At 58.1% G+C, this 121,896-nt stretch overlaps 1 protein-coding gene and 1 long non-coding RNA gene across 6 annotated transcripts; one reads left to right on the top strand and one right to left on the bottom strand.

The window, feature by feature from the left end:
• Window positions 1-54,086: 54,086 nt before the first annotated feature.
• On the top strand, window positions 54,087-121,505 carry CACNA1I (calcium voltage-gated channel subunit alpha1 I). 5 transcript variants are annotated; one of them, XM_047865395.1, is made up of 34 exons: window positions 54,087-54,190; window positions 55,628-55,725; window positions 68,644-68,803; window positions 74,199-74,514; window positions 76,105-76,197; window positions 79,526-79,838; window positions 82,415-82,836; window positions 90,481-90,632; window positions 91,291-91,476; window positions 91,758-91,875; window positions 92,610-92,765; window positions 93,235-93,328; window positions 94,092-94,294; window positions 94,963-95,433; window positions 95,741-95,841; window positions 96,577-96,700; window positions 96,984-97,052; window positions 97,584-97,768; window positions 98,197-98,323; window positions 99,630-99,755; window positions 102,178-102,267; window positions 102,831-103,023; window positions 103,601-103,752; window positions 105,485-105,594; window positions 106,245-106,378; window positions 107,265-107,335; window positions 110,364-110,442; window positions 111,071-111,192; window positions 111,699-112,037; window positions 112,307-112,453; window positions 112,829-112,951; window positions 114,780-114,945; window positions 116,464-116,663; window positions 117,599-121,505. In XM_047865395.1, the coding sequence occupies exons 1-34, from the start codon at window positions 54,102-54,104 to the stop codon at window positions 118,226-118,228; spliced, it is 6,159 nt and encodes a 2,052-aa protein (XP_047721351.1). In that variant the 5' UTR covers window positions 54,087-54,101; the 3' UTR covers window positions 118,229-121,505. The 5 variants fall into 5 exon arrangements, with proteins under 5 accessions (XP_047721351.1, XP_047721352.1, XP_047721354.1 ...); XM_047865396.1 differs by lacking the exons at window positions 54,087-54,190; window positions 55,628-55,725; window positions 68,644-68,803 and adding an exon at window positions 73,819-73,936; XM_047865398.1 differs by lacking the exons at window positions 54,087-54,190; window positions 55,628-55,725; window positions 68,644-68,803; window positions 74,199-74,514 and adding an exon at window positions 75,217-75,346.
• On the bottom strand, window positions 64,062-68,744 carry LOC125169715 (uncharacterized). The gene is made up of 3 exons (XR_007153775.1): window positions 68,642-68,744; window positions 67,487-67,674; window positions 64,062-65,678 (listed from the first exon to the last, which is right to left on the bottom strand). It is a non-coding gene; the product is annotated as an uncharacterized LOC125169715 (long non-coding RNA).
• Window positions 121,506-121,896: the final 391 nt, after the last annotated feature.

The following is a 121,896-nucleotide window of genomic DNA, read 5'->3' on the forward strand; positions in this document are numbered from 1 at the left end:
AGACTGGGTGGGAGTGAGGGACCCCTGACCCGGCCTGGTGTGATCCCAGAAGAGGAGATGTCTGAGCTGGGCTTGAGGATTCGGAAGCGCTCTTTAGGTGGAGACATTTGATTATGGCTCTTTCTACTACCCCCTGCCCCTTCCCTGCCCTAGGACTACTGCCAAACAGAGGGCAGGGCTGGGGATTATTCTCTAAAAGCCAGAGTTGGCGAAGGCACAGAGTAGGCCTCACAGCTGGGGAACTAGCTCTGTGGTCCTTCCTGGGGGTCTGGGAGGGGGTGGGTTCCAGTTTTAACAAAGATCAAACCCTGAAAGGGACTATAGCCCTGATGGTGGAATTTCAGGGCCTCTGGGAGGCTGAGGAGCCAACCCCCCCCCACCCCCACCCCTGGGCAAAGCCAGCCTGCTCCCTAAAATGCCTGTCCTGAGCCACCAGGGGTCAGAAGGTTGTAGGGCAGGGGCCAAAGCCAACCTGAGCCGGCCTCTCCGGCCCAGAGCCAGCTCCCACCTGCACAACCCCCACTCATCTCTCCTTGATGGTGACATTGAAGGCGACTTCCTGAGGCTGGACTGCTGGGGCGCCTGCCTTTGTCCAGTCGAGGATAAAAGGAAGAGTTGCCTCCTCTATTATTCTTTCTCCAAGCAGCAGGAGCTGCAGAGAGGGAGAGGGCGTGAGAGCACACGCGCGCACGTGCATGTGTGAGAGCACACGCGCACAGAGCCTGAGGACAGGGAGCAGGACAAACAGACAGCAAGGGAGCCAGACACACCAGGCGACAGGGAGTCACAGAGAGGAGAAATGAGAGCGAGGAGGGGGACAGAGGAAGAGAGATGGAGACAGTCAGAGAAAGGGGAAGACAGAGAAACAGCCAAGGAGGAAGGGAGCTGCCAGGAGAACCAGGAAGAAGGAGAAAGACACCCACAGAAGTAGAGGGCAGGGATGCCCCCCAGCTGTGCTGATTTCTCTCCATTCCTCCCCTCCCTCACCCCTCCCTTAAGCTTCCTTCGCATCTCTGCCCCTGTCCTCTGTCTCCAGCTTCCACACCTCCCTGATTCGCCGCCTCTCCCTCTCCCCACCGCACCTTCTGCCTTCCCCGGCTGGGGAGTTTCTGGGAGCCAGGCTGGGGGAGATATCAGGCACCACCGTCCAGCCAGGGAAGGACCAGAAACCAGGACCCTCCCTCCCTCCCTCCTTAAGCTTCCAGTCCTGCTCCTCTGCCCTCTGAAACATCCCTCAAAATCTGTCTCGTCCCTCCTGTGAGCAATAAGGCCCAGGCTGGTGCAGGCCTCAGGGCCTCATCTTGCCCTCCGCATTCAGCTCACACAGCACCCAGCAGGGCCTCCCCAAACCCAACCTTGCCCCTCCCCACTCACACCTCCCTCAGCCTGGCATTCAGAGGCTGGGACTTCCTGTTGTTCCCACACAAGCCTTGCACCTTCATACCCCCAGGCCTTTGCTCCTGCTGTTACCCCTGCCTGGAATGACCTTCCTGCCATGCTTTGGCAGAAAGGCTCTTACCTGCGCACTCCCCAAGTCCCTCCAAGCCTTTACACAGTCAAGTTCACAAGGGCTACTGTGTGAAGCCTTCTCCCAGGAACAATGGTTTCCTCTTCTACTCCACTTACCCTGGCTGTCTGAACATGGCTGTCCCCCACCGGGCTGGGTTTTGTCATCGCTGTATATCTAGCCCCTGGCACATAGTAGGTGGTCAATAAGTATCACTGAGTAACCACCCGGGGTAACCGATGGCATGCCGCATCGCCTCTCAGGACCTCAATTTCATCAGTAAGATGGATCTGGAAATGGAAATGACTGCTCAGACCACTGGCTTTCAAGAAGTGCACTCAGCAAATATTGAACACCTACTGCATGCCAGGTTGTGCCTGCCGGATGTTGTGAGGCAGGAAGGAGATGATGTGCCACTGGTCAAGCACCAGTGGGGTGTGGGGGGGGCTCCTGGTGCCTCTGTCTGGGGTTGGGTGTGGGCAGTTCCCTGCTGCTCTTCTGTCTGCGTTCGCGCTGGAATAAACCCACTGCCGCTGCGTCCTCACCCTTGCTGGTTGTAGGCTGCTGCGGTATCGAGTCCTTTCCAGATGCACTCGGACTTGATTCTTCAAACCCCATCCAGAAGCTTCTAGGGCGTCAGTGGCCGCCTTTGGCTGAGAGTCAGGGACTTGCCGCCCGGCAGGAACCTGAGGATCCTGTAATCTGTCCCTTCTCCCTCTGTCTCCAGCCTCCTTCCTGGGCAGGTGGGAGAAGGACTTCTGTCTCTGTCTCTGTCTCACACACACACATACACACACGCTCACTCTGGCGTGGAATCCTGCTTCTGCCGCTCATTAGCTGCGTGACCCTGGATAATTTACTTAATTTCTCCGGATTTGCGTTCTTCCATCTATAAAGTGAGCTTCATGATACCTCTCACCCAGAACTGTTGCCAGGGTTAAGTGGGCTAACGGAGTAAATGGGCACCTGTCAGTGGGGAGGAGGGATCCCCCTGCTCCTTATCTAGGTAAAATGCCACAACCTCACCCTTCCTGCCTGGGCAGGAGTCCTGTGGCCACAGTGACCCCAGGGAGGGTAGGGGATGCTAGCATCCTCCTGGTCCTCTCTGGCTTTGACCTCCCGCCAGCTTAGTCCAGTTGGGGGATGGATTGGCTGGTCCCAGGCCCGGTCAGCCATGTCAGCTCTGACTTGACATCCACACCCCAGACGTGCACTTGCACGAGGCCCGTGTGCATCTAGCTGACTTTCCAGGAGACTTGCAGAGGGAGGGGAACCGGTGCCACAGCCACACAAGCTACTCACATCGGGTCCTCCATGACTCTCTGGGGGTGCTCCCCCTCCACGTGACCCTATCTCCTCCGTTTTGCTGTCCCTCCTTTTCTCTCCCTTCACGCTCCACACTTTCTCTCTGAAACTTCCTCTACTGATCCAGCCTCAACCCCTAGACTGGGCTTGGAGGGCACCTTGGCCTCTCGGAACCCATTCCTCAGTATCCTCTTGGCCCACCCTCCAAATCCCTCCCTGTGTCACCCACAGCATTTCCAGACCTTTCATCGCATAACATGCTCTGGCCCTGGCAGAGGCCTGGTACCCAGTAGATGCTTAATGAAGGCTTTCGGGATGTTGAAGTTCATTTTCGGCCATTGGTTTTTTCCTATCACAGTGGGCTGCTCCTGGGGCCTGATTCTTAGGTGTTCAGGATGCTGCTTGGCACTGAGAGCGGTCCCTTCCCGTGCCCCAGGGGGAATGTGTTCTAAAGGGGGACAGGGCGGCCTATGTGAGGGTATCATGGGCCAGGTTCTGCTCTGGTAGGTGGGGGCCACTTTGCCAGTGTGGGATCCTGGAATCTTTAACTCTTAGAGTTTTTGAATCTCGGAATCCAGAATCCTAGTTAAGAGCACAGATTCCGGAGCCAGACGCCCTGAATTCAAATACCAGCTTTGCCATTTATTAGCTGTGTGATCTTGAGCAAGTTACCTAACTTCTCTGTGCCAACGGCTCCTCCTCTGTAAAACGGTAGTGACGATTTACAAGATTGTGGAAAGGATTAAATGCGCTAATATTTGTCAAGGGCTTAAATGAGGGCCTGGCGCAGATAAACGCTTTGTGTTTGAGAAATAAATCAGTGTGGATTTCGAGGGTATCGGAATCTTTATCTCTGTGTGTTTAGGATCTTTAGTTCTGGAAGGGACTCCGTCTCATGTCCTGGAGCAGGAATTCCGCCCCAGTTTCCTTCAGCCCCAGCTTGCTTATCCCCATTAATAGATTCTCCTTACCCTTCTAGCCACTTCAATTGCTAGAAAGTTCTCTAGGGGACAGGAATGAGCCTGGGATGCTCTGGGAGTAGGGAGTGGGGGGCCTGGTTGGGCTTTGGTCACTGGGGGAGTGGAGAGGGAGCCTGGCCCGGCTGTCAGCTCAGGCAGGTGTACCGAGGGGACTCCGGGCCAGGGTGCATCTCACTTACCTCCTGGTAGGCCCCCGTTCCCAGGGCATGGCAGGGCCTAATGACTGTGTGCGGCTGCTGCAGCCTTCTGCAAATACCAGGCACAATATAAATAGCAATAATGAATAAATGAAGCTCCCGCAGCCAGCGAGGGCCTCTGGGAGGGACTGCCGCAGCCTTGCCTCTTGCCGAGACCTGGAGTTGCAACCCCATCCCCCAGTAGGTTCAAGGGTCGCCCCGTATCCCCACTTCTTCTATGACTCTCTGCGGCCTCCCTGTGCACAGAGCCCACCCCTGTGCTTAGGGCAGAAGAAAGGAAGAATGGGTAATGAAAGCATAAAGTATTGAGGGTGGACATAAACAGTACCTCTCGCCAGTGTGGATGCTTGAGGGTGGCTGGGGAGGGGGTAATTAGTCCTGCTGGGATGGGGAATGCACTAGAACCGTGGAGGGAGGCAAATTTCTGCTTATGTATGAAAAAGAACTTTGAATGATCAGAGATGCTCAGAGGGCAAAACAGCAGCCCAGAGGAGTGGTGAGGTCGGTGTCACCCCAGGGATGCAAGCAGGGGCCGGGCGGCCGCTTTGGAGCCGAAAAGACCCAGTGCTGAGAATTCGCTATCTGGTGGCTTCTCAAGGTCCTGTCCAGTCTTTTGAACTTCATGAAAATGTTGCCAGAGGACACCGGAGAGAAAGTGAGCAGTGTCTGGTGGCTTCTCCCTGACTTCCTGTCTGATTGCTGTCACTCTCCTGGGCCTGGGGCTTTCCAGCTGAGCCCGCAGCCGGTCAGGGCATGGAGTGCCTGCCCCAGCCACCTTATTTCTGCCTTCATGCCTTGGCTTGTGTCCTGTCTTCCTCCTCGAGGCCATTTCTCCACCCATCACCTCTCCTCTTATCTCAATCCCACAGGAGCATTTAAAGCGAGGTGCGGGCCTCTTGCCTCTGGTGAGGCCGTCCGTTGAAAACTCCTGATCTGAAGCCCGCTCCCTTCTGAAATAAACCCACTCCACAAATGGACACCTGGTGGCCGGCTTACTTCATATCTCGAGATACCTCCTAGCCTAGGTGTGCTTACATGACCTTTCATTGTGGTCTGGTGACAAAGGTTTGTCTTGTCTCCCTGGACAGATTTTTTTTTAAATTTAATGTTTATTTATTTTTGAGAGAGAGAGACAGACAGAACATGAGCAGGGGAGGGGCAGAGAGACAGAGAGAGAGAGAGAGGGAGACACAGAATCTGAAGCAGCTCCAGGCTCTGAGTTGTCAGCACAGAGCTGGACGCGGGACTTGAACTCTTGAACCACGGGATCGTGACCTGAGCCGAAGGCGGATGCTTAAGCGACTGAGCCACCCAGGTGCCCCTCCCTGGACAGATTTAAGGGTAGGAAGGGTTGAATATTTGTTGAGCACCTACTATTTGCCAGGCACGATGGTGCTAAGCCCTTTCTAGACTGTTCTCATTCTGCAAGGTGTGAACTTTTATTTCCATTTCACAGATGAGGAATCTGAGGCTCAGAGACTTTAAAGGACTTGCCCAGGGTCCTCAGGCTGGAAGCCACAGAACCAGGATCAAACATGAGTGCTCCTTCCTCCACAGCTCTGCCCATCTGCAGAGCAGATGGCCCCAGAACAGACCTCAGTATCCGCAACCATCCCCAGGCTCAGCCCAGTGCAGGAACCGTCTCCCCTCCCTGAGCCCCCATTTTCCAAGGAGAGGAGGTAGGGGTGGAGAGGGCTGAGTTGAGAGCCTCTCATTCCTCAGGCTCCTGTGGCCCAGGCTGCCCAGGGGAAGTGGAGAGGCTAGGGGCATTGGTAGCTGGAGAAAGAAGCGTCTGTTCTACTTCGGAGCCCTCTCAGAAGCCTTCCTGGAGGCGGTGGCCTTTCAGTCAAGCCCTGAAGGTTGGAAGGAAGCACGGATGTGGATGAGAAGCGGGAAGCTGGCCGGGCAGAGGAGCCACCTTTGGAGTTGAATCGTCGCCTGCTCCACCATTTAAGAACCGGTGGCTTCAGATGGGCAGCGCCTCTCTTGGGCGGTGGGGGCGCCCCTCTCCCCCAATCTCCCAGTATCTCGGTGAGAATCCGAAGTGTTACGTGGCCAAGCAGGCACCTGGGACACCAGGGTGGTCAGTAATGGGGTCCCTCCCTTTTTACGCATGACGCAGCCCCCATGATAGGACCCTCCCCCCAGGCACGACCCCGAATTTTAAGGGGGTGGCCGCCAGGTTCGGGGCGTCCTGCCCCTCCGGGGAGGGGTGGGAGCTCACCGAGCCGCCGCCGGGAGTCTGTCTGTCGCCTCCACGCCTCCCCCCTCCAGCGTCCCGCGCCTGCAGCTTTCCCCGAAGACATTTGGTGTCAGTATAAGGACGGCTTTGCCTCGCACGCGGCGCGGCTCGGTCTCGCCGCCGCCGCACGTCCCCGCACCGCCGGGCGCTCGGGCTCCTCCGCAGCCCCCGCCGCGCGCAGACCCCGCGCCTGGAGCCCGGGGCCGGGGGCGCGAGCCGAGCCGAAGCGGGCGAGGGACGAGCCCGGACCCCGCGCCGCCGCCGCCGCCGCCGCGATCCTCCCCGGGCACTTGCCCGCCGCTCGGTCCCCGCGGCGCCCCCGCCCCCGGCCCCGGCCCCGGGGCGCCGCGCTCTCGCCCGCCCCGCCGCCCGCCGCGCGCTCCAACTCCGGCGCGGTCCGCCGCTCGTCCGCGCTGCCGGCTCTTCGCCGCCCCTCCCGCCGCGCGCCGTCTCCTCCCGCCATGGCCCGGGCCCCGGGGCCCGCCGCCCACCGCCCGCCGCCCCTCGCGCCCCAGGGGCTCAGCTGATCCTGAATTGGCGGGGTGGGGGGGGAGCGGCTGGCGGGGCCGGGGGTCCCCCTCGAATTCCGGCTTCGGGGGGGCACGCGGCGTCCCCGCGCCTCTAACCTGGACGACCCCCCGCTGCCCTGCCAAGTCCATGCCAAGGTAGGTGGCGGTGGGGGGAAGGGAGGGAGGGCTCCGCTCCGAGGCCAGTTTCTTGGCACGTCGGGTGCTTTCTTTACTGAGGCGTTTGTTTATTTCTGGGGACCGGTCCCCCCCCCCCCCCCCCCATCCCCGGACACACGCGTGCCCATCAGGTCGGCCCCCATCCCGTGCTTTCGGGCAGGTGCCTTGGGAGGAAGGACGGGAAACTTTGACCGGTTCCTTCTCCAAGGCCACGAAAGTTCTCTCGGTGCCAATGCTGAAGCCGGCTGAGCCAGCGCTGCAGAAATTTATTCAACAAGTCAGGCTGCCGGCCGCGGGGTTGGGGGTGGGGGGTGGCGGCGGTCTGTGTCTGTCTGTCCCGCGGCCCCTCGGTCGCTGCGGCTCTGCAACCAGCTGGACCAGAGCTGGTGTCAGTGTCCAGAGGGCTGAGCTGGGAGTATTGGCAGAGGGAGAGGAGCAGGAGGGGGATTGAGTGGGGGAATCCCAGGCAGGCGTTAACTTTCCTGGAGGCCAAGGTGGTAGTGGGCCCCCTCCCAGGGCAGCACCCCCCCAGGGGGCTACTCAAGGCTTCATTGCATGAAGCCAGGCCAGGGGTTGGAGCGGGGACTCTTGGGGGTAAAAGGAATCCTCAGCAGGTTGGGGCTGGTTATATAATGAGTGTTTATGATGATTGGGTTTTAATTGTCTGCTGGCTGGTGTGTGTGGAGGATGTGGGGGCCAAGAGGCCTTGGCAGGGGGTGGGAAGGCCTCCTGGGGGGGCATGATGCCTGGGGGAGGGGGCTTTCGGATGGGCCCAGGCTGAGGCATCATCACAACACAGCTTGTGTCTTTCTCTTCCTTCAGGGTCCTGGGGGTTCTGAGCTGTGGGTTAGATTGGCATGTGGGGAGACCCCTGAGCTAGATTCTGGCCCTGGGAGTCTGGGTTCTGGGTCTAGGTGTGTGTGTGTGTGTGTGTGTGTGTGTGTGTGTGTGAGAGAGAGAGAGAGAGAGAGAGAGAGAGAGAGAGAGAGATTGAGAGAGAGCGAGAAAGCTTGCTTGCGTCTCTTGCCTCTATGGTGTGATGGGGTCTGACACGCCATGTGAGGAATGTCCTAAGGCTGGAGTGCTCAGGGTGGCCTGAGCAGGGACCCAGTCTATCCTTCCGTCTCCCACCGCCCTGAGGATTTGCCGGGCAGATAACGGCCACCACCTGGGAGCTAGGAAGCCGTGCAGACGGGGATGTGGTGTCCATGGGCTGGGCCCGTGGGAAAGGGTCTGGCTGAGGAGATCAGGCCTGCTTCCCAAGACTGCAGTCCTTGTGCCCTGCTCACGCTGTCAGGTCACCTCTTGGATCAGTATTTCCCCTCAGCACCAAGGACTGGCTCTGGAAACTCTTGTCCACCCTTCAGGATAAACTTTTTGTTCAGACTCCAGGACCTGGGCTGGGCTGGGGACAGGGTGGGGAGTCTAGCAACCTCCCTTGCTGCCTCTACCGTCAAGGCTGAGCCAGAGGGAGGGGTGCCCGTGGGTGACAGGGTAGGGCGACACTGAGTGGGGACCAATTCTGAGGCTGCAGTGGGGGGGCGGGGTGGGGAGGAAAGGGAGGAGGGAGGAGCACGACCTGGGGGGGTGGGGCTGAGCTGGTCTGACACCAAATTCATGAAGCCCCGTGTGCCCTGGTGGTGCTGCCCTCCCTCCCCAGCTGCTCAGAGCAACCCGGCCCTGCCCCTGGGCACCAGGAGGGTCAGCTCTGGGGAGGGGCTGCAGGCCTGGCAGAAGTACCACCCCCCCAATCCCTTTCCTGTCCACCTCATTCGGGGTGCTTCTGAGAGGGTGTCTTCTAGGCCCACCAGGGGGCATCACGCAGCAGTTCCTGAGTCCCTGTGCCCTGACTCCCCTTGACCTTGGGTGCGGAGGTGGGGGCAGAGGTTGCTGTGAGAACGGCTCTTCTCTCACTGTCACCGGCGCCAGATGGCCTCCCCCGGACAGCCCACGGCCAAGCCGTCTTAGGGACCGCTGTGATCGTAGCTCCTCCGTGTCCTGGACCCAGCGCCACACCCTCAGCGCTGGGCGTCGCTACCTGTGACTCTCCCCGTCCCCTTCGTCATGCCCCCTGCGCTGCCGTTTCTGCCACCCTCACCTCGCACCCCAAGTGGGACTCCCCTGGGCCTCAGCCCTCCCAGGAAAGTCTGTTTCTGGATGCCACTCGGCTCTCCCCCACCCTGGAAGGGCTCCCGCCCCCAGGCGGCTTCTGAGTGCTTTCCAAGGTAACAAACAGGCTCTTGTGAGGCTCCCCTCCGCTGCCTTGTTCTCTGAGTGCCCAGCCCCCAGCTCAGGGTGCTCAAACGCCACGTCTGGAAAGATGGGATGCCAGGCTGGGTGTGGGGGTCCAGGGAGACCCCACCGGGCTGCACGGTCCTCCTTCCCTCCTCTCCATCTCTTGTCCTCCTTCCTGTTTCCTTTCTTGTCCTCCCTCCCCCACTGCTCCTTTCAGACCCCTTCCCTCCCTCCACTTCTTTTCTGCAGAATGTTTTCTTCCACACACATGTTCCCAAGATCTGCTCTTGCCTTGTGCCCTCAACCCTTGCGCCCACAGTCCAGGGAGGTGTGGGTGTGTGGTCTGTGTTCATGCTCCGTGATCCGTGGTCTATGGATCTCGGTAACTGCGTGTGTGTGGGGGTCTGTGGGGCTGTAGGTCCATGGGTCCGAGGATCCGTAAACCTGTGGGTGTATGTGTCTGTGAATCTGTGGATATGTGGATTTTTGGACTCGTGGGTCTGTAGGTCCGTGGGCCTGTGGATCCTGATATCCAGGAAGATGTGGGCTGAGTCTCTCTTCCTCACGGCTGCCAGTGTAAGGCAGGAAGAAAACAAATCGGATTTCCTTTTCTCTCTTGTATTTATTAAGCACCTACTATGTGCCAAACCCTGTTCTGGTTACTGGGGGACCTAGCAGTGAACAAAAGGGAGCAGACAAAACCTGCCCTCTTGGAGCTTCTGTGCCCCCGAGAGGGGGCCTGGGGCCTCCCCTGTGCCAGGTGCTGTGTGGGCATATGGCTACAGGGCCTGGTTTTCTCTTGTGCCCTTGGAGGGGAGAACGAGGCTGTGTTTGGTACGTAGGCGGTGCAGATTGTGGAGGGCTTGAAAGCACAAGGTGTTTGGATGTCCTTGAACAAGTGTGGGGGGCTTCAGAGGCTCGTTGGGCAGGAGAGGATAAGAGGGAAGTAGTTTCTCCAGGATGGAGGCCATGGTCTTTTGGGGCTGGAATTTGGCACAGACCTGAACCTGCCTCACGGACCTTCTCCCTTCATCGCAGATGCCCTGCCTCTGCCAGCTCCCGCTTTTCCTGCACTCTGGCCATGATGGTCTCACTGATGATGCATTTGTTAAAGTTTATTTATTTTGAGAGAGAGAGAGAGAGAGAGAGAGAGAGAGAGAGAGAGAGCGCGCGCGCAGTGGAGGGGCAGAGAGAGAGGGAGAAAGAGAATCCCAAGCAGGCTCCACGCTCTCAGTGCAGAGCCCGACGTGGGGCTCGACCTCACGAACCGTGAGATCACGACAAGATCAAGAGTTGGACGCTTAATCGACCGAGCCACCCAGGCGTCTCCACTGATGGTGATGCATTTTAAGAAGAATGTCAGGCTTTTCTCTCTCCTTGCCACTGACTGCTGACCCTGATGAGCAGTGAGGGCCATAGGCAGCTCTCTGTCGGTCCAGGGACTTAGGCCTCCTCCCCGGATCACTCGGCTCTTGTCCTCGGGTGGGGGCGGGCACGAAGGGGGAGAGACACGAGCAAGTTCACAGTCATGGGGTTGGCCCAGAGGGGCAAGGCACTTAGCATCACGGGGGAATCAGCTTCTTGTACAAGTGGGACAGTACCTATCACCTTAAAGGGTTTTTGTGAGGCTTAGGAGTGTCTCTGCTGTGCCTGGCGTGGGGCCACACGCTGTCCTCCTTCCCCATTTGCTGTCCCTTTAGTGAGGTAGAGAAGGAATCACGTTTTGCATTTTATACAAGAGGAAATGAAGCTTGGGGAGACTGTGTGTTGTAACAAGAGTAGAGCTGGGACCCGAGCCTGGGTCCTGAGACTCCTGATCTAGTGCTCTTCCTACTAGAACAGCCTCCCTGTCTCCAGGGACCACATTCACCCTCGTTTTTTTAGCTGAAGTAAGACCCAAGGCCCTAATTACTGCAGAAGGAGTAAAAAATGATCAGCAGAGTCGCCTGCTGGGAAATGTTCAAACACACGGATGGAGATTCAAATACAGCTTCACTTGCTGGCACTTGCCATAAGGCTGATAGCTGACAAACAAGTGACAGTGTCTAGTGACAGACGTGTGGACAGGTAGTGGGGGGGGGGGCGTTGGCGGGCTGCCATGTCCTGTCCACTGCCTGGCCTGCCTGGATGACCTTTTACTGGTAACATGGATTTGGGCCTTCCAGATCCAAATCCTAGCTCTTTCACTCAGTAGCTCTTGACCCTGGGGACATCCCTTAAACTCTGTGCCTCAGTTTCCTTACCTAGCTAGCGGAGAGAACAAAAACACTTACCTCGCTGGATCGTAACCGGGTGCCTGGCATACAGTAAGTGCTCAACAAACAACGTTGGCTATGACTCTTGTTAGCTGCCCACGGGAGGGCGGTCTGATTCAGTTCATTGAACGCCGCAGAGCTAAGAGGCCCAGCTGTTGATTTTGGTGACGGGACCAACATGATTGCGGCGTGCGCAGGCTCAGCTGGCCAGACCAGAGCCAGTTCCGTGTCAGGTCGTGCATTTGGGGGCCATCCTGGAGCCATTCGTCTTTAGGCTAGAGGAGACTTGCCTTGGCCGCGGTTCCCCTGAAGAAGATCTGAGGAGACCAGTGGACCACATGCACCAGAGATGCCCCCGTCTGACTGGGTTGCCAGTCAGGCTCTGGGGCTCCCAGGCTGCATCGAGAGAGGGCCCCACTGCAGGATCAGGCAGGTGCCCTCTCTGCTCTACTCTGGGTTTTTTGGTTCGGCCCTTGCAGGGGAAAGTGGGCAGACATAAGTCTGACGGGGGATGGGTCCCAAGGAGCAGATGATCTGGAAATTGTCGCCCAGGGAGTGGTTGAGGGAGCTGGTGACAAGAGGCCTGGGGCAGATGAGGCTCCGGGGTGGGCGGGCTGTCGTCTCTCATCTGCAGGGCTGTGGTGCGGAAGAAGGAGCAGACAGAGGTTCCAGGGGCTCTGGGATGTTGGCTGGAAGATTCTGGGAGGCAGCCTCGCAGGGACTTTTCTACAGGCCTCCAGATGGAGGCTCTGCATCGGCGCGCGCGCGCGTGCTCGTGTGTGAGTGTGTGTCTGTGTGAATCCGGTGAGTGTGTGAAGTCCACGTTTGGGTTGGTGTGAGTAAACGCTAAGCGTGTGTGAGTAAATGCTGTGCGTGAGTGTGAGAGTACATGCCCGGTTGTGCACGGCTGTGTGTGTGTGCGAATGTTGCGCGTGTGGTCTTTGGGCTGCTGAGCATGTGGTGACCGACTAGGCCCCTTTGGGGTTCCCGCTCTTTTCAGGGACTCGCCGTGTGGGGGTCTGGGGCCCATACGAGTCTAAATCCAGGCACTGCGTTCCTGGGGCTCGTAAGTCCCAGGGTTCTGGAATTGCACGGCCGAGGGCTCGAACAAGCACGGGAGACTGTTGCGGGGCCCCTGTGGGCCGGCCCAGTGTCCGGTGGTGTGGCCGGGGGCTGCCGTGTGCCGCCCCAGTGCATCCCCCGTCCTTCTCGCAGTCCTGCCACGGGACTGTTGTCACCCTCATTTTACAGCTGGGTCACCGAGGGCCACTGCCGGGCTGAGCGGTGCCACGGTGGATTGGTGTCCGAGCGGGGACTCCAGCCCGGGTCCTGGCTTCCAGCCCGTGCTCTGAAACATCTTGCTAGAGAATCTGAGGTTATTGTAGTTAATACCTTGGGCCTCGAAGGTTCTGGGTGATTCTAAGATACTCTGAGTCTGAGATTCCTAGATTCTAGTATTCCCAGAATGAAGTCGCTGCTTATTCTTTTAGCTGCGACATCAGCTGATGTGTGTGGTTGTCGATAAAGGGGTAAACAAATGGTCTGCCTGTGTGTGCCTGTGAATACACAAACACACGCTTGCATACGTACACACACACACGCGCGCGCGCGGCCAGGGGTGACCAGGCTAGGCCTCAAGGCTTTTTCCACCAGGGCTCTGAGCTCTGTAGATACAAGGCCTCTCCCCAGCATGCTCCAAGGGCTCTGGAGGGCCAGTTGGAAGACGCTGGGAGGCAGGCTTCCCCACGGACTTGGGAAGACTTGGAGGGTCTGTCTACACTGGGGGTCTTGGTTGCAGCAGCAGGTATATCGGCACTGTCTGGTGACTCAGGTGGGAGCGAGGACCTGGTCCCAGGCTGCTTTTCCCTGTCCCAGGGTGGTGTCCGTTATGGTTCGGTGCTTGGGCTGTGGAGCGGCAGACCTGAACTGGGACCCCGACTCTGCCTTGTACCAGCCGAGTGACCAGGGGCGCTGCTTGACTTCTCTGGGCCCCGGTTTCTTTCTCCATAAAGAAGAAATATGGGTGGTCTCTGCCGTCCTTCAAGGGGCGTCGTAGAAATCGACATAAACGATGCACAGAAAGCCCCTTGCTCGTTGCCTGGCGCAGAAGCAGGCTCAGAGCCTCCGTGATGCTGTGGTGGTGATGGTGGGATGGTGGCGATGGCAGAGAGAGGACTGGGGCGGCAGCCCCTGGGGATGGCACAGCTGGCCTCATGCATGCTTGGACACCCACCTTCACGGGGCTTAGAGAGCCTTCCCGTCCACATCACGTGAGGCCTGCTGAGGCAGGCAGGAGGAGGGCTGATCTTTACAGAAAGGCCGAGGCCCCGAGAGGCTGGTGGAGTCGGGAGTGGGGGTGGGTGTGTGTGTTCCAGACACAGTGGACTTCTTCTCTTGCCACTGTACTTGCCCACAGAGGCCAGTCCAGTTACCATACCGCTGCCTGGCGGGCCTACCCTGGGAGTACTTTGAGGGAGGAGTCTCAGGATATGGAGGCAGCCCGAGCTCTGGGGCCAGAGGGACTCGAGTTTGAATCCACCAGGGTTGTCACCGGAAGCCAGTTCTGTCATGTCTGTGAGGCTCAGTCCACGGACAGGTTGGAGCTCGGAGGCAGGGTGGGGGCGGAGGGGGACAGCTGCCAAACCCTCAAGAGCTTCTAGCAATAGGCGAATAGGCAGCCGGGGACAGGAGCAGACCTTCAGGCACAGGGCAGAAGGGACTGGGACTATACGGAGCAGGTCACAGGGTGGCACCCTGAATGGGCACTGGAGAGCAGGTCAGAGGGTGGAGGCTGGGTGGGCACTGGAGAGCAGGTCAGAGGGTGGAGGCTGGGTGGGCATTGGGAGTGGGTCAGAGGGTGGAGGCTGGGTGGGCATTGGGAGTGGGTTGGGGGTGACAGGTCAGAGGGTAGAGGCTGGTGGGCCCTGGAGAGCAGGTCAGAGGGTAGAGGCTGGGCTGGGTGGGCATTGGGAGTGGGTTGGGGGTGACAGGTCAGAGGGCAGAGGCTGGGTGGGCCCTGGAGAGCAGGTCAGAGGGTGGAGGCTGGGTGGGCATTGGGAGTGGGTTGGGGGTGATGGCCTTGAGAGTAGTGGTCTCTGGGAGTCCCATGGTGAGGTGGGAGAGGTGTGAGGAAAAAAGACTGTGACAGTGTGACAGTCTTAAGCAGGACCAAGTGAGGCAAAAAGCAAGTCAGGACAAAGTGGACAGAGCTGAGAGCGAGGAGGTGGGAGGGGGGAGTCACGTGTGGTTCCCGAGGCCACGGCGGCTCTTTGCACCTATGTGGTTGTGGGAGGGGTTTGGGTGGTGCTGGGTAGGGTGGCATCGGGGCCGGAGCACGGCCAGGCTTTTCTGCCTCTAAAATATGTCTCAAATCCACCGCTCTCTTCCCACCTCCACCAGCATCCCAGGCCAGGCCAGCCCATCCTTCCTGCCTCTTCTTGGCCCTCCCTGCCCCACCCCTGCTCTTCCACTCTCCCTTCGGCCCTCAGAGGGATGGCTTAAAAACACAGACCTGAGCACACTACTCCCTGCGTACAACCCTCCGTGGCTTCCTGTTGCACTTGGAATAGAACGCAAGCTCCTTGCCTGGGCTCACAGTGGGTCCCTGCCAAACACTCAATTTCATCCCCCCCCCGCCCCCCCGCCCTCGGCTGGGCCACGCTGGCCTCATTTCTCTTCCCTAAACACACTGAGCTCATTCCAGCCTCCCAGCCTCTGCACATGCTGTTCCTTCTACCTGGACTGCTCGTCCCACAGATCACACGCCCGCACGCCGGTGCCTTCCGGTTCCTGTTTTTAATCTTCGATGTCTCTTCCCTTAGGCAAAGCACTTTCCCCACTCCCACCTTCTCCCCCCCCCCCCCCCCCGTGTGTTTACTTCCCCGCACCTTCTATTCATTTATTCAACGAGTATTTACTGAGCACTTAGTATGTTCCAGGCACTGTTCTAGGCACTGGGCGGGGCGGTGGGGGGGAGGATACAGCAGTGAACGAGACAGACTGTGGTGCCGGGTGCTCTTACAGCCTTCTTTCAGGTTGGGCAGACAGGCACTAAATCATAAAGTTATAAATTCATAAATGATACGGTATGTTTGGTGGCGATAAGGGCTCTGGAGCCCAGAGGGAGAGAAATTAATGGACTCGTGTGTCTCTTTTGCTGGAGTGTCTGCGGAATGGAGGCTGGTGCCAGATCTGGCTTACTCACTGGCAGGGCTGCAGAGCCTGTGAGGTGCCTGCACGTAGTAGGTGCTCGGGAAACATTTATTGGACAGATCCGTGGATCGTCAGGACCTGGGGGACAGGGGATGGGAGTTGGAGGAGAGGGTGTTCTAGGGACAGGGAACCGTGTGAGCAGAGGTCTGGAGGAGGCAGCCGGTGCTCTAGGACCTGAGGAGGGAGGTCCGATGTGGCAGAAGCAAGGGGCCAGCAGGGGGTGGTGGGCGCTGTGGTGGGCAGACCTGGAGCCACCCCTTGGGGGGATGTTTTTCAGCCCAGTGGTTGACACGTGGCAGGCCAGGTTGCCTGAAAGCTTATGTAAGGCCCATGGCTGTTTTTCTGGAACTAAGAGCAGAGCCTGGAGCTTGGGAGAAGACTCTGCCTCCCTGACCAGCCGGGCAAAGGGCCGGGAGGTGCCAACTCCCGCCTGTTGCCCCTGGGAGCCAGAGAAATGTCCAAACGCATCAGCCGTGAGCAGCTCAGCGGCCGTGGTCAGTAGTCCGGTGAGCACCACGAGCTCAGTTAGGCTCCAGCTCCCACTGCCCAGCCCGGCACCGTCAGGGTCCTGGGGCCCGGGAGACCCCAGTGCACGAGGATTCAGGGACTGGTGGCCTCTCAGAGCAGGTGGTGAGGGGGCAAGCCTGTTCTTCCTCCTTCGCCATTGGCCAAGCAAGGCCATGGTCAGTCATCGCTAAATCTGGAGCACGGGTGCTGGGACTCTGGCGTCTAAGCGTGCCCTGCTTCTACACTTGGGTCAGCGTGTAGCCTTGTGCGCCCTTCCTTCTCTGGGTCTCAGTTCCTCCGTCTGCACGGTAGTGCCCCTGGGTTGTTGTCGACGTCAGACGAGACCACGACGTGGGAGTGCCCCTGAGCCGAAGTCGGGAGCAGCTATGTAATTTGCAGACCTCATTGCAGAACGAAAAGGCGGGGGCTCCTGGCCAACCATTATTAAGAATTTCAACTCGGTGACAGCAGAGCATTAAACCAAGAGCCCTTCTGAGCTCCCCTGTACGTCTCAGGGGAGGTGTCGTTGCCTCAGGGAAGCCTGCCCTGATTCCCTCCCGGCTTGCCCAACTCCCTTGGTGTCTGGCCCTGTAACACTCCAACCTGTCCTTAGTCAACACGTGTCATCCTGGCACTAATGTCTGACTTTTCACCAACATCCCTTTTTTCCTTGCAGATTTTCTTTGTTTTCGACGATGCCATAAGTCTATAGCTCTAGTCTCATAAAAAGCCCCACAAAAACCCCAACAGTATCGCAATTACATTCAAGGAAGGTTTTATTCTTCTTACTTTCCATCGCCCCAAACTGGGGCTGAGCAAAGTTGACCAGACTTGTCTCAGGACCACTCACTGGGAGTGGATTCTGACTTGGGTGCATCTGGGCCCTCAGCTTTTTCCTAATCCTCGTGGCAGAGTGAGGACAAGGGGCCTACGGACCTGAGGCTGCTCTGTCTGGGCTGCGTCCCCCGTGAGGGAAGGCGGGGTGGGGAGTGGGTGCCAGGCACCCCCTGCCACTTGCCACGTCTCTTCCTCCCCCAGGGCTCCTGGTTCGGCGCCAACATGGCCGAGAGCTCCTCGCCGCCCTCCTCGTCTGCCGCAGCCGCAGCCCCAGCAGCTGAGCTGGGAGTCACGGAGCAGCCGGGGCCCCAGAGCCCCCCTCCCTCCCCTCCAGGCCTGGAGGAGCCCCTGGATGGAGCCGATCCTGAAGTCCCTCACCCGGACCTGGCACCTGTTGCCTTCTTCTGCCTACGACAGACCACCAGCCCCCGGAACTGGTGCATCAAGATGGTGTGTAACCCATATCCTTTGTGTGACGGGGCCGAGCTGTTCCCTGATGGAGCCCTGCCTGCCACACCTTCCTCTGGATAGGAGGCCGTGGTGGTGGTGAGCGAGCTCAGATGGCGGGTCTGGGGGAATGTCGGGGCACGGAGGGCGGACCGATGAGGACCTGGCGTCCTGCTGATGCGAACGTTCTGGAAGTCGTTGATGACCTGGGGGTTGGTTCAGTGCCCGGCTGGCTCAGAGAGTCGTCCGGTGTGAGCCCCGGGTCTACGCTGGGACTGGGGAGGCCGTGTTAAGTGAGACCCTGGCCCATGGCTCAGCTCCCGGTGACTGAGCCATGTGGTTGATGGAGGCCACATGATGCGAGTCCGAAGGGGACCCTGTGGGCATGGACCCCGAGGCGGCAGAAGGCACTTGCTGCCCCTGGTCTGCCCGTGTGGCCCCTGTTATGACCGTTCGCTATTTCCCACCGCCCTGGAGGAGTAGAGCAAAGTCCTCCCCCAGCCCACCAGGGGCCACCTTTCTGCTCCCCCTGCGTTCTTCTAGACCTCAGGGCTTTCCCACGTGCTCCTCCTTGTGAAACGCTTTTCCCTTCCCTCTCCACCTGGCACAATCCTTCACTGCGTCCTTCCGACCGTGGCTTAAGTGTCACCCGCTCAGGGCAGTGTGCCCCGATTCCCCCTTGGCCTCTCCGTTTGTTGTCACTCTCTAGTTGTGGCATTCCGAAGCTACCATCTGCCTCCTCCAGGGAACCGTCAGGTGAGCGGCACACGGACCGGGCGTGTCTTGTTTGCCGCTGGACCCCAGCACCCAGCACCCAGCGCCCAGCACGGTGCCTGGCGCGCCACGGGCTCGCTCTCCTTCGGTGTTCGCCGGGCGCGTTTTGGCGGCGTCTGAGCTGGGTCTCCAGTAATGAGCGGTGTTGGGTGGACAGGGTGGTGGGGAGGAGGCTACCTCAGGAACAAAGGCCAGGAGAAGAGAGGGACGAGGGAGTGAGGGACAGTGGGGAGAGAGGAGGCGGAGGGGGGAGAGGGAGGCTTGCAGGGGGCTGAGTGAGGAGCTGGCCTGTGGTCTCAGGGCAGCGGGACCAGGGTGAGTTTACAGCAGGGTGTGATAGGGAGACATCAGTGTGTTAGAAGAATGGCTCGGTGCCGTGTGGAAATGGGTCGTGGGGTGAGCCCAGGAGGAGGAGGAGGCTTTGGAACCCAGACATGGTGGCCTCTGGCTTTTGGGGCCCACCAAGCAGCACAGAATCTCTGCCAGGGCTTGAGGCCACCCAGGGTAGGGTCTGAGCCCAGCTCTGGACACCTGGGATACCCGGGATGCAGGCTGGGGTGACGAGGGGGCCCCCAGAAAGGCTGGGGGAGGCAGCCATGCTGAGCCCAGGACTGCTGGCCTCCCTGCTGTGTCAGGGGCTGGGTGATGACCTTGGAAGCCCGAGGCTCTCTGCTGGCGTGGGTGGAGTGTGGATCCGGGTGCCCCTAGCAGGGCGGAGGGCCAAAAGCCTTCACGGTCCTTCTGTGGGACAGCTCAGGAGGTCTCAGCCATGGTTAGAGGGTCTATTCAGTAACTCTGTTCACCCAGTGCTCTCTGACATCAGCCCTGGGATCGTGGAGGACAGAGAAACATAGCTAGCTGGTCTGCCCTGAGGAGCTCCCGGGGGCAGGGACACAGGCACCATCCATGGGAACAGTTTTAGTACAGTATGTTGGGGAAACCTTAGGAGCCTGCAGCATGTAAGCTGGGGGGTGGCCAGGCCAGGAAAAGGGGGACCACAGGAGCTTCGGGCCTTTGAGGGAGAGAAAGGCTCACTGGAAGACTGGGGAGACAGTGGAATCGTGTCACAGGGACCTTGCCTGGGTGGGACAGAGGTTGATTCTGGCTCTGCCATTGGCTGCTGTGTGACCTCGGGAAAGTTGCTGTACCTTTCTGAGCCTCATAGGGTCCAGACAGTTAAGACTGGGCTGGGCTGGGCTGGGCTGGAGGCATGGCTCAGATTAACTTGGCCTGGGAGTGTGACCTAAAAACAAGGGTCTGGATGACACGGCCTTCTCTAGCTCTGGGAGCCGCCTGGGGTGCCAGCCATAGTTGCCCACACCCTTGACCTCAGGCTCTGATCACTGAGCAGCCCACAGAGACCCTTCCAGGTTGCCACATTTCTGGCCTGTCGGGCAGACAGAGCCCCTGGGGTCCTCTGGCCTTTGTCCTCACCAACGCCCTGGGCTCCACACAGTGCACCTGTGGGAGGCTGGGGTTGGGAGCGCCAATGAGGCCAGCCTCGGGAGGGGAGGGGAGGGGAGGGAAGGAGACCTGCCCCTGGGCAGAGCTGGGCTTGGTCCCCTGTCTCAGGGAGAGCCCTGGGTCCCAGCGTGTGGAAGCCGCGTGGGGGAGGAGGGCTGTCAGATTCAGCGCCCTCCTTGGGGAGGGACTCCCCGACACTGGGAGCTGCTCAGGGCACATTGGGCTCCCCGGGCCCCGTGACAGAGCTTCTGAGGCTGGGTCGAAAGATGAAGGGTCTCTGCCTGAACCGGCTGCCTCGCTTCCGAGTTCCCTCCTAGACCAAAGATCTGATGACTCTGCACTGGAGCAGCTTCAGAAGTGTCAGGTTCTGGGACTCTCCTACTGGAAGCTTCTGTGATTAAGTCTAAGCGTTCAGAGTTTAGATTTAAGGCTCAGGGCCATTAACATTCTAAGCCTCTGCCATTCAAAGCCTGTAAAGTTCCGTGTTTCAAAGAGGGCACGAGTCTGAGATTTGGTGGCTGTGGGTGCCCGTCATATGTGTTTGGAAGTCTGAGGACCCGAGATTCTAGGCTTTGTGAATACGATGGTTCGGTGCTAAGATTTCATAGCCTGAATCGGATCGGTGGGAGAGAGGCTGAGGCAGGTTTTTGCAAGTGCAGGCCCACATGACCTTGGTGTCCGCAGGGGCGCTGGAGCAGAGACTTGATGGGGGAGGTGGGGGGGGGGGTGGTGGTGGTGGTGCTCAGGCTGGGCTTTAGGGTCCTGGTGTGTGTGTGGGGGGGGTGTCTTGGTTCAGGTGATGCAGGCTCTTGGATTCTTCCCTGGCCAGAAACCTCCCTTCCTCCCCTCCTCCTTGGGAGAGAGCTCAGGGAGGGGGCAGTGCTTAACCAGGGGGCTCCTCAGTGGGGACACCGTTGGCATCTTGGGTGTGACAGCATTTTGTGGTCCAGGCTGTCTGGCAAATTACAGGACATTTGGTGTTTTTGTCCCTAAATATTAGTAGGTAGTGCCCCCCAATCGTTGTGACATCCATAAATGATCGTCCACACTTCCAGACTCTGCACGGCTCTGCTTCCCATCAAGAATCCAAAGGAATGATGGACGTGTAGGCCTCAGGGTCAGGCCGGCGGGAGCAGCTATCAGGCCCGGCGGGCCAGGGTCGGGGCAGGGCAGGCTGGCAGGGTCTGCCCAGAAAGACTGTCCCCAGTGCTGACGTCCGTGGTTCATGAGGGGCCCTGGCTCAGAGCCAGCTGCCCTGTGGAACCTGGTGCTCCCTGACTCAGCCCCTCACCCAGCCCAGAGCTCGGCCCTGAGTCACCACCTGACTCACTGGAGAGTCAGAAGGCTGCCGGGACCCTCCCTGAGCTGGCGAGCCGGGGTGGGAAAGGGCCGCTCACCCAAATGTCAGCACCACCGTCTGCCTGGCCTGGGCCTCGAGCGTGCACCGTCAGCCAGGGTTTCAGCCGGGAGGTCTCTGGGTCTGAAATGTCAGGGGATTGATTGCGCGGCTTGACTCATGGGTAGCTGGCATGTGGAAAATGCTGGGGCCCTGAGTCAGACAGACCCAGGGGCTCCTGCCACCTCTGATTTGCTGTGTGACCATGGGCCAGTTTTTCCCACCTCTCTGAGCCCCGTTTTCCCACCGTCCCACCGTAGTACCCTCCCCCCCTTCACAGCAGTGCACGATGACCTATGTGCAAATGGAGTTCTGCAGACTAGAAAAACTGCCACATGTGTAGGGGCGCCCGGGTGGCTCAGTCGGTTAAGCGTCCAACTTCGGCTCAGGTCATGATCTAACGGTTTGTGAGTTCAAGCCCCACGTTGGGTTCTGTGCTGACAGCTCAGAGCCTGGAGCCTGCTTCGGATTCTGCGTCTCCCTCTCTCTCTGCTCCTCCTGCACTCATGCTCTGTCTCTCTCTCTCTCCCTCTCTCTCCTTCAAAAATAAATAAAACCATTAAAAAAGAGAAAAAGATAAACTGCCACACATGTGGTTATCACTCTTCCTATCCGAGCTCAGAGGCGAACAGGGCCCTCACGTATCACCGGGCAAGCGCTCCGCTTGCCTCCGCAAGATGTTAGGCATCGAGCCCTTCGGTGGAACATACGCCTCCAGAGGACATTGTTTCCAGGGAAAATCAGACTCGATCTCTGTCATTTAGGTAAGTTTGTGCCAGTCACGCTGCCGGTAGTCACGGCCTCGTCCATGTGAGCGCTGCTGGTCAGCATAGCCCCCTCTTGCCGGGCGCCTCTGGGAGCAGGACCCATCAGCTGGAAACCCACCGATTTTCTACCCTGGATGAGACTGTGAGAGCCCTTCTTCAGCCAGGATGTAGTAGAGCTGGGATGAAAACCTCGATTTCTCTGAATCCCCAGCCTCAGCATTTATTCAGGATGCAGCGGCCACCTGCAGAGTCTGGAGAAGTGCCCGGTCCTCCTCCCAGGGCAGGGAGGTTTGCTTCACAGTGGGGAGGGTCTCCCTGGGTTTCAGCATCTACATTCGGAGGGCGCCTCTGGGGCCTGCCTGGGGCCATCCCCCGGAGGGCTGTGCAGCCCCCTTCCCTTTGGACACACTCCGGGGCCGCTGCCTCCCCCGCCCCAGCACTAAGCCAGCGCCTCTGCTGCGGTGCAAAGCAGCCATGCATGGTGGGAAGCCAGTCGGCTGTGAAGGCCGCCTCTTTGCGGGGGGGGGGGGGGGGGGGGGTAGGGCGCCAGCCCGGGCTGGGAGGACAGAGATGCCAGCTGCCGGTGACCTTGGATATGTCACCCCCCACCCCCACCCCGTGCTGGCCCTCGGTCTCCCTGTCTGCAGGATGGGAGGGTTGGACGATGAGGTTGGGAAGGGACTGGTGGGGAACCCCCTTCCGGCCCTGCTCAGGGAGCATCTCAGTGGTGTCTGTATGGACCACGAGGAGCCGTGTTCCTTGTGAGCGGGTTCCCTCGCTCTGTGCTTGTGGCTGGGGTCCTGGCTCTCATCTGTGCCCCCGGCCCCCTTCTGTCTGCTTCTGGGCTCCCGCCTGGCTCCGGCCTTCTGCTTGCTCTTGCTTGGAGGTCCACCTGGTCGAGACCCCAGCTGTGCAGACCCTCTGACTTTGCCAGTCACTGGGCAGGAAGGGGGCAGGGCCCACGGTCTCATCACAGCTCAAGCCTCGTGCTGTTTATTGTGGGGGTTCGGCACGTTTCTTGGAGGTGCACGGGCTCTCGTTCATCTTTCACCCATTTGTGAGACCATTCGACAAGCCTCTACCGAGAGCGTGCCATGCCCCAGGCGTGCACAGAGGACAGCTATGACCGTTTGGGGCGGGGGAAGGTGCCTCTGGCTCCCTGGGAGAGACGTCAGTCGGGAGCCCATCCAGAGCGGGCACCTGCGGGGTGGCGATGAGGAATGACAGTGGCCCAGGGTGCTGGCGGGGAGAGACCGGCCTTGGGGTTGGTGTTGGGAGAGGGCTCAGGTGACCCCAGGGACCGTGGCTTGCGTGAGTGTGAAGGAAGAGCAGCTCTTGGCTTCCTGGCCAAGAGGCCTTTGCCTTTTCTGAGCCTTTGTTCGCTCATCTGTGACCTGAGGCTGCGGCAGCCCCTGGCTGGGAATGTCAGGGGGTCCGGTGGGAATTCAGGGCAAGCACTGGCTGGGCTCCTACAGCATTAAGGGCCGAGCAGCAGCTGTGAGCACACTGGGGCCAGTGGGGTAGCTGTGGGGAGCCATCTGGGGTGGCTCAGGACAAGGGTCCTGCAGGCGGTGGCACCTGGGCCCCAAGTCTTTGATGACCTGAGAAACCTATGGGCCGGGCTACTAGGGAGAGAGACTGTCGGTGATGGGACGTGCTGGCTCCTGCGGGTGGGAGGGCCTGAAGGCTGGACAGTGGGAGGAGGAGAAAGCCTGGGGAGCCCCAAATGTGGTAGAGGAGAAGAGGGGGTGTCACCTGCAGGAAGACTCCCCCCCATCGCCCTGCTATGCCTGGTCTTTGGGCCATCCCCTGTCTCTGAGCATGCTACCTCTCCGTTCTGCTGCACCAGATAGGGCCTCTGGCCACTGGATAAAGGCCTGGAGGAAACTTCTGAAGGTTTTAAACTGTCAGGAAGTCCTCCCGTAATCTAACCTCCATCTCTTCTGTCCTGACCCCTTTCCCTATGGCTGGGCTGTTGGGAACATCTGGGGTTGAGTTTTTCCATCTCCTTCTGTCTAAACAGACGGCTGCTGGGATCTCACCCCTCCTGCCCCACTGACAAGGTGGCAGGCCCTCCCTCCCCTCCCCTGCATGGCGAAGAGAGCACCGGCCGGGAGTTGTGCAACCATGGGCGATCAGCTCTGCCCTGACCCGGTCTCTCCCCACTACCTCAGCTTCTCTTCAGGGGCTCCTGGGGCTCCCTTGTGTGGAAGGGGGTTTGTCATCTGTAGAGAGCTGCGTGCCCAGGGAGGGCTGTTGTCTCCCTCCCTCCCTGCCTCCTTTTATTTGTTTACTCATTCCTTCCTCGCTCAAGAACCTTCCATGGCTCCCGATCACCCCCAGAACAGTCTCACTTAGCCTGGATTTGAGTCCTTGCGCGGTCCACCTGGGCTGTCCTCCAGCTACCTTTCTGCTGCTTCCCTTCGTGCGTTCTGTTCTGGAGCCCCAAACAAGTGCTGATGTTCTCTGACACCCCCTGCCTCCTTGCCTTTGCTTATGCTGGGTCTCCCCCCTGAGATGCCCTCTCCATGCCTCCGTGGCCACAAATCCCACCAGTCCCCCCGGCCCAGCTTCCTGGCCACCACGTGCGGGAAGTGTTCCTGGATCTCCAGCTTTCTTCCTCTCTTGACCCTCCAGCTCTTTTTTTTTCTTTTAATGTTTATTTATTTTTGAGAGAGAGACCCAGCATGAGCGGGGGAGGGGCAGAGAGAGAGGGAGACCCAGAATCCGAAGCAGGCTCCAGGCTCTGAGCTGTCAGCACCGAGCCCGACGTGGGGCTCGAACTCAGGAACTATGAGATCATGACCTGAGCCGAAGCTGGACGCTTAACCGACTGAGCCGCCCAGGTGCCCTGACCCTCCAGCTCTTTATCAGTCCTTCTTTGTGCTACAACTTTCCTCTCCGCCTCAGGGGGATGGTCTGTGGCTTGCTTTGTCTCCTCCATCTTGTCCAGCGCGGGCCTGGCACTGATGGGCTTGTGCCTCACCTTCTAGTTCATACGGTACTGTCCCGCCCCACCATGGCCTCTCAGGTTCTCTCAGCACCTCCTGTGAGGTGGCAGGGCCAGGAGTTTGCTAGCCCCATTCTACAGCTGGGGAGACTGAGGCCCAAGAAAAAAAGGGAGGCTGACTTGCCCAAGGGCACACGTTGAGTAGTCAGAAAGCCAGGGCAGACTGGAGCCCAGCACTCTAGACTCTGAGGCCAATGCTGCACCTGCCTGGCCGGCTTATGGCTGGGGAAGGGGTTCTTTACGGGAGGGTATCCCCTCCTCCTGCAGCCCTGGGCTAATGGGAATGCCTGGGCGGGTGGCCCCTGTTGCTGGAAGGAGCAACACATATCTGGGAAATGGCCCGTTGCCCTCCATCTGGTATAGAGAGGGTTGGCTTTTCTCAGATGCAAAAGTCAGCATCAAGCTGTGCCCTAGGGACGCTTCTGGTGGCCAGACTGGATGCGGTGCTCTCCGTTGGTCAGCAGGGTGGGCTGGACTCTGGTACCATCACGTGGCCATTTCTGTGCAACCAGAGCTGCAGGTGAGGAAGCTGCCCCCGAGCCGTCCTGGGGGGCCTTGGTGAAGCCTGCCTGGAGGAGGGGGCATTTGGCCTGGGTCTTGCTGCGTGAGTAGGAGTTTTCCCGAAGAACAGTTGAGGGATAGTGTTCCAGGCAGAGAGAAGAGTATAAAGAACAGTGACTGGAATCATACCCCTGTGATGCAAAGTGGGATAAAGGCTGGGCAGAGGGACCCTCAGGGAGCCGTGGCCACCGGGAGGAGGATGGAGTGGCCGGTCGGTCGGGCCTGCATGGGATGCCGCAGGAGCTGTTTGATGAAGGAGGAGACCCCCAAGCCAGGGCAAGAGAGTCTCTGATGGGTGAGAGGTGGAGGGCGTGGGGGTGGCATCCCAGCTGAGGAAAGTGCCTAGTCAGATGCCCAAGCTGAGCTGGGGTCACCCCGGATGTTTTGTTAACAGCATGGCGTGTGCACTGGGTGAGGGCAGGAGTGAGAGCTGAGCATCGAAGGACATTTGGGGTCCGGATCTGGAGGGCACAGGGAGACACTGCCCCGGGAGGGCACTGGCGTTCACTAAGGACCACCCGTGTGCGGGGAGCATTTCATCTTCCCCGGCAGCTCAGGCGGCTCTAGAGAGGCCCATTTGTCAGGGGGGCCCAGAGAGGTGGAGTGCTTGTCCAGGGCGGCAGTGGCCCCGTGGGGCTTGGGCCGGAGCCCAGGACGTGTGCAGCCCTGTGAGACCTGACTGCAAGGCTAGTGGTAATTGATAGCGAGCAGGAGAATTAGAAAGAGGGCTGGTTGGCTAATGAAGTGTCAGCCCCCTCCTGGGGCATTTAAAACATGATTGGATTTGGATTCGTCCATCTTGCCTGGGTGTCTGTGTCAGGAGCCAGCTTTGACCCGCCACCTCCCTCAGACTGTCCTGTTGGGAGACAAACGGCCCCGTTTGTTTCTCTCCGAGAGAAATCGATCCGTCTTTTTAATCAGCCGGAATGTCTTTCCGCCAGTCTCTCTCTGGCTCTCCTGTGGGGCTGCCTTCCACCTTTCTGGCCCCGTCTGCCCTGTGGAGCTGTGCTCTGGTCTCCCTTTTCTCTCCCCAAGTGCAGATCCTGATGCTGGTGCTTACTGCTGAGTACCAGTACCACCTGACGCTGGTGCTTACTGCTGGTGATGCTGAGCAAACAGCTTGACCTCTCTGGATGGCAGTTTCTTTCTATATGAGAAAGCAGGAGGAGGAGGCGTGGCTGACTGTGAGGTGCTATATGGGAATGGGAGGGCTTGGAGCGCTATGGGAGGGCTGGGGGTGGGGGTGGGGGCGGCGGGTAGAGGTGCAGACAGCAGGGTGTTCAAGGTCTGCACCTGGCTTCTCCCACAGAGCTGGGGCGGTGGGGAGGCTCTCACCTGCACCTCTGTGTCAAGTGAGGAGATGACTGAGGATTGACTGTCCCCCGAGGTCCAGTCTGGGGTCTGCCGAGTGTGAGCTTCGTGACCTCAGGCAGGTCACTCCTTCTATCTGGGTCTCAGTTTCCTCATTCATCAAATAGTGGTGTGGGGGAGGTTAGGCTGTATCGGTGATTTTCAGGGACGATTTTGCCCCCAGAGGACATTTGGCAATGTCTGGAGGCCTTTGGGGCTGTCACAACTTGGGGAGGGTGTGCTACTGGTTTCTAGTGGGTAAAAACTTACGACACACAGGACAGTTGCCCACGACAAAGAACAATCAGGTCCTAAACGTCAGTAGTGCCCAGGCTGAGAAACCCTGGCCCAGGTGGTCCCTGGGGTCTTGGGGAGCTCTGAAAGTGTGGGCACAGCAGGGAAGGGGGTGTAGAGTGAGAGAGGGAATCTCTGAAGGAGGAAGAGAGGACAGTGCTGAGTCCCAACCTGAAGGGTTCCTGTGGTCATGTAAACTTGGGGTCGAATTTTGGAGCTGCCATTTACTAGAGTGTCCTATTTCCAACCACCTCCCATACACCCACCTGTCCTTGTCCCCACTCATTGTTCTTTACTCCATCCATCCATCCACCCATCCATCTATCCATCCATCCATCCATCCATCCATCCATCCATCCATCTTTCCATCTCTTCATCCATTCATCTGCCCATTGACCCATCCACCTTCCTTAACCTTTACATTCACTCACTTACCCCCCCACCCCCGTCACCTTCACAACCATCTACCCATTCAATCATCCATTGACCCAAAGGCCCCACCCCATGCTCCTGTCTGTCCATCTATCAGCCCATTTACTCACTGATCCATTCCCTTCTTTGGCGGATACTTGTTGATCAACACACTTCCCCCAATCTCTCATCCACCTGTTACCTGCTCAATGCCCAGTCAAGCCCTCTTCTTGTACCATATGTAAGGCCTTTTGTATCTGACTTATTCTCCTCACCTTCTCCTAGACTGTGAGTAACTTGAGGACAGGCTCCATGATCCATTAGTGCCTGCCTCTTCTTTAGGCCTTGGCCCTCAGCCCTGCACATAGTAGATGTGCAGCAAAGCTTTCAATGAAGTGCATCCTAGCAAGCAAGGTTGGAGGTGGAGGTTGTGTGGACAGAGAGGAGGCTGGCCAAGAGCACTTAGACAATGGGCCTTGGATGCCAAGCCAAGGAGTTTGGAAACTCTCTGGAAGGCCGTGGGGAGCCGTGGAAGGCTTTTGGTTTTGGAGGAACCCACTGGCTGCATGTAGAGGCTTTGCAGAAAAGGCAAGGCTGAAGGAAGAGACTGTTCAGAGTGAGGAGTGGGGAGTGCAGCCTGCCTGGGGCAGTGGGGGTGCAGATTTGTGGGTGGAGGGGAGAGATTTAGGTGGTGAAATGGACAGGTCTCTGAAAGGGACAATGGGATGAGCGGGAGGGAGCCTCTGGAGGGTCCTCATCTGGACAACTTCCAGCACTGGTGGTGGCTGGGGGACCTCATTCATTGGGGGAGGGAAGTGCAGAGAACTTGGCAGTCTGGGAGAATATGACCTACCCCATTATGATGGATTTGAGGTTCCTAGAGACAACCTAGGGCATGTCTGGGAGGTCTGTTGGTCAGGAATGGAGTGAGCCTGGGGCTGGGACAGATTGCAGACCTGGTCAGCTTGCTGACCACCAGAGTTGAGGCCTTGCGAGTGGGTGTGGGATCAAGGAGAGGAGAGGGGAGACCAGAGGCTGGGGAGCCTGAGAAAGGCCAACATATGAGGGTCGGAGCCCATGAAGTAGGAGAAGGCCCAGGTGTCCCCAAGGCCCGAGGGGGAGAGAGTTTCTAGAACAAGATCTTAGCCTGGGGTTCTTTTCTTCTCTTTTTTTTTTTTATTTTAGGAAAGAGGTGGGGGTGGAGAGAGAGAGAACGAGGTGGGGAGAGGGGCACAAAGAGAGAGAGAGAGAATCTTAAGCAGGCTCTGCACTTACCTCGGAGCCTGACTGAGGGCTTGATCCCATGACCTTGGGATCATGACCTGAGCCGAAATAAAAGAGTTGACGCTTACCCAATGGAGACATCCAGGCGCCCCTGGGGTTCTTGAACCTGGATGGGGTCAAGTTGCACGTTTGTTTTCACTGATGTCAGACCGAAATGGAGCCTTTCTATTATGAACGGAGGTAACAAAGCACGGTGTGATTACTGGCAGTTTCTGTGGCTCACTAGTAGCAATCGCTGATGTCTCCCTGTCACATTGTGGTGCTTGTGGACTTCATCACTGCTTTACCGTCACAGTATCAGACCTGCCACTGGCCCTGGCTCTTCATTGTGTTGATAATGAATCTCGAGTGGTTCTCCTTCCTCCTGAGTTTGTTTGTTTGTTTTTTTAAATGTGTTGACAACTCTTTTAACATAACTGGCTTCCTTCCTTTCTAATTCTGGGCATTAGAAAAGCGTATGCATTAAAAACATTATCCTGAGAAGGGGCTCATGAACTTCCCCAGGGGGTACGGAGAAGCCAAGAGCTATGTTTGCAGGAGAGCGCATCGGGTGTGCCCAGGGCTGCGGGCCAGATGGGCGAGGAGGAGGGTGTGCACGCGTGTCAGCGTGTGCAGGTGCTGGAAGGGCTGCGGGGCTCCGTGGGAGTGCATACGTGAATGTGTGTGTGTGTGTGTGTGTGTGTGTGTGTGTGTGTGTGTGGTCGCTGGCAGGCAGGGGAGATGTATGGCAGAGGACTGGTCCCCAGGAGGCCGAGGGAGAGTGTCATCACCCTCTGTCCAGCCCTCACCCTCTGTCTGTGTCCCCGCCAAGTGTCTGCTTGTGGTTTCTGGAGGGCAGGGACGGCATCTTCTTCATTTGGGGTTCCCAGACCACTGTGGGCCAACAAAGGGGGTCTCAGCGAGGGGGTGCCGAATAATGGCATAGTGAGTGATGGATGTTAGAAAGGAGAAGGGGGAGTTCAGGGTGGGAAGGGAGGCTACAAATCCCTGCAGCACAGAAATGCCTCCTTAGACTCCTCGATGCCTCCAAGTGATGGGGACCTCACTCTTTTCTGAGGCTGCGGATGCCCCGAGCAGCTGCTCCAGGTAGGGCTCTGGGCACAGAGAGGGATCGATACCCTCTGCCCTTTGGAGAGCACAGCCTGGTTGGGTGAGAAGAAGCCAGAACAGACCACACTCAGTTTGATAGCTGATATAAGTGGGGGACATTCAGGCCATCGTGAAGGCTTGGGGGAGGCATCTCTTCCCCCTGCCTAGGACTCCAGGAGGCTTCCCCGAAGGCACACCTCCTTTGTGGGTGGGATCTTGAGGCTGGGTCAGCCCACAGACAGTGGGGCTCTGGTCCCCAGGGCCTTGCCCTGCCCTCCCCTTTTCTTCGGCAGTGGCTGAAGCCTCCTTGGCTGGAGTTTCTATCCCATGGACTATCCGCCCTGGGGTTTTCTTCCAAGCGAGCAGCCCCTGTTTCCTCACCTCCCCCACTCCGGCTGTCTACACCGGGCACCGAGGCTTGCTGGGCCTCTGGGAATCAGAAATGTTGGCCAAATTCAATAGGTTCTCCAATTATGGGGCCTCTAAGACGTGGACCTCATCTCACCCCGCAGGAGTTCTCAGCCCACTGACACCCGGAAGCGTATAAGCAGAATCAATCAGCCCGGGCAGGGCAGTGTGTCACATGGGGAGCTCCCCACTGCTGGAGGCATGTAAGCAGAGAGGCCTAGGACCATCTGCCCAGCAGGTCTGTCCACTTTAAAGAGCAGTTTTCTGTTCCACCTCAACCACCGTATCACCTTGGGCAAGTATCTGGACCTTCATTTTTGCATCTGTAAAATGGGTGTAATAATGTCTGCCGTGCCTGTATCCCGAGGCTGCAGCGGGCAGGGGAGGAACGAATCCTTAAACAAACAGAAGACAGGATGGTGTGAAATTCAAATCCCTCACTAGCTGCGGCCTCCGTCTCGGCAAACCTGTCACACCCTCCCTTGCAGGGCTGTGGTGACGTTTCCCGTGGTGGGGGGGAGCGGGGGTCTGGGACAGTGGCCACCCCAGCAGGTGCTTGTGTGGTTTTAATTGTTGCACTTGATTTTTCCTTGTCCCAGTTGCCCTTCATAATTTTTTTGTTGGCCCTTTTATTGAGGTAAGATATACATGCAGTAGAGCTCACAAACTGTCTTGTCCAGCTCAAGGCATTTTTCCATATAAATACACTACTGTGACCGCACTCGGGCCAACAAGAGCATCTCCTAAAGATGGAGAGAGCCCTGGGAGCTCCCTTGTCCCCCACCCCCAACAGGTGCTCGCCTGAAGTCACCGTGGCTCTGACCTCCCTCACTGCAGGGTTAGCTCTGGCTGATTTTTCACTTTGTAAAATTGAATTCACATACTCTTTGCTCTCGGGTGTCCAGCTGTTACCCGGCATTATGCCCGTGAGCTCCGTCTCTGCTGTCGTGTGTATCAGTAAGCTTGCCCTTTTTCGTTGCTGGGGAGTATTCCATCGAATGGATGTGCCGCGGGCGTTTCTCAGCCTTGGCACTGTTCACAGGTGGGGCTGGATAATTCTTTGTGGCGGGGCTGTCCCGTGCATTCTAGGACGTTCAGCAGCATCCCCGGTCTCTACCCGTTAGATGCCAGTGTCCTGTCTCCCCATATCGTGACAATCAAAAATGTCTCTGCACATGGCCGCATGTCCCCTGGGGGCTGCCTGCCTCATTCTCCTGGTGAGGGACACCTGGCTCGTTCCCAGGTTGGGGCCATCGTGAATAACACAGCTACGAGCATTCTGGTTTTTGTGGACTTCAGTCAGAATTACTCCAGGGTATCCACCCAGGAGTGGCACTCCTGGACCCTAACGTGGGCCTCCGTTTTGCTTTACTAGAGGCCAAGCAGCTTTCCAGAGGATTTTGCTCATAAAGACACGCCCAATGAATAAATTAACGAAGTAGGGAATGGATGTCCTCTTCAAAGCCCAAGGGTCTACAGCATGCTTGACATTCAGAATGGTAACGACACATTGCAGCTGGCTTCCAGAACAGGGATGTGCTCTAGGTACATCCAGGGTGGGAGTAAGCCTCGTTCGTCTCAGTGCACTGATGCACAGGCCACGTATACAACAGGTGCTGCATGGGTGCTTGTGGACCCAGCCTTGTAGAAGCTGGGATCCAGGATCTGGAACCTCAGGCCCCAGCCTTTGGAGACCAGAGTCCTGAGCCTCTGTCCTTGGACTCATTGAGGACCAGTAGGGGAAGGGCCCCCCGCATAGGGGCCTGGCCCATCTTCCCGGCCTCTCTGGCCCAGGGGGGATGCAGCTTCCGGCTTCTTCCTCCACTTGATTTATTTAGACAACTGAGGTGCACCCTGGGAAATGGATCAGATTATAGATTTGACAAAAATAAAAACAAATTTGGCTGGCTCAGCCAAACCCGGCACTCCTGCCCCCACCCACCCTCCCAGAACCCTCCGAATTACTGTCATCCGGGCCTGCAGGATGGAGGGTGGTGGTCACCATGGTAACCGTGCTGGCCTCTGGCTCTGGCTCCCAGAGAAGAGGCCGCCCAGAGGGGCCTGCTGGGGTATCGAGTGCTGCCCCTCCATCCGGTCCCTCTTCTCTCTGGGAAGTGGCAGGTTCGAGGAAGCCCCCGGCCCGGTGGCTTCCCCAGCGACCCTGTCCCTCCAGTTTTCAAGACAGCCGTTGGGTGGAGTTACGACTCTGGTCCTGCTTGATTTCTTACCGACAAGGGGGGGCCTTGAGACCATCAGCCTCCCCTTGCCAGCATCCCCCACCCCATTAGCTCCTCCTGGTGGGATAGTCATCCTTCCCGGCCACGCGAGGGTGGAATGTCATCCTTCCTGACTCCATGACCCAGACCCAGACTGGAGGAGACAATGTAGGCAAGAAGGAAAAAGCAAATATTCCACTGGGCCCATGCCAGTCGAGGGTCTCTCGTGTTCCAGGCTCTGTGCCTGGGGGCAGCAGAACACGGGGCTGAGAACATGGGGGGCGGGGTTAGTCATCAGCAGGGGGCAGATTCAAATCCTGCCATAACAGCTGTGTGACCCTCAGTGCTTCGGTTTTCTTATCTGTAAAATGTGGATAACAGTAATACCTGCCGGTTTTAGGGAACTTTGCTGTGGGTCTGGGACAACCCTGCATTGCTAGGTCTAAACCCATTGATTTTTTTTTTTTTAATGTTTAGTTTTGGGAGGGGGCGGGGAGGGGCAGAGACAGAGGGAGAGGCAGAATCTGAAGCAGTTCCAGGCTCTGAGCTGTCAGCACAGAGCCCGACGCGGGGCTCGAACCCACGAAGCGTGTGAGATCACGACCTGAGCTGAAGTCGGACCCTCAACCGAATGAGCCACCCAGGCTTTGATTCTTCTTGAAAGGTTGTCAGCGAAGATTCAGCACTTGGGAGGCCAACACGGGTCCGAAGGGCTATGATAGTTCTCTTGTTCTCTACCCGAGGGGACGGATACTAAATAGTCAGCACAGAACATCAGCCAGGGATTTCAGTCCTCTGCTGGTGAGGTGGCTTTTCTCCCCGCAAAGCCAAAGAATGGCAGCCCCTGGGACCTGTTACCGGAGAGGCTGGCAAAGCGGGCTTTCCCTGCTGCACAGCGCATGACAAGCTCTGGTCCCAGGTCCACAGCTACACAGGCTCTGCATTCCGCGGCATCTGGGCTCCCTGCCTCGTGTGCTTGCTGTCGGGTTTAAATGAGATAGTACGTGCTGTTTGATTGGAAAGCTCCTTGGCAAACAAACACTCTAGAGCACTTAGGAAACGTTTGCCGTTTTTACCATCATCACTGCTGCTAACCCGGGGCCTGGCACACAGCGGATACTCGGTATATGCTCATCAATTCACTGCTGGGCTGTTAGGCCCGGGGTTCCGAGGACCCCGGGAGGCACGGTCAGCAGAGCAGGGGGAACAGGATGGGAGCCAGGCCACAAAGTGGGGGCTGGCTGGAGGTGGGGCTGAGTCTCACGCTGGGGCTGGGGTGGTGGTGGGGTGGTTCTATAGCCCCCAAGGACCCTGTGTTTTCTTCTCCCCCAGCTGGGTGGGTGTCTGGGAAGGTTTTATCTGCCAGGGAAACTCGGTTGGGTCGCCGCTCGTCTGTTCCCCTGTCCCTGTTCCTCAAAGGTGCCCTTGGCTGCCCATCCGGGATCTGTGCTGAGCAGGTGCCACACGGGCAGAGCCTGGACATTTGGGGAAACACGGGGTTTTGACGCTTGTTTGAAATCCAGCCATGGCTCAGGGACCCCCATGGGTGGGGAGTCTGTTGTCTGAGGGTCCCTTCTGCTCCTGCTCGCTGGGTTGCTAGGATGGCTCTCTGTCTCTCTGTTTCCCGTCTGCATGATGGGGGATTGGATTAGTTGCTTTTTGAGGGCCTTGATGGAGTTGTTCTGTGACAGAGGTTACCCTGACAGGAGTGAGGGTCTGGGCAATGAAGCAGACAAGGCGACAGGGTCCCCACTGCACGATCTCAGGTGCCAGGCAGGCGGCTTTGAGTTTGCTGTTCGAGGCAGTGGGAGCCATCGAAGACTCCCTGCCCTTGTGGAGCCAGCACTCAAGTCCTGGCCTGCCCTATTACCTAGAAATCCTCACCACCCTCTTGGGGCCTCTGTCCTCCTTCGAACTGTCCCAGAACCCCAGAGTCATGTGCTCTCAGAGCTCCCCACTGCTTGTGGCTAATGGTGGAAACATCAGGCATTGGGCCAGGTAGCCTGGAGACCTTGACTCCCTCTGACAATCTCCTTCCCCACGCTGCACGGTCTGGTTCCGCTTCAAGGAGGGCTGGTGCCTTTGATCCCTGAGCCAGTGGGGAGCATGTCACAACTGTGGGCACCAGTGCCAGCTCTGGCCTGACTTCTAAGCCTCCCGGGCTCCTGGAAAGAACCCAGACTCTGCCATCTGGGATTTCCCCGAGTGCCTCGGGGGGAGGGCTGAGACTGTCCACCTCTGAATGTCTGAAGCTGAGCCATCTAGAGGTGAAAGCCACTCCATCTGCCTCACCGAGGGACTCAGTACAGTGGGTAACAGCAGAAGCACCCCCACACAGGGGCTCTGGGCACCACTGAGTCAGGTCACTCGGGCTGCTTACTGGCCTGTTTCCCCATCTGCCCCCCAGCCCGGTGAGCTGTGTTGAGAGTCAGGGCCATGTCCCTAGGGACTTGGCACATGGCAGTTATGGTTACTGCCAAGTTCGTTACCGCGGTACAAGCTAGATCAGGGGGACAGGGAGTACTTCCGGAGAGGAGACCGGAAGTACTGAGCCACCACCTTGTGAATGGGGAAGGGTGCTTCAAGGGAAGTTTCAAGAAGAAGGGACAAATGGACGGGGCTGTGAAGGATGAGTAGGAGTTTGACCTGGTAGAGACAGTAGGAGGTGGATGCAAAGGGTATGCCTGGGGACAGCAAGAAGTTCAGCGCATGCCAAGGCCAATCGGAGAGAAAGGCAGAATTCACTGAGTTCACAGTGTAGGCAGCCTTGGATGTCAGGCTGAGGACGATGACAGAGCCAGGAGCCACGGAGGGTTTTGAATAGGGAAAGGCGTAATCAGAGCTGTGTTTCAGGCAGATTAACCCGGCAGTGGCAAAATGGTTTGGAGGCAAAGCAAAGCACACTCGGGTTTTGTCTCTCAGCTCTGCTTCCAGCTGGTGACCTTGGGCAAATCACGTTCCCCTCCGCGGCTCCGCTTCCTCGTCTTGTCGGCGGGCCTGACGATAACGCTCAGAGAATTAAACGAGGTGACGCTCAAAGCGCTCTGATGGCGCTGGGCACACCGCGCTGGCCTGGTGATTTGCGTGGGGCAGATTGGAGGGGCAGAGGCCACAGCTGGAGGCTACCGGGGAGGCTGAGTCAGGGCCCAGGTGAGAGACAGTGAGCCTCATTTTCCTCTTCTGGAAAATGGGCCTGCTGACCCCCGTCGCTCAGGGCCCTGATGAGGAAGAGGGGGGGTGGGTTCCAGGCTTCCGGGAGATACCTGCTAAGTGCACTTTGAACTGGAAGCTGGCAGGGAGGGCAGAGGGAGCAGAGGAGGCAGCTGGAAGGAGAGAAAGCATGGCAGGAAAGGGGAAGAAAAAAACCAGGGGGATGAGGGATGTTCACTGGTAATTAGAACGCTTGAACTTCAAAAAAGTTAATTAATGATGAAGCTGCTGCTGGAGCAGTGCTCAGGCTAGAAGGGGGCCCTAGCAGTGACTGCAATTAATTACAGGCTGTGGCGGGAGAGTGGCAGCGGGGTGGGGGGTGGGGGAGGAAGGAGCAGGGCTGGGCGAGGAGGGTCTGAAGGGGAGGTGGGAAGGCAGGCGGCATCCCAGGGTGAGCGAGACCTGGGGATGAGAGGGAGGCCGTTGCCAGGGAAACCAGGTCGTCTCCCATCAGGCAAGAGGTGTTCGCCCCCGCTGGGTGGGGTCTGGCCAGTGTGGCTACATCCAGCTTAGAGCAAGGGGCCAGGGTTTTCGTTCAGAGACACTCCAGAATCGCTGGATGTCAGAGCTGGCAGGGCCCACAGAGATTTAACTTATTTGTGTAACGGAGCTCCATCTAGATGCCCGTCACTGTTAGAGGTATGAATGCAAGACCCCTGTCCCCTTGGAATGGAGGTTCCAGCTGTGAATGGAGACAGCAAGCATGCCCACAAAACGACTTTGGGGGCCCTGCCCAAAGCTGGTGGCTGCAGAGTTTCTGCCCCCGGCCTGCCTGTGAAGGCTGAGCTCCACCCTCCTCGGTGCAGAGGCTGGGGAGGACCAACGCTCAGATATTCCAGAAACTGGTGATGAGTTCTAACCCCGCCCCTGGAAGAGGAGAGGACAGGGGTGTCTGGCCCATCTCAGCCACACTGGACAGGCCCTTTGGCCCCTCCAGTTCCAGGGCTAGTGGTAGATGTGGAGGAGCCATAGGTCAGGGGAGGAGACAGGTGGTCACAGGAGGGAGGCAATGACAGTCAGAGAGAGGTGGTTAGAGGTGGAGAGGCAGGGATAATCCAGAGATGGCCTGCCAGCTGGGCCCTTGTGGACTTCTCCTTTCCTAGTCCTGAGGCGGACGCTCAGGCTGGGGCAAGGAAGTCGGGGAGGGGTCTCTCAAGCAGTAGGGTTGGTAGGGGTCGAGTTCTTTGATGGGTCTGGCACCAGCAGCCGTGTCTGTTGTGAGGTATGCAGACTGGTCTTTGGTCTCCGAGGTCTTTAAAAAAGTGGGCATTGACCCACTCAGAGGAGGCATCTGGAGGGGGAATGGGGTGTATGTGAGCGTTTGTGGTGGGTGGGGGTATTAAGTTCCAGGGTGCATTCAGCCTTCCCGTGGCTACAGTCTTGCCGACCGTTTTTTCCTTGACTCGGTGTGTACATGGTTTGAATGTGTCAGCATGCTGGTGATCCTGCTGAACTGCGTGACACTTGGCATGTACCAGCCCTGCGACGACATGGACTGCCTGTCGGACCGCTGCAAGATCCTGCAGGTGAGGCCTGCCAGCCCTGCCTGGCTTGCTCTGCCCCGCCCCCCACGCGGCCCCGCCCCCACCAGCCATGCCCCGCCCACGCGCCCCGCCCCTTCCCTGCCATGCCCCGCCCACCCGCCATACCCCACCCTGTCTGTCATGCTCAGTGGCCTGCCCTCCCTTAACTGGCTGTTTTCTTCATCACTCCCAACTGGTCTTACCCATGCCCCTTCTTGATCCTCTTTCCCCTCCGTCCCCTCCGTCCCCTACTCTACATTTTGGAGCCTCTGCCCTACTCTAGGCTCCCATCTTCCCCCATCTAGGTGCCTCCCCAAGCCTTCTCCTGCTCTTCCCCACCCCAGACTGACCATACTGTCCCATGCCAGTAGAGCACAAGTGACCCTGACACATTGCTCCCCAGTGCTCTTGGGATAAAGGCCAAGTTCCATAACTCTCTCAGTGGCCCTCAGGAGCCGGCCTCCAGTGGCTCCCCAGTTTTCATCTCCGAGGGCCCAGGTGGGGGCCTTATCTTTGGTACCTGCCATGACTCTATTCGGAACTTGTCTACCTGTAGTGCAGGGTGTTAGGGTTATACCCATTTTACAGATGGGTCTGACCATCTGTCATCATTTGTAATCATCATCCCGTGGCCTCTCCCTGGGAAAGCCAGATTCCTCCTGGGAGGAATTCCTCCTGTGTTTCCACAGGACTCAGCAGTTTCGGAGCAGCCCAGGGTCTCAGAATGCCTTGGGGCACTTGTTAAGAATCCAGACCTGGCCCATCCCAAATCTGCAGATTCAGAATCTCTGGGGTGGATCTTGGGTCTGAGTGGGTGACAGGCTCCTCATGCAGCCTCAGGCCCCTGGGTGGGGTTACAAGGGGTTACAAGGGATGAGCCTTAGGCTGACTTCCCGACCAGGTGGTGAGTTCACTAAGGACCCCTTTCTATGTCGGTGACTCCCAGCCTACTTCCCAGCGCACAGTGAGTGGGCTCGTTTGTTGAAGTGAATTGACTACAGCCCTCATTGATCCTGGAAAGAGGAATTCTACCCAGACCGTGTCCTCAGGAAACATACACTCACCTGAGCCCATGCTGAGGGACACATTTGGGGGCTCCTTTCTGAACAGAGCAAGGAGCGCTGAAACCTTCCTGGAGGAAGGTGTCAAGTCTGTTTTGAGAAACCTCCTTCCCCGTGGGCTTTGGAGTCAGATTGATCTGAATGTCAGTTCTGGTTCTGCCACTTACCTTCCGCGTGACCTGGGGCAAGTCGCGGAACCTCCCTGAGTCGGTTTCCTCACCTGTAAGATGGGGCTCTCTGTGGGGTTGCTGTGAGAATTAGAAACGAGAATGAAAGTCAGCTGTCTAGCCCGGTGGTTGGCAGTTATTATTAGGGGGAGCCCTTTGCCCTGCCCTCCTCTGGGTCCCTTGTCAGTGTGCCTGACTTTAGGGAAAAAAGAGTGGGCTGTGTGACCTTGGGCAAGTTTATTCCCCTCTCTGGGCCTTTGTGGCCTCATGTGTGAAATGGCCCCATTGGGCCAGGACCTCTGAGGTTCTCTTCCTGCCCAAGAGGAGACGTGTCCAGGTCTCTTCCAGGCCTCTCGTGTCCATGCCTGGGTCCCCGCCTCATACTGTGGCTCCAACCCTGTGGTCCTGCTCCACAGCCTCATCCTGTCCCTTGCTTCTCGCCTTCCTCCTGCCCCTGCAGGTCTTTGATGACTTTATCTTCGTCTTCTTTGCCATGGAGATGGTGCTGAAAATGGTGGCCCTGGGCATTTTTGGCAAGAAGTGCTACCTTGGGGACACATGGAACCGACTGGACTTCTTCATTGTCATGGCAGGGTAGGTAGCGTACCTCAGACAGCTCTTCGCCTCCGGTGCACACCAGACATAATTGAAATATTCTGTGGGGCTTCTTGGTGACAGTAATGATGCCACATCATGTAGGGCCTTCCCGGACCCCTGGGGTGGGAGGAATGATGGCCCTTTGCCGGATGGTCTGGACAGACAGACACTCCTTCCTCCCCTCTCTGGTAAGTTGTATGTCCTCGGCATCGTCAGCTGGTACTGGGTCTGTTTTACCGCTAACTGTATGACCTTGAGAAGGCTACTTAACCTCTCTAAGCCTCAGTTTCCTCATCTGTGAAGGAGAGACAATAATTACAGCGACAGCAAAGTGAGCGGCCGATCAGCGTTAGCTATTATTTTTCTTACCCTAGATCGCTCAGCAACTCAGAGACAGAGCACAGACTCGGGAAATATGTGATTCCAAACCATGATTGCTTCTGTCAGGACACAGGCCGTGGTCAGAGAGAAGCCAGGTTGCAGCTTAGCCCACTTGGGAGCATCTTGGACTCCGCTTTGGGCCTTGTTCCTGCTTTCTTGGGTCAGACCGGGCTGGTGGCTATTTGTGCATTCACCCAGCGGCCAGGGGTTGGATGAGCTCCTACTAAGTGTCAGCACCATCCTAGGTATGGGGTATGAAGGACAGCAAACACAGAATAGGCCTTGTCCTTCCCAACGACTGTCTGGGGAGAGGCATCCAACAGCCGTGCACTGGTCACACACACCGGGATAAGGCCCCTGGGAAGAGCGTTGGGGTTTTCTGAGAGCACCTCTGAGCCGTGTTGGGGGCTTGGGGGCTTCAGGACTTTCCTGAGGAGCCGACACACAAGAGCTGAAGGACAAACAGGTGTTAACCGTGCCCAGTAATGGGTCATAGAGCACAACTGAGAAGCGGGAGAGACAGGAGGAGGAGAGAAGGCTGGAGGCCTGTGCGTGCGTGTCAGTGGAGGTGACAGTGCGTGTATTCGTGTATGTGTGTGTGTCAGCGTGCATGCCTGCATGCGGCTGTGTGAGATGCCATTGAGAAGGGGCAGGGAAGGAGGGCAGGCACATGGCCGAGATGGGAAGTCAGTGCCACCAAGAATATGCTAGGTGCCACAGGGATGCTCTGAGATGAAACGATTTGTCCACTAGTGTTTTAAAAAATGTTACGCATCGTCTAAACACCCTTCCCTGAGAACAGAATTCAAATGTCACAGCCACCCTGTCACTTATTTAGGTCTTGCTGGCAGCTCTGTGGGGCTCATATGGGTTCTCGTGGACCACGCCACCCCTCTGTCAAGAACTTCATTCTCCTCATTTTGGTCTGGCTGGAGGACCAGAATGCTTAAGGAGGTTTTTTTCTGAAAGACAAGGTGTTTGGACAGCATCATTTTTCAGTCTTGCCTGTCCAAACATAGGTTCCTTTGATCTTCCTGTGTGAAGGATAGTTTTTGTCTGTTCTGGAGTCCTAATTTCTCTCCCCAGAGCCCTGCATGTGGTCCACTCAAATCCACAAGCTAGTATTGCAGGTGAGTCTAGTTCAAGTCTATTTCTTTTTCCCGGCTTTCCCCTGCCGGAAGCTTATAGGGTGTTCTCCTTACCTTCAGAATTCAGACAGTCCACTAGGGCAAGTCTAGGTGTAGGATTGCTCCCTGCAGGGCCTTCTAGAACTGGTATTTTCCTTCCAGTCCGAAAAAAATTTCTTTTAGGGGTGTCTGAGTGGTCAGTGGGTTGAGGGTCTGACTTCGGCTCAGGTCATGATCTCATGGTTCTTGAGTTCCAGCCCTGCATCAGGCTCTGTGCTGACAGCTCGGAGCCTGGAGCCTGCTTCAGATTCTGTGTCTCCTTCTCTCTCTGCCCCTCCCCTGCACTCTGTCTCTTTCTCTCTCTCTGTCTCAAAAATAAATACACATTAAAAAAATTTTAAAAAGAAAAGAAAAGGGGCGCCTGGGTGGCTCAGTCGGTTGAGCGTCCGATTTCGGTTCCAGTCATGATCTCGCAGTCTGTGAGTTCAAGCCCCACGTTGGGCTCTGTGCTGATGGCTCAGAGCCTGGAGCCTGCTTTGATTCTGTGTCTCCCTCTCTCTCTGACCCTCCCCCGTTAATGTTCTGTCTCTCTCTGTCTCAAAAATAAATAAACAGTAAAAAAAAAAATTTAAAAGAAAAAGAAAAAAATTTCTTTTATTGTTTCTTTGGTTATTGTCCATTCTTCTCTGCAGCCTCCTGGATTTCCCATTAACTGGATATTTCCCCACTCTATCTTCTCTGCATTCTCTCCCCTTTCTCTCGAAGATTTCCTCTGTACTAGAAGAGAATTCCTTGACTTGTCTTCTGAATCACTAACGGTGTCCTTTCCTCCAGTTACTGCCCCGTCTGGAATTGTTCCTTTCCTCTGCATCTTGTTAATTCCCAAGATCGTTTCTCATTTTGGGTTTCTCATTTTTCAGAGCAGCTGAGACCTGTTCTTGTTTTATGGATGCCATAGTCACTCAACTCTCCTTATGGATATTAATTAGGCTTCTTAACAGTCCTTTCCTGATCGTGAAGTCAAAGTGTAATTTCCAAAGAGTTAAACAAAAAATGACTCGCACACAAATCTTAAAAGGCACATGATTGACTCACCTCATTAATGAGGAACCAGTAGGATGGTAATCGGCAGAATTAGGAAAATAGGCATTGGAGAGAGAAGGTGGGGATAAGAGAATTAGGTCAGAAGCAAAGCTGGTTAACAGGCTACAGGGTCATAAAGCCATAACTTTGGGGGTTATCCTTTCTAATGCACAGAAATCACTTACGAAAATCTGCAGGTTAACATGTAATTTCACAACAGCAAGACCTTTAGTTAACAGTAAATAGTGATTCAAACAAAGGTATCTTCCCCTGGATCATGAAATAATCCTTAGATGGGTCTGTTAAGTAACGCTCCAAAATGACATTGTGAGAAATATTGCCCTCCCGCTGCCTTATTTCCAAGTTTTAGGACAATTTTTCTTTTCTTTAAAAAAAACTTTTTCCCAATGTTTATTTATTTTTGAGAGACAGAGCGTGAGCGGGAGAGGGGCAGAGAGAGGGGGAGACACAGAATCCGAAGCAGGCTCCAGGCTCCGAGCGGTTAGCACAGAGCCCGATGCGGGGCTCGAACTCACGAACCGTGAGATCATGACCTGAGCCGAAGTCGGACGCTTAACCGACGGAGCCACCCAGGCGCCCCGAGGGCAGTTTTTCTTGACTCGTGTTTCGGGGAAGTCCTTTGTTTTGCTGGTTCCGTTCACTGCCAACTATGAGCACCCCCACCCTGCCCTTTTGACTCGAAGAGTCTCTGTTGCCTACCGCTTCCCCCATCTGCTCATATTTATAAATTAAGACAACGAAGGTCGAGCACAGTGAGGAGCGCCAAGGTCTGTTTGGTATCTTCTCGTGGTCCTTGGGTGAGGTTCACAGGCCAGCCCCCTCCTGGGGGCAAGGGACAGCGGTGCGCATGTGCAGTCCCATAGGGCCCCGTGCCTGGTTTCATGCTCTGTTCTCACCGTTTTGAAATTCTCAACAAGTTTCGAATGAGGCCCTGCATTTACATTTAGCACTGGGACCCACAAATTATGTAGCTGGTCCTGGCTCGGGGGCAGGTTCAATGGGAGACTTCTTTGCTAGGGTCATGAACACATTCAGGTGACTCAGACCTGTCTTATTCTCGAGGTCCTCCTTGTCCTTTGTGCCTAGGGATGGTGTGGGTGCAGAGGGCTGGATGGGAAGCCACGACCTGAGGCTCCAGAGCCCAGCCCCCCAGCCCCAGCCCCAGCCCAGCCTGGGGCTATAAATGTTCTGTTTCCCAAGTAACAAGCCTGACATCCCAAAGACGTTTTCTTCCTTCCTGCTCCTCCCCTTCCCCAAATTACTGCCTCCTTTTTCAAGCTGTGGAGGAGACAGAATCCACGCTGGAAGGTTCCTTAGAGGTCAGAGCCTTCATCTCCATATCCAATCAGCCTCTGCTTGCATGCTGCCGCCGTGGGGAACTCACATGGCAGCCGATCCCAAATAGCGATCTAGCACGCCTGATGTGCTAGAAAATTCTTTCTTTCACTGAACTGAATTTGTCTTCCTGTAGCTCCCATCTGATGAGAACATTCATTCACTTATTCCTTTACAGAAATTAGCATTTATTGAGCACCTACTGTATGCCAGGCCTTGTGCTGGGCAGTGGGGGCCACGAGATGAACGAGATATGCCATTGTGATCTCATGGTATAGAAAACAGATATAAACCCAAGAATGCAATATAAATCCTAAATTGGGATCGATGCTGCTGCAAAGAAGTGTAGAGAACCATGGGGTCATGGAGCAGGGACCTGATTTACGCAGGGGTCAGCGTATGCCTTCCTGAAGAAGAGAGGCCTGGGCAGTGAGTAAGAGCTGAACGTGGGGCGCCTGGGTGGCGCAGTCGGTTGAGCGTCCGACTTCAGCCAGGTCACGATCTCGCGGTCTGGGAGTTCGAGCCCCGCGTCGGGCTCTGGGCTGATGGCTCGGAGCCTGGAGCCTGTTTCCGATTCTGTGTCTCCCTCTCTCTCTGCCCCTCCCCTGTTCATGCTCTGTCTCTCTCTGTCCCAAAAATAAATAAACGTTGAAAAAAAAATTAAAAAAAAAGAGCTGAACAGGCGGAGGATGGGGGAAGGGTATCTTGGGTAGAGGGAACAGCATGCAGAGGGCCTCGGGCTGTTGGGGAAGGGGCGTGAGGGGGGATGTTGGAGCCTAGGGCTCCTGGGGGGGGAGGTGGGTGCTGGAAGATGAGGGCAGAGAGGGGGGCAGGGGCCCGATCGCACAGGGGTCCCAGAGCCTGCGGGCAGGGGCATCTCTGTCATGACAGACTCATGACAGTCCTGCAGAATTTGGAAGGCAGCTCCTTTCCCCCTCGAGTCTCACTTTCCTTCATGTGAAATGTGCCCAACACCTGCCACCATTTGTCAAAGAACAGGTGAGGCAGCTTCACCTGCTGGCATCATACCAGGCTGTCGTGGTGCCTGGGGGTGGGGGTGGGGGAGCAGGTCCTCAACCTCCCAGCGATGACTCATGGGGCGGAGAGAATGGGCTGCCCTTGTCCCAGTGCCATGTGGTGACCCGTTGAGCGGCTGTGCTCCCTGCCACCCCCTGGTTGTGTTCACTTTCCGAGCCAGGTCTCTCTCACCCGGGAACTAAAAACAGGTTTTTGTTTTTGTTTTTTTAAGTTTGTTTATTTGTTTATTTTGAGAGAGAGCACGCGCGCGTGTGCACGAGAGCAGGGGAGGGGCACAGAGAAAGAGAGAGAACCCCAAGCGGGCTCTGCACCATCGGTGCAGAGCCGGAGGCAGGGCTCGTTGCCCCCACTGCGAGATCATGACCTGAGCCGAAGTCAAGAGTCGGACGCTCAACCAACTGAACCACCCGGGCACCCCACAGTTGACCTTTTTTTAACCCAAGGACCAAACTTTGCATTTATTGCTATTACTTTTATCTTGCAATGATCTCTTGGAGTCCTGATTCGGTTGCTCCTTATATTTGCTTCCTGTGCTTGGTCAGCCCTGGGCAGCGGGGTCCTGTAGCACCTAGCTGGAGACTCTTTCAGCGTGAGAAACCTCCAGTAATCATTGGATAAAGTTTAACCCTCCTCACCGTCTTATTTAAACTACGCTCTTCTGCTTCTGTCCATTAGGAGGTCGTGAAATATTCAATGGCGTTTTGTTGAACTTGAGAGATCGTCTATCTCCCTTGGTGTATTATGCTGGTAATTTTGCCTCCTCCCCTGACATGAGTGGCCACTGCCAGCTGTGGGGAAGGGCCTGAGCACTTCTGTTAAAGGCTTCCCCGAGAATTCTGATGATGATTCTCTTAGGTGAAGCAGGGCCAGAGGACTGGGCCACAGCGACCTCTCTGAGGCTGAGCCAGAGCCTTGCCAAGGGCACGGCTGGGTGGCTGATGTGGGCCCCGCCTTGCATGAGTGCAGGGAACAGGAGCCGCCTTGAGCCTGAAAGCCCTTGAAAGCTTCTAACTATGACGGCCTCTCTCCCAGAGAGAGCCTCGGTGTGGAAAATGGAGCCGCTAAGGGATGAGGAGGAACGCACCAGGAAGGGGCGACCTCCCCACTCCTCAGACACGTGCACAGCCTCGCGCCCCTTCTCAGTGTTCCTCAAAATTCAAGGGGCAACAGGATCTCTGGGAGTACATGTTAAAATGCAGATTCCTGCGGGACGCCTGGGTGGCTCAGTCGCTTAAGCCTCCAGCTTCAGCTCCGGTCATGATCTCGCGGTCCATGAGTTTGAGCCCCGTGTCGGGTTCTGTGCTGACAGCTCAGAGCCTGGAGCCCGCTTCGGATTCTGTGCCTCCCTCTCTCTCTGCCCCTCCCCCGCTCATGCTCTGTCTTTCTCTCTCTAAAATATATAAACATTAAAAAAATTCAGATTCCTGGGCCTCACCCTGGGGATCCAGACCCAGGAATATGGGGGGCCTAGGAATTTGCATTTTAGCTAAATGCCCAGGTGGCCCTGAGGCAGGTGCTCTCGTTATGTGACCCTCAAGATGCTCTTGATTGGACACCCTCCAGGTGGAGAGGACAGTTCCCAGTTCTGGGAGCCATAGGAAGGGGAAGAAGCACGAGAGAGCCAGGATCTGAAATAATTCTCATGACAAGTAGATGTACTTCATGAACAGGACCATGAGGACTCCCCCTCAGAATTTCTGTCATCAGTAAAAATACCAACACAAATAGCAATAATGTCAGTCATTCAGCACCTCAGCCAGGGAGTGAGGAGAGGCTGGCTCGGAGTCTATCATACCCTGGGAACCTCTTCTCTTGAGTGAGTGAGCACAGCACGGGGAACAGCTTTCCCACCCTGACTTTTACGGGCCCTTGGGAAACAAAACGTCAATAAGAATTGTTCCTCAACCCCGGACTAGAGCTTTCTAAAAAGAGCAGGCAGGCGCGTCCCCTCTGCAGTTGCTCGCTGAGAGTTCCTTTTGTCCAAAGTGCCTGTCGGTGGTTCTGTAGAAAGCAAAGGGAATGGAATCCTTCTAGACTTCATCCAGGGGTGTGAGAAAAAATAAAAGCATCTGCTGTTTGCTGAGTACTCACTGGGGGCCCAAGCTGTGCATGATCTGGTTTACTCTTCACACTAGCTCTCTGAGCGGCAGACTGTGGTCAGTTCCATTTCGCAGATGAGGCACGGTAACAGGGAGTGACCTCCTCAAGGTCGCAAGCTGGTAAGGGGAAGAGCCAGGAGGTGAACCCAGGGAGCTTGGCTCCACGGGCTGGGATTGAGTCCTGGCTCTGCGTGGCTTGCCGGGATGCATTTGACTGCACGTAGCAGAAAAGTCGACCAGCCGTGGCTTGAGCAAGTCCTGGGGTGTTTTTTCCAACGTGACACGAAGTTCTGAGGTCGGTGGGTGCTGATGGCGGCTCTGTGACGTGGGGGCTGACGTCCGTGATTTTCCGGGCCTTTCTTTCATGGGCGCAAGGGAGCTGCCGAGGCTGTGAACCTCGTGTCTGCGCTGAAGGAGGGAAGGGTGAAGGGAGACAAGGCTATGTCGGCCACGCCTGTCCACTTGGATCAGGAAGATAACATTTTCTTCCCTAGATCTTTCCCCCGTGCCGGCATGCTTGATCAGAACCGGGTCTCGTGGCCATCCTTCGCTGCGGGGGAAGCTAGGAAAATAGAAAACATCGCTGAATTTGGCTCAGGCAACCAAGAATTGTTCCCTGGGGCTGGGCAGGATTGGAAGAAGAGAGAAAGCACATTATGTGGGCAACTTTCAGAGCATACCGCATTCCTCAACTAGGGCCCGAGTTTCTTTGTTTGCTCTTGGCTCTAAAGTCAAATACCAACCCCATGCAAGCTGTGCAGAGGCCTGTCCCCGCTAGCAGATCGGGCTGTGGTTATGGGTGTCAGAATGTCATCATTGTGGCTGTTCCCTCCTCCATGACTCTATGCGCATCATCTGTGAGTCAGGGAAGCAGTCCATGTGTCGGCAGGGCCAGGGCACATCTTTACATCCTGATTTATCCTGGGCTCTACAGGTCTGTCTGCTCCCAGCACTGGGTGCTCTGAGGGCAAGGCTGAGGCTGACTCATCATCGCGGAGTCCCCAGAGCTTGGCTCTGGGCCAGCGTGGAGGGGGAGTCTCCATGACATGTTTGTTTGGAATCTGTCGTGCCCAGGCACCGTGGAGCTGGGGGCGAGGGTATCCGGGGCCACTTTTGTGAAGCTGAACTGGCGTCGGGTGGGCGTGGATCTGAGAAGATTCCAGTGGGAACCTCGGGGTGGATGGTTTTCTTATTTGCTTGTGGAGTAGAGTGGACGAGAGCCATGATAACCACGCAGGTTCGTTTCCATGGAAACAGGATGCTACATGCTATGAGGGGTGAGGGGTAGAGAGATTCTCTGGCTACCGGCTGACAAGCCAGACGCCAGTCAGTCATGAATCAGGAAGGGTTCTGTCAGTTATATGGGGCAGGAACCTGCCGATCCTGGTTTAAGGGAGTTTATCATTTCCTTTACTCAAAGCCCAGGGGTCTCTGGCTTCAGGGCCCATTTGATCCAGAATCCTGGAAGATGTCACTAGACAGTGTGTCCTCCCATCCTACAGCTCTGCTCGGTATTCTGTGCCGACATACATCCCGGCAGCCTTCCTCCTGGGTTGCGGGTGGCAGAGGTCAGCCCAGGGCTCACAGCCTACTCTCTTGGGAGTCACTGGAAAGACCCCTGCCCTTTCACAGCCACTCCCCAATGAGTGCGGAACGTAGCTTCCGTGGCTTGGATTGGCTGGCGTGGGTCATGTGCTCATCCCTGAGCCAATCACTGCGGCCGGAACGGGGCTGTGCTCTGATTGGCCAGACCTAGGTCTGGGCGTACCCCTGGCGTGAATGCGAGTTCAGGGTCTTCCGTGGCGTGTGGCCCGAGGTTGGAGAGGTTAGATGTGCAAAATGCGGGGCCTGTTACCGTAAGAGCAGAGGAGAGCAGAGAAGGGAGACGGGCAGGAGCAGAAATCGGCACTGGTCACTAATTTTCCAGAACTAATATTTACTGACGGTGCTGTGCTCTCTTACATCCTCACAATCCCGAGAAATTGATGATGGTGGTTAGGGGCGTGGTGGTGGTGGTGAACCCCCGGTTGCAGATATGGGCGTGGAGGTTCAGAGAGATCAGCAGCCTGTCCCACGTCACACAGCTTACATGGGCCAGATCTGGCATGTGCTCACCTACGGCCGGCCCCAGAACCCACGCTGACTCACAGCATGAGGGGTTTTACCTTTTCAGAGGCCAAAATATTCCAGTTGGTCCGCCCCTGGGGACCTGGACAACGTCACCAGCCCTCAGAAGGCCGCCGGGAGAGTCCTCTGAGAGGGACATGTACCCCCCAAACTCTGGTAGAGCCCAGTGTCTCTTCCCAGCAGCCGTGTCCACCTGTCACGGTGCCCAGACCGGTGTAGCTGTGCTAAATTTCATGAAGCAGACGTCATGAGGCGTATTTGGGACCTATACTTAAACGTGATGTGTTATTGTTTATCTGAACTTCAAATCGACTGAGAATCCTGTGTTTATCTGACACCTCCACCCAAAGATGAAGTCACTGGAGTGTTGTCACCTGAGTGGAGCCTTGTCAAGCGAAGACCTGGGGTCTTCTGCTGCTGCAGTCCCCAGAGTTGCCCTGAATCCCACCCTCCTGGGGTGTCTCTGCAGCCTTTCCTCTGACTTTGTGGCCCCAGATCTTTCCTTTTGTTCTGAACTCGGCCCGAGTTGGTTTCAGAGCATCAGTTTCTTTAACAGTCAAATGGGCTTAATAACCCCTGTACTTCTGGTTCCATAGGATGTGTGTGAGGATTTATGGGTGACGGTGACCCATAAATCAGAAAGTGCTGGTCAAGGTCAAGGGCTAATGTTATCGCTCCTCAATTCCCTCTTTCCGGTATCTCCTCCCTCCCTGCCTCCGCTGAACACCTACTATGTGCTAGGTGGTGGGGTTGTGGCGTAGGCCGGCCGTCGAGTTACCCACTAGTACAAGCCTGAATCATCACAGAGCTGCCTCCTGACAGATGAGCTGCCATTTCCGGCATCTCAGTTTCCTTCCCATTAGCTACATCCTAAATTACATTTTAAGAAAGCCCCCGTGGGTCCCTTCCAAAGATGGAGGAAACACCCTATTTTTATCAGCGGCACACAGAAACCATCTTCTGGGAGGGGTTATTTCCTGGAAAGACATTACGTCTCAGTCATTTCATGTTGCTTCTTGTCAGCTCCAAGCCTTTTTTTTTTTTTTTTTTTCTTTTTTCTGATCTTGTCCCTCAAGTTATTCGTTTGACAAGCTGGTATAGAGAGCCCGCCTCTAAGCCGGGCCCTGGGCTGGACACTGGGGACGCAGCTGGGACTCCGATCCAGCCCCTGCCCCGAGGAACAGGGACACATCAGAGCGCACCTCAGAGCCAGAGGTGCCCTGACTGACGCAGGGTGGGACGCAAGGCGGGCGAGCCCAATTCTGCCCAGGGGTGGGATCTGGAAGGCACGGGAAGGTGCACCAGGTAGAAAGACTGGCAAACGCCTGGCAAGAGCAATGTTGCACTCTGGGAACACGCGATGTTCAGGTGTTCCTGGAATGCAGGCCACGTGGTGGACGGCGCTGGGGTCCTGCCAAAGCTTCTGGAGGCCCGTGCTGCCCGGGCTTTCTCAGGCAGGAGGTGGGATTCAGGGGGTGCGGTTTGAGCAGGCACATGCGATTCGTGGGCAAACGCGAGCTGAGGGAGCACATGAGGCTGTGATATAATAGCGGCTGACTCTTCTTTGACTCCTACGTGGGCCAGGCCCTGTTCTGAGCACCGAATCCGCGTAGGAACCCATTTCCTGCTCCTCACGGCCCTGGGAGGTCAGTTCAGTGACTTGCCCAGGGTCACACGGTATGCTAGCGGCAGAGCTGGGGACGGGATCCAGGCTCCGCGCTTTAACCACTGGGTAAGCCTGCCCACAGGGATGCTGGCCCTATTCCATGTCCTGCCATGTGTGTTGTGCTCACCGGCCGCCTGACCAGCTGAGGAGGGTGTCGTGAGCCAGAAGGCGGCTGGCCTGATGCCTGCTGAGCCGGAGGGTAGGCCGGGCAGGGCTTCCGGATCCCCTGCCCTCTGGCTGTGTGAGCTGGGTTCTTTGGGAGCCTCAGCTGATGGGCCATAATGGGCCATAATCCCCCCACGAGAAGGTATGTGAAGTGCTCCACACGTGTGAATGCTGAGGAAAACCTTGTCAATCAGCCAGGACGCTGAGTTCCCAGTGACAGAAACCCAAGGCAAACGGGGCCCAAGCCCCAAAGGGAGTGTATTGGCTGACAGAACCGGAAAAAGCAGAGGGCAGATCTGGGATTCAGATCGAGAGAGTGCTCGAACCATATGGTCAGGATCCTGCCTCTCTCCAGCTCTGGACTCAGCCGCCTTTTGTGTTGGTATTCTGAGGCCACCACGGAGGCAAGATGGCCGTTAGGGCCTTAGGGTTTCCAGGCGGCGGCTTAGCCAAGGAGAGCCCTCTTCCCTATAGTCCCAGCTCAAGGGCTGGCCTGCCGCCCATCGCCCACCTGGGGTCACATGCCCATCCCGAACTGATCACAGTGGCTGGGGGCGGGGTGGGGCAGGGGGAGGGGGAGATCCTGTGCAGTGGTTGACCAGGCCCGGGGCTCTGGGCCTCTCTTGGGAGGCAGGGGATCCGGGAGTGGGGGAGGGAGGGCGCCTCAGCAGGAATAAGTAAGGGTGTGCCAGCCCGCTCTGGCATGGCCACCCCTGAGCCCCTCTCCTCAAGGACAGCCCTGGAACTGGGTTCAGCTACTCCCCTCCTGGGGTGATGTCAGGACAAAAGTGTTCGCTTTAAAGCTAAATTACTTACCTAATTAGGCGCTTGGGAGCTGGCAGGAGGTAGTGGGGGTTTTTGTTGATTTTTTTTTTTTTTTTTTAGACTTTTAGCACCGAAGCTGCGTGATAAAGTAACTGTGTAATTAGAAATTAATTTCTCACTCTCGTAAGTGATGTCTTACTTGGGGCCCGAAGGAAGTCAGCCCAATGGCTATTCACCCATAGAGCGACCCCTCTTCACCTTCTTTTTTGGGGGGGGGTCCCCCACAGCTGTCATCCAGGGTGGGAGGCGGTAGCTTCTTCTGTCACAGGTGGTGCTCATGCTAAGTCGATCCCTGAGTGCCTACTGGGTGCTGTGTGGGGCTGGTGCGGGGGTGCGTCTGAGGGGGGGTGCGTGGCCAGCATTCAACCTGTCTGTGGGAATGCTGCAGTGCCCCTCCCCCGCCTCCCTGCTGTCTCGGGTCCCGTTCTGAGGCCCGCTCCACAGTCTCTCGGGGGGTCCCGATTGTGCCCCCATTCTCCACAGCAGCAGCCGGCTCACCAACAGCCCCTCATTGGCTTTTCTCAGTTTCCACTCCCTCGACACACTCCCCGGGATCACCTCCTGAGCCCTTGGCTCAGGATCTGCTTCCGGGGAACCCATGTTAGGCAGGAGATGTGAACAGACTGTGGAGTAAGCCAGAGCAGACGGGGTGAATTCAGCCTTTGGTGCAGGGAAGGGCTGAGCAGAGGCTCCGTGGAGGAGACGGTCTTGAAGGGAGGCTGAGAGCAAGGGGAAGGGGCACCGAGCAAAGGAAAGGGAGGCAAGAATGGCGTGTATTGGGGGAGCTTGATAGGCCGCAGATGTGCAGAGGAGGAGCAGGGGTTGGGGGAGGGGAAGGCCAGACCAGAGGGCCTTGTAGGCCATGGTCAGGGGCTTAGACTTTGTTCTGATGGCAGTGGGGAGCCATGGAGGGTTTAAGTTGGGGAGGGACACGGCTAGATTTGAGTTTTAGGAAGTTTTGGCCGACTGAAGAAGGAGTGTGGGAGGAAGAAGCAGGAGACAGAACAGTCAGGAGGCTGCTCAAGCTGTCAGGAGAAAGGGATGGTGATGGGACTAGGGCAGGGGTCAGGGAGCTGTGAGCAGACTGTCCCGAGTTGGGGCACAGCGTTACTGTCAGGACAGCACAGTTCCCAGGGCATAGAATTAAACCCACAGTTCTACCCTTGCAACTCTGCGCATCTCGCCCCATCCTTGTCCGGTGTCCCCCTTTCTATCCTCTTTCTCTCAAAGAAGAGTGAGAACTATTAGATTCTTCACTGTGCACCTACTATGTGTTCTTTATCACTGGATGCATTTATACCCTGTCTTGTTTCCCAGACGGGGGATGCAGGTGCAATATTACACCCCCCAGGTAGATATATAGAAGAGAGAGTTAGAATCTCAGAGAAATGTTTAGGCAATTGGATTTCCCGGAAGGATCCACCGTTCCAAGATCTCTCCTGCTGCCAAGGACTCAGTAACTCGTCACCTTTCCCCTTTCGACTTGACTGCCAGGAAGCTCAGAGCTACGATCCTAACACTAAATTCTCTAAGAAATTTCTCATGAGAGCTTTTCAGTGGAGACCCTGAGGGCTGCAAGTTGAGGTCTCCGGGGAGTTTTTGCAGTAGGCTGCAGAAGGTGTGATGTGTTCCCACACTGAAGGCCTGGAGGGTCAGGTCGGGTCAGGGGCGAAGGGGAGGGGCTGGGCCTGCCAGGCAGTGGCTGCTTCAGTCCACCTCAGAGATGGGCGTGAGTCTCATCAGCTTCCCATGAGCGGGTTGGCATCGGAGAGGTGCTCAGACCCTAAAGCTTCTGACTCTGGGTAATCGTGGGCCTTGGAAACACTCAGTTACATCCTGCGCCTCGCTCGCAACCCAGGGGCCAGTCCCCTCCTTGTTTTAGAGAAATGTAAAGGGGAGGCGAACCTGATTTCTCACCATGGGGTTTATTCATCTGTATCTGTAGATATTTCCCATCCTCGCCCTGGCCTGTCGCCTGTCCCCTATCCCCTGTCGGGGGTGGGGGGTGGGGGGCAGGCCACGGTGGGCCTGCCTCACTTAATTAAGAGTCAGTAGTTCCAGTCTGTGGAGCATAGGTTCTGCCTGGGGGGACACGGAACCAGGACAGCGGGGCAAGGTGTGGAATCCTGGTCCAGGGGAGGGTGAGGCAGGGTGCGGTGGGATCCAAGTAAAGGGGGGCTCGAACGGGTTAACGCAGGTGAGGAACGAGAACTGCCTGGCAAGCGGTAGGCCCTCAAAAACCATGTGTTTTCTTTGTCTAGCCACCCCTCTATGAGGCATGTATTTGTTTTTATTGTGAGACTTCATGGGGATGGGGACAAATCCTGGGCTGTCACCTGCCAGAGCTCAGCAGGTGTGCCCTGGGGCTCCCAAAACAAAGGATCCCGAGGGGGCTCAATCTGGCAGAGGCTGGGATCCCCCACCCCAGCACACCCCAGCAAAGCATAAACTGAGCTCTGGGGGTCTCGCTCTCCCCAGGGCCTGGTGCTGCCCCCCCCCCCCTTGGCAGGATGGAGGGAGCCAGGGCGGAAGGAAGAGGGCTGGTGGTGGTGGGGCACAGGGCGGGGGGGGGGGGGGGGGCTGGCTGGAGCTGGGCGGCGGGGGGGGGGCTCTCCTAGGCCTGGGGTGTGAGGGTGCGTGTGCGCCCGTGCCAGTGTGAGCGCCTGTTTGTGTGCTGTGTGTGCCGCCCCCACGGTGCCTCCGTCACACGCGTCTCCCTGGCTGCCTGGAGAGCTCTTTCTACAAAATATGAAAATGACAGTTGGCTCACCCACGCACGGAATCCTCTTGTAGCTCCGCTCCCTCGGCCTCCTTCTCACATCACCCTCTCTCCTCATCCGCTGCCCCTGGGCCACCCTCAACCTGCAGCTCCCTCTCTGCCAGGCTGTCGCTCCTGGCACCCCTCTTTCCTCCCCTTCCCCCTCCTCCTCCTCCCCCCTCCTCCTCCCACTTCTGCCTCTTCCCCTCCCCCTCCTCCCCTCCTCCCCCTCCTCCTCCCTTCCTTGGGGACCCCAGGTCGTCTCCAGTTCTAGTTCTCTGTCACTTTTTTGTCACGCCCCCTCTCCGAAACTGGGCTCTGGCGGGAGTGTGTGTGGATCAGGGTGTCCGAGGAGTGAGTGTGTGTGTGTGTGTGTGTGTGTGTGTGTGTGTGCGCGCGCCGACGGTTGTGTGCAGGTGTGTGTGGCTCTGCGTGAGAGAGAGCCAGCATGGGAGCCAGAGCCTGTGCCCCAGAAAGCTGGGGGATGGATGGAGGCATTTCAGGCAAAGAAGCTTTCACTCAATTATTCTTCAAGCAGCGGGAGGGGGCGGCGGCTCCACAACAATTGGACAGGTTTGCACTGACGGCGGTGACAGGTGGAGCCGGCCGCAGTGCTGGAGCCCCGGGGTGGATAATGGGGGGGAGGGGGGACGGGGAGGAAGGGTCTGGTGAGCTGGACACCCGGGGTCAGGCCGAGGCCGTAGGCCCCAGGAGCCTGTCTTTCACTGGAGAAAAGTGGGGGCAGGTAGCAACTGAGCGGGTAGGATCCGGTGGAAGTCAGGAGACCGCAGAGGGGACCTCAGAGATCTGCCTTCTGTGGAGATCTGGGAAGACTTCCTGGAGGAGGCCGACTGTCTCTAAGGAGCTTCAGGGCTGGTCGAGTGTAGAGAGGGAGGGCGGGGCCGTCTGATGAGGTCCTGAAGGAGAGAACTCAGGCAGTGGCCAGGGCCCTAGTGTCATCCTTGCTGCCTTTGAGTCTCTCCCTGGTGCGAGTGGGCACTCCTGAGGGTTGGGGCCAGGTCTTGTGAGTCACTTGTGTCTGTAGTGCCTAGACTGGCTTGGTTCATCGTGGACTCGGGTGTGGAAAAACTTCCAGGACTCCAGGGGCATCTGCCCGGAACCTTGAAGCGTGAGTAAGGTTTCGGTGGACAGAGAGGTGAGAGGTAGCATTCCAGGCAGAAGGGACAATGGGTGCCAAGGCCTGGACTGGGGCACGCAGTGAGCCTTGAAGCTGGAGCCTGGGTGCCTTGCGGGGAGCATGCCCAGGAGAGAGTGAGCTTTCCCTGCAAGCGAAGTACAGCGTGCCTGTCACATCCCAGGAGATGTGGCCTGTGACACCTGGCCTGGTGTGAGCCCGCAGTTGGGCTCAGAGGCCAGGAGAACAGAGAGGGAGGGGGGCAGGTGTGGCCTGAGCCTGGCTTGAGCCTCTGCCCAGGTGCTGGGTGACGTGGGACATGTGACGTCACCTCTCTCCAGCTCCTCTCCTCATCTGTAAATCTGGGCATCTGACCCAGGCTTTCTGGGGGCCTGGGGGCCAAGGGAGATATAAAGCAAGATATAAGCTCTAGGCCTCTGCCCATAGTGTGGGTTTCCGGTCACCACCTGGGGTCAGCTGGGGGTCTCCCAGCTCCTTGGTTCTCCTCTGCTGACCTTCCTTGTTTCAGATTAGAGGCTGCTGGGAAAGCAGGGGCAAGAGGCACCTGGCACAGGGCTGGGCCCTCAGTGGGGACCCAAGTTCTCCGCTCTTCCATTCACTCCGCCCTCCACCGCATCCATGGCACCCCCAGGACAGTCGGAGGCAGAGACAGCCGGTTCCACTTAGGAGGAGACAGTCCAGGCCACACAGCTGACTGGGGCATAGCCAGGATTCTGAGCCCTTTCCTTATGTCTCCCTTCCAGGCAGCTGCGGGCACGGGTGGGTGTGCATGGGTGGCTAGATGGCCGTGGAATAGTCCATGGCCTTGAGTGTCCCTCCTGCTCCATCCCTCACTCTCCCCCCTTTCTCTGCAGGATGGTCGAGTACTCTCTGGACCTCCAGAACATCAACCTGTCGGCCATCCGCACCGTGCGTGTCCTGAGGCCCCTCAAAGCCATCAACCGTGTGCCCAGTGAGTTGGTCCCCCCTCCCCGCTCCCCATCAGCCACTCCTGCACTAAGAAAAGACTCACCTGCACCTTCCGGTGCCTGTGCTGGGTACAGGGGTCCTTCAGCGACTGGACAGATGTGGGTCCTCCTCCCACCAGGCTCATGGGCCAGTATTTGGGCCTGAAGATGCTGGAGAGTGGTCCTGACACCTCTGAGGCCCAAAAGAACTCAGATTGCAGCATTCTGGGGAGTCTGGCTTTTTAGGGACAAGGTTCCTCATGGGGGGGGGTGGCTATCAAGGTGGACACATGTGTGAAAAGAAGCTGCTTAGTTTGAGAGTATCGGGCAGCATTTCAGTGAGGAGGGGATCCCAGCTCGTGCTGATTTAGAACTCAAGCCCCATCACCCCCCACCGCGTGTCTGCTGGCCCACGCGAGGACCCAGCCCTCCGTCCATCTGTCCGCCTGCCTAGTGCCGGAAGGTTATGTTATAACAACAAGCCCCGACATCTGCCCAGATTCATAGTTTTCAAAGCTTTTCATCTCCATGATTTCTCTTGAGCCTTATAATCTGTCTGTGAGGGAGGCGGGCCATTCACAGGAAAACAGAGATAACGAGACCAAGACTTGGAGACATGAGGTAACTTGCTCAAGAGGCCTCCTGACTCCCTGAACTGTGTTCTTTCTGCTACCCTGAGTTAGGAATAGGATGGGGGATGGGGAAGGAGAGGGGGAGGGGAGTACCTGGCCTGCATGGGGTTTCAGCCGTCAGGGAAGGACAGGGACTTTTATGAGACCTGCCTACCTCCTGTGTGGTATTTGACATACGGATGCCTAACTCAGAGCCTCTCAACTCGCCGTGTAAGGCTCAGAGTGGCTTGCATGGTGTCACCGCAATTCAGTGGCAGGACAGGGTTCTGCATGGAGTTCTGTCCGTCCTGAGCCCAACTCTTTCCTTGGTTCTATCCAAACGCTTGCTTCTCTTCCTTGTCTGAGCCTCAGTTTCCCCATCTGCAGAAGAGGGGAGGGCCCCTAGCACCTCTTCCTCCTCCACGGTCAGAGTGGTCCTTACTCTCCCAATTCTCAACCCTGGGGCCTTGGGGCTTTGTCACCTGCCCTATCCAGCCGACCTCTCCCCAGACAGGCTGGGGCTGGCCTGACTGTCGGCAGGCCTGGTAGCGCAGGGGAGGCCATGCTCCAGGGTATTTGTGGAGCAAGGTGGCCAGGAGGGTGGCCAGACTATGGCTTTGTTCTGAGACGGGCAGGCCGGCTCCGGTTGGGCAAAGTCCGAAGGGAGCCTGGGGGCTCTTGGCGTCTCAAGGTCGCACATACAGGGTCATCTCCCCACACATATGTTGACCTGCTGGGAAATCCCAGGGGGCCCTGAGGGCTACCACAAAGGTCCTGAGGGAGGGGTTGGGAGGCAGGGGCGGGGGTAGGGGTGAGTGATGAGAACCAAAGCTATCGGCGACGGGGGGAGGAGCGGTTCAGTGGTACCACGTCGGTCGCTTCCCCCTGCCCTGGGAGACTCTTGGGGGCAGGGGAGGGACATCCGGCGAGGTCACCCTAAGCGCCAGCTTCTCTCAACCCCTTCCACCCCCACCAATCCTGCGAGGCTCCTAGTTCAAAGCCATCTTTAGCCCATTTAGCAGATGAGGAAAATGAGGTCCAGAGAGGGCCGTGACCAGTCCAAGGTCACACGGCAGGGAACTTGGAGCCCGAGTTTCTAACGGGCACACCTTCTGCAGTGTGTGTTCCTCTCCCTCATGTCCCACCCCCTTCTCCGAGGAAGCTGGCCGCAAGGTGGACTTCATTCACAGGGCGCCCGCAGCGACCCCTGGTGTGTTCGAGTTGCTCGGTAGATATGTATGAAGTGGACACACTGGGCGAGGGTGGGATCTGACGGCCCCGGAACAGCGATGTGACGGGACATTTGAGAAGAGAAGGTTTACGAGAGGAGGGGACAGGATGCGGGTCTCCAAGGGGGAGTTTCTGTACATCCGGGTGTGCATGCACGTGGGTATGAGGGTCTCTGTGACCACAGGCGACCACGTGTGTGCACGTGTGTGTGCGCACGTGAGGTGGGTGGCGCCTGTGTCTCTCCCTGGGCCCCCTTCCTCCCTCTCTCACTGTCCCGAGTGAGGAGCTCATTAGGCGGCTCCTGGCTGTGGAGGTCACTTCTGGGTCCCCAGCACCAGCCTGCCTGGTTCTCTGGAGAAGGACGGCGATGGGCCCCTTGCTCCCGGAGACTCCAGTTTTGGAGGCTGCGTGGCCTGGAGCACCCAGAGAGGAGTTCGGCCTCTTCCCGTGGGGCCTCCTGCCTGCTAACGGGCGAGACTGGGAGGCCCGGGCCCCGTCGATGGGGAATGTGTTTCCTGCTCAGAGCTGACTGCGCCTCGCAGCTGGCAAAGAATGGCTCAGACCCCGGCGTGGGGGAGCGTTGGGGGCACAGACCCTCCGGGATCCAAACCATACCCGATGCGTCCGTCCCCTCCCCCCACTTAGAAACCACTCTGCGCTCCCCTGGGAAAGAGACCTTAAGATGAATTCACACTGATGAGGAATTTAATTAACAGGAGCCTCAGGCTGTTAGAGCGGGGTTGGGTGGTTCATCCCTTCCTTTACAGGAGGGACAGCTTTGCCCTCTGCCCCGAGTCGCCAGCGAACAGGTGGCATGGGGGGGGTGGCACAGGTTCTTACAAGTGCCTAGAGAGTGCCTAGAGAGATTCAGTTGCTTGCCTCCTTTTTCTCTAGATGTTGCCCTGAAACATTCCAAGTCCTCCTGTTTGTCTTTAGAGTTTCTTCGGCCCCCGGGGGCGCCCTCTTTTTAACCATGGCCTGTGGCTTTCAGCTTGGCCACTAGGTGGCAGCCTAGGGAGTTGGCGCTAGTGAAATTATGGGCTATTAATTGCAAAACCGTGGAGAGCGGGGTGGCTACTTGCAATTTAAAAAGGACAGCAACGGCTGCAAAAGCCTCCGCATGATCCGCCAGGAGGACTTAGTTGGGTTGTCAGGGAATGCAAGTGCTGGTTGTTGGCTCTGCTGGGAGCCTGCTGTGTGACCTGGGAAGTGTCCGTCCCCCCTCCCCCCCCTCCCCCCCCCCCCCCCCCCCGTGTCTCTGGACCTCAGTTTCTCTACTCTTGCACAAAGCAAGAGGAGGGACTGGATTAATGTGTAGTTCTTGACATTGCCCAGGACGGATGGGGCACCTGGGAGTCATGGTGCTCTTGACAAACCTTGTGAAATAGGTCCAGGCCGGTGCTCTGCCTTTGATGGCTAAAGGGAAGCGGGGCATGGAGGAGAAGGTTGGGGAGGGAGGGAGGGAGAGAGGAAAGCACCAGATTGCGAGTCAGGAGGCTGGGTTCTGGTTCCTTGCTGTGGCCTTCATAAATCACTATCCTTTTCTGGGCCTTGGCAAGATGGGGCTGGATCATCTCTACAAGTGCGCCATCCGGGCAATCAGGCAACTCCAGGCCTCACTCCGGGCCTCACTCCTCACTCGGCCTGCACACCCCTTAGGCCTGCACACCCCTTAAGCATGTTGTGGTGCCTCCCAAAGCCCATTGGCCACGCCATGCCATTTAAATATGAAAAGTGCCCTTTTTTCTCCAGTAAGAAACCAGCCTAGTCACTGCTAGGCCCTGAGCCCACTGAATCTGAGTTGCTGGCCCACATCTAGAGTCGACCAGCCTGAGCCTCAGCCCCGGCTGTGGAGAGGGGTGCGAGGGAGGCCGGGAGGCTTGTGGGAAGCTGCTGGGGACACTGAGCCTGGCCTGGGCCACTGCCCACCCTCAGAGCTCACCCAGCTCACAGTCCCGGGTTCAGCAATAACCCACCCCTGTGCAGGGGCCTCTGGGCTGGGCCTGGGGTGGCGGTGATGCAGAGAGGCAGGAAATGTGCTCCCAGGGCGGGGCCCACAGACAGGGAGGCAAGGCCGGCAGAGCTATGGGGGGAGGCCACCGGCAGGTCCCAGCTGGGGCACCAGGAGCTGAAGCTCTGCTCCACACGCGCAGGCCCAGGTTCTAGCCCCAGGCCTTCCACTTGCCCATTGTGGGGCCTTGGGCCCCCATGCTCCTCTCCAGGCCTCCATTTTCCAACAGTAAGATGGGGTTAATAATACCAATTTCTATACGGTTTTGTAAGAATGAAATGCCATCATGTGTGTAAAGAGCTTAGCATAGAACTTTGGGTGCAGTAAGTGGTCAGTAGGCGTTACTCTTGTGAGAAGGTACTAGAACACTGAGGACAGGGCGGGGGCATCAGGGCATCTTTGCGGAGGCTGATTTGGGGAGACGATCACCAAGCACACAGAGGGTTGGAGAGGGCATTTTTGGCAGACCGACCTGCACGTGCAGAAGGTGGAAATGTTGGGTGGGCAGGGGGCCGTGTGTCAGGGGAAGGCGGGAAGGGAGCTTTCCACATCTTCTAGGGATTTACTAATAATGATAAATGGCTGAAACGGGCAAGTTCGCCACGGTGCTTTGCCTGGCTGTATCATCTTGTTTCGTAACAGCTCTAGGATGTTGGTGCCATTACGATGCCCACTTACAGATGTGGAAACCGAGGCAGAGAGTGATTGAGTGAAGTGCCCAAGGCCACATAGCGGTGGGGGAAGGGGGGGTCTGAGGTCGGACTTGAACCCGTGTTCTCACGACCCCAGAGCTTTTTGCTCCTTTCTACAGCCTTCTCCTCCCTGTGACTTGTAGCATCCCAGACAGCCACACCATCTGCAGGGCATCAGGAAAGTCCCTGCCCACCTCCAGGGTCAAAGCAGAAGTGATGCCCTCGGGGCCCTTTCTGAACACCTTCCGCTGTCAAGAGCACAGAGCTCCTGTGGCACTGGGCTCTGTGCGACCTGACGGGGACAAGTCTAGGCAGGAGGCAGGGGTGCAGAGCGGTTCATACAGAACATTCCTGCCAGTCTTCAAAGCTTGGTCCTGCATTAATTAGCTTCGGGACCTGAGAAAGGTTCCTCTCTTGCTCCGGTCCCCTGTCTGCACAATGAGGATGCACGTAGCACCTCCACGTGAGTTAGTCTGCACCCCAGGAGTACAGCAGGTGCCCAGTGAACCGGCCCATCCCAGCTTCTCGCACAGAGGGAGGAGGGTCCCAGTGTTGGGGCTACAGATCACAGCATCCACAGCAGTTAGACTAGGGTTTGCATCTGGGATCTTGGAGCAGTGGCTCCGCCTCTCAGGCCTCAGTTTCCCCACCCATAAAATGGGGTCCCAGCCCTCCCTTGCTAGACCAGGGCAGCAAAATGTCCGCACAACACTGGCTCCTGGTAAGGTACCCGTGCCGTATACTGATTGCGTGGGATCCTGGTGGGATTAATCTTGCTGAGAGTCATAGAGAATCTTAGACTCGTCAAGCCTCAGAATCCTAGACTCTTGGTTTCAGAGATCCTCAGAGCCCCGGTTTCAGAATGAGAGGTGTTCGAATGATCTGGTCTTACAGGCACGTTTTCAATTGCCCGTCAGGCCGAGGGGCCCTGAATTCACGGCTGGGCACCATGCCCCTCACCCCAGGCCTGCTCTGGCCCTTTCCGCCCAGGTTTATGCCCGGCTGGGCTGTGGTTAGGCCAGCCATTCTGAGCATGGGTGAAGGAGGCCCCAGGATTTCTTCTTGGATTCTGCTTTGCGGGGCATCTGTCGGAAAGGAAGCTGGGAGACTCACTTTGAAACAGAGTTTGCGTGAAAATCTGGGCAGTTTCGCTTGAAGTGTGTGTTTCCTTGGGCCTTGGGGGCAGCTGGAGGAGGCTTCCACCCCAGGCCACACCTTGGACTTCAGGGCTGTCTGTCCTTGGTGCCCACAGGGGCTCCCAAGCCACCCTGCAGAGAAAGGCCTGGCAGCCCCCAGGGGGAAGGGAGGGAGGGGAGGAGTGGGGGAGAGAGGAGGGGAGATGGGTGCAGGGCCTGATTTCCCCAGGGCTGCTGCCTTCTTGGAAGAGAGGGAGGTAGGTGGGAAAACACGAGGCCAGAACACCTAGTGAGACCCTGACTTGGGAACAGGAAGAGATGGCAGGTGTGTGAAAGCAGAAATGCTAGGGGGGTGAGGGCAGGGTGAGAGCTGTTCTGCCCCTCCCCTGCAATCAAGTTCAAGTTCTACTCTACAAATCAGGAGGGAGCAATTCCTGCACAGGATACCAGGTCAAGGGAGTGGGCTACTATTCATTCATTCATTCATTCATTCATCCAAAGTAGCATTCACTAAGGGGCCATGGAGAGTAGACATAGCCCATTCTCTGCAGGCAGATACCCTAGTCAGGACCTATGGGCCAGTGGGACACATGCTCTAATGGAGGCAGCAGGGACTGAGGGGAAGGATCACTAATATTTACTTTGAGGAGGTTTTATAGAGGAGAGGGGAACAGGACATTTGAAGAATGAGTGGGAGTTCTTTGGGCCACAGTGGGTTCGGGGACCTTCTGTGGGACAGGGGCTAGGACCACCCTGGGGCGTGAGCACGGGGATAGAGGGTTAGGGGCGCACACTCCTTGGCTGGCATCTGTTCCCAACTCAGGAGGGGGCACCGAGGCCCCTCATCAGCTCCCAGGCCCCTCCTCCGTTGGACTGGGGCCAGCAGCTGTGTCCTCAGCAGCACGGCCTTATGCTGCCCGGCTGGGCCTCCCTGGCACCCACTGTGCCCCTGATTAGTTGGCCTTGGCAATGGCAGGAACAGCAGACGGCCTCTCCCGTTCGCTCAGCACCCTCCCCTGACCTAGCCAGGCCTCCGAGAGGGGGTCGCCCCTGGGCCAGCCACAGCCTCGGCCCCCTTTGCCCTCAGCCTGGCACCCTTTCTCCTGGCTGCGGGCTGCACCCCTGGTGGAGGCTGGCGCAGATCGGGTTCTTTCTACTTGAGCTGGTCTGGCAGAGTGGCTGCGCTAATCTGGGCTGACAGCTCTTGTCTGCAGACAGCACCCCGGACCTCCAGGGGAGATGTGTCTCAGGAAGCCCGCCCCCCCACCTCCTTCCAGGTCCCCCGCTGCCACCCCCTCTTGGCTGACTGCTGCCCAGCTTCTCCTGAGCAGAGGGTCTGGTCTAGGGGTGTCCGGTGAAAAGGGGTGAAAAGGTTGAGCAGCTCCCATCAGTTTGCCCACTGTCCGTCTCCCTCTAGCTCCCAACTTTATTTATTTATTTATTTATTTATTTATTTATTTATTTAATGTTTATTTATTTTTGAGACAGAGAGAGACAGAGCATGAACGGGGGAGGGTCAGACAGAGAGGGAGACACAGAATCTGAAACAGGCTCCAGGCTCTGAGCAGTCAGCACAGAGCCCGACGCGGGGCTCGAACTCACGGACCGCGAGATCATGACCCGAGCCGAAGTCGGACGCTTAACCGACTGAGCCACCCAGGCGCCCCATCCAGCTCCCAACTTTAAATGCCATCCAGAGACTCTCTCTACCCTGATGCACCCACATGATACTTCTAGGCTACATTCCTCTCCCCTGAACCCCAGGCCCCACGAGCCTATGAAATGGCTTCACATGGACGTGTACCAGGCGCTCCAAGAGTCCTGTCCCCCGCGACGGCTGCTCTGTGGCTCTGTCCTCAGGCTGCAGACCTTGGAGATGCCCTGCCTCCTCTCTTCCTCCAACCCCTGCCAACATCCCATCAATCACTCGACCTTCAAAATAGCTCCAGAGTTTAGCCACGTCCCCTACCTCCGCTGTCATCGTCATCTGGACCCAGCCAGATGTGGATTATCAGAGGGGCAGGTGAGCGATGGCCTGGCGAGGCCGGGCGGGATGGGAACAGATGGACGGGAGGCTCAGTGCCCCCGAGAGTCACGCAGGAAGCCTGGCAGGGAGGGCACGAGCAGGGCCACAGCTCTCTTGCCCCTCCCCCTGCCCCCACCCAGCGCTCCCCATTTCTGTTCCAGGGGAGGGCAGGGCTGTCCTCAGGAGGCAGCAGCCATATGGCCACCGAGCCCACAGGCCTGGCCCCCCTTCCTGAGCTGTGTGTGCACAGGCCGGGGGTCACATGTGGGCGATTATACACCATCCTGCAGGCTGTCTGCTTATGGGTCGCCTTCTCCCACCCCGGGCGGCCATAGTCCACCTGCCCCCGCAGCTGGGGTGATCTTTCAAACCCTCCTCAGCTATGTCTGTCTTCTGCGCGTGACGCTCGGTGGAACAGGGGCCGGAGTTCTCACACCTGCGGGGCAGTCCCATTTCCGCCACCTCTCATTCGCTTCCCTCCGGCCATGCTGGCCTCCTGGGTGGGTGTTCCTTGATTCATCCCCACCTCTGGGTCTTTGCCCTGGCTGTTCCACCTGCCTAGAGAGCTCTTCCCAGAGGGGCACGCAGCTGACTCCCTTACCTCCTGTGAGTCTGTGCCCTGTATCGTCTTGCGAGCGAGGCCTTTCGGGCCCCCAGGTTGTACCTGTCCTACCCCTGGCCCAGCCTGGCACCCCCCCGTCCCTTTCCGCTCCTCCACTTGCTGTTTTCGTTAACACCATCCAACAAATGAGGAGATGTACTTATTTATTTAGTATGTGTTTGGTTTTGTCTCTCCCTACCCGTATCTAGAATGTCCACCTCCTGGGAGCAGGGGAGTTGGTCCGTTTATTCACTTGTTTGTTTTAACCGATGCACCCCTAGAACCTAGAACAGCGCCTGGCACATAGTAGGTCCTCACTAAATATTGGTCGAATGGATCCATCCACCCATCTGCCACTCCTTCGTGGCCATCCTCGGGGGCCACTCTGCCAGGCCCCGGGCTAGATCGGAGGATGCGGAACACCCCTTCTGGGCCTCCTGCTTAGGATGCGGTCAGTTTGGGCAGAGCCATGACCTGACGAAGGCCGACAGCGTAATAAGTGCTGCGATGGAGGGAGGGCAGGGCAGTGGGCAGCTCACTGCAGGGCTACCAGCCCAGCCCAGGGGCCAGAAAAGAGGACCAGTCAGCTGAGGTCTAAGAAAGGAGGGGAGATGACCTTGTGAGTGTGTGTGAGGGCTTTCCGGGGGGCTGGAAGGGGGTCAGCCTGGCTAGGCCACACCGGCATGGGGTGCTGCTGTCCTGGGGAGTGGACCTAGCATTGCACCCCCCCGCCCAACAGGGTACTAGTAATAGGAATCCTGGAGGTGGTGATGGGGGAGGGTGCTGTCGGTGGGGGCAGTGTGTGTGTGTGAGGGTGAAGAGTAGGGATGCTGGGGGCGTCTGCCAGTCCGGCTGGAGCCGCAGGGTTAGATGTGGGGTGGTGAGCAGAGGGAGGTGCGGCTGGGGAGACAGGCTGGGGCCTGTGCGTAGGGGCTTGGGGATGGGCTAAGAATTTGTACCTTCCCCATGGGGGTGGAAGGACTGCTGGCAGCTTCTGGCTCTGGGGGCTCCTCCTCTGAGGTCCTGTCCCAGCCTCGAGAGGCTGACCGGATGGGAACCACTGTCTTCTGTAGATGAGGCCACTGGGGCCCCGCGGGGGCAAGGCCGGCCTCAGGGCTGCCCCACCAGGAGTGGCACCCAGGCGTCCCGTCCTGGGCTGGTGCTCTGGGCACTCACCAAAGCACTGGATGTCCTGGGGACTCTGGGGTCCTCTTTCCCCTCTCGCCCGGGGAAGCAGGGCCTTCAGCCACACTCATGGGGTTGCCAGGGAGTCTGGTCCTGGCCTCTACCCCAGGCTGAAGGCCCGAGGCATCACACTAAGAAAGCAAAACCAGATAAGTTCATCTTGAGCGATGGTGAGTGAACATCTGGGGGAACTGGAGGCAGGAAGGCTTCACTGGTGTGGGGTGGAAATCAGAGACCGCCTGGAGGAGGGCTGGGCTGGGGATAGGTGTGCTTCGACTTGAGTAGGAAGGATGGTCTGAGGCAGACATCTCTGTCTTTGCCTTTCTTGGTCTTTGTCTCCATCTCTGTCCTCTGTCTCCATTTCTTTCTCTGCCTCTCCTCTCTGCCTCCACCTTCTGAGCCCAGTGCCGGGGGAACTGAGGGCAGAGAGGAACCATCCGACGACGTGCCTTAGCTAATTACTTGACTGCAGGCATAAAAGGAGGATTAGCTGGGGTCTCGCGGGGTCCTCCCTGACTCCCTAATCCTGTGGCCCCTTTTCCCTGGCACGGAAAGATGGATTCGTTCTGAGTCCCTAATTAGCTAATTATGCCTTGGCTCAGTGGCCCTGGGACTCCCTGGGCCCAAGGGAGGGCCGTGGAGTGAGCTGGGGCCTGGCTTAGCAGAGGGAGGAGGGGAAGGGGGACGGACGGGCTGCCATTCAGGGAAGCCAGCCAGGCAGGTTTTGAGGAGCCTTTCAGAATTTCAATATCCTGGAGAACAAGGGAAATGTAATTAATCGAGCAACAAAGGCTGGGGGGTGGCGGGGGGGCAGCCATGGAGCAGTCAGGCTGGGGTGGCTCAGAGCCACCTGCTCCCTCAAGGCCTTTCTGACCCAACCCCTTCTCACATGGCTGCTTGCGTCCTGCCGCTGTCCCATCCTCTAGGACTGCCCTGTCCAAGGGCTCGGCCTGCTTAGAATCTGCTCATGGCCTTCCCTGACCAGTCCCCTAGCCCAGGGCCCCTCGCTCCTTAGATCCCGCTTTGCGGCCACCCCCAAGCATGGCCTCGATGCGCTCTCTGAACGGTCATACCTTTGTGCGTTTGCCACAAGCTCCTGTCATCCTGCAGGGCCCAGCTCAAGTCAGTCCCTCCAGGAAGGTGCCCGGATTTGGATGGATCGCAAGGGTGCTTGGTCTATTTCCTTGTTTCCCTTCCCAACGCTCCCTGGGCCATCCCTATTGAGGGTGAGGGTGGGGGTGGGGTATTTAGCCCTCAGTCACCCTGGCCTGCTCTCAACTCGCAGGCTGCCAGGGAGACCCACTGCCTCTCCGGGAGGAGGCTGACCTAGTTTTGTGGGGAGGGAGGACGGGGCAGGCATTAATTATCGATTGGAAATCACTCCACACGGAGCTCGTGATGCAAATCCGAAATAACTACCCTCGTTAACAACCACCTTAGCATCACCCCTGGAATAAATAAAAATCTGAATAGGGCCACTGTTCTCCTTGTCACCATCTTTTCATCCTCCCTTCTCCAATCTTCCATTCTTTCCTCATGACTCATCACGTATTCAACAAATGTTGGCTGAGGCTTTGTTCTGGGCTAGGAACTGCCGGGTTCTGAGAATGCTGACTGGACACAGGTCCTGCTCCCAGGAGCTTACAGCCCAGTGGAAGAGGAAGGGGTAAACAAATAATAATACACTAGCGCTAGAAGGCTACGTAGTGAATGGGGCCTCCGAGATTGTGCGGTATGCAACTTGCACAACTGTGCAAGTCACCCTAGGTCAGAGGTGGTGAGATTGCCCAGAGCAGAAGAGAGAGGGATGGACTCTACCTGGGATGGAATGTGAAAGGGTAGGGGAAGTCTTTACAGAGGGAAAATAGAGCTTCAGCTGGGCTGTGGTGGTTGAATAGGGATTCACCAGGCATAAGAGAGATGGAAGAGTGTTCCAGAAAGCATGAGTAAAAGCATGGAGGTGTGAAATCCCATAATATGTTTAGGGAACTTCAAATAATTTGGTACTGCTAACCATAGGATGCAAATTGGTGAGAGGGTGTGTGTGTGTGTGTGTGTGTGTGTGTGTGTGTGTGTGAGAGAGAGAGAGAAAGAGAGAGAAAGAGAGAGAGAGAGAGAGAGAGAGAGAGATCTGAAGCTAGAGAGGTAGGTAGAGTCAGATCTCACAGGAGCTTGGAAGGTATGTGCTCAAGAGTGACCCATCACTCCTGACCCTCTTTGGGACCACAGACACTGGTGTGGATCTTCTCCCAGGAGAAATTCATGGTATTGTACCTGCACATTTTACAGCAATTTCATAAGGTTCACCTCCTGCAGTCCTTCCAGGCTGTTGTCAAGAATTGTCCCTGTTGTGTCCTGGGCTCTGTTTTTCCTGGGCTGGCTTCAATTGTAGGTGGGTGCTGCCCTGCTGAGGCAAGATGGGCCCAGCAGCTCCGGCCTTAAGTCTGCCCAGCTGGCAACCTCTGCACAAAGAGAGCATTTCCCCCTGTAGTTCCAGCTGAAGTCTCAGGGTTGACCCTCATTGGTCCTGGCTGGGGTCACATGCCTATTCTGGACCAATCACTGGGGCTAGAGGAACGGGATGTGCTGATTGGTCAGACCCATGTCATGTGATCTCCACAGCAGCCCAGGCAAACCATGGGGACTAGAGTGGGGGAGTGGGGATGTTTTCTTAGGGCTGGGAAAGGTGGCTGGGCCAAACCAGGGAGGTGACCCATCTGCCTGGGGTTTGTGCTCCTGTGGATTCTGCATTGACTGGGGTGTCCAGAGCTCCATTCGTGGAGTCAAGGGGGCAGACGGAGGGGTGGGGGGTGCCAGGGGTTGGGACTGAGCCTGTGGAAAGGGAGAGGGCATGTGGATGGGTCAGCCCAGGGCAGGAGGGGCCGAAGGGAAGGATAGGGAAGTAGATGTGAAGGGTGGTAAGAGTGGGATGGGGCTGGAGGTGGAGTGCATTCCCCCATTTGCTCTGTGGGGTGGGAGCGTCAGGAGAGTTGGGTGTGGCTCTTGAGCTGGGGAGCCTTTGCAGGGTGGCTGCTGTCTTCTTGGGCCCCTTTGCTGAGGACCTTCTCTTCTAAGAGGGGAAGGGACTGGCTCAAGGTCTCTGAAGGACATCAGATTTGTGCATTATCCAGAAGAGAGTTTGGCACATAAACAGTGTCCCGTAAACACCTGCTTTTTCATCCGGAATCTGGTGAAAGAGTGGTGAGGCCCAGAGCCATTTCTGCGGCCTCTGGGCAGAGGGGCAGACATCAAGGAGAAGGTCTGCTTAATGGCCCCTGAGCAGGCTCGGAACCCCAAGGAGCCCCTGCCCGCGTGTCCCCACCTCTCCTCTCCGTGCCCTTGTCTCTGTTTCTCTAACCCTGCTCTCTCTCTGTCCTCCTGGGACTTCTGCTCCCAAGGCTGACGGTCTCTCTACCCTCCCCCACTCACAGGTATGCGGATCCTGGTGAACCTGCTCCTGGACACGCTGCCCATGCTGGGGAATGTCCTCCTGCTCTGCTTCTTCGTCTTCTTCATCTTCGGCATCATCGGCGTGCAGCTCTGGGCGGGCCTGCTGCGTAACCGCTGCTTCCTGGAGGAGAACTTCACCATGTGAGTGCCGCCCCCACCACCCGGGTGGCTGCCAGCCAGCCAGCTTTGCCTGGGGCGGCAGGGGTGCTGGATGTTTTAGGACGGGGAGGGTCTCCCCGTGGAGCACCTGGTCCCAACCCTTACTCCCAGGAGTGGAGAGAAGCCAAGGAATGTGCTCAGGTGCGCTGGTGGTGGGTCTCCCGTGAGTGGCTGGACACTAAAAGGAGCACAAAAGGCCACTGAGCTCTCAAAATGGGTATCACAGAGTCCCGGGCTCAAATAGGCCCTCAGGTGCCGATTCAGCTCCTAGTGACTCTTCATGCACAGTTTTAACTTACTCGGTAATTGGGAATGGGGCCAGCAGAGTGGAAGTGGCCAACTGGGGGCTCGAACAGGAGGGAAAAGGATAGCTGAGACCCAAGCAGACGTGATGCCAACAGGGAATAAGAAGGCAGAAACCCTCAAAGGCAGACACCGAACCTGGCCCAATTCCAGCACAGACATCCCTCTTGGTGACTCCCAGTCATCCAGGAAAGGTCAACTCACAGTTGGCCCGTTTGCCTCGATAAGCAGGTGGGTGGGCTCCCCACCCCAGAGAGGTGATTGTCGAAAGCCGTCTCAACAGAAGTCCAGCTCTGGCTCTTGGAGGAGTCGGGTTGAGTTGCCTGGGAGAGTTGACATCTGTGGAATTTCCGTGGTGAGGGAGGAGCGGTGTGTTCGGGCGTGCGTACCCGCATGGATGCGTCTGGACGGGAGGATGCTGACACGTTGCTGCGCCTCGGCGGGCTCCTGCCCTGTGCCAGGCCCCGGGGGGACCGAACCAGCCTCTCGCTCGAGAGCAGCACTCGAGTGTCAGCTCTTGCCAAGCCCGTGCTTAGTGCTCAGGACACAACAGAAGGCAGAGTTCCTGCCCTTGGGGAACTGGTCACAGGTGCCTCCACCGAGGGGCTCTCGTGGACGGAGGACGACTGCGGGAGGCTTGGGACGCCCTCCAGGGTGGGCTCAGCTTTCTCTCACATGTCCTGTCAATTGTGGAGAGGAAGCTAACCCCGAGAGCTGGGGTGAGGACGGGGGAGGGGACCGGTTCACCCTCCCAGTGCCCCCATTGCCGCAGGGACCAGAGAAGGGGCACCCTTGTGGGAAGGATCCCGTGGGCACGTGGGGGCCTACTCTTGTGTCAGCCACTTGGAAGAGGTGGGCCCCACAGCAGCAGGAAGCGGGGGGCACCCACTTCTCCCGGGCTGGTCTTCAAAGGTGGAGGTGTGTGGGTATGAGCTCTCGGCTTTGGGGGTTCAGGACAGTTCCAGACCCCTCTGTCCCACACGGGTCTTTCCCTAGGTCATTCCGTGGCCTCCTCCTCATTGTCCCGCCTCAGCCCCAAGGTCACCACCTGCTGGAGGCCTTCCCTCACCACCCCCTTACTCCCAGACACTCTGTTGCATTAACCTGCTTGATTTCCTACTGAAATTACACTGGTGAGTTCACTTACTTGGTTGTTGGGTGTCTCTAGACTGGTATATTTACCTGGTTAACAATGATGAGGTGCTCCAGCGCAACAGGTGTGACTGAGGTAATGCTTAAATCTGACCCCTTGTGGAGACTGGGAGGCAGAGGCCAAGAGAGGGGTATCTTGCTCCAGGGCAAGGTTGGCAACATCAGAGCCGGTGTGAGAACCCAGGTTCCCCTGCCTGCAGCGCCTGCCTCCGGTGAGGGTGCTCACAGCACCCCTTCAGTCTCATGAGCCCTTGGGGAGACCCCACACGGTCTGTTTGAGGGTTCTGGGGCACAGAGTCAGGACAGTACTGCCCAGCTAGGAAGTGGCGGGGCCCATGAACCATGAGATCACGACCTAAGCCTAAACCAAGAGTCGGACGCTTAACTGAGAGCCTCCCAGGCACCCCAAAGTGTATGTATATTTTTATGCTTCTTTCTTAAAGATACAAATTGCATTTAGCGGTGGACACAACTAAAGTGTAGAGCTTAATGATGTTTTACGTGGGTTCACACCAGTGTAAAGCTACCCAGAGAAACTTAGGGGGCCTAGGGAGGCTCCCTCCTGCCCCTTGCCGGTTCCTGTCCCCCTCACCCCAAAGCGGCCACTATTCTGACCTCTATCACCGTAGATTTGTTTTGCCTGTTCTTGAGGTTTCTTTAAATGCAGTCATACAGGATGCTACCTTTTGTGTCTGCTTCTTTGGCTCAGTGTAATGTGTCTTTGCGATTCACCCACGTTCTTGTGGGTTTTATTTCTTTTTCATTGCTGTGGGTATATATTGAGCAAATATACGACTACTTATTTTTTTTTTTTTTTCATTTTAGTGTTGACTTGGGTTGTTCCTGTTTTTTTTTTTTTTTTTCTTTTTTGGCTCATATGACTCATGCGTATTCTCATACATATCTTTGGTGGATATAGCCATCCTTTCTTTTGGGTAAATACCCAGGAGTGGAATTGTTAAGGGTGCACATACGTTTAGCTTTAGTAGATTTTGTCAAATGGCTTTCCAAGATGGTTGCGTTCAATGTCTGCTAGCAAAGTCTGAGAGCTCTGGTGGCCCAGCATCCTCAGCGACATTTGGTAACGTCAGTCCTTTTCACTGTCACTCTTCCAGGGAGAGTGCAGTGGTACCTTATTGTGGTTTTAATTTGTTTTGCCCTGATGACTAGTGACAGTTGGCACTTTTCACGTGTATCCTCTTATGAAGTGTCTGTTACAGTCTTTTGCTGTTTTTAGATTGGGTGGTCTTTCTTTTTATTGTAAATTTGCAGTGGTTCTTTGTATTCTCGATTTGAGTCCTTTGGTGGATAGATATGTTGAGTCCTTTGGTGGATAGATAGATATGTCTCTTAACGGTGCTGTTGGACGATGAAGCCCTTAGTTGTAATGAAGTCCAGATTAGCAGTCGCTTTTTCAGTATTGCTTTTTGTGTCCAGTTTAATCTTTTCTTAGCCCAAGGTGATGCAAACATCCTCCAGTGTTTTCTTTTAGAAGCTTTCCTGTTTTATCTTTCACATTTAGGTCTGTATTCCGTCTCTTAGTGTGATATGTACAGATTCCCTTTTTGTACAGGTATTCAGTTGTCCCAGCAGCATTGGTTGAGAAGTCCACCCTTTTTCCACTGAATTGCAGGGGTGCCTTTATTACTGCCAGGTGGCCATTTGTATTTGGGTCGGATGTGTACGTGTTCATTGTTGGCGGATGCCGCCAAATTGCCTCCCAAAAAGTTTATATCAATTTACACTCCCACCAACAGTGTATGCGCATGTGTGTTTGTGCTCACTCTTTTCCGCACTCAGTACCATCGGCCTGAAATTTTTGCCATTTGGATGGGTGTAAAATGATCTCGGTGTGAGTTTTGTATGCATTTTCCTGTTATCAGTCAAGTGAGCGTCTCTTCCTGTATATTGGTACGTTGGCTTCCCCCCACCCCCCGCCAAGCATCTTGGCCATTTTTATTTCTTCTGTGAAATTTTTCTCTTTTCTTCTCTTTTCTTTTCTCTTTTCTTTTCTTTTGTCCTTTTACCCCCTAGTGGGGGCACAGGTGGTTTTGAGTGACAGGTGGTTTTAACATAGTCTAGATGTCTTCTATTTGTTTTATATATTGCCAATACTTATCCCAGGGCAGTGGCAATCTCTAGCCTGTTTTTGTAAATAAAGTTTTATTGGAACACGGCCATACCCACTTGTTTACCTATTTCCTATGACTGTTTCGCATTTCAAGAGTGCAGTTGAGTAATTGGCGCAGAGACCATATGGCCCTATCTGGCCCTTTACAGACAAAGTTTGCCTACCTCTACTATTTATTTATTTATTTATTTATTTATTTATTTATTTATTTAGCTTGTCTTTTTACTTAGTATGCTCTCTTTTGTCTCATAGAAGTTTTACATTTTTATATAGTCAGTCTTGAACTTTGCCTTTGTAGAATTTGGATTTGTAGATTTTATCCAGGAAAGCCTTACACGTATATCTTTTTTTTCCTCAAGTATTTCTTTTAAGTTTATTTATTTTGTTTGAGAGAGAGAGGAAGAGAAAGAGAGGAGGCAGAGAGAGAGGGAAAGAGAATGAATCCCAAGCAGACTCTGTACGGGCAACGCAGAGCCCGATGCGGGACTCAAACTCATGAAATGTGACATCGTGACCTGAGCCCGAAACCAAGAGTCAGACACTTAACTGACTGAGGCACCCAGGTATCCCAGGCCTTGTATATCTTGAGTTAACAGAAATATTTCCTGTTCTCTTGTAATATTTTTGTGATTATGTTTGTTGCATTTATGATTTTTAATCCACCAGAAGTTTATTATTTTAAATCTTGTAATATATTTTGCTTAACCTAATATATCCAAAAGATTACTATTTTCAATGTGCAATCAATAGAAATAATTAATAATGAGATTATTTACATTCTTTTTTTTTTCTTTTGATACCAAGTCTTCAAGAAGTTTATTTTTGTATATGGTGTGAGGTAGGGATCTATTCTTTTTCCAGATAACAGTTGTCTCAGAAGCATTTATTGTTTAATTCTTCTTCTCCCCATGGATCTGAAAAGGTGTTTCTGTAATAGACTAAGTTCTGTTTTATGTATGGGTTTGTCCCTGTGCTCTGTGGTGTTCCATGAATCTTTCTGTTCCTCTTGCAATACTATACACTCTAGTAATAATTGTAGTTGTATTTTGCTCTCTTGTAAGACTGGACTCCACTCCTCTTTCTCCTTTTAAAAAAACTGTCTTGCCTATTCTTCCATCCAGATAAATCCTAGAACCATCTGTCCAGGTTCCACAGACACAAACAAATTGGGATTTTGATTGGGTTGCAATGACTCATTGTTTAACCTCACAGGATGGGTAGGGCAGAGATTGTCATCTCTGTCTTACAGATGAGGAAATTGAGGTCTGGAGAGAGGAAGTTAACAGCCCAAGGTTACATAGATGGGAAGGGGTGGGGCAGGCAGAGGATCAGATCCTCATCTGTTGGATCAGTAGAATTCAACGTTTGTTGATTAAACGTGTACTCTGTGCTGAACAAACAGTGTGTGGGGACTGGGGAGCCTGAGACCCCGTCCTTGTCCTAAAAGAGCTTCAGGCTCCAAGAGAAGTTGGGTACACATGCCCTAGGAGCAATGCGGGCGTGTGCAGGGCACAGTCTGGCCACAGCGGGTCAGGGACTAGCCCTGCTCCATCCTGGGGAGGCCCCCTTAGGGAAGAGACCCTAGAACTGACTGCAGTGGGTCAGTGGGAGATTTTTTGACCATGGGGAAGGGCGTCCCAGGTGGGGGAACAACATAGGCCAAGGTCTAGAGGCAGTGACAGGACCTGTTGGGACAGTTCTGTCATACTACGTGGCCTTTCCCCTTCCTGCTCCTCCTGGTGGTGACCCCTCCCCTTCTCTTCTCTTCCCCCCGCCATCACCCGTGCACAGACAAGGGGATGTGGCCCTGCCCCCCTACTACCAGCCAGAGGAGGACGACGAGATGCCCTTCATCTGCTCCCTTTCGGGGGACAATGGCATCATGGGCTGCCACGAGATCCCCCCACTCAAGGAGCAGGGCCGTGAGTGCTGCCTGTCCAAGGATGATGTCTACGACTTCGGGGCGGGGCGCCAGGACCTCAATGCCAGCGGGCTCTGCGTCAACTGGAACCGCTACTATAACGTGTGCCGCACGGGCAGCGCCAACCCCCACAAGGGTGCCATCAATTTCGACAACATCGGCTACGCCTGGATCGTCATCTTTCAGGTGAGGCCGCTCAGGCCTGGCACCAGCGCACAGGCTGGGGCCCGGGAGACCGGAGTGGGGTGGGGTGAGGGGCGGGGGGAACAGCTTCTTCTGGCAGGGAGGGCTCTGTGCTAGGTGTTGGCCGCCTGTTTCATTGAAATCTGCCCGGCTTGCTGGCGCGATGGGCGTTATCGTGCCCCTATTATAGACAGAGCAACTGAGGTTCGAGAGAAAGGAAGCAAGCTATTTGATGGATCACATGCTGGTTAGTGGAGAGTCAGGATTTTAACCCAGGGCCGGGTGCCCCCAAAGCCTGTGCTCTTTGTGGAACCCCAGGTTGCCTGGGGACCGATGGATCCCGGCAGTGAGGTACAGACCTAGAGGGGAGAGACCAGACTCGCGCCCGTTAGAGGGGCTGACCAGGCAAGGCCTGCACACAGGACGTGGGGGAAAAGACATTCCTGGTGGAGGTGACCACCTGAGCCAAGGCCCGAGTGCAGGGAAGGTTCAAGGTGAGCACCAAGGAGCTGTCTGTCTGTCTGGGTAGAATCTCTCGGGCGGTTTTCGTTGATCAGTCAGTAAGAAATACGTTTTACTCAGTGCACACATATACACACACTCACAGTTACCTTTACTGTGTGCCTTGCGCGGCCCCACTGCGCTGCAGACGACCGGGGTGGGGCGTGTTGAGGAAACGAGGGCTCTAAGACTGGGTACCGCTTCCTGCCTCTGTGCCTCAGTTTTTCACCTTTAACGTGGGGGTAATAACAGCCCCCTCTCACCCTGAGTGGCTGAGAAGAAGAAGCTAGATGACGGGAGCCGAACAGTCAGCCAAGTGTGGAGTGAGTGCTTGGTAAAGGTCACCTTCCCGCTGCCCTCGGAAGGAAGAACAGGGCTGGAGCGGGGGGGGGGGGGGGGGGGGGGGGGTGGCTGAGAAGCCCCGAGAAGAGGGGAGGGCCTTATCAAAGCGGCCGCTCTGTGTGCTTTGCTCTGGGGAGCATCGAGATCACAGAATTCAGAGCCGCAAGGCATGATGTGATGTGATCACAGCCCAGCAGCTGTGTTTTGAGACCCTCAGCCCCCAGGGGTGTGAATGGGTTGCCTGGGAGAGGGCAGTTGCTAGGGAGCGCCCAGCGTTTGCTTTGCCCGAGGCTGCTCTGCCTCCCTCTCTGGGAAGGAGAACACAGTCACACCATCATAGCCACACCCCTGGGCTCAGCTGAGCTGTACCCTAGGCCCAGCTGGTGAGCTGGAGTTGGAGTCCAGGGCCCCCTGCTTCCAGCCCTCCTGCCTTGGTGAGGGAGACTGGAGAGGGGCAGGCTCTGGAGCAAGAGGGACCAGGCTCAGGTCTGGCTCCCCGCCTTCCTGGCTGTGTGACAGAGGGCAAATACTGTAACCTCTCTGAACCTCAGTTTCCTCACCCGTGTATGGGGGACGAGGATGGCCGTCCCATGGAGCCTTGTGGAGAGTTCGAGAGAGAATGTGTGCCCAGCAGTCTGGCACACACACTGGGGCCTCTGTCTGGGGCGCTGCGTCGGTCGCCTGTCTTTCCTGAGGGTGCCGCCTTTCCTGTCTCAGGCTCACCGGTCCTCTGCTCTGTTCTGGCTGCAGGTGATTACCCTGGAAGGCTGGGTGGAGATCATGTACTATGTGATGGATGCTCACTCCTTCTACAACTTCATCTACTTTATCCTGCTTATCATAGTACGTGTCAGGGTAGCTGGGGCTCTCTGGGGAAGCTCACGGACCCAGGGACCAGGGATGGGGCTGGGGGGTTCCCAGGGAGCCCCTCAGAGCCAAGAGAGCTGAGTGGGAGGGAGCAGGAGGGGCAGGGTTTCTTTTTTTAAATTTTATTTTAAGCCATCCAGACACCCAACACGGGGCTCGAACTCACAGTCCTGAGACCAAGAGTCGGGTGCTTCACTGACTGAACCAGCCAAGCCATTTTTAAATGCCTCCGAGCAGCGGGTGACTGAAGGGACTCATCAGCGCGGCTGCGGGAAGCATCCATCACTCTCGATTGCCTTCATTTCTCATTTCTGGGCGTTTAAGACCATCGAGGCGCTCCTGCTCATGTTTCTCTGCCTCGTAGTCTCTGGGAATACATTCTTCTCACGACCGTAGCTAGGTGCAGCCCCAGGATGGGAGCTTGTCTAGGGCTCCAGCTTGTTCCTCTTTTCCCGTGGTGGGAAGGGGAGATACTCTGAAACAGAAGCCTGGGGCTGCTTCCCCACAGGGCTCCCTGAAATTCTCGGATGCAGGGGGCGGGGGTGGCTTAGGGGGTGGAGGCGGGGCTCTGTCTGCCTCACGGAGCAGGGTCCTTCTGGGAAGCCCCTCCTGCCTCCCTCCACAGTCCACCCAGAGCGAGCTTATCCACCTCGTCATGCCTGACCGCGGCTTCAGCCACAGCACAATCCCCCAAATGTCAAGGTGATTCTCTCCTGGGCGAGTCAGTGCTGGCTCACTCCCTACTGCTGTGAGGCTGGATTCTCTGGTGTCCCGATGGTGGGAGAGGGCATGCTTGGCTCTCTGGGACAGCACCTTTTCCTGAGCTGGTGGGACCTTGACCTGGGGGTTCAGGACAAGCTGGCAAGTGACCCGAGACGTACCTGCTGTTGGTTTTGCTCTGATGCCTTCCTGGGGGACGCAGGGGCCTTGGACCTGTAAAGAGACCCCCAGATAAAAAGAAGGGGGTTGAGACTTTGTTCAGCATCGCCCTTCATCCATTGGTTTGTTCATTCCCCAGCACCATCAGGGAGACCTGCCCTGCTCCAGGCCCTGAGCCGAACACTGGGCACTGAGCAGTGAGGTGGGCCCGGCCTTGTCCTCGAGGAGCTCACAGTCTTGGGCGGGGGGCGGGAAGATGGGCTACGCTTGACATTGACCAGACAGCATATTAGGAGCCACAGCAGAAGCAATCCTGAGAGGTTGAGGGAGCCCAAAGGAGTTTTCTAATCTAGCTTGGAGGAGGAAGAGGGGAGTGGGAGGCTTCCTGGAGGAGGTGATTACCGGAACTGAGCCTTAAAGGCTGAGGGCAGGCAGCCAGGGGGAGAGCCTCTTGGGCAGGGGGCAACTTGCAGAGACCTTGACATGGACAGAGTCCTGATTGGAGGCACTTCGAACCACTGGGGTTGCTGGAGGAGCCTTGAATTCCAGAGAAGCACTGGAGAATGTGGTCTGCCCCTCCTGATAGAGTTAGGGGTGGGGATGTCAAGTTGGTAACTCCCAGCGTGACACGAGCCACGTCTGTTAGCTCCCCCGAGTCCCGTGGGGGATGGTGATGGCACCTAGGCTTATGGGTTCTCAGGAGGATTAGATGAGACAGAGTCTGAGGCCTGCATGACCCCTGGCACACAGTAAGCCTCAATAAATGTGCCCTGCCACTTTTACTGCTGGTATTTTTGGGCCCCAGGTGGCTCTGTCACAAGAGAAAGGGTACTGGCAGGGGGCTGAGGATGTTGAACTTTTCTGGGTGCTGGGAGGGGTCCAGAGAGCAAAGCCTGAACCACCGGGCCCTCACAATCCTGGCCATGCAGGGCCACCTACCCATTCTGTTCCTCAGGTGAGGATCCTGAGCTCCAGAGAGGTGAGAGGTCCTCAGCCCTCAGACTCTGGTGCCCAGCGCTCCCTCTGGTTGGAAACGTGTTAAGCTTGTCTTGCCTGAGCCTTGGGTTTTACAGACGGGGAAACGGAGGTCCAGAAGGAAGGGGGGAGCTGCCTGGGTCACAGGGGCAGTGGCTGTAGAGGCAGGCTGTCTAGAAGCCTGATAGGTGTGAGCTCCCAGAGGGAAGGGTCTGCACCCTCTCCTTCTTGGTGACCCGTCACAGGGGCCCGATGCGCAGCAGATCTCCAGGAGACGCTGGTGGAAGATAGAACCGAGAGGGCCAATGAGGGGCATCTTTGTACCTGGGGATTTTCTCAGGGTCCTCCAGCCAGGAAGCCCTCCCCTCAGCCCTCGATAACCCCAGAAGCCCAGCTCCCTCTTTGTGACGTGGGGGCAGGAGGGGAGGGTGAATCAGTGGCTGGGACTGTGGCCTGCGTGAACTGCCTGGCAGGTAGCCTGGAGGAGGATGAATAGCTGGTAGGTGGACCCTCCTTGCTGGTAGGGCCACTGATCTCTTTCAAGGGCTTAGCGAATGCCAGAGGAGGGGTCTGCCCTCTGGCAACTAGGACCTACCTGTGCCCTCTGCGGCCTGTGGAGGCCACTGGAACTGGACCCTGCATCATGAGGTGGTGGGATTCTTAGTACTGACTGAGTAGTTTCCCCCACCACCTCCATCCAAGCACAGATAAAGCCACACAAGTAAACCCTGTCTGAAGGAAGTTTCTCTTTTGTCTGGATGCCCAACTGAGGCCAAAGTGGAGGCCAGAGAGAGGGTAGGGCTGGGGTGGGACTCAGGGCCTGGATAGTCTGAGAGGGTGTGGGCCTCCCTCCCTGGCCTCAGCACTGACGTCCCTGGCCGGGGTCCGAGGGCCTGGGGGATCGGGCTTCAAAGCGGGTCCCAGTGGGGCCTGGGGAGCTGCCTGGGCCACCGCTGTCCTGGGGCCCTGGCCTCCTGTCGGAGCAAGGCCTCAGCAGTCTTTTCCTGTCCCTATCTGTGCCCGTGCCTCTCCGTCTCTCTGGGCCCTCCACCCTCTGCCCCTCTCTCTCCCCGCCTCCTCGCACCCATCACCCTGTGTCTCCCACGCCCTCCGCTTCTGCACTCTCTGAGCCTCCGTCCCTCCCTCTCGGTGTTTCTCCTCATCGTCTCTCTGTCCTTCCTGCCGGCTCTGGCTGTCTGTCTCCTGGCTCTGTCCTGTCCCTGCTCCGTGCCTCGGATTTGTCCCTGCCCCTCTTCCTCCTGTCCTCCTTTCTGCCTCGGTACCCCTCTGCTTCTCACCCCACCTCTGTCACCGCGTCACCACCTCTGCCTCCCCGTTTTCTCTTTCTCTCTATCCCTTCATTCTCCTCTCCCCCACGTCTGCCTCCCCCCACCAACCTGTCCCCTCTGTTCCTGTCCCTGTCCCTGTCCTCTCCTCCCGTTGGTCACAGGTGGGCTCCTTCTTCATGATCAACCTGTGCCTCGTTGTCATAGCGACCCAGTTCTCGGAGACCAAGCAGCGGGAGCACCGGCTGATGCTGGAGCAGCGGCAGCGCTACCTGTCCTCCAGCACGGTGGCCAGCTACGCGGAGCCCGGCGACTGTTACGAGGAGATCTTCCAGTACGTCTGTCACATCTTGCGCAAGGCCAGGAGGCGTGCCCTGGGCCTCTACCAGGCCCTGCAGAGCCGGCGCCGGGCCCCGGGCCCGGGGGCGTCCCCCTCCGCCAAGCCCGGGCCCCGCGCCAAGGAGCCCAGGCATTACAGTAAGTGGTCCCGCCTGCCGCCGCCTCCGGGGTGCCCCGCTCAGGCCTCGTGTGCCTCCAGCGGGGGATTCTGGGGACCCCGCGACGGCACCGCTGGCGAACGCGCCCCCCTGTCTCCTCGGCACAGGCAGAGCCATCCGGCAGGTTGAGAACCCGGGTCTTCCCTCGGGAGCTCCGGTCCGTGCCCCTTGCTCCCTCCCTGCTTTCCTGACCCCCTGCCGGTGCCCGGTCTGGGCTGGCCTCGGGCTGGGGGCACCCAGCACCCCGAGCCCTGCAGGATCCCCTTCCGACCCCAGTGGGGTCACACGTGGACCCAGGCTCCGCCCGGGATTCACACTCGAAAGAAACGGACGGTTGTCTATCCTGTCTGGTAAAACGCTAACGCCCCACTCCTCTCAGCCTGCCTCACGCCCCACGTGGCTTCCTGCTGCCACCACGTGCTAGCACGCCAGAGCAGTGACGACCAGCCACCTGGGATAAGGGGGCTGTGGCCACCGTGCCGAGGCATGGTGTGTCGGGGCCAGAGATCTTCTGTCTCTGGGCCGTTAGGCTCAGAAGGGGCTCTCCATTCACTCCCTCGTCTGTTCTAGAAAACAGTCCTGAGAAGAGGGCAGAGTGAGTTATATTATCCCGTTTTCAGATGGGAAAACCAAGGTTCAGATAGGTGAAGGGAGTCACCTGGGGTCACGCAGCGTGTCCGTGACAAAATCCGCATCAGGGACATCAGAGCTGGGTTTGCTGGGCCTGTGTCCAGAGGGAAATGAACGCGCCCGCTCAGCTCCCCGGAGAAGGCCAGTGTGCCCCAGGAGAGGAGTCCCGCCCCCCAGCTGGTGCCAGGACGGAAGTCAGCAGGGTCCCAGCCCCGGAGCAGGTGCACAGCGTGTGACCTGGACAGCCTGGGCCCCTCTGTGGGCCTCAGTCTCCTGCTCCGTCAGGTCGAGGATGAGGCTCACGCGCAGGGGGAGTCAGCCACCCCCGGGCCCTGCCCCTGCAGCTCTCAAGCCCTGAGATTCTTGGGAGGCAAGCCAGAGAGAGAACTGATGCTCGAAGCTGCCGCCCACCCCTCCTCGGGCGCCAGCCGTCCAGGCGTGGTCTTGCGGGAGGCTCCAGGTGGCCCGTGGGCTGGCCCAGCACGTGGACGGGGCAGCTGGGGTCTGCCTGCAGGGTCCCTGGATGACGCGGGCTTCTTGCTGCTGCCCCCACCCTCTCCGGGGAAGCTGTGTGGAAAGAAGTCCAGGGGGCTCTCTGGAGGGGGACCTTGCCCCCTGCCCCTGGGCCTCAGTACCTTCCCGCTTCCCTGGGAAACAAGTTTCAGGGGGCCCAGCCCCAGGCACGAGTGGGGCTGAGGTGGGCCTTACTGAAGTGGGATTGACCCCAGGCTTCTGCCTGCCCACGCCGGCTCCCAGGGGATGAATGAATCAGAAGGCCTCGTCCGGGGCTTCAGGAGATATTGGGAGGCAAATCTGGAAAGGGAGGGTAGGCATTACATGTTTTTCATTCCCTTTAATTATTATTATTCTTAAATGTTTATTTAGTTATTTTGAGAGAGAGAAAGAGAACACGCATGTGGGAGGGACAGGGTAGGGTGGGTACAGAGAGAGAGAGAACCCCAAGCAGGCTCCGCACTGTGCCCCCATGGGGCTTGATCCCATGAACCCTGAGACCATAACCTGGGCAGAAACCAGGACTCAGATGCCAGACGCCTGAGCCACCCAGGCACCCTCCCTTTAATATTACTAATAGCTTTTCTTTGCTCGCACCAGGAAAACGTGTATTTTAGGACAGTACAGGTAAACATAAAGAAGAGACCAAACCACCCAGGAAGAACCTCTCTGACACCTCCTTGAAATGGTTAAAGATGGCAGAACTGTGGTCTAAGACTGGTTCAGGCTTCTTAAACTCTCCCTGGGGCAGCACAGGGGGTGAACACTTCTGCCCCCCACTCCCTGCTGTGCCTCCCGTCAGCCCCTCCTGCCTGCTTCCCCTGGAGCCACCCCGACTCTCAGGGGGCTTCTAGAGCAAGGGTTTGCCTCCTGCCCAGGGCTCCTGCCTCCCTCCCTCCCCGGGACACAAGCCCCACATACAGGTGGGAGGAGAATTGAAGATGGAGAGGTCACCTTGGCTCTCTCTAAGGGGCGTCCGTCCGCCACATCAAGCTGACTCTTTTAGAAGCTCTTTTGGAAACTCTTTCTCAGCCATTTCCCCAAGTCCAATGTGAGCAAGCAGGACCGTGGGAGGGCTGGGCCTCGGGCCAGGAGATGATGTAGCCAGGACAGGCGACAAACACACGTGCCCCAGGCACTGTTCTAGGCACGCCGACACATCCACAGTAGAACCCTCCCCATGGCCCTCGCTTGTCACAGGGGCCAGCCAAGCCCAGGGAGGTAAAGCCAATCCCCCAGGAACTACAAGCCACTCGACCTCCTCACCCAGACAGAACCTGAGCCACAGGAACTTGAAGCACACATGTGTCCCAGGGTTAGCTTGACCCCTGGGGTGGGCAGGTCCTGCCCCCTCGGAGCCCCTCAAGCCTGTGTAACCTGAGGCGCCGACCCTGCCTTGTGTTTGCTTCGCAGAGCTGTGCCCTCGACACAGTCCCCTGGACCCGATGCCCCACACACCGGTGCAGCCCATCTCTGCCATGCTGGCCTCCGATCCTGCCAGCTGTCCCCGCTGCCAGCACGAGGGGAGCCGGCGGCCCTCGGGCCCGGGCAGCACCGACTCGGGCCAGGAGGGCTCGGGCTCTGGTGGCTCAGGTGGTGACTCGGAGGAGGTGGATGGGGACGGGGCCCGGAGCAGCGAGGATGGGACCTCCTCAGGCCTGGAGAAGGAGGACGAGGAGGAACAGGCGGACGGGGCGGCCCGGCTGTGCGGGGATGTGTGGCGGGAGACCCGAGCCAAGCTTCGAGGCATCGTGGACAGCAAGTACTTCAACCGGGGCATCATGATGGCCATCTTGGTTAACACCGTCAGCATGGGCATCGAACACCATGAGCAGGCCAGTGGGGGCGGGCGCTGGGTGCGGGGGCGGGCATGGGCGCGGGGGGAGGGCTGGATGCCTAGGCCCAAGCCGGCCCCACGCAGCCCGGGCTGTTGAACATCCCCTGGGTGTCTGTCTCCCACCTGACCGGGGCCGGGTCCGATTCTGCCCTGTGGCCTCAGTACCCAGCCCCGGGCCCGGCCCAGAGGGGAGGGAAGCTCCAGGTGTGTGCCTGGTGGGTGAGTGAGCGAGGGAGGCGGAGCTGGTACTGGGGCCCGCTGGGTTGAGATCCAACTCTCGTCTCCTGAGTGGCGCGGCCTGGACACCAGGCACCCACAGCCCTTCCCCTGTCCGTCCTGCCAAACCTGACTTCCGGTCATCGCCTTTCCCGCGAGCCCTCCTGTCCATTCTCCCCCAAACAGCTGGCGTGGTCTTTCCCGAGGCCGGGCTTTCCCCTCTCCCCAACCTGCCGCAGCTCCCCATTGCCCTCGGCACAAAACACAGACCTTTCCTCTGACAGCCAAGGTCCCTCTGTGGCAGTGCCTTCAGCAGGTTGGGCGTCCTCCTGTCCCTGATGTCCCCACATAGTCCACCCTCCACGCAGCCCGGCGGCACTGAGGGTGGCCCCAGGGTTGCCCTGCAAAGACTGTCCCCTGTCTCCCTCCTCGGCCAACCCTGTGGTTTCTTCTGTCCTCAGCACGGGGTGCGTGGAGTGCAGAGTGGGTGTTGGCTGAGTTCATGGTGTGTCCCAGGCCCCCTGGGCCATTGGGGTTCAGAGACATGGCCCCAAGGGAGATGGCAGGAGCACAGGGAGGATGTGTAAGAGATAAGAGCCTACTTGTAGGGACACAGGAAGGAGGGCTGTGGGGGGTTAGCACACATGTGCCCAGCAAATAGGTCATACCGTGGGTGACGGCCTGTGTGACAAGTCCATTCCTGGCTCCATTCGAAAAACACCGTTTTCTGACTCACCTAGCCCCCTGGGTGGGTTTCCTCCGTTGACCTGACCCCTACCCCGTGAGGGCACCCCGCTTGGCAGCTAGTGACCCTGAGGCCTAGGGAGGGGATGTCACTGATCCAAGGTCCCACAGACAATCAGGGGTCAGGTTTGAACCCACATCTTTCTTTCTTTTTTTTTTTTAACATTTATTTATTTTTGAGAGACAGAGAGAGGCGGAGCATGAGCAGGGAGGTGGGGAGAGAGAGAGAGAGAGACAGAATCTGAAGCAGGCTTCAGGCTCTGAGCTGTTTGTTAGCACAGAGTCTGACGCGGGGCTCGAGCTCATGAACCGTGAGACCATGATCTGAGCTGAAGTCGGACGCTCAACTGACTGAGCCACCCAGGTGCCCCACCCACATCTTTCTTTAACATTTATTTATTTTTGAGTGGGTGAGAGAGAGTGCGCAAGCTTGAGCAAGGGAGGGACAGAGAGAGAGGGAGACACAGAATCCGAGCAGGCTTCAGGCTCCGAGCTGTCAGCACAGAGCCCGAAGCGGGGCTTGAACCCACAGAGCCATGAGATCACGACCTGAAGCGAAGTCGGACGCTCAACCGAGTGAGCCACCCAGGCGCCCCTGAACCCACATCTTTCTGTGGCGAGACTGACACCCCCACGGGGTTCAGAATGTGGCACCTCCCTTTGCTTTCCTGCCGCCCGCTTTCTGCGGAGGCCCTCCACCCGCCCACTGCGCCCCGCGATGGGCCACACTCTCATTTCCCTCTTCATTAGCTCTCCAAGCGCTGGCTCCATTCAATTTCCTTAAATGCGGCCCCTGGGGCTGCAGCGACACTCTGTTTGGAGCTGCTGGTTTGCCAGCCATTCCGGCTTAATTAAAAAGGTCTCTGGGGAAGACTGGGGGGAAGGCTGTCTGCAGGGTAAAGCTGGTGAGAGAGGCAGCCCGGGCCTCCTGGCCTAGGGCTCAGGCTCCTGGCCTTTCCTGGCCTAGGCTTGCCGGTGGGGTGGGGGCAGAAGCCTGGCTGGGCCAGCGGTCCCGGAGGGGGGTCTCGTGGGGAAACAGTGATGTTGGGGTCCTGGCTCTAATTTCTGAGCGGCTTGTCACAGTGCTGCCTGGGCACGGTTCCCGCCAGGGGCTTGTGGGAACTGGCTTGCGAGAGCCAATTTTCTGTCACTCGGGAACTTCGAAAGCCTGATTTTAAACAGTTGGTAGCTTGGAATTGGCCATGGTGGGAGTCTTTACACCACAGAAATTGGCATATGCTACAGATCAGGGCCACTTTTCAGAGGCCTGTTTGCCAGGGTTCTGTGGGCCGCGGCCCCTCCGCCTCCCCACCAGCCCGATCTCAGGGCCTCCCTGCCTGGCCTGTACCCTGCTCGCCCCCTGCTGCCCCTGCCTGGGCTCCTTCCCTGGTTCTGCCACTGACCAGCAGGCGGCCTCGGGCAAGTCACTTGGCCTCCCTCAGCCAGCAGCTCCGTCTGTAACCGGGCGCACGGACCCTCTGCACAGAGGGGCTGGGAGGGTTAAATGCGTTAAGAAGCCCAGCACGTAGTAGGTGCTCACTAATTTGCAATTATTTATGGGTCTTCTGTTTGAACCTCACATCACCACCCTTGGGGTGAACTTACCTCCTGTTGTCTGGAGCCTCAAAAAATTAATGAATTTGAAAAAAGAGTGAGGGGGAGGGAGAATTTTTTAAAATGTTCTTTTGAAAGCAGCCTGGAGTGGCAGCCATTGTTCTGCTGAGCGCCGCGTGGGGCCTGCTCGGGGCCTGCTGGTATTTTTGCTCCACTCCTCTCTGCTCCCAGACGTGGCTTGGCGGGAAACGATCCGCCTCCGTGCTTATTTTGAGCAGCCCCGTCTGAGGTGGTGCCTGCAGAGAGAGGTGGCCCAGGGCCCCTGGGAGGCCGGGAGAGTGGGGAGGAGGAGAAGGAGAAGATGGGTGAACGCGCACAGCCCCTTTCCTGCAGGGGTGCAGACCGTGGAGGGGAGGCATCGCAGGGGCCTGGCGGGGAGACTGGTGCGGCCATGGGGACAGTAGGTAGTGACAGTGGGGCACAGCCTGGGCATTGCTCTCTTACTCCATCCGCCACCCCTGCCTCTGTGGTCTCAGGTGCTCAAATGAGAGGTGAGACCGCAGGTGTCTCCGGCCAAAGTGGCCATTGCTACCCAGATCACAAGGGGTTCCAACGTCTCTAGGTTCCTCATGGTCAAAGATGCTGTTCCTTGCAGGGACTGGCCTGGGAGGCGGTGACAGGTAAAAGGGGGGGGGGGTCATCCAGGCAGGGGCCTGCTTGTGACCCATGAGGTGGTCAGACGGGGCTGAGGTCTGCTCTTTGGCTGAGGCTACGCGACAAGCAGGCGGATGGGGTCAGATTCCTCCATCATTACTCACTGTCATGTGTTGCCACATTTCTTCCCCTTGTGATCCTCATGGCTGCCCGATGCGGCAGGCAAGGCGAGTGTCTCATATCCATTGAGCAGATGGGGAAACTGAGGCATGCCCAGGTGATATGGTGAGCAACTGAGAGAGCAGGGCTCCAGGATGCCGAGGTGGAGGTTCCACAAAGCAGACAGGAGGCAGTGGGGGAGGTCTGGGTCGGGAAGCCTTGCTCCCGGGAGCAGTCCCTATGGCCCCCTTCTCCCTCCCCTGGCACTCACCTCTCCAGGCGCGTGACTCCTCCCAAGGCGGGCAAGGCTGTCCTCGGTCCCATTCCATCCTGGAACTGAAGGAGGTCACCGAGTTGGACAACAAGAAACAGAGGGCTTGGCTGGATGGGCAGCAGGGATGGGGTGCAGGAAGCCCCCCGGGGCCGGCTGGGGCATGTCCACTGGCCCCGGCTCACAGGAGAGTGCATTCAAGGCCTCCAGACCAGTGGATGGGTCAAAGCAGTCTTTATTTTCCCTTCTGCAGCCCCCACATCATTGCTGACCCAGGTCTGGGAGGACTCTGGGAAGAGGAGGACGGGCTGGCTTAGTGCCCAACATTCCAGCTCTGTGGGTGCTTAGGGGAGAGAGCCAACATGGGCTGCAGTCAGGGAAGCCTTCCCAAAGGCAGTGGCACGGGCAATGGCTCCTGAAGGTTGACTACGAGTTCATCAGTCAGACAGAGGAGGGACAGGTACAGGGACCAGGAGCTCAGGCATTCCCCCAAAGGACCCTGAACCCTCAAGGAGGATGTGCACAAAGGGCAGGAGACAGCCCGGGAGGCTGGTGAGGGGGCTGTCCATCCACAAAGTGCCTCAAGGCAGTGGAGAGCCAAGGAAGGCTTCTAAACAGGGCAGCGACATGTCTGTACTGAACTGGATCGTCAAGTCAGAAGAGCGGGGCAGGTGATGCCGTCACAGCCATGGGGATGGGGACAGGCCAGAGGGAGAATACCTGTGATTCAGGTTGAGATGTGATTCCGCCACTGCCTGGCCCTGGCCCTGGGCAGTCACTTCCCTCTGAGCCTGTTCTAATTCATGGAAGGTGCTTAGCACCGACTGGCACGTGGGAGACGCTTAACACCGGCTGCCATTATCATCATGGGATGGTACCGGGCTCCAGGGGTTCCTGCGGACAGCTTAGGGACTCCTGCCCACCAGGGCCCTTACGCACCCCTGCAGAAATGGCCAGCCTTGTGCCTCCAAGCTGGCATGGGGCCAGAAGGAGTGGGCGCCTGCCCCTCTCCCTCCACTTTGGGCCTCCAGGATGTAGTCCCTCCTTACCTGCCCTCGCTCCTCCTGCCTCCAGCTCAGCGTGGTGTTCTGCCCTTTTTCACCCCGTTCCACTGGGGTCTTGGCCACCTCCAGATGCCTCTCTGCAGCCTCTGTCTGGCGGTCTGTCTGCCTGCTGTCTCCCACTTTTCCTGGCTCCTGCACCGACGCCCGCAATGTCATGATCCTGGTCCCTTATTCTGTTTTTATCTGTGTTTTTCTTTCTGCCTCATGTCTCCACACCCCACCTTTGCCTCTCAGTCGCTGTATCTATATTTGTCTGTCCGTCTGTCTGTCCATCTCCGTCGTGGCTTCCCCCCCCCCACCCCATCCCTCTTCACATACCCTCCCACCTCGGTCTCACGATACAGAATAGCCTGCGTTCATCTGTCTGTCTCCCGCTCGCTGTCTCTCTCCCAGAAAAATGCCTGCGGGAGTGATGGATGGTCCATTAGAGAAAGATTAACAGGTGTGCACTTGACTAGAGAAACAGCTGCTGCAAGTGGGGGGGGAGGGGCGGGCGCGCCGGTGACCTTTCCGGAGAGCGGTGGCCTCCCCAGCACTCGTGGGCGGGAGTGTGTGTGTGCAGCGCGTGTGGCCCCGAGCTGAGTGGCCGCCATTATGGACTGTCAGCGGCCACACCTCTCATGCCCGCTGATCTCGTGGTGGCAGGGTGGGAAATTGGTGGCTTGGCTCGGCCGGGGATGCCGGGCCCCAGCCCCTCCCCCCCCCCCCCCCCCATCTCAGGGTCCCACTTCCCTTTCAGGACCATTTTGTGAGTCAAATGTAATTACAGATGGAAACGGGGCCTTCTTTTATCTGGGCTTGAGAGGACTTGGCAGTTTTATTGGGTTTCCCGGCACGAGGTGGAAGGGCGGTTCTTTTTTTCTCTTCTCCTTTTAACCCAAATGGAATCACAGTCAGGCCCCGAAGGTGCCCTGTCGCCTGGTGGAGGGGCTGGGCTGGGGCTGGGGGTGCCGATGGTTGGCAGCTCTCCCCCTCCCCCCAATCTTGCGTTGGCCGGTGCCTCTGCCCAGATACCTTCTCTTCTCCTTCCTCTCACTGGGTTCCCCCTCTCAGCTTTGAGGGCTCTGCTGAGATGTCACTTCTTCCAGGAAGGTGCCCCTGCAGGCACCTGACTGCAGGATTACGTTCCCTCAAAGCTCCCTCACCTTTCTCTGTTTTTAGCAACTACGGCTGTTTGTCAGCTCGCGGGGGGGGGGGGGGGGGGGGGTTGGGCTTTGCCAGCAGAACCTGCGCTTCTTGGGGGCAGGGAGGATGCCCTGATGCATTCACCACTGGCCATCGTGGGTAGCACGCCCAGCCCACCGTGCTCAGCTCACCTGTAGAACGCATGCAACAATGAACTAGCGGAGGAGAGGACGGATGAGTTCAGGTGGAGTTTCTGTTGTGTGTGATGGAGAGCAGTTTGGAGTCTGATTTTGTGGCTCTGCTGCCTCCTGGCCGGGTGGCTCAGGGCGAGTCAGTTCACCTCCCCGAGCCTCAGTGTCCTTATCTGAAAAATGGAGGCACCAGCAGATTGTTGGAGGCGTCTGTAATTGTGCCGGATGTCAAGCTCAGTGCGCATGCTCAGGCCTAAAAAATGGCCCTTCCCCTCTCTGTGATTCAGGCTTGTTGGTGAACAGAAACCCGGCATGTTCACAGTCCTAGAGAGAGAAGGGAGGCGCTGGAGCCCCGTATGGCTCTTAGCGGGGAGCCCTGGAATGAATATCATCTTACTCCACCCCCTCGTTTTATGGATGAGAAAACTGAGGTTGGGGGGGAATGAATGTCCCTTGAACCCTGTCTCCTAGTCATGGCCTGTAGTGTGGTCTGTTTTGGATTCCAGGGTTGCTCAGATGGTTCCGTTTATACGGGTGTCTCTTGCTGCTAAAAATCAGGAGGGAAACAGCTCCAGGGTCAGAAGGTGCTAGTCTCTTTCTGATCAGCCGGTGACTTTAACCCTTGTCCTCTCTGGGCTCTAGTGTCTTCCCCTGAGAAGTGTGTGAAGCCAGCCCCCTGGACGAGGGTGCTCGCAGACATTAAAGAGTTGGGTGGCACACAGTAGGTGCATGGTCTCTGTCTGCCCTTCTCAGGGCACAGTGGTCTCCAGCCACCCACGATCCTGAGGTGGCCATTGCTGGGGAAGGGGAGAGTGGGGAGGGCTCCGTCGGGAGGTCTGCACAGGCAGAGGTTAATGGTGGGAGCCTTGGAGGCAGGCTGCCTGAGTTCAGGTACTGGCTCTGTCCCTTACCTGCCCCACAGCCGAAGGCAGGGGCTGGCCTTCTCCGAACCTGCTTCTTCATCTGCAAAATGGGCTCTTATGGGATTAAGTGACACGACGCCTGTAAAGTTCAAAAAAACAGGTCCTGTGTGTGGTAAGTGCTTCCTAAGTGGGATAGGGTCATGGGCAAACAGGGAGTTTCTGGCATCTACTGGCCTTCTTGTCTTGCTCTGCATCAGCTTCCAAGACTCCTTCCTCCCTCCCTCCCTCCTTCCTTCCTTCCTTCCATGTTTATTTACTTTCGAGAGAGAGAGTGTGTGTGAGCAGGGGAGGGACAGAGAGAGAGGGAGACACAGAATCTGAAGCAGGCTCCAGGCTCTGAGCTGTCAGCACAGAGCCCGATGCGGGGCTTGAACTCATGAACCACGAGATCATGACCTGAGCTGAAGTCAGACGCTCAACCGAGTGAGCCACCCAGGCGCCCCTTCCAAGCCTGCTTTCTGATAGGTCCCCTCAGTGTGCAGTACCAGCATCGTTTCCAAATGTGTGGAAGGCCAGCCCCGTGGGGTCCCCCCATGTCAGTGGACTCTTAATGACAGCAGAGGTGCAGCAGAGTTGTGAGGCTCTCAAGGCCGTTGCGGTCCAGCGAAGACATTGACCTGCCAGCTCACTCAGCCTCCCCGCCTCCCTGGGGGTCCTGCAGCCGATGAGCATCCACAGAGGATCCATGGCTGTGCTCTGCCCTGACCGGGGTCCCCGTTCCCTGTCCCTGTGCCCCCACAGCCTGAGGAGCTGACCAACATCCTAGAGATCTGTAACGTCGTCTTCACCAGCATGTTCGCCCTGGAGATGCTCCTGAAGCTGGCCGCCTTCGGGCTCTTCGACTACCTGCGCAACCCCTACAACATCTTCGACAGCATCATCGTCATCATCAGGTGCTGCCCCTGCTGCCAGCGGGCTGGAGGCCCAGAAGCAGAGTGGGGAGGGGGGCGGGGAAATCTAGTGCCCTGTCCCCCGCCGGTAAACAAAGCATGTCCGGGCACAAAGGAAATCAATTGCGCAGAAACCCAGTTCTCGAATATTTACAAATTTGTCCTCCAGTAACATACGGGCTTCTAGATTAATGCATTAAGTAGCAAGATCCAGCAGCAGGTCTTGGGACTACCGTCATCCCAAAGAAAGGATGGGTATAAATAGTATTTGGGAATATGTCCATCAGCTGTTGTAAGATATAAAAACAGCGGTTTTGATCGGTCAAAAAGCCATAAAGATTGCTCATTCTCTGTGGCTTGTTTTCATTCATGATCTAAAGAATGGTAAATCTCGTAGAGAGGTCAGTGGCCTTCGTAGACCTCCTGAATCCTAGCCAGAGACTGCTCATGGGGGGTGTCCGTGGACTCCAGGTCAAGAGCCCCTGGTTTGAGCATGCCCTGGAGCAGCGACGGCCCGTGAAACATGTTATTTGTGGGATGAATGAATGAATGGATGTTCTCCATCTCTCTGCCCCCCCACTGGCCTCCCCTTGCCCTCCTCTCCCTCTGCTCTGCCCTCCGTTGAACGCTCCTGCCTCTCTCCCCTGCTGCCTCCTCCCAGCATCTGGGAGATTGTGGGGCAGGCGGACGGTGGCCTGTCGGTGCTGCGGACCTTCCGGCTGCTGCGGGTGCTCAAGCTGGTGCGTTTCATGCCCGCTTTGCGGCGCCAGCTGGTGGTGCTCATGAAGACCATGGACAACGTGGCCACCTTCTGCATGCTGCTCATGCTCTTCATCTTCATCTTCAGGTGAGCCCTGCCCACCCTGGGGAGGGCCGGAGCCTGGGGCGGGACTGGGGGCGGGGGGGGGACATGGCTGCTTGAGCTTCTCCAGGCGCCACCCTGGACCTGGCTGCGAGTCCTGACGCCATCACCGAATCCCCTATGGCTCTGAGCGAGGACTTGCCCTCTGAGCCTCAGCGTTGGCTTCTGTAGAACGGAACCAGCGCTGCCCCTGCCATCTTACCCGGCCGTTCTGAGAACGACACAAGGTGGGTGGGTCCCTTGAGCCACCCCCATTCCTCCCCCAGCATCCTCGGGATGCACATCTTTGGCTGCAAATTCAGCCTCCGCACGGACACAGGAGACACGGTCCCCGACAGGAAGAACTTTGACTCCCTGCTGTGGGCCATCGTCACAGTGTTCCAGGTGAGCAGCAGCACGTGTTCACGTATGTCAGGGGAAGGGGTTTCTCCCAGGATCGCCACTTGGCTTGCTTTTCAGAGGTGCCCCTTGGAGAATCCAGACAAGGCGGGTAGCTCGCCAGGGAGGCCCCTCAACTCCGGGCTCCGGCAGGCAGGTGTGGGTGTGGGGTCAGGCTGGCACTGCATTGGCTCTGGGAGCTGACTGGCCACCTGGTGCCCGTCTCTGCCCCTCCACCCCCGCCCCAAGACCTGGGTGCATTGGGATTCTTCCCTGAGGCTATTTTCTTGCCATGGTTAAATGAGTGTGCACGGGTCCGGGGGGCAGAAGAAAGAAGGGTGGGCTCATGGAGGGGCCGGGGGGGGGGGCGCGAGCAGATAGCAGATAGAACAGAGAGGATAGGGCTGTGGGAGCAGCCAAGAAGGAGCACCCATCAGCAGGGAGTGAGAATCAGGGTAGGAGGTGGGTTGTGGGCCAGCGGGGTGGGGGGCGGGGAGGCAGTGGGCAGCGCAGTGTGTGAGTGAGGGGCACGGGCTGTGCCAGGTGGGCACACTGCCAGCTGGGGCCGTGTTACGTGAGGTCCCTGGGTGTGCTGGGGCACGTGTGAGAGGGTGCTGTAGGTGCGCACGGGCTGCAGGGTGCCTTCAGGCTCCTCCACCCGCTGGATGCCTTCTGCCCTTGGGCTGGGCCGGGGCCTGGGGGTACCCCAGGGCTGACCTGTGCTCCCCTTTCCCCCACAGATCCTCACCCAGGAGGACTGGAACGTTGTCCTCTACAATGGCATGGCCTCCACCTCCCCCTGGGCCTCCCTCTACTTTGTCGCCCTCATGACCTTTGGCAACTATGTGCTCTTCAACCTCCTGGTGGCCATCTTGGTGGAGGGTTTCCAGGCAGAGGTGAGTGCGGCCCTGGCGGAGGAAGCACCCGCATGGGGCCTGGACCAGGCTGGGTGGGGGAGGGGTCTGGATGGGGGAGGGCTGCAAGTCAGACATCTAGCAGGGAACACTTTCCGAAGGAGGGGGTTGTCATTAGGTGGTGAGCTTCCGGTCACAGGAAGCATGCAAGTGGAGGCTGCAACGGGATCCTTGTCTCTCCCTCGGAGGTGTAGGACAAGGTCTCTCCATCTCTGAAATTCTAAAGCCCCCGAGATCTGGATCCTGCCTCCTCCTTTCTCTGAGGTTTAGGGGTTACTTGCAGTCAGGCGGGTGTGGGCTTATGGCCTTGGTCTTCGTTAGCTTCTCACTTTCCTTTTCTGAGGCTCTGTTTCCCTGTCTGTAAAATGGGCATCAAAGACCCATTGAAAAATTCAGGAGGGAGGGAAGGGCTGAGCCAACGTGCATTCCAACAAGAGGGATGGTCTCCCAGGGTGATGCCAATCGCTCCTACTCGGACGAGGACCAGAGCTCATCCAACATGGAGGAGTTCGACAAGCTTCAGGAGGGCCTGGATAGCGGCGGAGGTAAACAGGTCTCCACTGTCACCTGGGGGACCCGGACCCTTCCCCAGAGAGATCCAGGAGGGCTCAGGGCTCAGCATCAGCTTTCCCCTTAAGCCCAGGCTCCAGGACCGCTAATTCTCTGTGGTTTGTTTACATTCATAATGGAAGGAAACAGGCAAATCCCCCAAAAGAAGTCAGTGACATTCATAACCCTCCTGAGTTCTAGCCACAGAGGTAGGTGCACTTCACCCTCACCCCTCCATGGTGTGGCCTGTTGGGAAGAGACAGCCTCAGGCCCCAGGACTCCTGGCTTCTGGTCCTGTTTGGCCCCATAGGGCAGCTTGGAACAAGCCTCCCCAACCCATGGCCAGTGTCCTCCTTGAAAACCGGGCTGTACCATTTTCGCCTTGCTTCCTAAAGTGGGCCCAGGAGTGAGGTTTCTATGATGGGTGAACACAGCCTGGCCCTGAATACAGGAGGCAGGGGATCCACTCACCCAAAAAGAAAGCTGACACGATGAATGCTGAGTAATGTGTAGACATGTTGAATCACTACCTTGTACATCTGGAGCTAATATAACACTGTATGTCAACTATGCTGAATTAAAATTAAAAACTTAATAAAAAAAAGAAAGCTGAGAGCTGTGCAGGAAGGGTCCAACGGGGAAGGTGGGGGAGGTCTCCCCAGAAAAACTCTCTATTTCTGTTCCCATCTATGTCTGTCTCATGAATTCTTTTGTTCTTATTCTATTTGCCCCTCTTTCCGTCTCCATCTCACCCTCCAGATCCCAAGATCTGCCCAATCCCCATGACCCCCAATGGGCACCTGGACCCCAGTCTCCCACTGGGTGGACATCTGGGCCCCCCCGGGGCTGCGGCACCCGCCCCCCGCCTCTCACTGCAGCCGGACCCCGTCCTGGTGGCCCTGGGCTCCCGCAAGAGCAGCGTCATGTCACTGGGGAGGATGAGCTGTGACCAACGCTCCCTGGTGAGTCCCTGAGGGGTGCTCTGGGTGGGTGCTTCCTGCTGGGGTATATGGGGAGGGACCCTGGGGAGAAGTGCCTGTCAGTCTAGCCTCAGGCTGGTGCCCAGGTGTCGGGGACCAGACTCTCCAGCTAGAACCAGGCAGGGACCATATGTGTTGCATTCTTGAGTGCCTAGTGCCAGAGTAGGGCCTGGCAACAAAGAATGAATGAATGAATGAATGAATGAATGAATGAATGAATAGTGCCAGTGCGTCCGGTGTGGAGAACTGGGTTTTTATCGTGGCCACACTGCAGACGGCAAAGAGCTGGGCTTTGGGGTCAGATATACGAGAGTTCAAATCTAGCCTCTGCCACTTTCAAGCTGTGCGGCCATGAGCAAGCCCTCTCTGAACCTGTTTCCTTACCTGTAAAGTGGGGAGACTACCTTAACGTGCTCTGGCTTCCTCAAGGGAAGTGAGGTGGCAGGAGGAGATGTAACCACACCCTAGAGGCGCCCACACATCCATGGATGCAGATGGAGTGACAGCCGGGCAGGGAGAGGACCCCTGGGGTCTAGCCTGTTCTGTCACCCACCAGCCAGGCCTCAGCGGGTGTGCAGGCTGCCTCCAGTCACAACAGTGGGTCGCGTGTGTGTGGCGGGTGCGCTGACCCGAGCCCGGCTTCCTTCCAGTCCAGCTCCCGGAGCTCCTACTACGGGCCGTGGGGCCGCAGCGGGGCCTGGGCCAGCCGCCGCTCCAGCTGGAACAGCCTCAAGCACAAGCCGCAGTCGGCCGAGCACGAGTCCCTGCTCTCGGCGGAGCGTGGTGGCGGTCCCCGGGCCTGCGAGGGCCCCAGGGACGAGGGCCCGCCGCGGGCTGCGCCGCTGCACGCTCCGCACGCCCACCACGTGCACCACGGTCCCCACCCGGCGCACCGGCACCGCCACCACCGCCGGACGCTGTCCCTCGACACCAGAGACTCGATGGACCTGGCCGAGCTGGTGCCCGCCGTGGGCGCCCACCCCCGGGCGACCTGGAGGGCGGTGGGGCCGGCCCCCGGGCACGAGGACTGCAATGGCAGGATGCCCAGCATCGCCAAGGATGTCTTCACCAAAATGGACGACCGCCGGGATCGCGGGGAGGACGAGGAGGAGATGGACTACGTGAGCGGGGCGCGGGGCCTAGGGGTGGGGCCCGGGGCCAGAGTCCAGGGGTACAGGGGCGGGGCTAGAGTGGGAGGGGACTCAAGGAGGGCGGGCAGGGGGCGGGGCCGGAACTGCCCACCCCAGCGACCCGCCCCGCTGGTAGAGGAGACCTCTTAGCCTTCCCTGGGAGGAGCGAGGGTTCTGTTCTCCTGGGAGAAGCCGCAGGTCGGCCGGCGGCCCCAGTTTGGGATTTGACCGGGGTGGGCGGAGATGCGCAGCTCTGCGCAGCGCCGACCCGTCTGCACTCCCATCTTGGCCTTGCCAGACCCTGTGCTTCCGCGTCCGCAAGATGATCGACGTCTATAAGCCTGACTGGTGCGAGGTCCGCGAGGACTGGTCTGTCTACCTCTTCTCCCCTGAGAACAGGTGGGCGAGGCAAGGCTCGGTGTGAAGTTAGAGTAGGGGGTTGGCGTGTCCGGGAGGGAGAGATACTTGCCAAGCCAGGCAAGGCTCCTGGTAGCGGGTCTTCCATAGTCCAGAGGACCTTCCTGGCCCAGTGGTGGAAGGTCTGCAGGGCTGGGGGAGGGTCTAGGTGTTCATGCAGGGGCGGGGGGTGGGGGCTCCCTGGGCATCCCTAGTCCAGGCCATTCCTGTGCTGACACCAGGTTGGACAAATCCTCATGTAGCCTGGGGTGCTCACATCTGGAGGGGGCATCAGTAGGCCTCCTGGAGGAGGAGGCCTTTGTGCTGGGTTTTGGAGGCTATGTAGATAGCGTTCCAGTAGGTGAAGCAGGGGTTGTGAGGAGGTGGAAGCTGGTCCAGGCGGAGGGAGCAGCCTGAGGGAAGGCCTAGGGGCAGAAGCTGGGGGCATCAGGCAATGTGTGTCCAAATGGCTGGAGGTCCAGGCTCAGAGCTTTGAACCGGTGTTTGGAAGGCCTTGAGTGCCAGGGCAAGATGGATGGCCTTTATCCTGTGGTGCCATGTGCTCAGGGGAGGCAGCTCCGAGTGGGCACCTGAACAGACCTGAAGTCACCACCTGTTGTGTGGCCCGAGAAGAGAGATGTCTGCTCCTCATGGCCATCCTGGTCCCCATGTGTGTCTGGGCCCTCTGGGGCAAGGGGCACACTGACACTCATGTGGCACCCTGCCCACCCTGCCCAGGTTCCGAGTCCTGTGTCAGACCATCATTGCCCACAAGCTCTTCGACTATGTGGTCCTGGCCTTCATCTTTCTCAACTGCATCACCATCGCCCTGGAGAGGCCCCAGATCGAGGCCGGCAGCACCGTGAGTGGCCGAAGCCTTCGGGCAGGGCGAGGGACAAAGCGGAAGAGCAGGCCGCCAGGGCCTGCTATGGGACACTGTGAGGGGCTGAGGGGGCTAGGAGAGCTCAGCCAGGCCCCACACCAGGCGCCGTGGAGGGAGGTGTGGCGGGAGCTTGCCGCTGGAGACGGGACGCCTCCTGAGACCCAGGTAGCAGCACGGTGCCCCTTGGCTGAAGGCAAGAGGCCGACCAGGGGACTGAGCAGTTTGGGGAGCCCCCGGGCCCACAATATCTCCCTTCTTTCAGGAACGTATCTTCCTCACTGTGTCGAACTACATCTTCACAGCCATCTTCGTGGGCGAGATGACGCTGAAGGTAGCCCCCAGCTTCACTGGGGACCCTCTCCCACCGCCAGCATGGGGGCCCTTGGCTCTGGGCAAACCCCTTAGAAAGCTTGTCACTCACTTGTCCCTCAACCGCATTCCACAGAGGGTGTGGGAGGCCCACCCCTGCTAGGTGCCAGGCCCTAGGTTGGGCTCCAGGGACCCGGAGGGGGTCACTCTCCAGGAGCTCATATCCTGAGGGAAAGGCGAATGCAGGGGAACATTTACAGTGTCACCGAGATACTTGCTGGAGGTGTGGAGTGCAGGGGAAGGATCCCTTTCCGGATGCTGCCCAGAGCACTTGGCTTTGAATCGAATTGGGTTTGCCAGATATGCGGCGAGTAGGCAATGGGGTGGCTCGCCGGGCCTGTGTTTCAGGGGGGCAGCCGGGTACCTGACCCCTGCCAGACCATCCGCCCAGCCCTCTGCCTGTCTGCGTCCCGCCCCCTCACTGAGGCTGGCTACACCGCCCCGCCCCCCAGTCGCGAAGTCGGGCTGACTCCGCCCATCGCCCCGCCCCCAGGTTGTCTCGCTGGGCCTGTACTTTGGCGAGCAGGCGTACTTGCGTAGTAGCTGGAACGTGCTGGATGGCTTTCTGGTCTTCGTGTCAATCATTGACATAGTGGTGTCTGTGGCCTCAGCCGGGGGAGCCAAGATCCTAGGGGTCCTTCGAGTCCTGCGGCTCCTGCGCACCCTACGGCCCCTGCGGTGAGGATGTGCCCGTGGATGGGGGAATCCCCGCACGTTCTGGTGAAGCGCCCGGGGTCTAAGTGGACCTCTCACCCTAGCCCTCCTTACCCACTCATTCCTCTGATAGCACGTGCCAGATTAGCGGGGACAGGGACCAGGCTGTTGAAGCTGTTCCTGGGGGTGGAGTCTGGAAACCCTAGCGGGAGAGGGGTGCTGAAGAGGCAGGGCTGAAGGTGGCCCCCAGGACTGCTACCCACTTTCTGTGTGTCCCTGGGTGGCTCGCTGCCATTTCTGGCCCTCAGTCTCCAGATGATGGTGTGGCATGGACCCCAGGGGGACAGGGGTAGGGCATAGTGCCTTCCTGTGCATATAGATCTGGGGTCTGAGGTTCTCTACCCTGGTGACTCTGGGCACAGTGGGTGCTGTCTGCCCCTTTCTGCCTCCAGTGTCATCAGCCGAGCGCCTGGTCTGAAGCTGGTGGTGGAGACGCTCATCTCTTCCCTCAAGCCCATTGGCAACATCGTCCTCATCTGCTGTGCCTTCTTCATCATCTTTGGCATCCTGGGGGTGCAGGTGAGGGGTGCTCAGGCTGGGCAGGCGTTGGGGTGAAGTTTGTGGTCGGGGAAGGGGCTCCATATTCCTGCTCAACTCTCCCGACCTTGTGTTGACCAGCCTGGGGGCTCAGGTGGTCCTGGTAGAGCATCCCCGTCCCTGCCAGTGGTGAGCTCTCAGTCCAGGGAGGGAGGCAGACACAGACCTAAACATCTGAGTGCAAAGAAGCCTGGGTAAATGGGATCACAGGGGTCCAAGCTACACAGAAACATAGGGCTGCTGGGATCAAGAGGAAAAGCATCCAGAAGGCAGTGGCCTTGGCATTGGGCCTTGAAGGAAAAGTGATCCCGCAGATCATGGTGGGTGGAAGGTATTTCGGGGGAGGGTGGGCATATGCGTCGAGGTGAGCTCAGGAGCTCTGGCTGGCATAGAGACATGAGCCAGATGGTGGGCTGGGCCAAGGTGGGAAAGACCTGGAACAGCAGCTGAGGAGCTGGGGCCAGTTTCTCTGGGGCAGAGACTTTGGAGAGTCTCGGACACAGGCAGGGCCTTGAGCTAACTCGGATTTTGGCTTGGAGCTCAGGAGGAGGACGGGACCTTAGGGCTGGACAGGGAGGAGGAGTGAGGCAGATTGTAAAAGTGTGTGACAGGGGAACGGCCAGAATGACCTGGGCCCTCTGGGGTCTGAGCTGCTGCTGAGACCTTCCTCTTCCTTGCGCCGAGGCCCCCAGGCTCCTCACCTGGTCCTGGGTTTGGGGCTGTGGCTGCAGAGGATTTCTGGGCACAGGTGTGCTTTGGGGTTGCTAAGAGATCTGTAACGGCCACCTGGGCAGGAGGGGTGTGGTGTGGACTCCATGTGGACAGTGACACCGCCCCTTCCAGGCAGAGCGCCTGGGTCCCTAGAGAGGGTCCCTTTACTTCTGTCTCTCACCCTTGGGGATACGCAGACAACTTTCTCCTGTTGAGTGTCTGCCCGCATCCCCGGGACTGAAGTGAGGTCTGAGAAAGAGCCCAGAAGTCAGACAGACCAGGGTGGGAACCTTGGCTCTGCTACTTTCTAAACCTCCTAGGACTTTGGGGAAATTACCTAACACTGCTGGGCCTCAGTCTGCGCATCTGTGAGATGGGCTGAGAGTAGCCCTCCCTCGTGTTGGGGGACTCGGTGAGGTGGTGTGGTCGGGTGCCTGGCCCACGTCGTGCACAGAGGGAGTGACCCTGCGGGACAGGTTCCTCTTCTGATTTGCAGCCCCCTGACCCCCACTCCGGGAGCTTCGGCAGACCCGTCACTAACCCTGTGGTCCTCCCCCCTCCCCCCCCCCGGCCCCAGCTCTTCAAGGGCAAGTTCTACCACTGTCTGGGTGTGGACACCCGCAACATCACCAACCGCTCTGACTGCGTGGCTGCCAACTATCGCTGGGTCCACCACAAGTACAACTTTGACAACCTGGGCCAGGTGAGCGCCACCTGCGTACCCCCTGCCCTGACCCGCCCCTCCAGTGGGTGGGGGTGCCGGCTCTTCAGTGCCAACGGCCCTGGGATCACGGATCGGGCTCTGGTCCTGCTCTGCCAGGACCGACCCTGTGCCTTCTCCTTTCCAGGCCTCAGTTTTCTCTTCTGCAAAATGGGTGGGGGGTGGAACTCACCTCACAGGTAGCATGAAGCTTAGAGATCCTGAGTGCAGAGTGTCCTGGAAGTCCCTGGCGCCTAGTAGGTGCTTCAGTGGACATTGGTTTCTGGCCCCCACCCCCCACCCAGGGGACCCGGACAAGAGTTTTAGAGACAGCCAGACCTGGATGTAAGTCTCAGCTCTGTGCCTCTTGTTGTGGGTGTAGGCTCTCTGAGCCTCAGTTTCCTCATCTGTAAAACGGGAATGTGATGGCCTGCCAGGCAGGCAGTGGTGACAAAGTGTAGCGAAGCCCCTGGCCCAGGGTCGGGGCAGAGGGGGGTTCCTCTTCCGGCACCCATCTACTTTGCTCTCCACCTCAGTGGGCTGGCAGGCCCCCTGCCCAGTTCCTGCCTTGCCCTTTGTCTCCTCTCCTGGGGGCTTGCCAGGCTTGACCCATTGAGTAGTGCCCCGCTGAGAACCTCCACCTGGCTGCCTCCAAAGAGCCTCATGCTTCCCCCCACAATTACTGTTTCTTGAGGGCCCACCCAGGTGGCTAGGGATGATCAGATGGGGCATGCCTTCCCCGGGTCACACAAGGAGGAAGCAGGATCGAGGTCTTTGTGACCCAGGGGACCCTCTGGCTGGCCGGATACCTTTGAAACTCTCACCTCACGTGACGAGGGATCCCTCTCCACCTGCCCCTGGGAGGGGCCGTGGGGCCACTGAGAAGCAGTGAGTGGGCAGGGAAAGAGGGTCAGGAACCGGGACACAGGAGCTCCCCCCATTCCCTCCAGATTTCCCAGAAGCAGTCAGTGCCTTTCAAGTTGTTAACAACTCAATGGTTGATAAAACAGAGGTTTTTAAATCCAGGAAGCCAAGGGAAGGCCCGTGAGGGCATTTTATGAGGTTGTCCGTGACTCCCTGACCTCAGCGCCAGGCCCCGGCCTGCTCCCAGCATCCCTAGTCCTTTCCCACTCTGGGCATGCTCGATGCCAGGCTGAAGCCCCTGGACCTGGAAGTAAGGTGTTCTCAGCGTGCAGAGCCATTGGGAGGAGTCACAGCATGGCCCAGAGCCTTCGACTCCTTGCTGGCCCGTCACCGGCTGTGTGCCCTCAGGCAGGTTCCAGCGTCTGTGGCTCAGTGTCCTCATCTGGGGGAAGTGACAACCGGTCTGTGATTCTCAGTTCCAGGCTCTGCACTTCAGGCCTCTGTGATCTAAGAGCTCACGGGAACACTTGCCCCTTGGCCTGTGAGGGCTTCACGCGTCTCCCGGGCAAGGAGGGCTCCCTGTGTGTCCCTTGCTCTGACCTCTTCCCGGGCCTGAGCCCTTTCCAGGCAGCTGTCTGCCCCATTCCCACCTGGTGGGAAGAGGATGAGTCTGTGCCCGTGTGGATGCACAGTGCAGGGCAGGAGACCCACTCCCCAGCCCTGGGGCCTGGACTGCAACAAATGAACGAGTGTTCTGGAAGCACGGGGGATCTTCAGCGGCAGGGTGTGCGACCTCTGGTCAAGCCCTCTGGTCAAGCTCTGGTGGTCTGGTATCAGCGTACTTGGGCTTTGCAAGAATGGCACTGGTACCGTCCAGCTCAGAAAAACTTTACTGAGCACCTACTGTGTGTGAGGCTCTGTGCTGTTGCTCTGGGACCGGCCCGCAGTCCTGTGGAGGGGACACGAGCCTGCTTTGGCCTGCCGTCCGTGCAGGAGCCTTGGCTGGTGTCTCCTGGGCATTGCTTCCATTTAAAGGCTCACATTAGTGGGGGTAATTACCACCATTTATAGACAAGGAAGCCGGGGCCCAGAGAAGTTGAAGAACTTGCCCCAAGTCACCCAGCCAGTGAGTGGCAGAGCTTGGGCTGTGCCCCGGCCTCCTGTTTCCAGGGGCTGGAGGCAAGCTTGGGGTGATGGTGGCAGGGGGCCCTTGTGTTTGTGAGGAACCTTGCGGTATAAAGTCCCGGCTGCCCCTCCCAGCAGACCTGGCAGGCAGGCACTTAAGTATTAGTGGCGTTCTGTGGGTGGGGAAAAGGGCACATGGGTTCTCTTGAATTAATTTTGGAACTGAACCCAGGACTCCTGGTCTAGCCCTCATTCATCTGCACCAGTGCCTGCCGGGTAGATGGCAGGCACATAGTAGATCCTCAGGAAGGGTTTGTTGGCATCCTCGGGGAAGGCCTCTTTGTCTCTGTGCCTCCTGGAGGATGGGGCAGGAGCTGCCTGAGCTGTCTGCACCTACCCCCCCCCCCCCACTCCCTCCCCTTCCTGTGTCTTCCAGGCCCTGATGTCCCTCTTTGTCCTGGCCTCCAAGGATGGCTGGGTGAACATCATGTACAACGGACTGGATGCCGTCGCTGTGGACCAGCAGGTGCGTGTGGGCTAGGGCCGGGGGCGGCGGGGGGAGAGGGATGCGGTGTCTTTGGGGCCCAGCTGTCTGAAACTGGAATCGGCAGAACCCACGGCCCCGCCGCGGCCCAGCCTACACCATCCTCGCCCGGGTCGTCCACCGTCAGGCTGCTCTTGGGCAGCGGAAGTCATTGTTCCGTTTGCTTCAGCAAATCCCCCTGCCATGCAAGGGTAGCGCTCCCAGCCGGCTTGTGCGCGGAGGGTCAGGGCCTTGTGGGGGTAGAACCAAGGGCAGGAGGAGGAAGAGGGGGGCTGCAGCAGCAGGCAGGGGCAGGCCTGAGGTGTGTTTGGGGAACTGAGCATCGAGGGCAGGAGGTGGTGGAGGGTGTAAGTAGGGCAGCGAGGTCGGGAGGCCCCCCTGCGCGAGCCAGGGCAGGGGCCGGAGTCTCGCCTGAGGCTGGTGGGAGTCCGTGAGGGTGTCGGAGCCAGGGTCTGCTTGCGGGGCTTCCCGAGCCTCTGCAAAGCGCCGCGCCCTGCGCCCCGCGCCGCCCCATCGCCTGCCTCAGCCCCGTCTGCTCCCCGCAGCCGGTGCCCAACCACAACCCCTGGATGCTGCTCTACTTCATCTCCTTCCTGCTCATCGTCAGCTTCTTCGTGCTCAACATGTTCGTGGGCGTCGTGGTGGAGAACTTCCACAAGTGCCGGCAGCACCAGGAGGCCGAGGAGGCGCGGCGGCGCGAGGAGAAGCGGCTGCGGCGCCTGGAGAAGAAGCGCCGGAGTGAGTGGGTGGCCGCACAGGGCGGGCCGGCCCGGGCCCAGGCCTCCTCCGCCTGCGCCCCTGGTCCCTCCCGTGCGGCGGCCGAGGCCTGGGTCTCACCCTGGGAGCAGGAAGGGAACAGAGGGTAGACTCTGTGCCCCTGGCCCTGCCCCTTCTTTCCGCATCCGCCTGTTTGGGTGACCCCGTCCCCTGTCGGTGTCCACCCGGAGTCCACCGGCGACTCCCCAGTGGCTCAGCCCAGCAGAGGGCAGAGGCCCGGACGCCTAGCCCTGAGCTGTGGGACCCCTGCAGCAGCAGACCCGGAGCCCTTGTGTGCCCCGTGGGCATGTTTGGGGTAGATAGGGACGGTCACTGTCCCGCCCTCCTCGCTGCCTTCCCCTACCTCCTACCCCTTTGCCTTGTGGCCCCCTGGCTGGGCGGAGGAGACCTGAGTCTGACTCTCAAGTCCCGGGGTGTTCTCACGTCTGTCCCCTTGCTTCCTCCCTCCTCTTTGCTGTTCCCTCTTGTGCTCTGTTTCCCTACCTGGGCCCCAACCCTCTGTGGTCTGTGCCACTCCGCCCCCCGCATCCCCCCGCAGAGGCCCAGCGTCTGCCCTACTATGCCACCTATTGTCCCACCCGCCTGCTCATCCACTCCATGTGTACCAGCCACTACCTGGACATCTTCATCACCTTCATCATCTGCCTCAATGTGGTCACCATGTCCCTGGAGCACTACAACCAGCCCACGGTGAGCCCCAGCCCCAGCCCCAGCCTGAGGTCACATGGGAGGGTTGGGTCCTCAGTAGGACCCAGGGCCACGGTGAGGCAGAAGGGTCTGAGCAGCACCCCCATTCCGGGCCCTGTGCCCAGGGCGCTCATGGCCTGGTGGGACAAATGAGAGAAAAGGAAATGTCACTTGTTCCTGGGGAGCGGGGAGGTGACATTTGGGCCCTGCCTTGAACATGGGTACCAGTGACAGTGGTGTATTCAGTGTGTCTGCAAAACACACTACAGACATGAACTTTAATGTTCACAGCGGCCCAAGATGGGGGAGGGGCCTTTCTCTCTTTCATCTCATTTTGTAGATGAAGAAACTGAGGCTCAGAAAAAAGTGCTACCCAAATAACTCAGCCTGTAAGTACTAGAGCCAGGATTAGAACTTAGGTTTGCATTCAGGGCCTACTCTGTGGCCTCCACTACTACATGGGCATATGGAGCCTGGGGGAGGGGCCTTCCAGGTGGCAGGACCATCGGAGGCAAACACTGGCATGGGAGAGGTTGCCCAGTTCCCAACTAGTTACCAGCAGTGTTTGTGAGCGCACATGAGGAGCACGTAAGGGCAAGTGCATTTTAAAAGCCTCACCTTGGGGCGCCTGGGTGGCGCAGTCGGTTAAGCGTCCGACTTCAGCCAGGTCACGATCTCGCGGTCCGTGAGTTCGAGCCCCGCGTCAGGCTCTGGGCTGATGGCTCAGAGCCTGGAGCCTGTTTCCGATTCTGTGTCTCCCTCTCTCTCTGCCCCTCCCCCGTTCGTGCTCTGTCTCTGTCCCACAAATAAATGTTGAAAAAAAAAATTAAAAAAAAAAAAAATAAAAATAAAAGCCTCACCTTACTGGAGCTGGACGGATGAAGGGTGAAGCGAAACTTCCATGTGAGAAATTCATATCTTACTTTAAATGACAGGAAAGGTATATTATAAGTGCAGGAGAAAGGAAGGCAGCCATTGGCAGAATGAAGAGCAATTGTAGAACTTCCAAATTAACATGAAGAAATAGAATAATAATACCAAGTATTTCTTATGGGCCCAGCACTGGACTATTACCTCATTTAATTTGCACGGTAACTTTTTGAGGTAGGTACTATTATCATCCCTCGTTTGCAGATTTGGAACCTAAATCCCAGAAAGATCAAGTGACTTGTCCAAGGTCACATAGTAAATAGGTAATATGTGCCAGGCCAGGATTCATATCTAAGCAGTCTGGTTCTTAACCATGACCCTTAACCATTATCTCATACTGTCTCCAAAGAAGGGTAATTGGACCAGACCAGCAGAAATCAGAAAGAAGAAACAGCAATGTAAAATAAATAGTCCACATTAATTAAAGTGGAGGGAATAAAAGGAGATATATAAACCATTTCACTAAATGTGAGTGGACTAAATTCTCTCCTTAAAAGGCAGAGACTTTATTTTTAAGTTAATTGATTTATTTTGAGAAAGAAGCATGAGTGGGGGAGGGGCAGAGAGAGAGAGCCAGAATCCCAAGCTGGTTCCGTCCGAGCTGTCAGTACATGGAGCCTGACTTGGGGCTTGATCTCACAAACTGCGAGATTATGACCTGAGCCGAAATCAAGAGTCCGATGTTTAACCAACTGAGCCACCCAGGCGCCCCAAGGCAGAGAGGCTTTCCGAGTGGAAGAAGGTAGTGGCAGATCATGGGGTTTGGATCATGCTTCTCTTTGCCCCCTCCCCCTGCCCCCCATAGTCCCTGGAGACAGCCCTCAAGTATTGCAACTACATGTTCACCACTGTGTTTGTGCTGGAGGCTGTGCTGAAGCTGGTGGCTTTTGGGCTGAGGCGCTTCTTCAAGGACCGGTGAGTGGCTTGGCTGGGCCGGGGTGGCAGCACTGAGTAGGCTGCAGGATGGGGGAGCAGTCCTGACCCCTGGGGAAGCCTGGAGCAGCCAGAGGAGGGGAACCAATCAGTGTCTGGGCACTGATGGCCGGCGGCCCCCGGGTGCTGCCTACAGCCCTGAACAGGAAGCGATTATGGTTCTTCCTGATGGTTGCAGGACATTCTCCCAAGTCTCTTCAGCTCATCTCTCATGGGTTCTCCGCAGCCTACAGGCAGAGCAGGGCATACCTCACACTAGTCATTCTTTTCAGAGGGAACAAATGAGGTTCATAGAAGTTGATGGATTAGCCCAAGGCCGCACGGAGGAAGCTTCTGGCTCAAGACTCAGATCTAGAAGTCATAGCTCATTCCTCCTCCCCGGCAGGAGGCCAGAGCTGTTTATTTAGCCTGGTCAGCCTCTGGCTTGAGGGATTGGAGGTTGTGGGGGGCAGAGAGGGAGCCAGACCCAGTGGGGTCTGGTGGGGCTAGTAGGGAGGGTGGCCACACATCCCCGTGGGCCACAGCAGGAGGGTGGAGAGCTGGGAAGTTCTTCCTCCCAACCCAGGCATCTCTAAACCAGAGCGCCCCTCACCCTGCCTCCCACTCCTGCCTTCCTCTGCCCGGCTGAGCAGGTGGAACCAGCTGGACCTGGCCATTGTGCTGCTGTCGGTCATGGGCATCACGCTGGAGGAGATTGAGATCAACGCGGCACTGCCCATCAACCCCACCATCATCCGCATCATGCGGGTTCTGCGCATCGCTCGGGGTGAGGGGCGAGGGTGATGGGGTGGGGATGGGTGGGGGCAGGCTGGGACTCCCAGGAGTTGGTTGGGGACAGGCAGGGGGTGGGGCGTGGGTGGGTGATGGGCTGCGGAGCAGGGAGAAGAAGGGCAGCCAGGGGGAGCACACACCAGACACACACTTGCCTCCGTGTGTACACATGCATCCTTGTCCACAGACCGCTCACTGCACCCGCACCTCCTCATAACACCGTGACCCGTGCAGACCAGTCTCAGGCTGGGATGAAAGGAACCCGGGGCAGCTGGGAAGGTTCCGGGATGCAGTTCTAGTTCCTCGTGGGCATGTGTCCAGCACTGGCTGGGACCCCCAGGCCTCTATGCTTCTTAAAACCCTGGCTTCCCCCTGCGGCCCCCGCACCTCACCCCAAGGCTGTCCCTCCACTTCTTTCAAAACCCTCCTGCCTCAGCCCTGGCCCAGGTGCCTCTTGCTTTTCCACCTGCCACAGCTTGTGGCCTCCAGGGTCCGAGGTGGGGAGGGGCGCAGAGAAATTCAGCACCTCACACCGGAGCCCTCTTTAGCCAGAGGGAAGGGAGAAATGTGGGCGCCCATTGGTTGCTTTTATCTCACCTCGGTGAATTTCGTGCTCGCTGACACACTTTGTTCCCACCGCGCGTGCCCTCCTTCTCCTGGGACGTTTTCACACCGACGTCCACGCCTTGTGCCCACGTGTCTTTGTGCACCCCTCGTTCAGCGGCACCCACGTTCTTCCAGCGTGGCGCCACAGAGCCGTCCCCTTTGCTCACGTGCGCCTCCGCTTTTCACTTTGCTGCCTCATTTACACACGTACACACGTGCACACGCACATCGCCACTGGCCGGGGCTGAGTGGGCCGGGCTGGGTCTCGCCCGCAGTGCTGAAGCTGTTGAAGATGGCCACGGGGATGCGGGCCCTGCTGGACACCGTGGTGCAAGCTCTGCCCCAGGTAAGAGCCACTCCTCCTGGCAGCCCGTCTGGCTCTCACTGGTGTCACTCCGGCCTCCACTTCCTTCTCCTCCAACCCGCCCGGAGCCCTGGCAGAATCTTGTCTCCCGAGAGGCAGTGTGAGGCAGGGGCTGTGGGAGATGGAAAGGTCCCTTCTGCCCCTGTCTTCCTGACTTCAGGTGCTCGCCAAGGCCTGCTCTGTTCTTGGCGCTGAGCTGGGCTCTCAGGAGCCATATTTTGCCTTCGGGAGTGGGAAGGACAGACTACCAGGAAGGACAGATGCCGCAGGGCAATGTAGGGAGGCCTACAAAGTGGTGGGAGAGAGGGATGGGGGTCCTGATGCTCCCTGGGGGAAGTCAGGGAAGGCGTCAGGGGACTTTGAGCTTGACCTTATAGAGTGGCTTGGCAGAAGGAGGTGGTGATGTGAATGGGGGGGGGGTTCAGATAGGACATGTTTGCGGGGGACATCGTGAGACCTTGACCTGGGTGGAAACCCTAGGATGGAGGCAAGTCCCCCCACCCGCATCCCATTGCTCAGGGGAAGGGAGAGAGGATCAGGGCCACTCGTCCCCTCCCCCCCCCCCTCCCCGTCCCTCCCCTCAGGGTGACCTGCTCTGAGGTGAGCCTCAGGCACATTCATTTATTCGCTGTGACTCATCTAGTCTTCAGGAATTTTAGGCGTTTTAAAGGGCACGAATACTGCGCGATAAGAATGAGGGTGAAAGATTAGCCACCCTGGGAAGGTGGGGGAAGAGCTGACTCTCTCAGGGACCTGGGCTGTGGGTGCTAGCGAGTTCCATTCTCGCTTGGTGTGAGCATCCCAGCAGCCTGCTTACAAAGGGACAGCCGCACGGGTCGTCGCGTCGGGTCTGGCTGGAAAGCAAGCGGCGTGTGCACTCAAAGAGACGTGGTTTTTCTTGACAGGAAATGTCTTCAGAGGGGGTTGGCACATGGGAGGTGGGGGTGAGCTGGGCTTGGTGGGGGGTGTGCAGACAGGAGGTGGGTTGGAGCCCAGACTCAAGCCACCTTGCCTCGTATCAAGGCCTAGTCCTCTGTGAGACCAGGGGCACGAGACTTAACTTCTCACGTCTCGGTTTCTTTGCCTGTGAAGTGGGAATAATAACAGTGCTTATCTCGAGGGGTGTTGTGTGAAACAATCAATTAAAGCTCATCAAGCAGGGCTCAGGACTTGGGTTATAGGAGGCGCCCTGTAAGATTCCCTAGGGATGGGGGTGGGGAGCGAGAGGCCCCAGCCTCCCTGGCTCCCTTAGGCCTTCCTCCTCCGCCTTTCCGATGCCCTGACCCCTAGGCAATCCTGAGCTTGCACAGGGCACACGGAGATGCCCAGGAGGACCCAGCTTCAAGTAGGAAACATAATAGTCGTTAGAATTACATCAGCACCTTAATCCCCCATAATCTGTTAGCTGACCTTTCCTCCTCCATTCTATATAAAGTGGTAAGAAAATGATACTTCCCGCCAAGCCCCGCCCGAGGCAGAGGGAGGAGGCAACAAGGCAGGCTTCTCGGAGGAGGTGACTTGTGACCTGGGCTTTGAGGGGTGGGGCTGAGGCATTTACCAGGCAAAGGCAGAGGGACGGTTCTCCCTGCAGAGGGAACAACAGACTGTGCAGATGGCATCTGATTTCTGTGTGGCTGGAGTCTGGGGTTGGAAGGTTAGGCCGGGAAGGGGCCCACAGGGCTAGGTCGCAAAGGGCTTCGACGCCAGGACAGCAAACTTGGACTTCACCCTGTGGGCGGTGGGCTTCACGAGAGGTTCTGGACAAGGGAGGCCTCAGGCAGAGCTGCCTTTTAGAAGGTTGCTCTACTGACCGTGAGGCGAGTGGGTTGCAGGAGAGGCTGGGGGCAGGGAGGCCAGTGAGAAGGCCGCCGCAGCCGTGCAAGCACAGGGAGAGGCTGGAGGCGGAGGGAGGGCTTGATGGGGAAGGTGACGTCCGTCCTGGTTCAGAAGCGCGGCTCACCTGGGCCTGCGTAGGGAGGGAGGCTGACCCGAGGGCCAGGGCCGTGCCCAGTGCCTTGCTTTGTAGCTGCTTAAGAAGTGCTCGTACCGTTAATGAGTAGGGCATCTTTTAATTAGTCGGACACAATTGGCAGGATTGTAGAGCAGCTCAGAAGGAAATCCTCCTCTGGAGCAGAGGAACGATAGGAGTTTGTGGCTAACGTGGTTTACCCTGTAGCAATCGACGCAAACCCCCTTCTGATTCTGTTCGTGCAGGCCTTCTGAGCGCTCTAGGAGGTATTCCATTTCCAGGGCAAGAGTATGTTCAAGCCTTGTCTTAACCATTGGCTGAGTTAAAGGCGGTCTCCGGTGTATGGATAGGTTTGAAATAGGTTTGTCATCTGGGACGTTTTGTTCCCACAGGAGCTGTGGGATGGGGGTGGCTGGGTTTTGCAGGAAGCTTCTGGGGCTCACAATCCTGCACGACTCCTGTGTGCGCTTCTCTCCACGGCCAGACCCCGTGCTGGCCTGAGGCGGCAGATGCGACTTAATCCAGCCATGTCCCTGCTCTCAAGGACTTCTCAGACCAGCAGAGGACAGGGACAGGGGTCCCTCGGTTACACGCACACTGTCAGACTGGAGGGACCCAGGAGGGCTTCGGGGAGGAGGCAGCCTGTTGCTGAGACTTCCCTGCCTCCCTCTCTGCCTTCAGGCAGGGGACACAGGTGTGTGGAGGGGCAGCTGTGAGCCTGCGGTCAGCCTGCTGGGTTTGGATCCCAGTCCTGCCACTTACTAGCTGTGTGACCTTGGGCAAGTCACTTCACCACTCAGTATGACTCTGTCTTAAGAATGGAGTAAAACGTAGCTCACGGATGGTCGTGTGGAGTGAACGAGCCGATGAATGCGAGGCGCTTGAACCAGCCGCCCACGGGAAAGGCTGCACAGCGTTTTGTTACTATTCTGTGCCCCGTGTGGGACCCGGCCTCCCCCGGGGAGGTCACTGCGGGGTGGCAGACATGGGCACTGGAGCCTGACCCTCAGGCTGGCCCCGCCCCGCCTGCTCTCCCCACAGGTGGGCAACCTGGGCCTTCTCTTCATGCTGCTTTTCTTTATCTACGCCGCTCTCGGCGTGGAGCTCTTCGGAAAGCTGGGTGAGTGACTCCGGAAGCAGACCTGGGCTGGGGCGGGGGGGGGGGTGGCGTGGGGTGGAACAGGCCTGGAGGAGGGCCTTGGCAGGGTGGGGAGGCCTGAGACACCCGCAGAGCGTCACATCAGGGTCTCGGTGGTGGGGAGATGCCCCATCCTGAGGTGACCCTCAGCCGTCTACACCCTCCCCCGGGGACGGGTAGCAGCTTTTGAGAGATGCTAGCCTGGATCCACCTGTATCCTCCAGGCCTCTGCAGCAGACCCCTGACTTGGAGAGCAGAGCGGGCAGGGCCCAGGCCGAGGGCAACATAGTCCATGCCGACCCAGCCCTGCACAGGGCTGGTTTCAGAAAGCGATGCTCCCTTGGGGGCTGGCCCTCACCCCTGTATCCTCTCTCTGAGGACCTGATATATGAGTGGGGGGAGGGGGCGGGGAGCCAGGCTCACCGGAGTCTGAGTGCCAGCTTGTGTGAGCCCTCCCTGAGCCTCAGTTCCTCCATCTGCGGGCTGGGCACGGTCCACACGCGCTTCCGAGGATCGGGGATTCCGAGACGGGGCCGGGAGGCCCGGGTGCGGGGTGGGCCAGGCAGGGGACTCTGCAGTGAGACAGGGCTGACCTCCTCTCTTCTCTCAGTCTGCAATGATGAGAACCCATGCGAGGGCATGAGCCGGCATGCTACCTTCGAGAACTTCGGCATGGCCTTCCTCACACTCTTCCAGGTCTCGACCGGCGATAACTGGAATGGGATCATGAAGGTACCCGTGGGGAGAGAGAAACCAGTCTGGGTTCTGGGAGCAAGGCTCCTGACAGCGCTCGCTCCTGGGACCCCTGCCTGCCCAGCGCCCCACTGTACACGGGAGGGGAGTGCCGGGCACAGGGAGGCAGAGGGACCCGCCTGGGGCTCTAAAGCTCAGCAAGGTGGCGATGAGCCCAGGACGCGTTCTGTCAGCTCCTAACTGCCACTCCGGGATCGGTGCTCCGCGTCTAGGGGACACGACTCTGCCCGAGGCCAGGACTTGGGGCCCATAGCCCGGGGCTGGGGCTGCAGGCCTCGCTCCTCCTGGGTCCAGGCCCTGGAGCTGCTCCTCACCTGGCAGAGACTCTCTGGCTGTGGCCCCAGTCTGGCCTGGGCTGGGCAGGGAGGGGCTCGTGGAGGGCGGGGATGGGGCCCCAGGTCCTCACTGGCCCCTCACCTGGCGCAGGAGGGAGGGGATGGGGCCCCGGCTCCTCACCGGCCCTCACTGGCCCTCACCCGCCGCAGGACACGCTGCGGGACTGCACCCACGATGAGCGCAGCTGCCTGAGCAGCCTGCAGTTTGTGTCACCGCTGTACTTCGTCAGCTTCGTGCTCACGGCCCAGTTCGTGCTCATCAACGTGGTGGTGGCCGTGCTCATGAAGCACCTGGACGACAGCAACAAGGAGGCCCAGGAGGACGCCGAGATGGACGCCGAGCTGGAGCTCGAGATGGCCCACGGCCTGGGTCCCAGCCCGCGGCCGCCCACCAGCTCCCCGGGGGCGCCTGGCCGAGGCCCGGGCGGGCCGGGCGGCGGGGGTGACGCCGAGGGCCGCCTGTGCCGGCGCTGCTACTCTCCGGCCCAGGTGGGCAGGGGTGGAGAGGGCGCGAGGGTCGCCGAGGGCGGCACTGCGGGGCTGGAGGGGCAGCTGGGCCTCCGAGGCCTCAGGCAGAGACCTCGGTCGTTTGGGCCCCGGCCTGCTCTGCCCCGCCGAAGGGGCGACCCTGTGACGAGGGGGTCGGGCCCAGGCCACGGGCGCAGAGAACCGGGAGGGCGGCCGAGCCTCGCCCACCCCACAGTCCCCGGACCCGGCCGATAATCCCGCCTGTCCCCACCCCGTCCCCGTCCGCCTAGGAGAACCTGTGGCTGGACAGCGTCTCTTTAATCATCAAGGACTCCTTGGAGGGGGAGCTGACCATCATCGACAACCTGTCCGGTTCCATCTTCCATCACTACTCCTCGCCGGCCGGCTGCGAGAAGTGTCACCACGACAAGCAAGAGGTGAGGGCAGCCTCGGAGGGAGCTGGCGCCTGGCGGTGGGGGCCAGCCCGAGGGAACAGCCTGGGCCCACTTGGCCAACGCCAGCCAGCTTCGAGGGGCACTGGGTCTGGGGGCAAGTGGGCCAGCTGCAGCATTCGCAGCCCACGGCAACAAGCCCGCCCTTGGGCCCAGCCCAGGCCTGGCACGCTGCCGGTTGTGATGCCATCGTGTTGACCCCCACCCCCTGCCCGGACAGGGCTCCCTGAGCGTGGTGGCATAGCGCCCACGCTCAGCAGGTCTCTGCGCCCCTAACCACCTGCCCGTGTCTTTCCGGAGGACCGCACCTGCCCCATCCCTGTCCCAGGGACGCACTGAGGCCGCCGCCCCTCCCCACAGGTGCAGCTGGCCGAGACGGAGGCCTTCTCCCTGAACTCAGACAAGTCCTCCTCCATCCTGCTGGGTGATGACCTGAGTCTGGAGGGCCCCACGGCCTGCCCACTCGGCCCCAAAGACAGCAGGGTGAGTGGCCCCGCGGGGCCTCTGCCTGGCAGTCCAGGACACTGCTGCTTCCCAGTGCACCATTTACGCTGCACCTGCTGTGTGGTGGGCCCCCATCTCTGGTGGGTCAGATGAGGGCAGTGGGACTCAGAGAGGTGGAGTGATTTATCTGAAGTCACACAGCAACAGGCCCAGCTAGGGCCCCAGTCATGGCAGTCAGTGGCCTCAGCCACTGCTCGTTTCTTTGGATATTTTTTATTTTTATTTATTTATTTTTTACATTTATTTATTTTTGAGAGACAGAGAGAGAGAGAGAGAGAGAGAGAGCACAAGTGAGGGAGGGGCAGAGAGAGGAGGAGACACAGAATCCGAAGCAGGCTCCGGGCTCCGAGGTGTCAGCACGGAGCCCCATGCAGAGGTCGAACTCACTAACCGGGAGATCATGACCTGAGCCGAAGTCGGACGCTCAACCGACTGAGCCACCCAGGCGCCCCTATTTGGATATTTGTTATTCATTTAATGGGAGTTGTTCCAAGCAGGACAAACCCATGGGGCGTAGGGGCTCAAGGCTGCGGAGAACGGAGGGGAGTGGGACCAGATGAAAGCGCCTACTGTGTGTCAGACGCTTACACTCAGGTTTTGTCTCCCGATTCTTGGTATTGGGGATTGGCCCCGTTTCGCACTTGAGTAAATGGGGGCTCCAAGGAGTGAGGCGGCTTGCGCACCCCACACAGCTGCAACGGCAGAACAGGGAGGCCAGCCCTGGGGCCGGTACCCAGCTTCTGCCCCTGAGATCGGCGGTCCGAGGAGGCCTGGAGAGCCGGAAGGGCCACTGGGTTCATCTTGCAGACTCAGGCAGGAGGGGTCTGCTGCTGGGCTTGTGACCTCGAGGCTGGGATGTAAGAGAATTGTGGAGGGGGAGGGGCACTGCCTGGCCTGAGGTAGGGGTGCAGTGGCCCTGCCCGTGAGAGCTCTTTCCCCTAGGCCCCCAGGGCAGACTGGGTTTGGCACCACTGTCCCCAGGGCCATCGTCCATCAGCTCCACCTTCTAGTTCCCTCCCTCCCTGCGCCCTCCCTCCCCTCCCTAACAGCTGACAACTCCTGCAGCCCCCACAGCCACCCAGCCCCTTCCTGCATCTCCCCGCACCCCTGTGCTTCTCCCCTACACAGGATGTCAGGGTCACCATTTCTGGGGCCTGGTTGGCCTTTGGTGGGTGTAGTCTGGTTTTGTTCTGGACTCATAGAGGAAGTCATGGGGGGTCCATCTGCCTTGGAAGGGGGCACTGAGGCAGCTCTGGAGGAGCTTGCTGGGTGGGGGTCACCTTGCCTGCAGGGCTGAGGAAAGGCCTAGGGAGTGCCGGAAGGACTGCCAGGCAGCTTCCGGGCGCCACAGCCAGGAAGGAGGGTTTACTCTGTCATTTATGGATGTGGAAGCGAAGGGACCTGTCCGAGAGATCGTGCTCACAGGGAGGCCCCGCAGTGCTCCACCTGTCTTCTGATCCCTTCACCAACCTGCACTTGATTTCTACACGGGGCCCAGGTCTGTACCAGGCACTCGGCTACAGAGACAAGGAAGACCCTTGGGGTCTCGAGGTCAAGAAAGGAGTGAGGGAGCAGGAAACTGCATCCTGCTTGGAACACCAGAGAGGGCTTCCTGGAAGTGGGGCCCTTTCACCGGGTCTTAGAAGATGACGATTGTGGGCAGGTGGAAGAGGCGAGAAGGCCATCTCGGGCAGTGAGAGCGGCCCGAGCATCGGGCCATGGAGCAGGGGCGTAAAGGCATCTGGGGCAGGCTCGGCCTCTGTCCCCTTCTCCACCACCCTGACCCGTCTCCCTCCCTTTCCTGTAGGGTGAGCCGGATGCCCCTGAGCCCATGCACGGAGGAGAGGGGGGCGAATGCTTCTTCCCCTTGTCCAACACGGCCGTCTCGTCGGATCCTGAGAACTTCCTGTGGGAGAGGGAGACTGTCCCATCCAACCCCGTCCGGTCCTGGCTGAAACATGAGAGCGGCCGAGGTGAGGGTGGGGGACCCCACCAGCTCCCCGCGGCCCCAGTCTCCGGCGACTGCTTCAGAGGGGCTGGCTGAGTGCTTTCCTTAGTGTCTTTGCCCAGACTGTTACATTGAGTCCAGGAAGAACCGGATGGGTACTTGACAATAAAAGATGGGACTCTCAGGTCTGAGGTAACCATGACAAAAGATCAATAATACAGAGAGGTGAGTTAGCAATTATACCAGAAGCCCAGGAGATTCATGGTGAGCTCCTAGGAGCTGTGGTGGAAAGGGAAACAGGTCACACAAAGCTCTCATTAAACAGAAGGAAAATTATCCAAAATTACGCCAAATTATCAGAGTGATTTTATAGAGCTGAAATTGAGAGGTGTTTGTCCCACAGATCTCACAGAAGGAGATGTCGAACAACAGAAAGCCTCATGGCCTCAGTAGCCCTTTTGTAAAATGTCCTGAAATGTATCCTTCGGTCCTGCCTTCAGCATCCTGTGTTTGTGCTTTGAGCTTCTGGCTGGGCTGTGGGCACGAGGAGAGGACCGAGTTCATCTGTCCATCGTTCGGGTTCACCTTCACCTCTAGTCCCCTTGGAGGGTGATGGGAATCTGGTTCCCCAGCACTGGCTGGGGAAGAGGGCAGAGAGAGGAGCTCAGCAGAAGAGAGACTCCCAAGACCCTGGGCCCACCCCAAGTACTTTTCTGGAAGGCCTGGCATGGAGTGCCTTCTGGGAGCTGGGGGTGGAGTGACTTTTCCAAGGACTCTCCCTAAAACCAACCTTGGTGGTTGAGGTACCAAGACCCCAGACCCCAGGCTTCCTGGACCAGAAGTCAGGGCACAGGACCCAAGAGCCATTCTGATGGAATGAAATCCCATCCCCTTTAGTTAATCATTCATTTGTGTGTTCCTTAAATAATAAGATGATATAGAATAGGAACCCCTCCTTCCCCGGCTGGGGGCATTCAAGCTGTCTAGCCATCTTGGCTCTGCCCCAGGTCTGCCCCAGCCCTCCTCTCACCCTCTCCTTGCCCCTCTCCATCCCCAGCAGAGCAGACCAGACAGGTCCAGCAGCATTCCGTCTGCTCTGCCCATCCAGTGCAGTGCCCACCCTGCCCGCCCTCCCAGAGGGGTCCCCAGGTTTGGCTCTCAGAGGGTGTCCAGACCCTCAGAGGGTGGCTGATCATAGCAGGCATGTGCCGTGCACCTGGTCCCGGGCTGGGAGCCCCACAGCTGGCTCTGCTCTTACAGCCTTCTCTCCACCCCTTCAAGTAGGCCTGTGGTCCCTGTTTCGCAGAGGAAGGAAACCAGGGGGCCTGGGGCCTGGGTCCGCTGGCTCTAAAGGCTTGCTTTTGCGCGTGCCAGGAGTCACAGGGGTTTCGCAGTGGAGACACCAACTCTCAGAGAGGGAGACTTACCCACGGTCTCACAGTCATTTTGTTAGGAAGCCCTCTCTGCCTGCGGGCCTAGAACCCAGCGTCCAGGGACCCACCAGCCTGAGCCCTCTCCCCGCTCTCCTCTCCTCCTTCCCCAGCTGCACCCCCGACTCCCTTCTCCCCGGATGCCTCCAGCCCGCTCCTGCCCATGCCTGCGGAGTTCTTCCACCCTGCTGTGTCTGCCAGCCAGAAAGGGCAGGAGAAGGTGGCTGGCGCTGGGACGCTCCCCAAGATTGCCCTGCAGGGCTCCTGGGCATCCCTGCGGTCGCCGAATGTCAACTGCACCCTCCTCCGGCAGGTATGGGCGCCTCCCCGTCTCCAGGGGCTCTCCTGCTGGGGAACATCTGAGTGTGACCTTGATGTCCAGGTGGAGGTGGAGGGGCAGATCTGGGGGATGGGAGGTCTGGCCTGCAGGACCTCCTGTACAGCATTGGCCAGGGCCACCTCCTGGGCAGGCAGAGGGCACAGAGCGGACAGGCTCTGTGGGTGCCAGGGCTCAGGGAGGAGCAGGAGCTGCCCTGGCTCACACAGTATGACAGCAGCCGAGCTGGGCACGGCGCTGGTCCCACCGCTGACCCCAGCTTTGTGCCAGGCTGTGTGCTAGGCTGGGAGGCTGCACGGTGGACTGCTTAGTTTCTGTGTTGCAGGGGTGCGAGAGGGGAGATGGGAAGCCAAAATAAATGCATAAAAAGGACAGTCGATTTGAGAGTGATGCATGCTAGAGAGGATGTTGCATCGGGAAGGGGCTCTGCGGGGAGCATTTCAAGGCTCTGGGAAGGCAGTGTGGGGTGAGCTATGTGGGTGTCTGGGGAAGAGATTTCCAGGCAGCAGGGGCTGGGGCTGGGGGGTGGGGTTAGGGACTGGGGGCAGGCAAGGGGGAGATTGGTGGGAAGGAAGGTCCCAGAGGGGTGGGGTGGGGCCCTGAGGCTAGGTGTGACCGATGTGATTGCATTTGAGTAAAATGACCCTGGTTCCCAGCTGAGGACCGGAGGAGCCCGGTGGGGCAGGGAACCCAGTCGGAGGCCACTGCCAGTGACCTCCTTGAGGACCACCCAGAAGCGCAGATGGGTGGTGGAGGGGAGAGGCTGTGGGGTCCTGGACGTATTCGGGAGGGAGTTCCTGAGGCTCGGGAGGGGCTGAACGTGCCTATGTCCCTGGGATGGGCAGGCCGCCGGAGGAGGGGCAGGGCTGGGGGACACTGCGCGGCCCCCAGCCCCTGTTGCCTCCCTGCAGGCCACGGGGAGCGACACGTCGTTGGAGGCCAGCCGCAGCAGCTCGGCCGGCAGCCTGCAGACCACGCTGGAGGACAGCCTGACCCTGAGCGACAGTCCCCGGCGCGCCCTGGGGCCCCCGGCCCCCGCACTGGGCCCGCGGGCCGGCCTGTCGCCCGCTGCCCGCCGCCGCCTCAGCCTGCGGGGCCGGGGCCTGTTCACCCTGCGCGGGCTGCGGGCGCACCAGCGCAGCCACAGCAGCGGCGGCTCCACCAGCCCGGGCTGCACCCACCATGACTCCATGGACCCCTCGGACGAGGAGGGCGCGGGCGGCCGGGGCGGCGCGGGCGGCGGGGGCGCGGGCAGCGAGCACTCGGAGACCCTCAGCAGCCTGTCGCTCACGTCCCTCTTCGGGCCGCCGCCCCCGCCGCCGGGGCTCACGCCCGCCCGCAGGTTCAGCAGCACCAGCAGCCTGGCCGCCGGCCCCGGCCGCCCGCGTGCCCCCTCGCGGCCCCGCGGCCTGGCCCGGAGCCCCTCCTGGGCCGCCGACCGCAGCAAGGACGCGCCGGGCCCGGCCCCCTCGCGGCCCGAGCTGCCGCCCGCCCCGGGAGAGCTGCAGCCGGGGGAGGCCGCCAGCAAGAGGAAGAGATGAAGGCTGCAGGGGCCCGGCCGGACGCCCCGTCTCACCTTCTTTACCTCAGGAGCCAGGGGGGCAGGCAGCAATACTTCGGCCACAAGCTGGGGGTCGCGCAGGGGCCGGCCAGCGCCAGGCCGCCGAGAGGGTGGGCTTGAGCAGGGTCTGGGTTAGCCGAGGCTCGGTGGTGGCCCCAGCCGTGGCCCAGCCGTGGTCCTTCCCGTGCATATACATAATATATATATGCATATATATAGAGAGAGACAGACATATATATTTATTTTTTTTACTGAGAGCTTATGATTTCCAGAAAGTGCTAAAGTTGGGGGGTGCAGGCCGGTGCCCGGACAGGGCCTTTGCCTGATGCTTAGGACCCAGGCCAAACCTACCCCAGGGCAGATGGGGCTGCTGGCATGATAAACAGCTGAGCTTTCTGGTGTCTCCCCTGGGTTGGGAGTAGTTTGGGAGAGGCTCTCAGGCCTCTGAAGTTCCCATGGCTGGGGAGACAGGCCCAGAAGAAGAAGTGAAATTCAGGGTGCGTTTTTTTTTCCTTTAAAGAAGAAACGCCGCTAAGATCCTCCCCCCACGTATTTTGGGGTGTCTGTCTTGTTCCTGACTGTCTAGTTGCTGTGAACAGTCTTTTGTAGATGCCCCAGAGCACACTCTTAGTCAACAAGTTAGACGTCTTTCTTTAGGAAAATCAGGGGTGAATAGTTGTAATTTCTTAGCACAGGGGTGGGGGTGGAGGGCGGCTCCAAGGCTGGGCAGGGGGCTCAGCCAGTGGGCACTTCCAGGGGTGGGGGTCTGCCATGGCTTTGCCCCCAGGAAGGCCGAGGGCAGGCACGGAGGCTGCAGGAGAGAGGAAGAGGAAAGGGTATTAAGCAGGCCATGAGATGCTTGGAGGTCAAGAGTACCTGCCTGGTCTGTGCTGGCCAGGGTGCCCTGCGGGCCCCCTGGGCTCAGACAGTCAGTGACAGTTACTTAACTACCTTTTACCCTCCAGGCGGACCTTGGGTCATGGTCATTCTGAGAGGTCCTGCTCCCCGCTGACCCCCTGAGCAGCTCTGCCCCCCTCCTGTGGAGTTCAGGGAGAAGCAGACCTGATAAGATTCTAAGCAGGGGCGGGGGCACCTGCCTAGCCTTAGGACCAGCCCCACTCCCCTGTCCCCACCACTTTCCCAGGCTACAGATCAAGTTTCAAATAGCAGTGCTTCCCAAATGGGTTCACAGATGGGTGTTTTTTTCTTTTATTTGAAGAGTTACACATTTATTTCAGTATTTATTAGGAAATAAACAGCACATTGGACCCACGATTTCCAGACCTTGCTTAGGTCAAGGCAAAGTTTTCAAAAGCGAATGGATTTAAGGCGACTTTGAAGAAGGACATTGGGAGTGTGGTGGAGGAGGTTGTCTGCAGACAGGCAGAGTCCTGGGGAGGGGGAAGGCTGCAAGTTTGGGGGACACTGCACTTCAGCAATAACCAGGCCCTTCGCCTTTGCGAGATCTCCTCAATGGCTTCTGCTGGGCCCTGCCGAGGGGGCCCGTTCCCAAACCCTGACCTTAAAGAACTTGCCTTCAGGCCAGGCTGGGGAGTGGTACTGGGCGGTTGGCTGCCTGGATGGGCTCCGGTCCCTCCTGGGCACTTGGGGCCTGGACGCTGCAGCCCAGGGAGGAGGTAATGGGTGGCTCGAGCTTTGCGGTCTGTAAAGCGTTTCCCTTCGGAGATGGCGTGGGGGGTGGCGCAGGGTGAGCCCTGGAGCCTCTGGAGCTTTGCCGTCCTCACCCAGAAGCGCGGACGGTGGGCCGCCATGAGGACGCCAAGGTGACACCCAAGCAAGGAACCCCCCTCCCAGGATGGCGGCCTCCGGGATGAGGGGTCGGCCGGGCCCTCCCGCTCAGGGAGCGTGTAGACCCCAGGGGTCTTGTCTGCACCTGCTCCTGCCGGCTCCTCGGCTGGTGGGGGAGGCCGGGCCCGCCCCCCAAGCTGCCCGCTCCAGGAGCCTTGTGCCGCCTCCCTTGCCGTGCTGATTGTTTTGTTACGGGGTGCCCCTCCAGGGCAGAAGAGGTCACAGGTAGCTCTGCCTCACCCTCCCTCCCAGCACTGCTCTGGCCCTGAGCGATCGCGGCCAGAGGGGAGACAGCGTGCCTATCCACATGTTCCTGGACGGGCGTGTGCTGGAACCTGGAAGAGGGACGTGGGACCCGGAAAGGCCGAGTGGAGGACAGACTAGGGTTCGAGGGTTGGCATCCGGTGCTGGTCAGCAGCGTCCAGTTTCTGGGCCCAGGCGTCATCTTCTTTAACCCGCACGGCGGCCCTGAGCTGCATGTGCTGCTGTTCCACACACAGACCGGGGAAGTGGCTTCCTTAGTGTCACCAGGTTAACCTGGTTAACCAGGGTGGCCGGGGGGGGAGGGGGGGGAGGTCACGGGAGATGGCGTTTCTTCCTGGAGGGCTCCAGATGCTATTCCCAGGCGCTTGGCTTTGTTCCTGTGAGCTCCTGTGTACAGGAGTTAGGGTATTAGCCGCGATTGCCTGGCTGGGACAAGCCAAAATGGTTAAGGGTTGGCTGGATGGTGCCTCTGCCCTCCTGATTCTGCGACCTGTTCATCACAAAAGCACAAACTTACCCTAAGTCGCACAGATCTGGCCCCGGGGAGAGCGGAGAACTTGGTGCCAGCACCCCAAGCCATCTGCTCGCGGGGCTCTGTGGAGTGGTGGCTGGCGGGAGCCTCGGCACCCCCACAGATGGACCCAAGACCCGAAGGGGCCGTGGCCTGCCGTGGTCAAACCCTCTTCCTGTCCCCTCCCTGGGCCGCCTTTGCGCCTGGCGGCCCCCTAAAGGATGAAGCGTGCACGGTTTCAGCCCGTTGGCCCGTCCTCCCGCCAGATCCTTCCCCTAGAGCCTTCTGTGTCCAGGGCCACCTCCGGCCCTCTTTGCTGCGCTGTGTAAGGGCTTGGGGTCTTAGAAGCCGCTCTTTAGCCCAGATACACGTACTTTTTTTTTTTTTTTTTTTTGTCTTTGTGCAATAATCAGTGTTCCTGGTGGAGCCTCAGCTTAGCTGCGGCCTGGAGAGGAGGCGGAGGGCGCCTCCTCCAGGAAGCCCTCAGCCTGGCCCTGCCGCTGTGACTATCGCACTCCCAGTCGCTGTACAGTTTCTATGGTGTGAATGAACTTCCCTCCTGGTTGCTGACGGCGCTGGTCCCTGCTGGCCCAGATGGCCCGGGCATAGAGAAACCAAGTGGCAGCTCCCACCGTGTTGTTTTGAATAAAAACCCAGAAGCCTATTTCAGAAATTTTCTACGTGTCTGTGCTGTTCTTTTTGTAGCAGGGTGGGTGTCGAGCTGGGGGGGTTCCCAGGGGTGGGGTGGTGATAGGTTTCCTCCATCATGTTCAAGCTGTGGGGCTTAGGGTGTCTGGGACCTAGAAAAAATGCCCCCATGGAAAGGTCCTCCCATGGCTGAGGTCTACTGAGGTGGGAAGGAGGCGGAGCCTGGCTCTCACGCTCTGATTCCGTAGCTAAGATGCTGGGCCTGTGCGGGAGTAATCTACTCACCTTTGGCACCGTTAACTGAATTCATATTATGGGTCTTATTAGGACTCTCTCGGCTGCAAGGACAAAAACCCAATTCGAACGAGTGTTAAGCATAAAAGGAAGAGCCAGAGAGAGAGAGAAGGAAAAAGGAG

Source organism: Prionailurus viverrinus, chromosome B4, assembly GCF_022837055.1.
Source record: "Prionailurus viverrinus isolate Anna chromosome B4, UM_Priviv_1.0, whole genome shotgun sequence".
NCBI lineage: Eukaryota > Metazoa > Chordata > Mammalia > Carnivora > Felidae > Prionailurus > Prionailurus viverrinus.

Excerpts from the sequence above, each read along its gene's own strand:
- CACNA1I (XM_047865395.1), top strand. The coding sequence starts at position 54,102 with ATGGATGGAGGCATTTCAGGCAAAGAAGCTTTCACTCAATTATTCTTC. Across the intron at positions 111,193-111,698 it reads ACTGGAATGGGATCATGAAG|GACACGCTGCGGGACTGCAC; the intron begins GTACCCGTGGGG and ends CACCCGCCGCAG. Across the intron at positions 114,946-116,463 it reads GAAACATGAGAGCGGCCGAG|CTGCACCCCCGACTCCCTTC; the intron begins GTGAGGGTGGGG and ends CTCCTTCCCCAG.